The sequence below is a fragment of the Diabrotica virgifera genome, chromosome 8 (assembly GCF_917563875.1).
Source record: "Diabrotica virgifera virgifera chromosome 8, PGI_DIABVI_V3a".
Classification (NCBI taxonomy): domain Eukaryota; kingdom Metazoa; phylum Arthropoda; class Insecta; order Coleoptera; family Chrysomelidae; genus Diabrotica; species Diabrotica virgifera.
The window spans coordinates 189575398-189719576 of record NC_065450.1 but is presented as its reverse complement, the minus strand read 5'-3'; the positions used below and the strand labels follow the sequence as shown (position 1 = coordinate 189719576).

The following is a 144179-nucleotide window of genomic DNA, read 5'->3' as shown; positions in this document are numbered from 1 at the left end:
TGAGCGATTAGTGGTCTTGCTAAATACTGTATTGTAACAAAATAATTATTGACCTACCCTCGTATACCAGCTCCCGTCTCCGCACAGACAGAACACTATCGATGTTTCGAGATACGCCGATGCAGCGCCGATGACCTCCAAGCGGTCGAGTCACATGGACATAGCTGGAGATATATAGATATTTCTGGAATATCTGTATCGCATATATAAATAGGACATATTTGTAAATAGAGTTAGTCTTAAGCTAAAGTTTGTAAAGTAAACTTGTATAAATAAAAAATAAAGTCGTATATAAATTACGAACCGCTAGTTTTATTGTAATTAAACAAGCATAGTAACGCATAAAATAAATACCGGAGACGCTCAGCCAATCAGACAACGGCCTAGACGACTTCCATTTGCGAAAAGAGATGAAGCCGAAGATGTTGGAATTGTGGAGACGTAGGCCACATTCGTCGTAATTGTAAGAAGATCGTACAGCCGTCGGAAAACTAGAGCGGGTCGACACCAAGGGGCAACTGCCGACCTCGAGAACTAGAGCCCCCATAGTAACTGTCAACCTTACGTCCTCCGGTGGAATCCACAACTTATACATCGAAGGTCGTATCAGTAATAGATGTAGATCATTTTTGGTGGATACAGGTGCAACGAGAACTATCGCACGTCCAGATGTAGTACGAGACCATAATAAATTATCACCTGCAACAGTAAAGCTTAGAACAGCGACTGGTGAGCTAATTAATACATATGGCGAGGCTAATATGTCAGTATCCATTGGCCAGACCACAGTTGAACATCAAGTATTAATTGCCGAGATCTCCGACGAATTCATATTGGGGATGGACGTACTAAGGAAAGTGGGGGCAATATTGGATGTTCAAAATGGAGTTCTCAAGATCAATGGTGAAGAGTTGCCCTTTCACGACGACAAAGAAGATGTCATCCGCTTACTTACTACATGCGACGTAACCATACCCGGTAATAGTGAGAAAATTCTGATGACCATGCTTGATGGACACTGCCGAGAGGGAAGTTTAAGGATGGTCGAAGATGTGGATAATGTCGAGTTCCTAACGGCGAAAACTTTGGTAAAAGTTCGAGATGTGATCCCTGTAAGAGTTATGAATTTAAGGGAAACTGCTATCAAGTTAAGTAGAGGAGCTTTGATCGGGCAGTGTGTTCCCGTGGCTTCAATTTGCTCTGTGAATACCAATGAGAAATCATCGAAGGCGAAGTATCCAAAGGAGCTTGTTGAGATGATCATTGAAAGATGCCAAGATCTTGATCATGAACGAACGGAAAAAGTGACATCTATGCTGATAAAGTATCAAGATGTTTTTGCTATTGACACGAAGGATAAGGGAAAAACAAGCATAGTAACGCATAAAATAAATACCGGAGACGCTCAGCCAATCAGACAACGGCCTAGACGACTTCCATTTGCGAAAAGAGATGAAGCCGAAGAGATTATCAAGGATATGGACAAACAAGGGGTAATTGAACCATCGAACAGTCCATGGACATCACCAGTAGTTCTGGTAAAGAAGAAAGATGGTTCAACGCGTTTTTGTATCGACTACCGCCAGCTCAATGCGGTAACAAAAAAAGATAGTTATCCTTTGCCCAGAATAGACGATACATTGGATACTCTCTCCGGTTCTCGTTGGTTTTCCACACTCGATTTAAAAAGTGGATATTGGCAAGTAGACATGGAGCCAGCCGATCGGGAGAAAACCGCATTTTCGATAGGATCAGGGCTTTGGCAGTTTACGGCTATGCCGTTTGGTTTATGTAATGCCCCTGCCACATTTGAAAGATTAATGGAGGCAGTTTTAAGAGGTCTAACATGGAAAACATGCCTGGTTTACTTGGATGATGTAATTTTGGTTGGAAGGTCCTTTGATGAACATGCCAAGAATCTAATAGACGTCTTTCAACGATTGAGGGCAGCGAACTTGAAGTTAAGTCCGAAGAAATGTCACATGTTTCGACGAGAAGTTAAGTACTTAGGACATATTGTATCGAGTAATGGTGTAACAGCTGATCCTGAAAAGATTGATGCAATTAAAGATTGGCCAGTACCAAAAGATAAACATGAAATTAGAAGTTTCCTTGGCCTATGTACATATTACCGACGATTTGTCAAAGGATTTGCCAATATCTCCAAGCCCCTAACAAAGTTGACGGAGGAGGGCAAAGAATATACATGGAGTGAGGAGTGTCAAAAAGCTTTCGAACAACTACAAAGGGCTCTGATCAGTGCACCGATATTAAGCTACCCGGGACAGGCAGGAAAATTTGTTTTGGATACCGATGCTAGCAACAGTGCCATAGGAGCTGTTCTCTCACAAATCCAGGATGGACAGGAAAAAGTCATCGCTTATTTCAGCAAAGTCCTGTCGAAACCAGAAAGAAACTATTGCGTTACCAGAAGAGAACTGCTGGGTGTAGTGAAGGCTTGCGAACATTTCCATAAATACTTGTACGGCAGAAAGTTCCTTCTTCGAACAGATCACGCTGCTCTAAAATGGCTCATACAATTCCGTAATCCAGAGGGCCAGATGGCAAGATGGTTAGAACGACTTCAAGAATATGATTATGAGATAGAACACAGGGCCGGAAGAGTTCATTCAAATGCTGATGCCCTTTCGAGACGACCATGCAGTGCAAATTGTAATCACTGTGCCAAATTAGAGGAACGATTTTGCCCCGTGAGACGAACCACCGTCGTTAATGAGCAATGGCAGCCACAACAGTTACAAGAAGCCCAAGAAGACGATCCATGTATAAAAAGAGTATTGGATTGGATGCGTCGAGGTGAGAGACCTAGTTGGCAAAACATTAGTGCATGTAGTCCGGAAGTCAAGGCCTACTGGAGCCAATGGAATTGCCTGATACTAAAAGATGATCTTCTGTACAGAACCTTTGAGAACGATGATGGTACAGAATCTAAGCTTCAGTTGATTGTACCTAAAAGTAAAGTGTCAGAAGTATTGCGTCAGTTGCATGACGGTACATCAGGTGGACACTTTGGTATTACGAAGACTCTGCAAAAGGTTCGAGAACGGTTCTATTGGGTGAACTGTAAAGATGATGTAAGAAGATGGTGCCGGAAATGTGAACTGTGTGCATCCGGTAATGGTCCAGTTGGTAAAAAGAGAGCACCCATGAGACAGTACAATGTTGGAAGTCCTATGGAAAGAGTAGCAATCGACATTGCAGGTCCATTTCCAGAAACCGATGCTGGAAATAAATACATTCTGGTAGCCATGGACTATTTTACGAAATGGACCGAGGCCTATGCATTACCGAATCAAGAAGCTGCTACCGTTGCAGAGGTACTTGTTAAAGAATTCTTCAGCCGATTTGGTGTTCCCTTGGAGATCCACTCCGATCAAGGGCGAAACTTTGAGTCAGCTCTTTTCCAAAACGTTTGTAAATTGATTGGTGCCAATAAGACCAGAACCACACCCCTGCATCCTCAATCAGATGGAATGGTCGAGAGGATGAATCGAACGATGGGTAAACACTTGTCCAAAGTTGTATCTGAACATCAGCGAGATTGGGACCAACACATTCATTTATTCCTGATGGCCTACCGCTCGGCCGTGAATGAAACTACAGGTCAAACACCAACCTGCCTGATGTTGGGTCGTGAAGTTCGTTTGCCCTGCGACCTAGAGTTTGGCTGCAGACCTTCCGAGGAATATGTTGCAGGCGAAGAATACGTAGACCGCCTGAAGTTACGAATGAACAACATTCATGAACTTGCCCGACAACACATCCAGATAGCCAGTGACAGAATGAAAGATCAATATGATTCTCGCTGCAAGAATGAAAGCTTCGAAGTAGGTGATCTTGTCTGGCTTTATAATCCACAACGTCGTCGAGGCCTGTGTCCTAAACTGCAAAGACAATGGGAAGGTCCGTATGAAGTTAAGAAGAAAATAAATGACGTAATATACAGAATTAAGAAGTTACCAAACGGTAAACCAAAAGTTATTCACATAAATCGTCTTGCACCATATGCTGGCTCAAATGAAACAGAGGAAGCCCGAGTCCTCCAACAGGAGATGAAAGATGCACCACAGCCAAGTTTTAAGGAATTTATGTCAAATTACGCAGAAAGAAAGAGTGCTAGATTCGGCGTGACCACAGAAGTTCAGCAAGATCTGTTTGGTGTTCCAGAAAACGTCTCTCTAGCCCACTGTGTTGCACAAGACCTCGAGATGACTAAAGGAATCTCGTCCGTATTCAATAGAAAGTTCGGCCGCCTGGACGAGTTAAGGAATCAACAACCTAAAATTGGAAGAGTATTGCGATTGGAAGGTGGTCCTCGATCTTTGCTGTATATAGTGACCAGGAAGTCTTATACGGACACGCCAAGCTACGAGAACATATGGCGTGCTCTAACTAATTTGAAGAAAATGGTCTGTAATTATGACATCAAAGATTTGGCTTTACCAAAAATTGGCCATGCAGTAGAAAATCTGGATTGGAAGATTGTGAGAAGCATGCTGGAAGTGATCTTCAGAGAAACTGGCGTACGGATTACTGTGTGTTGCATGAACCCGAAGATGTCATACCCTTCAAAGACAGTAGACTGTTACTTCTTTTCTAGGGGTGTATGCAGAGCTGGAGAATCCTGTAGATTCCGCCATCCTGGGCCATCTAGGGTTGCTGATCGGGACGCTCAGATCTTAAGAGGGGAGCAGTGTAACAAAATAATTATTGACCTACCCTCGTATACCAGCTCCCGTCTCCGCACAGACAGAACACTATCGATGTTTCGAGATACGCCGATGCAGCGCCGATGACGTCCAAGCGGTCGAGTCACATGGACATAGCTGGAGATATATAGATATTTCTGGAATATCTGTATCGCATATATAAATAGGACATATTTGTAAATAGAGTTAGTCTTAAGCTAAAGTTTGTAAAGTAAACTTGTATAAATAAAAAATAAAGTCGTATATAAATTACGAACCGCTAGTTTTATTGTAATTAGAAGTAATTACACTAATCACGCTACAGTATTTATTTTTTTTTTTTTTTTATTGAAAATTTACCGCATCCACCAAGAGGTGATTAGCGGGAATACAGTGTAGGAGTACAGTTCCAATAACTTACAATCTATAATATAATTCTATGAGTTTTAAATAATTATCGATATTATTATCTATAATTACAGTATGTATCTTAAATTAAGAATACAGTGTAGGTATAACTTCCAGTAATTTAGATTCTATAATATAGCCCTATACATTTTAAATAGTTTGCGATATTGTTATAGTAACCATCTGTGCCTAAAAGTTTGTTGATATTGTTAGGAATATTGAATCTAATTCGTTCATTTGCAAAAAGTGGACAGTCAGTTAAAAAATGTTTTACATTATTTATTTCGTCACAAATTTCACATTTAGGGGGAATACTGTATTTAGTTTTTAGAATATTTAGGGTTTCATCTATAGGAATCTCTTGCTCTTTGTTGTTGAATGAAGTAATATTCCATGTTGCTAAACTGATTGCTGGCTTCTTTTTCCTTCTCGTTTTCCTTTTCTTTGCGTCGTTCGTTTTCTTAGGTTCCGTCGCGTTCCGATGCTTTATATCGGTTCTTTGAGCCTTGTTTTCTTTTACAATGGGTAGGATGCTAACGTAGCCCATCAACCCTCCTCTTTTTTCCGGGCTTGGGAACGGCTCTGAGTGTGAACGCGACTTCTGATCCACTCGATTCACACATTCTTCGCGCTCATAACCCCCAGGCAGAGTCTTACATTTACTGTATAGAAGAAACATACCAATTAACATTATACAAGCCATCGAAAACATCTACTTTCATAATCGAATACAGGAAAAGATAAATGTAAAACTAACGCAGTTTATACCAGTATAAAGCGGAGTCAGACAAGGTGACTCATTAAAGCAACTGCTCTTTAATATAATAGTGGACAAAATAATAGAAGCAGTACGTAAAGGTCCTGGTTACAGAATGGGTAACAAATAAATCCAAATATTATGTTAGGCAGACGACGCCGCATTAATCGCCAAATCAGAAGACGATCTCCAAAGATTAACACACATCTTCAATACAACAGCCAAGAAATACAATATGATAAGATCATCAGAAAAACCAAATATGTGACAACATCTAAATACCCACTAGGATTTAAAATAAAAATTGATGGAAAAATAATATAGCAGGAAGCAAGGTTTAGATATCTGGGAATAGATGTATCCAGTTACAGAGATTTTGAAGAGAAACTACGACAACAAAGCTTAAAAGCGGGGAAAGCGGCGGGATCTCTTAATGACAAAATCTGGAAGAACAAACACCTAAGACAAGACATAAAAGCAAGAATCTATAAAGCAGCAATTATACCTACATTGACATATACGGCGGAGACAATTCTGACACATATAAAACGAGACGACTACTAGAAATAACAGAGATGAAAATACTCCGACGAATATCGGGGAAAAGTCTGTTGGATATGTAGAAAAGCGAAAACATAAGAAGATCTTGTAATGTAGAAGACATAAATGGATGGGTGACAAAACGGAAACAGGAGTGGAACGAACACATTAGTAGAATGGCAGAGGATAGGATATTACGAATAGCACGAGATAAGTCACCCAATGGACGAAAAAGTATTGGCAGACCAAGAAAAAGATGGTGCGATAACCATGTGCCCTCCGTTAGTCGCTAGGATAAACGGAGCATCAAGAATCGCTACGGTGTCATAGACCGACAATTAAAAAAAAATAGTTATTGCTATAAAATTCATACAAATATTTTATATTGTGTATAGAAATGACTGAAAAATATTTTTGAAAATGATTTATTTAAAAACAACAGATATAAAATGAAAAACCCTAGTATAACAATAAACATATTGTTATTTGTAATATAAAAATATTCGCTAGGAACCATTTCCCATAATTCCAACAAACGTTTTTGTTCGGCTTAAAAGGACATTTATAAATAAGGTTTGACCAAAAGTTACCAATAAAATGCAATAATAAGATGCTAAATCTTCACCTAAACTGCAAGTTATACCAATAAAGTAATAACCACACCGTTAGTCGCTACGGAGTCTTGCACCGAAAATATTTATAAAACTCACACAACTCTACCCGAGTAGGTAAGAATGTATACTAACACGATGTTAGCTGATAGGAAGAGGTACAGAAAGTGGCGATAGAAAAAACCAGTTATTTGGTAAATCCCGAATGAATAATTCTAACGTCGGTGTGTGACACCGATAGCGACTAACGGAGGGTTAAATAATTTAGGAGGCTAATATTTACACAGACTCTAAAGCCTACATACAAGAAGGAAGAAGAAGAGGATATATAGGAATGTTGGTAAAATGTGAAACGATTTTGAAATTTACTAGAATGTCTGAGGGCGTTGTTACTTATTTCATCTAACTCAACTTTACTTATTTAGTAAAGTAACCAACTTTAAAATTATAACACTAAACATTTTACAACAACAAATTAAAAAAAAGGTTTTACAATAATTACAATCCTTCACAGTTATCGATTTTATTTGACTACATTTTCATAACTATAATATCAAGTTTAATTTTACTTTAATTGAGTACTTATCACAGTGGAGTGATTTTCGTTACTGTTCTCAATTTAAAAACTTTACACGAGAGTCTACATAACTAAGGTAAATTTTTCAACTTCCTGTGGATCTGTCATTTCTGTCATGTCATCGTTTAGGATTTCCGTTATCATTCGCCACTTGCTATCGTCTAGTCAACATGTGAACAAGTCAATTCTGGGCTCAAATGGTATCTGGAGCATAATACACAAGAACAAAAACCGCTAAACGCCGTAAAATGAGTGGCGCATACAATATTCCAGCTACAATAGATCTGATATGAATATTACGTGGCGCGAAAATGTATTTTCATTTTGATGCAAAACAAAATTCTAGTTTTATTTTAAAGATTTTTTCATAATATTTGCCCAATTTGAAGTAAAACGCGCCACAAAAGAGTAACTTTGATACAGTTTGAAATATGAAAACCCTTTTGTGGCGCGTTTACTTCAAATTTAGCAAATATTATGAAAAAATCTTTTAAAATAAAACTAAAATTTTGTTTTGCATCAAAATGAAAATACATTTTCCCGCCAGGTAATATTCATATCAGACCTTTTGTAGCTGGAATATTGTATGCGCCATGTTGGATTTTTGCAACACCAAGGAAATAATTTTACACTGGTTTTACACTTCTGAAGCTAGGAATAACTAAAGACACTTTTCACAACTAATATTTTATTACAATAACACAAACTTTTGGTATTAAAGTAATTTTTGTGTGGGATCGGACACACGCCCTACTTTCCCGTTTTTTATTATCTTATTATTATTCTATATAACAACACCTTGGCAACGAACTTTTTTTTTTTGAATATTGCGCCTTTGTGTACACTTTGAATTATAGAACATAAAAACATAGAAACATCTTTGTGAAGTGTACACAAGGCGCAAACCACTAAATAAAATATTGAAACAAAATATAGTTTTACTAAATATTAATGTTGGGAATTTATTTCTCCAACATGCTGGGGGGCCTTGGTTTTGATACCAAAACAATATATTCCACCCCTTTTTTTACACATTTTTTAAAGAATTTATTGCTTATATAAGTATAAAACTTTTACAAAGTTTTAAATTTAAATAGAAATAGTTATAAAGTTAAATTTTATTTATTATTATAAATTGAAAAAAAAAAAAAAAATAATTTAAATTTGTTCATCGTTAATTGGAAGAACAGCAATTTTTGTGACAGAACGTAAGTATGTTCCCTTTTTAGTTTTTACTTCCACCACTCTTACCTTTCCGTCTTTACCAGGAATAACTTTATTAATCCTTGCTATAGGCCACCCAAAAGAAGAAACATTGTCCTCCTTTACAAGCACAAGCATGCCTTCTTGTAAATTTGGCAACGATTTTCTCCATTTAGGTCTGTTTTGAAGTTGTGTTAGATAATCTTGGTACCACCTTTGCCAAAAATGCTGCTGCATTTGAACACACAACCTCCAAAATTTTAATCTATTTTCAGGAATCTCAGTTAAATTAGTTTCAGGGAAAGTTGTCAAAGGAGCACCTATTAGAAAATGACCTGGGGTCAAATATTCTAAGTCAGAGGAATCATTATTAATTGCCATAAGAGGCCTTGAATTTAATATTCCTTCAACTTGAGTAATCAAAGTATTAAACTCCTCATATGTTAAAATATTATTTCCCATCACCCTTTTTATATGATATTTAGCACTCTTCACCCCGGCCTCCCATAGACCCCCAAATACTGGAGAATAACTTGGGATGAAGCAAAATTCAATTTTATCATCAAGGCAAAAGTTGTTTAACTTAATGTTGTCGTTTAGAAGTTTTTGAAGTTGATTATTTGCTCCCTTGAATGTGGCACCATTGTCACAAAAGATCTTGGATGGTTTACCCCTTCTAGAAATGAATCTTTTTAATGAAGCTAAAAAAGTATCTGTTGTTAGATCAGAGAGTAACTCCATATGAATTGCCTTCACAGAAAAGCAAACAAACAATGCTATATATGCCTTTGTCGTTATAGACTTTCTAATCCGTGACTGTTTAATTTGGAAGGGACCACAGAAGTCTATACCAACATTCTGAAAGACCCTCGATGAACGTACCCTTTGTTCAGGAAGAGATCCCATTAACTGTTCACTGCACTTGGCCTTACATTTAAAACAGGTTACGCATTTGTGCAAAATCCTTTTAATTTCTTTAGTGGCACTAATAATCCAAAAATTTTGATTTAATGAACTTAAAACTTGTTTCGGACCTGCATGTAAAAGTCTTAAGTGCTCTCTGTGAATCAAAAGATCAGTGATATGATTGTTTTTGGGAACGATCAAAGGATGTTTTTTATTAAAAGAAATATCTGAGTTCTCCAGTCTACCACCAACTCTTAACAGTCCCTGAGAGTCCAAGAAAGGATATAAAGAATTTAAATTAGACTTAATTGCTGTGTTGTTGGTTAGACATTTTATTTCCTCAGAAAAATGAAAACTTTGTTCATACTTAATAATGGTTTTAAGGCTATTTTCTAGTTCTACAACTGTTAAACTTCCAGTAATCTTTTTATTTTTATTTTTTATATTATTTACAAATCGTAGGCAATAAGCCACTATTTTTTGAAGTTTTGTTAAGCTAGAGAATTTTATGAAGAAAGATTCTGGTTTGACCTTAGCTAAAGTGACAACTTTATATTCAGGCAAATGGTCTGGAGTAGAAAACGGAATTTCAAAGTGCAAGAATTCAATATTTGAAAGAATTTCAGGACCATTAAACCAAAGATTGTTTGAATTAATTTCATGAGGTTCAAGTCCACGAGAAAGACAATCTGCTGGATTTTCCTTAGTGTTTATATACAACCATTTAAATTCGGATGTCATTTCTTGAATTTTAATAATTCTATTGGCAACATAGGGATTCAATTTCAAAGGTTCGGATTTTATCCAAGCTAAGACAATGTTTGAATCTGAATATAAAAATACCTTACTGACTTTATCTTTTAACAGTTCAAAAACCTTGTGAGATAGTTTTGAAAGCAACAAAGCACTGTTCAGTTCAAGTCTTGGCATAGTTAGTTTTTTGTTTATAGGAACAATCCTAGATTTGGAACAAATCAAATTTACATGTACTTTATTTTCAAAAATAGTCCTCGCATAAATAACAGCTCCATATGCAATCAAGGAGGAGTCACAAAAGCCAACTATTTCAATATGAAGAGCACCAGTAAAGTTTAAATTTCTTTGGACAGTCACTGTGGGCATGCTCATTAAACTTTCAACAAAATTTTTCCAAGTGTCAAGTAACTCACTGGAAATTATAGCATCCCATTTGACCTTACTTAACCAAAGTTTTTGCATAATTACCTTAGCAGCTACTAAAACTGGGCCCACTAATCCCAAAGGATCATAAAATTTGGAAACAAAACTGAGAATCTGTCTTTTAGTTACACATTCATTTATATCAACTTTTGGACAACTAAATTTAAAATTATCTGTTTTTGTATCATAAGTCAATCCCAGAGTCTTTACCGTTAAATCGTTTTTGCTGATGTTAATTTCATCAAAATTTTGTTTATTTTTAGGAATATCATTTAAAATTTGTAAATTATTTGAGCACCATTTGTGCAACTCGAAGGACCTTAATTTGAGCAGCGAGATAAGTTCATTTTTTAGTTTTATCGTTTCTTCGATTGTGTCACACCCACACAAAATATCATCAACGTAGGTGTTATTAAGAAGAGCTTTAGAAGCCAAAGGATAGCGTTTACCTTCAGTTCGGGCTAATTCTACCAAACATCTGGTAGCTAAAAAGGAAGAACTTCTTAAACCATATGTTACAGTTTGAAGTTGAATACATTGTAAACTGCAATTTTTCTCTCGCCACAAAATATTTTGTAACTGGCAATGGTCTGGATGTACCAAAACCATTCTATACATTTGTTTAATATCTGTCAAAAGGACGTAATTATATTTTCTAAAAAGAACAAGAATATCGAAGAGCTCATTTTGAACTACAGCACCATTATAGAGATAATCATTGATGCATTTTTTCTTTTTTGATTTCATGCTGCCATCAAAGACTACTCTTAATTTTGTTGTTTTTTTGTCTTCACGTATCACTGGATGGTGAGCCATGAAGTATAAAGAACCACTATTTAAGTCATATGTACTAAGACTTACTATTTTTGCATGCTTTAGAGCTAAATATTCATCAATAAAACTTTTGTATTGAGAGTACAGCTCAGGATTGACTTTAAATCTTTTTTCTAGATTTTCAAAGCGTTTTAATGCTACAGAAAATGAATCTCCTAAATCCAAATCAGGTAGATTTTGTTTTAATGGTAATTTAACTTGGTATTTATTATTTATTACTTGCAAAGAATTTTCAAAATTAATCTCACAAGCTTCCTGCTCTGTCGAATATTCCGGAAAAATTTCTGGAACCTTCTCGGTTTCCCAAAATTGAGAAACAATATTTTCTAAATTATTTTTCATGCTTAAATGAAAAGCAGAAAAATTACAAATTTGTAGTGATGGAGCAGAACCACTAACTATGAACCCAAATAGAGTATTTTGTAATATAATCTGGTCTACTTGTATTTTATCGGAGAGCAAAATATGAAATGAAATATTTGCCCCAAACAATATATCAATTGTGCCAGATTTATTGAAGTCATCATCAGACAATTTAATATTTTTAGGAATATTTAAATTTGAAACATTGAAATTTGTTTGTGGTATATCACTAGTAATTTTATCAACCACAGAACATTTTATATTTGTGCTATAATCAAACACACATGACTCAATTTTTAAATTTACAGCCTTTTGCACATTGGTAATATTCTCAGAAATACCTAAGATATTGACATTATTATTAAATGTTTTTAAGTTTAATTTACTTACCAATCTACTTGTTACTAATGATATTTGAGATCCTGTATCCAGGAGACCTCTGGCAGTGATATAATCACCCCTTTTTGTTCTAATTTTTACCTTCACTGTTGGTAACAGAACATTATTAATGTTTTCATTTATTGAACCAAATGTAGTCACCCTATCGTCTGCATTACCACTGTTACCCTGTCCAGTGCTGTCTAATGGAGTTTGTCTGTCCACATGCAGAAGAGAATTATGTTCTTTTCGACAAACTGAACACCTGAAACTCATTTTACACCTACCAGGATGATTATTCAAACAAATTCGACAAGCCTTATGACTGTCTATAAAAGACACTCTATCATTTACTGAAACAGATTTGAAACTGGAACAATTATAAATTTTATGGCCTGAGGATGAACAAAAGCTACACCTGGTTTCTAATTTGACTTTACTTGTAGCCAAGTGAGTTTTTTGATACCTTTCTTTGTTAGTGCTACATTTTTTATCTGGAGTGGTTACAGTTTCTAAAGCTGTAGCCCTATTTTCAACATAAGATAAGAAATCTTTTAAATTTGGCAATTTTGAGTTGTCCCTATCAATTTGAAATGATCTATTAGTATAGTGATCTAGTTTTTTAGTTAAAATGCAAATAAGGATCATATCCCAACTTTCTACGGGTTGCTTTAAGTTTTTTAGTGCACCTAACTGCTGTCTCACTTTACTAATGAACTCACGTAAGGCGGTGGAAGTTCCTTTTTGAATGGAGGGAATGTCAAGTAGTGAATAAATGTGAGAATTTATTAATATTGTTTCATTGTTATAACGGTTATCTAACATTCTCAATGCATCATTATAAGAGTCATTTGTTAGAGGTAGATCATTTATTAGGCTTCTTGCCTCTCCTTCCAAATGATTCTTTAAATGAAAAAGTTTTTCAACATTTTGCAGTGACTTATTTCTATCAAAAACAGCTAGAAATAAATCTATAAAAGGTCTATAACTTGTTAAATCTTTGCCGTCATAACAAGGAATTTCTATTCGTGGAATATTTGAAGAATAAAAAGAATTATTTACATCTTGTGGATTAGTACTTACGCTCTGTATTACTGTTTTTGAGAGTTGACTATTAATTTTAGCTAATGTGTCAAAGTATTCCTCTCTAATATTATCAATGGAATCTGCATACCCCTGTTCACAACATAAAATTTCACAATGAAGATCTTGAAGTTTATTAAAATTTTCTATTAGTAAGTCTTTCCTAGTTTGTAATTGATTAATTATTAATTCAGAAATTTCTTTGTCCAAATATTTTTCAACAAACCTTGTAATAGTTTTAATAGACTGAATTTCTTGAGATTTTTTAGTTTTTAGCATTTCAATATCCTTTTTAGCGGGCATTTTTTTTTTTATATGAATCTACCTAAAACTTAAAAGGTAAAAATAAACTATTTTAAATATCAAAATAACAAAAATGTTGACGATTATTTACAAACCAAAACACAAACAGTCAATTTATTTAATTTTGTATTCACTGTCAATGTCAGTTTTCTGTCACTTCATATATGATCGATTTCATAAAACATCGATTATTTCTCTCGATCGCTTGATAACCATTCGACGTCGCTCGTTCGCCCTCTTTTACATAGATGGCGCTATTGTATGAGCTTGACGTTTTACAAAATTAATTTTTTAATGATTTTTCTTTTTTGTAATTTCTTTTCTAATAATTTCTTTTTTGTTCAATAATTTCTTCTTTTTTTTATTAGGTGTGTTTCTTACCTTCTGGAAATTGAGTAATTCCTAGCTTCTTTTTATTTCCGGCTCGACTGGATCAAACTTGATGTTGGATTTTTGCAACACCAAGGAAATAATTTTACACTGGTTTTACACTTCTGAAGCTAGGAATAACTAAAGACACTTTTCACAACTAATATTTTATTACAATAACACAAACTTTTGGTATTAAAGTAATTTTTGTGTGGGATCGGACACACGCCCTACTTTCCCGTTTTTTATTATCTTATTATTATTCTATATAACAACACCTTGGCAACGAACTTTTTTTTTTTTTTAATATTGCGCCTTTGTGTACACTTTGAATTATAGAACATAAAAACATAGAAACATCTTTGTGAAGTGTACACAAGGCGCAAACCACTAAATAAAATATTGAAACAAAATATAGTTTTACTAAATATTAATGTTGGGAATTTATTTCTCCAACACGCCAGTCATTTTTACGGTGTTTAGCGGTTTTTATTCTTGTATTAGGAGTTTTCCAAAGTTATTTATAAATTAAATGTATAAATTTGAATGCAATGTTTCTCGATTACACGTTAAGCTTTATAAATGGTCGCCTTTGTCGCCTTATCTCCCAAATGTTCTAGTGTCCATCGAATGTACACTAGATTTTTTTTCTATTGGAAATAGATTGAAAAAAATATTGGGATGGCCGGTAAATGGACTCGGGATGCCCGTTGCCAGATCAAATTAGCGTCGTAATCACTACAACTACATAAACCATTTAGGAAATAATCGTTAATTGGATTATACTTTTGTAGCTTAATAACTTCTAAACGGCTTAACCGATTTTGTTCACTAAACATGAGTTTGAAACGCATTGACAAGTAGTATTACACATCTAAGGTCAGGTATGATAACTGAAGCTATTACAGGAATTATTGAGCTTGAAAAACCGTTTTTCCCATAAGAAAAAGATTTGATTATATTTATAAAGCCTATAACATAAAAATTCGAATTTTCCCGGATATGAGGTATACACCGTTAGATTCGTCTAGAGTTCTTCAACAAACGCGTAGTTATTGGCGTAATTCGTAGGTTGAAATTTTGAGTAATTGTGGAAAAACCAAAATTTTCAAAGATTAGTTTTTCAGTTTTTCGGCTATACTGAGCCGTATGTATGTCTGATCCTGACAGCTTAGACACCATTCGAAAGCTTAACTCAACACTATTGATTTGGTGTATTTACTGTTCTCCTGTCTCTTGAACCGAATATATATACCGCCAAAAATATGCTGTTTTGTACTTACCAAGTCCTATAGCTGGCTTATAGGTAGTCAAAACTCACAAACTACACCGGTTCTGAATCGACCCTCACCCCCTCTTCAATCACAGAAAAAAAATTCAGATCGGTTTAACTTTTCCACATACATACATACATATATACATACATACATATAGTATTTTTACTACAAAAACGTTATTACGTAGGTCAAAATTTTTGACGTAAGAGAACTGTCAAAACATTAGAATGTGACTTTTCATTATTGATATGTTTATTATAAACACGGCAATAATGAAAAGTCACATTCTAATGTTTTGACAGTTCTCTTACGTCAAAAATTTTGACCTACGTAATAACGTTTTTGTAGTAAAAATACATACATATCCAAAAACATTTTCCCTTTTTTAAATAAAAATTGACTCATATTTCTGAGCTCGGTAACTTTTGAACTGTATAACCGATTTTCAAAATTATACATGCGTTGGAAAGGTAATGATCGCTTATTTTAGAAGCCGCAAAGGTCGGAGTTAAGTCTTCGAAGTGTTTGGGAGTTTTGGGGACGAGAACGAAAAACAGGCACTAAATAGGAAGGGCCGTCAAATCCACACCCTTGGACCAAAATGGATGGTTGACATATGAATGGGTGAGTCTTTTCCTGAACTTTAAGATGGGAGTTGGCCCAATTTTCAATTCAGTCAGATTTAGAAAATCGAAAATTTCGTGTATATATAGTGTCGCGTGTAAGGGGTGTACGTGTGCGCCACTGGCGAGAACTGCCGTTCTCTGGTAATGGGATATTTTTTACATGTTAAAGTTCACAAATTTTATCTATGTTTCCATGACGGATCAATTTTAAAGGGATTTAAATACCCATATATTTTTGTATTTTGGTGGTTAGCGTGTTAGAATCACGTGAGTATAACCTGCAACTTTTCTTAGAACCGTAGTCAAAATTAAAAACATTGGATTATCTTATTAAGCATTAAAAAACTAGTTCTGTGATGTAGTCCTTTTAGGGATTTTATCAAATATACCTTTTATAAAGGATTTTAGTCCTTTTTTATAAAACAATTAATGACTGCTAGCTTTTGATAAAATGTACTCTGCCTTGTAAATCCTAACAGCCAACAATTTTTACCTCCCTCTATTTTCTCGTCACGTTCCATTATGTTGATCGCTTTCCTCTCCCACCAATTTCAATTCTTTCAACCCTTTTGTTTTTACATTAGTCGTGACGTGTGGTCTAGACGAACCCCAATCCATTTATATAAAGTCGATTAACCAATAGTGGTAGTTGGCGGTATCAAAATATGTGGACAAAAAAATATTTGATGGAGTTATCTGAACCTTGATGATAATTTATTTTATAAAAATTACGTTAGCAATTGGGGAAAAATATATTTTTATAATACGTGCGACAATGTATTTTATAGGTCAGTAGGGGTGTAATTTTTTCTTATTACGACGGATTTGTCTGAAAATTTGGATAAAGGTTCCTCTTACCCTCTGCTTTACTTTTTGACTCGTGTCGTTGGTTGCTTTTACTTGGGGGGTAAAAAACATGCATATAAAATAAGTCCAGAAATGCATAAACTGGGTAATTCTTAGTGACTTTTGTTCTATAGATTTTTTTCATCAAGGCAATTAGACCAGGACTAATCTGTAAAAAAACGTGAATTTTTGGATGTGAGAGATGGCATTCGAATTTTTACAGATAAAGTTAGGTGACACCTTCAGTAATATTAATTGACTTATGCTGCTTCTCAAATATGCCCGGAATATTAATAAAAAAATAAAAATATTTAAAAATTTCGAAAAACATCGATTTTTGTCCGCTTTCTTTGCTTATAACTTTAAAACGTTTCGTTTAGGAACAAAGTCGTAGAGAAATAAAATAAAGATAATTGAATTTTGTATGATATACGACTGGTATTATCTTTTCTGCAATATAGCAATAAATACAATATACGCCTGTTGTTATTCAATGTTTCTTAACCACTTTGGTGGCACTTAGAACCTTAGTAATTCGCTTAGAAAATTCTTATAATTTATTTAAAGGGTCTACCAAATTTCATTAAAATCGACCTAATAGATTTTGCATAATAAATTTGCAATATAAATGTTTTTAAAAAAGTTCAAATTTTTTTAAATCTTTCTGAACAAAAAGTAGATCATTTAGAAGTTGGCTAATTTTTTTAAATATAAAGAGGTGCTCTACCTATCTAATACACTTTACAGAATTAAAATCGGATAAATTAAGGGGCCTCAGCAATGTTTTAAAATTATAAACAATTTTTTGGGTTATAAACACATAGCTTTGTTTAATAATAAAAAAATTAATTTTTAGCAATGCAAATAATTAAAACTGGTATAATTTGACTTAGACTTTCAAATGCTCTCAGCAGAATTGCTATTTTATTTTTTAATCAAAAGTTATTCTTGTTCAAAAATTGCAATTTTTCGTTTTTTTGAATGTTCCACCGCGTTTATCTCGAAAACTATGCATCCTACGAAAAAACTTGTATAAACATTTTTTGCTTAGAATTGCCCAAGGAATACAAAAAAAAATTTTGCAAAAAATCGATGTTATGTAATTCCTCAAGTTCTTATCGACATCCGGATCAACTGTTACCCAAAAAATTCGTGTTCTACGGGTCAAAATATATAAAAAAAAAACTTGGGTAAGTCCATCTAAATAAAGAAGCCCATAGCACCCCCTCCTGGACACAGCACTAATTTGTTTATAAGCCAATAAATTGTTTATAACTTTTAAAACATTGCTGAGGCTGCTTAAATAATCCATAAATAATGAGGCTGGTTTTACCCCCTTATTTTATATTTATTGCTATTTTGCAGCAACGGTGTTAAATTAAGACAAACTGATAGAAAATTTAATTATCTTTGTTTTATTTCTATACGACTTTGTTCCAAAATGAATCGTTTTAAAGTTATAAGCAAAGAAAATAGAAAAAAAAAACAAAATTTTTTGAAATTTTTAAATATTTTATTTTTTTTTATTAATATTCCGGGCATATTTGAGAAGGAGCAGAAGTCAATTATTATTAACGAAGTTATCACCTAACTTTGTCCGCAAAAATTCGAATGCAACCTTTCACATCCACCTAAAAACAGATCCTTCCTGATCTAAATAATTTTCGAGTTGTTTGCGAGTGAAAATGTTCATTTTTCAACCAAAAAGGCGCTATTCGCAAATAACTCAAAAATTATTTTATTGAAAATAAAAATTCTTAGTAAAAATGTAGCTTCAAAATGAAAATATGGTGTATGTACAAAGCTTATAGACCCAGTACATTTGTAGCTCATAACAAGTAGGTTCTTATTCGTCAAATTCCAAATCAACTATTTCAACGAATGAATTAACAAAAAAAAAAATGATGCGCTTTTCGAGGAATACTTATTACGACTTTTTTATTTTAAAGTGTTTTAAAAAAGGCTTTATTTTTTCTAAGTTTCTGGCATTAAAACTAAGCAAGTTACGCTAAAAAAAAGTGGTCAATTTCTTTTTTGAAAATCTTCTTCGTGATCTTCGACCTTCCACCTTTCCTTGTATAAAGGGTCTTTCAATGTTTTCTGTGTTTGCTCTCATAACATGTCCAAATTATTTTAATGGACTGGAGATGGACTTTATTGAAGAGTCGCTGGATAACTTCTAGCTCTCTTAAAATTGAATTATTTGTCCTACGGTCACTCCAAGGGGTTCGTAAAATTCGTCTCCAACAGAACATTTTTAGTGGCATCTATCTTTCTTCTTTCTGTTTGTCTCAGGGTCCAACAGTCCTTCCATATTTTGGTTATTTTTGTTGTGACAACTTTTGCTAGATCACGTCTACGTTTAATCTCTTCCTGTAATGACCCTGTGTTTTTGATCAATGATCCCAGATATAAGTATGAGCTCACAACCTCAAAACGATTAATTGTGGTTGTGTGTGGATGATTGTTATGTAGTCTATCCATTATTATGATCTTTGTCTTTGATATTTAACTGCAGACCAAATATTGTACTTTCGTTTTCAACCAGTCGTATAAAATCAATCAGCTTTGGTTAACTATTTGCAACAAGGGCTGTGTCATTTTTGAAACGTAGGTTGTTTATTTTATGACCATTTATGGAGATGCCCTTTTCCTAACGTTCAAGTACTCTCCGCATAATATACTCCCCATATATACTTATTAGATAATTGTGGAGATAATATACATCCTCGCCTGACACCCTGTTCTGGCTGAAATTCGTTTGAAAGTGTATCAAGTACTTTAAACTGCTCCAGTAGTGTGTTCATATAGTTCAGTTAGGGCCAAATCAAACGGACCACTTTGCAGCGCTACTCTGTGGATCCACAAAGCAGCTTGCGATGATTGGCCTTGAGTTCTTATGTTAAGTGGACGACGTGGACGTTGCACCTCAGACGAATGACTGTGGCAAGCCAAAGTCGCCGAGCCTCACTGCTAGTGGCGTCCACCAGTAGCAAAACCCATTCAGACGGACCACTTTTGTAGCTGCCGCAGATGTTTACGGGAGTTTATAGGGTGAGAACCTAAAATGAACTTTGATTCGGAACGGTTTTTGATTGAAGTGCAAAACAGACCGGCCATATGGGATATAAGAACCCGAGGGCAGATTTATAGGGCATTAAAAGGAAAAGCGTGGGACGTCATCTTTGAATTATTTGTTACTGATTTTATAGAAGGTAGCCCTATCGAAAAGAATAAATTGCATAAGCAACGTTTTCTCTATTTATATTTACATTTTATTATACATTGGATGCATTTGAACTGAACAAAACAAATACTCATAAACTTGTTTGTTTATTTATGTTAACTAGTGGGGTCCCATCCTAGGCAAAAAAAGGTTTTATTGTTTGTTGTTGAAATCAAAACAATAAGATATCATTTAAAAGGAGGTTGCAAGCTAACATGTTTAGATATATTTAATGTTATCATCTCCTTAAGGGCCTCTTTCACTCAGCTAATCAACTAAAATCGAACCGTGAGAACGAGCCTTAAGATGTAAACTAAAAGGTTAGTCACTTCCACAACATAAGTAAAATCAAATATAACATTACGAAACCTGTCGTTTACGTTGTTGTTGTTCTGTTTTGTTTTAAACACAAATTTTAGGTAAATAAGGGAATCTAAAACACATTTAAACTTTTGTCGTTAATTTGTAACCTACATAGGAGAGTCATATGTCAACAGTATCATGTAATATCAGTTCATTTAAGTTAAAACTCATTTGTCTAGGTATTTTCAAAAGATCGGAAACAAGAAAATCCTGCAAAATAACCAGAAGTAACTAATTTACAATCAAAAATATTCCAGTTGTATTTGGTATTTGTGATGATCAAATTGTTACAGGTTTGGCCATTCCTTGGTAACAATTGGGTTATTTAAACAATAATTAGATAATTAAAAAATAGACGCATTATTTGCGTGTAAATTATTTTATTCGGAATAAATACGAGTAATGCACCATTGCGACATGAGCACACTGCAAAACAATTTGATTCGATGTGCTCATTACACACAAGTGCATGATGAAAAATAAAATAAAGAAAAACGTTTTACATACATTTAACTATATATATAGATTTTACAATTGGGTAGTTTTATAGCTCTCATTAGCAAGAAAACAAGATGGGCTCTGTAGAACATCCTTCAAAAACCGTAATGGTATGAGCAGAACAAGTGGGTCACGGTGGATGCTACTAGTTAAGGCTAAGGCCGCACGGGCGATAATTTACGGCATCGTAAGAGCAGTAAACCTGACGAGGCATTGGTTGACTAACTCCTATTTCATCTACAATTGGTGGAGGAGTTAGTCAACCAATGGGTCTACTGCTCTTACGGCGCCGTAAATTACCGCTCGTGTGGCCTTTCGCCCAGTCGCGGTCGATGTCGACAGCACATAGCAAGGAAGTTATACCTGCGCTGCTCAGTCGAGCTAGGACCACTGTCAAATGAAGTAGTTTTGAATGACAAAAAGATTATTATATTTCATTTTCAGTTTCTGTTTTCCTAGTGCCAACGGATGTTGGCCAATAACTGTTTAAGGCGTCCCTCTTGTGATGTATCCAGTTTTGTCCTTAGAGTGTTTGCATTTTGGGATTGCTTTACATTTGTGGTGTTTCCTGAATCTTCATTTGCAGAAGGACGTGAAGCACGAACAATAGTTTTTTCCTGTGTATACTCAATATCTTCATCATGTCTGTCTTCTTCCCATCTTCTGATCCGATAAGACTGGTACTCTCATCTTGGTTGTATTCCACCACCAATCACAGGGAAGCATCCTTTTAGAACGTGCAGAAGACATCCATGTAAAAGAAACTCATTTGATTTTCAAAAGCATCGATGTAAGCCTCCTGGGTGGCATCGCGCTAAACCTCCACTGCGACTTACATGCTATGGCCTCTTCCATTCAGTATAATGTGTTTGTTTTACCGGGATGTCGACATCAATCACCACCGCGACCTCCACATCCACCGAGACCCACTTGTTGTGTTCGTACCCTAAAAGATACCCTAAAGCAGTGGTGCTCAGACTTATACTGTGTGGAATCTACCACATCATCCAGCGATCGACTGCTAGTAAAAAAAAAATTGAAAATAAAAAATTTTTATTGCACATTTCTATTTAATAAAAAGTTGTAACTACAGGGAGTTGTAATTAAGGTAATGGTTTTCATCTGAATTTTATTTGTATGTTGATCCATGATCTATCCCAAGTTTTTCTTATGATGGTAAGTAATTACCGAGGGCCAAACGCCAGCATGATGAGAGATGTTCGTAAGTAAGCCTATGACGCTACTTTGATTTCACTACCTTCATTTGTGACATTGCAGGCTCACACAAGTACTTTGATCCAAAATGTAAGCTCCAGAGCTACTTGCTTCAAAGATGGACAGTTGTCAGACGATATGAAAGACCAACATGTCGTATCGGTCGCTCTGAACTTACGGTGTACATGCGAAATTATTTTCAGTATCTCAGTTTGGGCGGAAATGATCTCCATGTTGAAAGTAATGAATATTTCTGTGGTAATTTTTTCTACGTCTTCACAAGAAAATGGATTAGACACGAATGTTACAATCGGAGTAACCTAATTGAGTCCCAAAATTTATAATCCGTCTTTCCAATAGCCGAGTTGAGTCCCGAAGATGGGTAAATTGAGTCCCGTGCCTACCTGGGGCTTAGTCGGTGTACGTAATGTTTTCTAGGAATGAGAAAACAATAATTTATTTTATAACATATAATTTTATTACAAAAATGTATTACAGTCTATGTATATGTATGTTTTTTTCTATTTGGCAATAAGAAGAAAATCAAAGGTATATAATGGTCTTCTTTTAGATCATGGATGGAGAACATTTGCATAAAAAACTTTGAGCAATATTCAAAAGTTCAATTGCTGTTGTAATAAAACAATAATTTGGTTTTTGTATGTCGTTTACCATTAGAAAATCCTCGTTTTTATTGGTATTCACTGGAAATGTTTTAATGTTCATGAGTTTCTTCCATACTTTTTGGCAATTTAGGCAGAAGAGATCGTCGGGCGTTATATTTTTCTGACCAATTCCACATCTTTGGTAGCCAAGGTACTAATATTGCCATTTCGTAATTCCTCATGCAAAATTTTCACATCTTCCATTTTCATAGGTCGTTCACTGATATCTTCTACGGTCTTTCACTTCAAGGAGTTACTAACATTTGACGATTGAGTACATCTTCGTTTAATTAACTATGATTGTGGTCATCCAGAATTTCCGTCACTACGTTGTCCCCTTGGGTTTTTAAAAATGCTTTACATTTTTCTTTCGTCTGCGCACAACAAATCCAACGCTTGCCGTCATTTTTTAAATAATTTTGAAAACGATGTTTGAAGCCATTCAACACAATCAATTATTGTTTTTCTTTTTCACTAAGAACGATTTTCATTGGCAATCAACTTAACATTGTATCGTATACAGAAAGATCGCACTCTATACTAAATATTTTGTGGTATACATAATATTGCCTTTTTATTTGATTACCATAAATGCATAACCAATAAAATACTTACAAATTAAAAAGCTATTAAAAGGTAATTAGAAGGATTACGATGCCCGGGACTCAATTCGACCATCTAAATATTTTGACCCTTCCTAATTCAGGTATACGGGACTCCATTTACCCATGCCCGTTACAATATCTGTCAGTTTTTTAAAATCAGCGAAGCGTCTTTTAAACTCGCTATGTGCTTGCAGCTTTGTCTCGTAATAAAGATAATTCCTTTACCCTTTTTTTCAACGATGGAAAGTTGTTTAAATCCTTTCTGTTCATTTGATTAATCAATGTTTTTTCTGTATTTGTATTTTTTCCGTGAATCGCGATCGTCTTCAAAATTTTTGGGGATCGATCGGTCGATCGCGATCGACCCTTTGAGCACCACTGCCCTAAAGGGTACGAACATGCCGAAGATACATGGATGTGCGCGGTAGAGATCACGGTCGCGGTCGAGGTTTACATCGATGACGGTCAGAACATACCGAAGATAATATGTACTTTCCTTTCAGTGTTCTTTGCGGTTTCTGAGGTGTCTGGCACGTGTTCTGGGAAAGTTAGCTATTTAACATTATAAAATTGTGTACATAAGTAATAGTAGTGACGCCAGTGACAGTAACTGCATGTCTTCAAGTGAAAACTGGTGGATCATTTTTGTAATTCTTCAAATAGCCAGTTTTCTGCTCATCTTATAAATAAAAAAGACAGTATCTAGGAAAATACTCTCACCTATTTAAAAAGTTTAAGAAACACCACTAAGACAGATTTTATGCTTATATGAGAATGGACCAATATATACATTTCAGTATATTTAGTCATCTTGTTGGTGAAGAGAGTTAACCCACATTTTTGGACAAAGTGAGTCAAGTGCACCTCGTTATTTAAAATACAATGAAAAAAAAAGTGGTGAAGTCACTTAAGTGATTATTTAATTTAAGATCAATTTTTCGGTAAAGTTTATACAATAGTGGTGAAAGACTCCAAGTTAGAATTATGTAATTGCACTGCTTGTATAACGTATTTTTTTATTTTATACTTAATAAAAGTAAAAAGCATTGCTGTCTGTAAAAATTTCATGAGAATTGTATCCATTAACTACATACTTACACAGAAAAAAGAAGCCTTTTTTTTACAAGTAAAGTTTCTATGCCTATTATCTCAAAACATTAACTTTTTAGACTGTAATAAATAATAAATAATATGTAATAAATCATAATGTAGAGAGATATATCGACAAATAAGATACGAGGTTAAGCAAGCAAAAGAGGACTGGATGGAACAAAGATGTCGTGAAATGGAAGAAATACAAAGAAAACATGACGAGTTTAATGTACATAAAAACCTTAAAGAAAGTACCTACACTTAGAGAAAAAGAACTCCTCACTTTATGAGAAACTCCAAAGGTAAAATAATTCTCGACTTGGATGAAAAAAAGGAAGAATGGACTAACTATATAAAATAGCTCTTCCTTGATACGAGGCCACCACTTAACACCACAAAGTATACGAATACTGGTGCTAGTATTATAAACGCGGAAGTAGAGAAAGCCATCAAACAGATCAAAAATGGGAAATCTCCAGGCCCTGACCAAATACCACCAGACTGGCTTAAACTTCTGGATGACGACGATGTCTCACAACTAACAAACATTTATAACCATATATACGAGACTGGAATGATGCCACAGATATGGTTAGAGTCTACATTTATTCCACTCCCAAGAAAACCTAATACATTATAATGTAAAGACTTTAGACTAATTAGTCTCATGAGCGACTCTCTCAAGCTACTTCTTAAGATAATTCTTAATAGAATCAAGCAGAAATGTGAAGAGACAATGGGAAACAAAGAATTCGGTTTCAGAGAAGGATTGGGAACAAGGGAAGCTTTGTTCTCAATGTTCACATTACTTCAACGATCATGGGAAGTACAGAAACCAATTTACGTCTGCTTTATAGATTTTGAGAAGGCGTTCGATAGAGTTCAACATGATAGGTTGTTTGAATATCTAGAAATGATTGGAATAGATGATCAAGATCTGAGACTTTTACAACATCTATATTGGAATCAAGAAGCTTCTATTCTGGTAGACGGCAAAGAAACAGACAAAATTTGCATTCAAAGAGGTGTCAGACAGGGTTGTGTGTTATTCCCAACTTTGTTTAACGTATACTCAGAAATAAATTTTAATGAAGCCTTGGAAGGACAATGTGGAGTTCGAATCGGGGGAGAAACTATTAACAACATCAGATATGCACACAACACTGCGATCATGGCTGAAAATATCGAAGATCTTCAATTCCTTATAGATCGAGTCACTAGAGAATGCTCCAATAACGGACTTAACATAAATGCAACAAAGACAAAGTTACTTGTGGTTAGTAAACAAGACGTCGGCCCTATGCAACTAATTATCAGTGATGAACCAATAACAAAAGTTAACCATTTTAAATACCTAGGATGTTGGATAAACGAGACATTAAATCCGGATGAAGAAATTAAAACTCGTATAGAAATTGCAGGAGGAGCATTTATGAAACTTAGATCTATTCTGAGCAACTCTCAGCTTAACTTACAACACCAAGTTCCTAAAATGTTATGTGTATCCTGTATTCCTGGATGTGAAACCTGGATCATGAAGGTTAACATGATAAACAAATTAGAAGCCTTTGAGATGTGGTCGTATCGTAGAATGCTCAGAATATCTTGGGTTCAACGCATTTCAAACAGAGAAGTCTTAAACAGAGTAGGTCAAGGCGAATGTGATTTAACCAAGATGATAAAAAAGAGGAAACTTTAATATCTGGGGCATATATGAGAGGGAGCAGATACAGGATTCTGCAGTTAATACTCAATGGAAAGATCGACGGAAAAATAGGACTTGGTCGGAAGAAATATTCATCGCTACAAAACCTTCGTCAGTGGACTGGCTTATAAACAGATCAATTGTTACATGCCGCACAAGATCGAGAACGATATCGGCAAATTGTTATGGAAGCTGCCCACGCCTAAAAATTTGGGCACGGTAATAATAAATAATAAATACTTTTACTCACTACTTTACCATTTACGCGATCAACAGCTCGATCGCGATGTAAAACAAACTATTTTATTCTGGCATCAACATCGCTGTAAACCATGATGATAGGTCGCGAGGGAAAACTGGTAAAACATCCTTGGTACGTGCGACCTCATAAGAAAATTAAGATTTATTTTGCCATCGACGCACCGCGCACATCCATGTATCTTCGGCATGTCCGTACCTTTAGTATTAAATAAGCCGAGCAGATTAGCTATTTTAAAGTGAGATCAAATTGAATAATCACAATTAGGTATGTTATAGTCGCTGAAAACAGAGATGATAATACTGGGAGGTTTAAAGTTACGAATCCTGCATTATAAATGGGTACGAAGGCGTTACTTATGTTTGCAAACTGCAACAGTTCTTGCTCTAATTCGGTCCCTTTTAAACTTTCCTGATGCATATAGCAAGACATTAAAATATCTTTTGCCGTTTTTTCCACGGTGTCGCAAGATTTTACTATAATTATTGTTGATATCTGAAAAAAATAAGTCATGTTAATTATTCATTAATCATTACATTACTAAAATGGCGAGGCCCCATTAGTGCGTTGCGCTGCGTTGCGTTGCGACGTCGCCACGGAACAACGTATTGTAAGCCACACCTGCCTTGCGATGACACTGCCATCAAATAATACCCTTCTCCGTCGATCCGTTGAAACATCGCAACTGATCGATGCGACTCAGCGCAACGCACTAACGGAGCCTCGTCCGATGCGTTGCTTCCATTGCGACATCGCAACGCAACGCAACGCAACCCCCTTAATGGAGCTCGCTCTAATACTTTAAATAGAAGAACCTGTGTACTTATTGTATACTACCAAGAGGCCGGTGAGTGGCAGCTTGAACATTGAATTTAAGCGAAAAGCAACGTTTCAATTGAATTCGTGAAATAAACATTTTTTCTGTTTACTGACAGCCGTAAAATTCATTTTGAATTAAATAAATTACATACATTCTCCTTTTTGTGTGAATTAATTGAATTCTAAAAAACATTTTTTGGATACCCTTTATTATATCAAAGACTTAAAAAATCTATATGAGAATTCTACATCACAATTAAAAATTGGCAACACACTATCTAAAAAGTTCATCGCTAACAAGGGTCTGCGCCAGCGCGGCTGTATTTCACCAACTTTGTTCAAGATATATGTTTAAAAAGCACTAAACCAGTGGAAACGTAAATGCCACGGTGGTATAGGTATAGACCTCGGAGAGGTTTGTTTATATACCTTACAATTTGATGATGACCAAGTCATCATAGCTAATGATAAAAACGATCTACAGTATATGGCAAGAAAACTAAAGGAGCAATATGAACAGTGGGGCTTGGAAATTAATGTGGAAAAAACTAAATACCTACCCATAGGAGCTGAGTTATCCAATATCGAACTAGAGGATAATGAAGAAATCGCATCCTGTAGTGAACACACGTACCTGGGAGTAATCTTCGATAGAACGGGAAAAGACGATGAGGAAATAAAGAAAAGGGTAACGCGAGCTAAAAAACAATTGGCTGCCTAAATGGAATACTTTGGAGCTCCGAAATAGGAATAGAGCGAAAATAAAATATCTATGAAACACTTATTAAAAGCAGCCTACTTTACGGAGCAAAAACTTGGAGAATAACCGAGAACAACTGGTAAAATTATAAGCTGTAGAAATGGATGTGTTTAGAAGATCGTTAGGTATATCCCGTAAGGAAAGAGTTTGAAATGAGGAAGTAAGACGACGAATTGGAATAGATGGTTACTTAACAACAGACATTGAGAGGAAACAGTTGATTTGGTATGGTCATGATAAAAGAATGTAAGACACAAGATTGTCCAAAAAGATTATGCAGTGGGTACCACCAAACCACAAAAAACGAGGAAGACCCAAAAAGACATGGAAAGAAGGGGTAACCAAAGCAATGAGTACAAGGGATCTTAGAGATAGCCAATGGGATAATAGAAGGACGTGGAAGTTAGGCATCGGACAACGTTGAAAGACGTTCTAAAACCGATACATACATGGTAATGTTAGAATTACCACATAAGCAAAATGACAACAAATAGGATAGTCAGGACAGAGAGAGACGGTTCCCCAATAGGAAGACGATCAGTGAGAAGTCCACGAAAATAAAAGAACGACAACTTACTAGAGGCACATTGAAAAAAACAGACAGAGTTATGTCTATACAAAAATAAGAAGTAATCTTCTTCTTCTTCTTCTTCGCGCGACTAGGATTACTCCTGTTTGTCTGACGCTTATTCTGTTTCAGTTGTTGTTGACTGTACATTGTCTTTCCACCTTTTCGGCGGCCTTACAACGGGAAGAAGTAATGAAGTACATAAATATAAGATTCAAAATGTATGCTAAACTTTATTCTGTTATAAAAATTTCTTATCTAATAAAAAAAATCTTTAAATCTCCTTTTTTTGAACCAAAATTCATTTAAATGATTCGGTAGACTGTTCTTATTATTATAAAACACAACAAAATTTAATTTTCACTTTTTAAATACAGGGTGATTGATTAGTAGGATAAAGCTCAATAGCTCCGCTATAGTAATAGATAGCAATAAAGGTTAATAACAAAAAATTTAGCCAGCTTTGAGCTTCATATTACAAAATTAGTTAGAATGTTACAGGGTGTTCGATAACACAGTGGCAGACCTAACTTCTGTTTTTTTAAATGGAACACCCTATATTTTATTTTATATTCGAAATCCTGTTAACTTTTTCATCACAAAAATATAAAGGTTTGTAATGTTATACAGGGTATTTACAAAGTTATAACCAATTTTGTATGAAAATCGTAACAAGTTCAACTCCCTGTATAAATAAAAATAAGCAAAACATCAATGGTTTATTAATGCCATATTTTTTTATTTATTGTCAAAAATTTATTGTTTAATTATTGTTAAGTTATTGTTTAATAATTATTGACATTGCTAATTTTCTTTAAATCAAATACAGGGTGAGTCAAAACGCAAGTAGATTATTTTCTCAGTAATGTTAAATAGAACACCCTGTATTTTATATCATTATTGAAAAGCAACATTACCGTACTTTAATTTTTATATAACATTCCCTATGCCCAAATTTATTAGTTTTCGAGATATTTTCATTTTTCAGAGCAAATTATTTTAGGTGTTTATTTTTATCTAAATTTTAAGTAAGCCATGACTGAATTGACAATTGAAGATTACCGATTATCAATCCGGTAATAAATGTAACACTGTAGCAAATAAATAAATAAAAATAATTTATTAGTAATACATTTAACAAACAAAAACACAACCACTACATGCAACATTTTTGAAACAATTAAAACTATCTTTTTATGTAAATGCAACAAATAGACAAAGAAAATTAGTAATAAACTTTACAAAAAAACACACAAACACAAAGTACAATATTTTGTGAAGACAATTAAACACTACTTTTGTATGTAAATGTAACAATGTAACAAATAAAGAACGAAACATAATTTATCAGTAATACATTTTGCAAAAAAACCTAACCCCAAAAAAATCAGTCCAGTTTATTAAATTCTGGTGATTTGGGTGGCCACGCTACTGGTCCATTGAAAAATGAAAATATCTCGAAAACTAATAAATTTAGACATGGGGAATGTTATCTAAAAATTAAAGTACTGTAATGGTACTTTACAATAGCGATATAAAATACAGGGTATTCCATTTAAAATTACTGAGAAAATAATGTACTTGCGTTTTGACTCACCCTGTATTTGATATAAAGAAAATTAGCAATATCGACCATTCTTGAAAATTTTGACAATACGTTAAAAGATATGGCATTAATAAACCATTGTTGTTTTGCTTATTTTTATTTACACAGGGAGTTGAACTTGTTACGATTTTCATATAAAATTGGTTATAACTTTGTAAATACCCTGTATAACATAACAAACCTTTACATTTTTGTGATGGAGAAGTTAACAGGATTTCGAATTTAAAATAAAATATAGGGTGTTCCATTTAAAAAAACATAAATTTGGTCTGCCACTGTGTTATCGAACACCCTGTAACATTCTAACTAATTTTGTAATATGAAGCTCAAAGGTGGCTAAAATTTGTGTTATTAATTTTTGTTGCTATCTATTACTATAGCGGAGCTATTGAGCTTTACCCTACTAATCAATCACCCCGTAGATTACTTATATCTTTTATGAATTTATGAATGAATAAATTATGCTGTAAAACAGTTAAGTTGACAAAAAACAAATGTTATGGTATGTAATATAAAACAACTCTCTATTTTCACAAATAATCTGACTAACCTTTTCTATCTTCTTTACTTCTTGTCATGGATTGTGTTGTGATCGGTTCTCCCACAACGTGCTCCTCGGATGCTGCGACTGTCCTTCTCCTTCAAACTGTTTCACAAATAAAAACAGCACTCGGTCGAAATCTCTCCTCAATTAAATCTCTGACTCGATACAAACAATATCAATCTTTATAATTCCAAGATTTCTTCTCTCAGCTCGATATCTCGTGCAAGTTGATATAAACCGGCTACTCGTTCCAGACAGAAACTGGAATCTATTCGGACACAAGGAGTTTGTACTTTCGTCTCAACAAGAATCTGCTTCCACGGCCACCAAATTAACCACTTTACACAAAATTGCTACTTGCTTCCGATCTTAATTACACAGTAAATTCTTTTTCCCTCATCAATCCGAAAATCAACCACTCTATTCTCCCTCCATCGGTCTCCTCGCCAATCACAAGCATTCTCAATACATCATATCCCTACTTTTTTCTTAAGAACAAATAGTATTGCATACAAATTTTATGTCTTGTCAATTCCAGGAGATATTATAATTAAATTTTACTTACATTCTAAAAAAAACCTCTATTCTAAACTAAACAAATTGTTTACCATTGCTTCTTTCTAGGAATTAATTTAGAAACATTGTACATAGGATACAAAAAAAGGATGTTTAAAACTAAAAGGCTTATCCTTTATCTTATGAGCATCTTTCAGTGCGTCACAGTTTTTCGATTTCATTCTAACGCATTAAATTGTATATGACAGAAAAAAACGCACGTCGGTAATTACATTTCATCGGTGACATTTAAGACATTTATTCTAGTTGTCAATAGATGGCGCTATAATCGAAAAAAACTATTTACGATTTATATAATATATCTACGAATATAATCTGTACAATTTGTAAGACTATACAAATCAAAGAAAATACCATTTTATAAATTCAATAAACACAATTGATTTGTTTTTATGCCAAATTTTAAATAAAATGTGACAACTGTCAGATTTAACTAAAATGTCATGTCACTAAAACGTATATTAATCACGGACTTACCTTTTTTTCTATCATATCTGACGCACTTAAAAATGCTCATGAAAAGAAGTATACTTACTATGTAAGTTGTTGCGTAGGCACAGTCAAGTATGATTTCTGACCAATCCAAAACAGAATTCATAAAATTTATTACAGTTAATGTTTCCAAAACGGTACATGCAAGAATCAGAAATATTGGCCAGGCGAAAATCGTATTCAGAGTGTGAACAAGCTGATACAATATTTTAAAATTCGTGAAGCATTGATCTATAGTTAAAGTTTTGTTGCTTAATTCCACAGCTCCAACACTCAATTTATTTTTTGATGTATTGACTTCTATGCATTTCTTTATAAATTTGTATCTAAAACAAACGTATTTATATACATTAATACTTAACCGAAGACGTGCCGTCTGAAAGACTGTAGCATAAACATTTTCTAAAAATTGTTGCGAACAACTCCACCCATGGGCATCACGCTTCATTTATTCCTAATAATGCAGCCGATATGTGAAACATTTAATGATAGAAGCATATAATTTGGATCACATGTACTACACATATAAAGGTTCAAATTTAGATACGAGGCCATCTCAAATTTTGCTATTTGAAAAAATGGCGGGCATTTAAAGTGGCGACTCTACATATGTGACTAATAGCACGATAACTTTTGAACAAGAAGTCCAATTTCAACCAAATTTGGTACAAAGGTTCATTTCTTGATGTATAAGATCGAAGTCTTAAACTTTAAGAATCGCTTTACCAAAAGGTCTGTTGTTCCTGGTTTTTATGCAAAAATATAAATGTGGTTTTTTATTTCCGTTCTTTTACCCTGGATATACTAATTTTTCAAAAAGCTAATACCAAATGCATAACGGATCTTCACCTGTACCTACGTGCGGCAGACTCGTGCAAATATTATAAAAATTATTGTGCATTTAATGGTAGAAGCATATAATTTGGACCACATATTTATACTACATATTTTTATAAAGGTTCAAATTTAGAAGTAAGGCCATCTCAGATTTTGCCTTTTACAAAAATGGAGGGCAATCAAAATGGTGACTATACATATGTGACTTATAGCACGATAACTTTTGAACGAAAAGTCCGACTTCAGCCAAATTTGGCATCAAGCTTCTTTTTTGATGAATAAGATCGATGTCTTGAACTAAAAGAATCGGTTTACCACAAGTTGTGTTTTGATTGTTTTATTATATAAAAATATGTTGTTTTTTTTTTCAATTCTTTCACCCTGCATATATTGATTTTTCGCCAGTTTATACGCCACAAGGAAATACACTTAAAAACAGCGGATTTGTTTATTTTTTTTTTAAAAAATACACTTAGTTGTTGGTTATAAACCTTATTCGGCATCAGTGAATACTTGTAGTTCCTTCTCAGTAGGCCAATTGGGATTTATAACTGGAATCATGAAATAATTGGATTCCATGATAAATAAAATTACTAATAAAAAATTTTTTGAAATGAGACTTTTTACAGGAGAAAAAGTATTGTTTATAAAGAAAGCTATATTTTGTGCTGTAATGACTAAAAAACAATTGAAATAATATGTACTTATATTATAGTCCAGGGCCCATCTGTTTTGAGATGGACGTTTAGAGGTGATTCAAATTTTTTTGCAGAAATTGCTTGAAAATAACTCAAATAATAATATTTGAGTTATCCTCCCCCTCAAAAAGGTCCGGAACATTGTTTAAATAGTTAAAATGTCAAAAAATGAAGGAAAAATTCGACTTTTTTCTTGGTTTTTTGATTATAACTTTAAAAGTATTCATTTCCGAGAAAAGATGTACTGAGATAAAAGTTGCGTAATTAAATTTTCTACAATACAAAATTAGTTAAAAATTTAAACAATAGTCACCCTTGTTGCAAAATAGCAATAATTGCGAAAAAAACATAAAAAACAAGTATTTGCATTTTACGTTTTTCAACCATTTATGCTTCACTTAGGAAATTCATATTTCACCCAGAAAAACTTTATGATATAGTAAAATAATACTGTAAATTTCATTAAGATCAGTTAAATAGATTTTGCAAAATAAGTTTTGAAATCCAGCTTTCGCAAAAAAAAATCATTTTTTCAAAATGTTACAGGACTGAAAATAAAGTGGATAGAAAGTTGAATTTTTTTTTGCTTATAGAAGTGTACTGTACCTTTCATTTGCAATTTTTAAAATTAAAATTTATTAACTACCACGGCGTCAGGAATTTTTTTAAATAAACATTAATTATTGGTCCTACGCGCAGGACAGCGGTGTTCCATTCACACTAGTTGATTTCCACCAAAATTTCTTCCAATCTTTATCTAATATATTATTTTCTTACTCTATATTTTGTTGTATTTTAATATTTTAATTCCACAAAAATCAAAATAATTTTATTATTGTTTGTGAAATATTGTTTAAACAATTGCATATGTATAAAAATAATAAACTTTTATTCTCTAAGTTAAAATATATGAACAAAGAAAGTTTTTGCTAAAAAAAGTGTTATTTCAAAGGATAGAGTATGTGTTTTTATTTTGCAATAAACAAATTTATTTATTTATATCGAAATTTAATAAAAAATTAAAATGTATCAATCATTATCAAAGGTCATTGGAATGCCCAATCAGCGCAAACAATCCGCTCTCCTGCGCACAGCACCAATAATTAATGTTTATTAAAAAAATCCTGACGCCGTGGTAGTTAATTGATTTTAATTTTGCAAATTGCAGATGAAAGGTACAGTACAGTTCTATATGCATAAAAAAATTCAACTTGCTATCTGCTTTATTTTCAGTCCTGTAATATTTTGAAAAAATTAATTTTTTTTTCGAAAGCTGGATTGCAAAATTTATTTTGCAAAATCTGTTGAACCGATCTTGATGAAATTTACAGTGTTGTTTTACTGTATTATAAAGTTTTTCTGGGTAAAATATGAAGATCCTAAGTGTAGTATAAATGGTTGAAAAACGTAAAATGCGAATACTTGTTTTTGTATGTTTTTTGGCAATTATTGCTATTTTGCAACAAGGGTGACTATTTCATAAATATTTTACCAGTTCTATGTTGTAGGAAATTTAATTACGCAACTTTTATGTAAATACAACTTTTCTCGGAAATTAATACTTTTAAAGTTATAATCACAAAACGAAGAAAAAAATCGAATCTTTTCTTCATTTTTTGACATTTTGATTATTTAAACAATGTCCGGACCTTTTTGAGAGGGAGGATAACTCAAATATTATTATTTGAATTATTTTAAAGCAATTTCTGCAAAAAAAATTTGAGTCACCTCTCAACGTCCAAATGTACTAATATTTTTACCGATGCGCCCGGTCTATTACTACTTATATTAAGTAATATAATCGTGGCGTATATTGTCCACCACTGGAAACAGCACATAATAAACTGTAAATTACGATCTTCCCAGAACGCCGATCCTATAACCAAATTGTAAAGCACATTCCAATGATAGGTTCAAGAGATAAACAAGGTCAAAAATTAGATTTTTTAATATATTTGCAGTAGAATTCTTATATCTGGCGTACAAAATACGCCAGCGCGTGTAGTTAAAGGTTAATAAATGCATAACGTATCTTCACATGTACCTATGTGCGGCAGGTTAATTTTGAATGCCCGCCATTTCTGTAAAAGACAAAATCTGAGATGGCCTCATATCTAAATTTCAATCTTTGTATGTGTAGTGTGTGTGGTCCAAATTATATGCTTCTACCATTAAATTCACAATAATTGTTATATTAGTTGCACGAATCTGCCGCACATAGTTTCATATTTACATGCGAATAAACGTTATGCATTTATTAATTGGCAATTAACATAACTAAAGGGTTGGAAATATTTCCCAAATAATATTTATATGCTCTTTTCAACGCCGGTATTACTTTTTGGAAAATTAATATATACAGGGTGAAAAAACTGAAAAAATAAACCATATATACATAAAAAATCAGGAAAAACGCAACTTCTGGTAAACCGATTCTTCCGTTTTAAGACCGATCTTTTTCGTCAAAAAAGGACTTATACACCAAATTTGGTTGAAATCAGACTTTTCGTTCAAAAGTTGCCCGCCATTTTTGCAAAAGGTAAAATCTGAGATGGCCTCATATCTAAATTTGAACCTTTATATGTGTATTATAATATGTGGTCCAAATTATATGATTCTACCATTAAATGTACAATAATTCTTATAATATTTGAACGAATCTGCCGCACATAGGTACATGTGAAGATAAGTTATGCATTTGTTAAATGGTAATTAATAAAACTAAAAAGTTCAAGATATTACCTAAACAATATTTTTATGCTCTTTTTAATGCCGGTATTACCTTCTTGAAAAAATAATATGTACCGGGTGAAAGAATTGAAAAAATAACATATTTTTACATAAAAAATCAGGAAAAACCCAACTTCTGGTAAACCGATTCTTCGGTTCAAAAGCTCAATTTTATACACTAAAAAAGAACTTATGTACCAAATTTAGATCAAGTCCGACTTTTCGTTCAAAAGTTATCGTGCTATTAGTCACATATGTATCGTCGCCATTTTGCATGCCCGCCATTTTTGTAAAAAGTAAAATCTGAGATGGCCTCCTATCTAATTTTGAACCTTTATAATGTGTAGTATGTGTGGTCCGAATAATATGCTTCTATCATTCAATGCACAATTCTTATAATATTTGCACGAATCTGCCGCACTATAATACTATTTGCAAGAAGAAGCATTAACTCCTTGCAAAGTTAGCATCAAAAATTCAGGCGGCACGTATATATTACTCTGTCAGGCGGCACATATCTGTTCTTGTGACTCAGTAGATTACGATAAATTCGTGTACATTACAAAATCATTTTTAAAATATAAGTTTGAGTTGTTTTCTGCAATTCCGTTTAAGTTGGAATATTTTCTAGCTTTATCACCTAAAAAATATTAGAAGTATTCCCTTTGTTTTCTCTGTAACGATACATGAAAAGCTATAGTCTAAAAGCTAGTGAACCCTCCGACTAACGGTCGTCCTGTAAGGCTAGAAATTTGTCTAGTAATAATTCATAGCACACCAAGGCTAAAAACCATGTCCTGGCAGGCATCAGCCGTGTACGTGTATCTACCAGGTGAATCGAAAAGTGCAAATTTAGGGGGTAAAATAAACTTTCTCCTGTAAGGTTTAAATTTAAGTATGTGTTTCAGTAAGTCATTTAAAAAAAATGTGTACAGTGTACAATGACAGGTGATTCTGAAGATCATAAGACCTTGCCAGGCAAGGGGAAAGATTAGGGGTTTTTCCTAAAATAATTTTTTTTGGATCGAACAAATTTTTTTTAGGTTTTTTGAATCATTCCAAACAGAAAAGGTCTTTGTTGATTTTTCTCTTAAGGTAATAGTTTTTGTTATATAAGCGATTGAAAATTTTGAAATTTGCGAAATCGGCCATTTTTAACTCTAAATCGGACATTTATCTAAAAATTTCAATGTTGCCAAGATACGTAGATATTTTTTAAACATTGATTGATGAAATCCCGAAGAGCTTTTTGCAATAGAATATCGAAAACCCCTTTGTTTTTTTAATTGCCAATCGAGCGGGCGCGACACTGTAGTATAAGTGAGGACGTTTGAGTTGGCATAAATTCATTATCTCGAGAATGGGCAAATATAAAGAGAAATCCTCAGATAGGTCGATTTTTATTTTTAAATTAGGACTTTTCAGCATATATATAATACTAGTGACGTCATCCATCTGGGCATGATGACGTAATCGATGATATTTTTAAATGAGAGTAGGAGTGTGTGATAGCTCATTTGAAAGGTTATTTAATTCTCTGTTCAGTAATATAAACATTAACATAATTATTTATACAGGGTGTACAAAAAAAATTTTTCTTCTATTTGTCAAATTTAATCAAAGTTAATTTAATAAAAAAAATTGTTTGTACACCCTGTATAAATAATTATGTTAATGTTTATATTCGTGAATAGAGAATTAAATATCCTTTCAAATGAGCTATCACACAACCCCTACTCTTATTTAAAAAAATCATCGATTACGTCATCACGCTCAGATGGATGACGTCACTAGTATTATATATATGCCAAAAAGTCCTAACTTAAAAATAAAACTCAACCTGTCTGAGGATTTCTCTTGAAAATTACCCATTCTCGAGATAATACATTTATGCCAACGTCCTCACTTATACTACAGTGTCGCGCTCGCTTGATTAGCAATTAAAAAACAAAGGGGTTTCCGATTTTGTATTGCAAAAAACTCTTTGGGATTTCATCAATCAATGTTTAAAGAATATCTGCCTACCTTGGCAACTTTGAAATTTTTAGATAAATGTCCCATTTAGGGTTAAAAATGGCCGATTTCGCAATTTTCAAAATTTTCAATCGCTTAAATATAACAAAAACTATTTAGCCTAATAAAATAAAAAAAAGTCAAAATGTAAATTCGTACAGGTTGAAACAAATTTTATATCAAAGTTTAGGTGGGTACAAAAGATATTTTCAAGTAAGTATCCAAATCATACAAGGGGATCATTGTTTAAATAATTAAAAAGGGGTCATTTTTGCAAAAAGAATACTTTTTTACTGCTGAGGAAATTCACTTATTAATGAAGGTCTATGGGATTTTTTTCTGCAAAGTTGAAGGGTGAATATTTCACATAAGACTTACTAAATAAAATTTTACCCCCTCTTTATTTAAATAATTGTATATAAATATTTAAAAACAAATTTGGAAAAAATTATTTTTAGCGTTTTAAATAAGCACTATAAAATATCTTATTTTACAGACTAAATTGCACTATTACCAGTTACTTGTTACCAGTATTAAGCAAAAAAAATTGGTAAAAAAATATTTAATATTTTTTGAGATATTGAACTTGTTTATTAAATGTTACTATATTTTCAACTGCAAAAACGCGGTTGTTGCCAAAGAAATATTCACCTGCTTAAGATCTCAATATTTTTATTTTTATGTATGTTTTTGATAAACGTATTGATATATTCAAATTACAATTAAACTCACCGCTAAAATAGCATTTGAAAATTATTCACATTTGTTTATAATTTATTTTTTCAATAACGTCGCGGGGATTAAGTATTTTGAAATGCCGTTTCAATAATTGGATTACTGGGAATTTTTTACTAATTAAAAAAAATTTTTGGTCATTTTTTCTTCTTCTTTTTTTTTCTTGGAGGTGTATTAATACGGGCCCTTTTAGGGTTAAATTTTATTAAGAATGTCGAAACTTTGCGTTGTAGATTCTAGATCTAAAAATATTAAGATTTAACTAAAATCTCTTAAATAAAATGTGGCTACTTACTGAGTTACAGGGTGTTTTATTTAAAAATTTAAAAATTATTGTTACCAAGTACTTTAAAACTATTTGACGTATCCTTATCATACTTGCCAGAAAGTGTGGCTATTATACACGCTACTAAATTGTAATTAATAAACATTTCTAGCTAGTGCCAGAGGCGTACGACAGGGGTATAGTGAATGATTGAGCCTTCCCAAATTCTACGCCACTGAGTGAATTACTATTTTAGCGAAATTTTTCGATTCTCCAATACTTTGTATGTAAATAACTTTATTGGTACCGATAAAGTCATCACTTTGAGAGATATTGGAAGTTTAAAATGAATGAATGAATGAATCAAAATAACTATGCCGTTTCATTTTTAACGTCCAATATCTCGAAAACTAATGACTTAATCGTTACCAGTAAAGGGTATATTATTTACATATAAAGTATTTAAGAATCGAAAAATTTCGCTAAAATATTAATTCCCTCAGTGGCGTAGAATTTGAGAAGGGTCAACCATTAACTATCCCCTGTCGTACGCTTCTGGTAGTAGCTAGAAACTTTTATTTATCACAATTTAGTAGAGTGTATAGTTCCCACACTTTCTGCCAAGTATGATAAGGATACGTCAAATAGTTTGAAAGTACTTGGTAAAAATATTATTTAAATTTTTAAATAAAACACCCTGTAACTCAGTAAGTAGCCACATTCTATTTAAGTTATTTTAGACCAATCTTAATATTTTTAGGTCTAGAATCTACAACTTAGAGATTCGACATTCTTAATGAAATTTAACCCTAAAAGGGCCCGTAGTAATATAACTCCAAGGAAAAAAAAAGAAGAGGAAAAAAGACAAAAATATTTGTTAATTAGTGAAAAATTACAAGGAATCCAATTATCGAAACGGCATTTTAAAATATTATTTCCCCGCGACGTTATTCAAAAAAAAAATAAACAAATTTAAATCATTTTCAAATGCCATTTTAGGGTGAAGTTTAATTAAAATTTGAAATTATCAATACATTTATCGAAAACATACATAAAAATAAAAATCATAAGATTTACTACAGGTGAATATTTCTTTGGAAACAACCGCGTTTTTGCAATTGAAAATAGAGTAACATTTAATAAACAAATTCAATATCTCAAAAATTATTTAATATTTTTGGACCAATTTTTTTTTATTAATACTGATAGCATAGGACAACTTCTCCTGTAAAATAAGATATTTTATAGTGCTTATTTAAAACGCTAAAAATAATTTTTTGCAAATTTATTTTTAAAGTTTCATGTATAATTATTTAAATAAATAGGGGGTCACATTTAATTTAGTAAGTCTTATGTGAAAGATTTACCCTTCTATTTAGCAGAAAGAAATCCCATAGACCTTCATTGATAAGTGAATTACCTCAGCAGTTAAAAAAGTAATTTTTTGGCAAAAATGACCCCTTTTTAATTATTTAAACAATGATCCCCTTGTATGATTTGGATACTTTTCTGAAAATATCTTTTGTACCCACCTAAACTTTGATATAAAATTTGTTTCAACCTGTACGAATTTACATTTTGATTTACATGTAGTGTAATTTTATTTTAATAGACTAATTAACTTAAGAGAAAAATCACTAAAGACTTTTTCTTTTAAATATGATTTAAAAAACATAAAAAAAATTTGTTCGATGCAAAAAAAATAATTTTAGGGAAAACCCCTAATTTTTTCCTTCGCCTGGCAAGGTCTAATGCTCTTCAGAATCGCCTGTTATTGTACACATTTCTTCTAAATGACTTACTCAAACACATACTTAAATTTAAACCTTAGAGTAGAAAGTTTATTTTACCCCTAAACTATGCACTTTTCGATTCACCTGGTAGATACACGTGCACGGCTGATGCCTGACAGGTCATGGTTTTTAGCCTTGGTGTGCTATGAATTATCACTAGAAAAATTTCTAGCCTTACAGGACGACCGTTAGTCGGAGGGTTCACTAGCTCTTAGACTACTACGCATTTTAAGCGCTTATATGAGTTACTGTCAATAATCTTTCCACTTTTAAATATATTTTAAATTTATTGACTCCATCTTATAATTAAAATATGTATACGGTGCTATAGTAATAAAAAGATTTAGAAAATCTATTTACATGGCATATCTCCGGCATGTCTCCGCTCGTGTGCTAAAATAATATCTCTTCAGTTAGGGGTTAAAGTAAATTATTTTACACCAATTATTCAGATGGCACGGTAAATAACACCCACTTAAACGGCAGTAGAATCGGAAGTCGATATTTGAACTCTTCATGTAACTTTACGTCGATTGATAAACGATTTCCCTAAATTTCGGTCCTTTTTGCCAAACTTCCTGTCATATATCTTTTGCCAGAAACTATATCAAAACAGGAACTAAATATTTAATCTCGATTTTTCAATACGCAGCGATTGATATAATATCACATAATATAAATATGTACTATTTCTGCAATTATTAATGTGGCCCATTTGGTTGCAACTCTGGAACAGGAAATTTGAGATCTATCAAACTGAATTTTTCTGAAATTTTTCAGAATTTCTAAAAAAATTTTTGAGAAAATTTTCAGAATTTTTTAGATTTCTGAAATTTCTCAACTTTTATACCATTTTTGGGTTATAAGCTCTTATTTGACTCCTTTTTTGTCATTCTATTAATTCTAATAATAGAGGAGCTATGTTCACATTGTTAAGGTTTTCACCATTTTTTTTATTTATTAAATGGTTAAAACAATATTGTTTGAAATGGAACAATATACCTAATAAAATAAAGACTAAATTTATAATAGAATAGCAATATTATTTTTTTCAATTCCCTTTCCGCGTTGAATAATTTCAAACAAATTTGCAAATTATGTCTCCGTATATCTCAACAAGAATAATAAAAACCGCTAAACGCCGTAAAAATGAGTGGCGCATACAATATTCCAGCTACAAAAGATCTGATATGAATATTACGTGGCGCGAAAATGTATTTTCATTTTGATGCAAAACAAAATTCTAGTTTTATTTTAAAATATTTTTTCATAATATTTGCCCAATTTGAAGTAAAACGCGCCACAAAAGAGTAACTTTGATACAGTTTGAATTTTGAAACTCTTTTGTGGCGCGTATACTTCAAATTTAGCAAATATTATGAAAAAATCTTTTAAAATAAAACTAGAATTTTGTTTTGCATCAAAATGAAAATACATTTTCGCGCCACGTAATATTCATATCAGATCTTTTGTAGCTGGAATATTGTATGCGCCACTCATTTTTACGGCGTTTAGCGGTTTTTATTATTCTTGTATCAGGAGTTTTTCAAAGTTATTTATAAATTAAATGTATAAAGTTGAATGCAATGTTTCTCGATTACACGTTAAGCTTTATAAATGGTTGCCTTTGTCGCATTATTTCCCAAATGATCTAGTGTCCATCGAATGTACACTAGATTTTTTTCTATTCGAAATAGATTGAAAAAAATGTTGGGATGGCCGGTAAATGAACTCGGATTGCCCGTTGCCAGATCAAATTAGCGTCGTAACCACTACAACTACATAAACCATTTAGGGAATAATCGTTAATTGGATTATACTTTTGTAGCTTAATAACTTCTAAAAGGCTTAACCGATTTTGTTCACTAAACATGCGTTTGAAACGTATTGAGAAGTAGTATCTTATGCATCTAAGGTCAAGTATGATAACTGAACCTATTACACGAATTATTGAGCTTGAAAAACCGTTTTTCCCATAAGAAATAGATTTGATCATATTTATGAAGCCTATAACTTAGAAATTCGAATTTTCCCGGATATAAGGTATACACAGTTAGATTCGTCTAGAGTCCTTCTGCAAACGCTCAGTTATTGGCGTAATTCGTAGGTTGAAATTTTGAATAATTGTCGAAAAACCAAAATTTTCAAAGTTTAGTTTTTCAGTTTTTCGGCTATACTGAGCCGTGTGTATGTCTGATACTGACAGCTTAGACAGCATTTGAAAGCTTAACTCAACGCTATTGATTTGGTATATTTACTGTTATCCTGTCTCTTCTTGAACCGAAGATATATACCGCCAAAATATATGCCGTTTTGTACCTACCAAGTCCTATAGTTGGCTTATGGGTAGTCAAAACTCACAAACTACACCGGTTCTGAATCGGCCCTCACCCCCTCTTCAAACACAGAAAAAAAAATTCAGATCGGTTTAACTTTTCCACACACATACATACATACATACATACATACATACATACATACATACATACATACATACATGTCCACAAACATTTTCCCTTTTTTAAATAAAAATTGACTCATATTTCTGAGCTCGGTAACTTTTGAACGGTATAACCGATTTTCAAAATTAGACATGCGTTGGAAAGGTACTGATCGCTTCTATTAGAAGCCGCAAAGGTCGGAGTTAAATTTTCGAAGATTTTGGGAGTTTTGGGGACGAGAACGAAAAACAGGCCCTAAATAGGAAGGGCCGTAAAATCCACACCCTTGGACCAAAATGGATGGTTGACATATGAATGGGTGAGTATTTTCCTGAACTTTAAGATGGGAGTTGGCCCAATTTTCAATTCAGTCAGATTTAGAAAATCGAAAATTTCGTGTATATATAGTGTCGCGTGTAGGGGGTGTAGGTGTGCGCCACTGGCGAGAACTGCCGCTCTCTAGTAATTCTTGTATAGTGAACACAAAACACTTAAAAACAGAATAGGTATATGGAAAGAAAAGCTTGAGAAATAAGAACAGATTTCAAGAAAACAAATGGTAAAATAAATGAATGTGAAGAGCTCGACAAACATTATAGTGTTAACATTAACAATATCAATAAAAGTTTTGAAAACGGTAAAATACTTGAGAAAAAACAAAGAAAAATCTTAGAAATATCTACTTTAACTATAATTATTTAATTTTTAGGTGAAAAGGTTGCCAGTGTGAGTTCATGATGTAAAGATATATTATGAAAAAGGTCAATACTCACAACCTCTAATACCTTAGCCACCTTCTTTAACACCTTTTAATTAAGATTGTGAGTATTTACTGTTTTCATACATCTATATTTCATTTTTGTTTATTTGTGAAGCCGTATTTATAGAATCAGGTTACTTCCAATAATGTTAAAAATCTTAGAAAGACTTCTGCTACAAAGAATCTCAGAAAACACTAAGATTAATTCAGTGATCCCAACACACAAGTTTTGTTTCGGTTTTGGTCTTGGTTGTTTCACCAGTTTCACCAGTTTTGGTTTGGTTGCGAAGCCCATTCAACTCTACAACAATGTCATAGGATTGTTAAAAACATTAATGAATGCCTCGAAGAAAAAAAATTGCACTGCTGCCTTTCTTGATATAGAACAAGCCTTTGACGGTGTTTGGCATGACGGCCTCCCGTATAAACTTAAGTCATCCTTTCCCACTCCTTACTATCTACTATTAACATCATACCTTACAGAACGTCACTTTCAAGTCAGATTCCTTGCAGAAGCCTCTCATTACTATCCCATAGAATCCGGTATCCCTCAATGAAGTGTACTTGATTCCCTCCTGTACCTCATATACACTGTTGAATATCAAATATAATTACAGTAGCCATATTCGCAGATGACACCGCCATAATATTCATCGATGATGACCCTCAAGTAGCATTAGGAAACCTTCAAATATACCTGAATCTACTAGAAGACTGGATAAATAGATGAAAAGTCAATTTTAACGATACTAAGGCTAATTAAATTACTTTCACAAACAGTAACATCATATTACATATTATATGTCCGAGAATCACACTGAACATCATATTACTACTACCAGTAAAAACAGGAGTCAAATAGCTGGGAATGATACTTGACCAATAGCTCACTTAGAACGCACACATCTTGGCAAAAAAAATCCAAATCAACATGAAAATAGGTCAAATAAATTGGCTAATAAGCCAAAAATCGCAGGTATCTACAGATAATAAACTTCTCCTGTAAAAGTGCATAATAAAGCCTACATGGACATATTATGGAGTGCAACTATGGGACTGTCCCAAGCCTTATAAAACCAAAATTCATTCAGATAATCCAATCCAAAATACTCAGAATGTTTTTCAAAGCCCCCTGGTATGTTAGTAACAAAACACTGCATGACGACTCTGGTATACCGTTCGTTGAAGACGCAATTAGAACACCTACCAGCCCACCCCAACGAGGAAGCAAGGCAAGTACACCTCCAATTAGAAGTCAGACGAAGATTAAAGAGACATTGGCCAACAGATTTTATTCTTTAATTTCAAGTTTAATTTTAATTATAATTTCAATTTTATTTTTAAATTATAAACCAACATTAATTTAATTTGTTAGTGTTAATATTGGGAGTATTATTAATAGATTATTTCATTCATAGGAGATTCTGACCAATAGAAAGCTACATAAATCTAAATTAAACTGATAACTTTTTTGATAACTGCCCGTTGTCAAGCATATTACGTCAGATGCCCTTCGTTGCTACGAAAAAACATATTCAGTGACATTAATGACAAATGTTTTAAAAATTATAAAAGTGATGACTTTCAACCGTCAAAATACATATTTATAACAACTGTGTGTTTAATTGTACTAATTTGTACCTACATAAATAAATTAAAATAAAAATTTGGTTTTGAACAATGTTATTCACGAAATAATCGCAACAAATTGCAATCGATCTCTAAAATTAATATAGAATTTTAGAGCTCTTGTGCAAATACTACTGATAATTTCCCCTCTCGTGTATTTGCAATACTCACACTTAATAATAGCTTCTACTAGCACAGAGTAAATTTGCAAATTTAATAATAGAAAAAATATTTTCCGAAAATCGGCCATGAATTTAGACATTTTTGACAACATTTTTGAAAGAAAGGTTCGATAGATCCTTATACTTAGCCGTTGCCTGGAAACGAAAAATAACTGTACGGAAATGTTATTTCCTTACTGGAAAAAAATATTTTTTCCTTACTTTAAGAAAATATTTTTTCCTTAGAACATATTTAGAATACTGCCAAAAATAAGCAAACGCGTCAAATTTGACAATTCAATATTTTTGTTTCTATAGTTACAAAACCTGTATTTGGTGGCATCACGAATATTTGAGTCAAAATAATAATATGTCTATTGGAAAATTTTAATATGTTTATTTTAATATAATTTATATGTTCGTTAATTTATATTTTAGGAAAAATAGTATGTATACCTTGTAGGAAAAGCCACATTCCCGGACTCTGTATTGCCTCGTCTCGGCTTGCGCCTCGACGGCAATCTTTACATCGTCCGGGAATGTTAAGCTGTTTCTACTAGGTACACAATATACTATTATATAAGTTAGCTACAAAAATGTTCCTTACCTCAATAAAACGACCGTGTTCACTTTAATAATTACATTTATTATAAAAAGCTTGTGATAGACGGCAATGAGACTTGGTAAATATAAAATTATATAAATAATATTTTTTCCCCAACAAATTTTAGTAAAGAACTCATAAATATGTATACCAATATAAATTAGATGTAAGAAAACCATTCTTAAATAAATCCAACTCAAGTCCAGTCTTCTCACTTTAAATCTTGTATGGCTAAAGTTACTCTCTATCTGAGCACTAATCTCGTATATTTCGGAAAACCGGTGATAGCTTGTAAACGGTATTAATCGGCAAAACAAAATAAAGATAGAAGTAGTGAGAGTTATTAAGACATCTACAACTACATGCACCACTCTCAAATTCTTGTACATTTGCCGCCTGTCAATAGCTGATATCACATACACTGCAAATATAGTCACTGTTAAAAGCGTCATATAAAAAACAGATAAACACTTCTTCCACATCTTTGTCGTCGAATGGTAAAGAGGTATAATGCCTATACATTTCCCGACATTGAAAAATAATCTCACCAAGTTCATGTCCGCGTTTAAATCGTCAGTTTTCTCCATCGTGGTTTTACTGCTGGCAATGCTGACGGACAACGCGTTAGCACTGTCCCAGATCTAGAAAGTTGTAGCTCTATCTACCCGATAAGTTTTTTCTGTCATGCAATACACAAACATTTAATTCCTAAGCAGATAAACATTTACTTCAGGGAGAGACATAAATTATAGAACCTACTTTTTAGCTTGTCACAAAGCTATTACATTGATGAAGTGTAATGGGAATTAGTTTAGTCCACGATTATTTCTATCGTCCACGTTCATTTTCGTCCATTATCCTTATTAACGATTAATAATATATGAAGAGTATTGTTTTATTCACAGGCTGAAGCGTGTTAATATTCCTAGTAATAATATTTTTACTAAAGTTAATTGTTGAAAAGTTGAAAATCTGGTAAAAGTATATAATTAAAATATACTTTCGTGTATAATTATATTACTTCCTTTTTTATTCTGATCAATATCTTTATATTAGTATCTTTAATAGTGTTTAAATAAAATGTCCTTTAGACAAAGCGAAACCAGTGGGTTCGTTGGAAAAAATATTCTCATGAGATTTTTTTGCATAATCATATTCGTGAGACATTTCAGAATAAGGTTCAAGAAGTCGCCCACGTGAAAAGTGGTCCAAATTTTTTTTTCAATTTTTTTTTAATCAAATTGCAAAAATAAATATTTTTGGCCCGGACACATTTTTCTTAGGTTTTTTGGACCATTTTGGACAAAAAAGGTATAATTTTTCTCTAAAGTTGCTCGTTTTCGAGTTATAAGCAATTTAGAATTGAAAAAAACGAAAAATGGCGATATTTAAGGCTTAATAACTCGGTTAAAAGTTATTATTATGAAAGTCAGAAAGTAATCAAATAAAAGTTTAAAGCCCGCCCTACAAGATCTTGAAGAAATTTTTGTCATTATTTTATCACTAAGCTCTTATTTTTAAGTAAAAATAATGAGCGCCATGCACGTATTAGGCGGCCGGCAGTGATAAGTGCGAGAGAGATGCCATTCCGGCAGTCAATGGTGCATCTTACTCGCACTCACATTTACAGCCGCGTCAATACGATCTTACGGCTCATTATTAATAATTAAAAATAACAGCTTAGTAATAAATTAATGACACAAATTTCTTCAGGATCATGTAGTGGAGGCTTTAATCTTTGATTTGGTCACTTTCTGAATTTCATAATAATAATTTTTAACCGAGTCACAGAATAAATAACCACACAGAAGCGAATCTGACTGTCGTTTCCATTGATTTTGTTGGGACCGAAATATTTGACCTTGTGCACCAATTACAGAATAGAACTTGATGTTCTAAGGAATAGACCATTCCAAATTAGGTAATATTTTTGACAAGTAGTTATTAATTAAATATGAAATATAAAATTTAACTATAAAATATAAATAAAATATAAAATAAAACGTATATAAATATAAAATTTAACTATAAACAACCATAGATATATAATACTCTAGATTGCGCCCTGCGATCTTATAATGGGTGACGGTTGCGACAGAGATAAATGAGCCTATTTTGTCGGTAGTCTCTTTTTAATTTAAGGGGAATATCGACGACGTGAATATCCCACTTTATCGAGTAATATGTGTTGACATTTGGAGCGGGTGGTGACGGGAAATGGTCTTTGGTCTTCGGACGTGGATAATCGTGGTTCGAATCTCATACCAACTTTACTTTTTTATTTTTATTTAATCAACATTGCGTTTATTAGATAATTTTGCATCTGAAAAATGGACCTAAGTAAATCTAGCAGATAATAAATGTATGTATAGTAAGTTAATATTGGAATACATAAATTGTGAACTGCATAGTAAAATAAAAGTCATTCGTTATTAATATAAATTCGTCCTTATTCGAATGATGTGAATGTTTGTTTTGCTTCTACTTTTTTAAAAAATTGTAACAATAGTTTCATAAATAAAAATAATGTCTAATTACTTATAATTGAATCGGTCATTTCAAAAACAGCAAAGTCCACAATTTTCTGAAACTAACTTTTTGAGAGGAATAGACTCCTTTAAGATAAACGTTCTGTGCAAAAACGACACCAGTCCAGTAAAAACATTAGGAACAAAACTACAATATAACTCTGAATTTTGATGTCATCCATTTCATCCATCTTTCGACTATATACCTAGTTAGTTTTCTTTGCTCTTCTGTAAAATTAGGAATATGTGACTCATGTTGTTTTTGAAATGACCGATTCAATTAATAAATCGATGGTACATTATGTTGATATTAATTATTGGTACCTAATTTTTTACGAATATTTTTAATAATTACTTTATACTATTCTACAATTAACTTATTAAAAAAATAACATTGGCTTTTATATTTTTAAAAATCTATAGGTACCTACACAGTTTTTCTTATTTGTTATATATTTATTTGCATAGATTTACTTTAGAGATGTAATAATATCTAATAAACGCAATATTGATTAAATAAAAAATAAAAAAGGTATGGGATTCGAACCAGGATTATCCACGTCCGAAGACAAACGACCAGTTCTCGTCGCCATCCGCTCGAACTGTCAAACCATCTAAAATACTCGACGACAGAGTAGGATAGTGACGTCGTCGATACTCCCCTTGAATTAGAAAGAGACTACCGACCAAATAGGCTCATTTATCTCTGTCGCAACCGTCACCCATTTTAAGATCGTAAGTACGACAGAGTAGGATAGTGACGTCGTCGATACTCCCCTTGAATTAGAAAGAGACTACCGACCAAATAGGCTCATTTATCTCTGTCGCAACCGTCACCCATTTTAAGATCGTAAGGCCCAATCTAGACTATTATATCTATGTAAACAACTGTCACGTCCGTTGCAAAAGTGAGGTTGCACCAGTTACGTTGACACATGAGCATGAAAATTATGTTACCGTTTTCGGCAGGAGTTTCGCTTCTGTGTAGCTATTTATTCTGTGGCCAAGTTATTATGCCTTAAAAATCGCCATTTTTCGTTTTTTTCAATTTTAAGTTGCTTATAACTCGAAAACGAGCAACTTTAGAGAAAAATTATAACAGACCTGTTTTGTCCAGAATGGTCCAAAAAATCTAAAAAAAATGCGTCCGGGCCAAAAATATTGATTTTTGCAATTTGACTAAAAAAAATAAAAAAAAAATTGGACCACTTTCACGTGGGCGACTTCTTGAACCTTATTCTGGGATGTCTCACGAATATGATTATGAAAAAAAATCTCATGGGAATATTGTTTCCAACGAACCCGCCGTTTTCGCCTTTTCTACTTTAAAACTTGGTCGAACAAACTTACTAGGGCGTTCTAATAAGTACTAGAAATAACGACAATTTTGGAAAAAGCGTGTGTGAAAAGGGTGTCCACATTCTTTAACCCCTCTGAAAAATAAGTTTTGTCGAAGTCTGCAAAGTAGGCTTTTATGGCGGTGATGAACTCATCATTCGACTTAACTGCAGTGAATTTTTCAAGTGAAACAAAAATAAATCATATAGGACCAAATCTGGAGAATACAGTGGATGAGACAGTAGTTCCTAGATCAAATCGACCAATTTGACCATGACGACGGCGGAGGTGTGAGCCGCTGAGTTGTAATGTTGAAAGAATAATTTTCTCTTCCTCAATTGGGCTGGTTTTCTGCAATTAGGAGTCGAGTCGACCCAATAATACGGCAGAGTGAAGCTTTCGTAGAAGTTTATGTAGATCACACTTAGTGAGTCCCGGTAAATAAATGGTGGCCATCACCTTTTCGACCGATTGGACAGTCTTCGCCGTCTTAGGAACACGTTTTTTGGGGGGTGACATCCACTGTATTGACCGTTTTTATATCTCTGGCGTGTACCAGTGGAACCGTTTCAAGTAATGTTTCATGGTTGTAATGTTCGGAGTGAGCAAACGCGACACACATCGCGCCGACAACTTCCTTATGCCCAAAATTTCTTGCATAATACTACATTCGCGATCTTTTGAGATGAGATGTATATTGTCTCCACTATCTCGCCCACCGTCAGTCAGCGGTCTGCCAATATGAGATCGTGTATTTCTTTTAGGTTATCCTCCGTGGTAGAAAAAACCGAAGTGTCACTAGTTGAATCAGTTTGACGTTGAAACCAGTTCAATCACTTTTTGATGGTCGCTATCAAAGGAAAAGAATCGCCGTATACAGCATTTAAGCACTTTTTGATTTCGTTGCGGGATTTTCCTTCCAATTACAAAAGTAGAATTACCGACCGATATTGCTTTTTTTTCATTTTTCTGGGGTCAAAACCCTCTTAAGACCCCATGTAAGACCCTCTTACACACGCGGTCAAAACAAAATTATTAAACTACGTTTAATAGTAAAGATTTGGAGGTTGCGCCGAAAAAAAAACGGAGAATTCATAAAATCAGAAAATATGAGAGAAAAGTTTACGTGAAGTAGTTTCAAAGTGCGAAATCCCATTTTGATTTTGTATTGCAGAAGTCAGTGTAAAATAGCCACAAACAAAAAATTGATATACTGTTGCAATTCGTTATAAAATGTATAGACTTGACGAAGGTCTGAATAACGTTCAAGACACATTGTTTATTTCTTACCCACAAGCTGAATCTTGTTTTTATCGATATAATATGATGCTACAATATTATAGTAAAAAGTTTACCCAAAGTTTGCTGGGAGTAATTGCTTATTATAAATAAGAGAATAAATTGGTTCCAAATAAAAAATAAATTTTTCGTTATAAATCACTAGGTTCCCGTGGTAAAATTTTGGGTAGGTACATTTTTTACTGTAATGTTGTAGTATCATATTTCTTCGATTAAAAAAGCTTTAGCTTAAGCATAAAATCCTTTATATAAGGTATATTTGTTAAAATCCCTATACAGGGCTACATCAAAGACAGAACTAGTTATATCCACCCCATATAATCATACTGTAACAAAATTTAATAGTCTCACTACTCTTTCTGGGTCCCGTTCATGTTACATTTTAATTATATTCTCATAAATTTATAACACCACCCCTCTCCCCTATGTTAGCTATCTCATATATTGGTCTGTTTTGTCGAACCCTTAGAGTTCCAGTCGATATGCAGGGATCTTGAGAAATGGTGGCATGTATCTTAGCTTGTATTATACAGGGTGTCCCGAAAAGATTGGTCATAAATTATACCACAGATTCTGGGGTCAAAATAGGTTGATTGAACCTCAGTTACCTATATACAATAGTGCACACAAAAAAAGTTACAGCCCTTTGAAGTTACAAAATGAAAATCGATTTTTTTTTCATATATCGAAAACTCTCAGAGATTTTTTATTGAAAATTGACATGTGGCATTTTTACGACAGCAATATCTTAAAAAAAAAATTAAGTAAAATTTGTGCACCCCATACAAATTTTATGGGGGTTTTGTTCCCTTAAACCCCCCCAAACTTTTGTGTACGTTCCAATTAAATTATTATTGTGGCACTATTAGTTAAACACATTATTTTTAAAACTTTTTTGCCTCTTAGTACTTTTTCGATAAGCCAGTGTTTATCGAGATATTTTGAATATTTGTCGAATCCACCACATATTTGTATATGGTTAAGTACGGTTATAGAGACCTGTTAATAATCTGAAAATTTATTTATAATTTACATTTTTAGGTATATTTTGAAAAAGAAGCTACATCTCGATAAAAGGTGACTTATGAACAAAAGACTAAGAGACAAAAGTTTTAAAAACACTGTGTTTAACTAATGGTACCACAATAATAGTTAATTGGAACGTACACAAACATTAGGGGGGTTTAAAGGAACAAAACCCCCATAAAATGTTTACGTAAATATATTGAAAAAGAAGCCGCATCTCAATAAAAACTGGCTTATCGAAAAAATACTAAGAGGCAAAAAAGTTTTAAAAACGTTGTGTTTAACTAATGGTATCACAATAATGAATTAATTGGAACGTACACAAAAGTTTGGGGGGGTTTAAGGGAACAAAATCCCCATTATTTTTTTATGGGGTGGACAAATTTCACTATAATTTTGTTTTAAGATGTTCCTGACATAAGAATTATACATGTCCATTTTCAATAAAAAATCTCTAATAGTTTTCGATATATCGAAAAAAATCGATTTTCATTTTGTAACTTCAAAGGGCTGTAACTTTTTTTGTGAGCACATTTGTACTAAGGTAAGTTAGGTTCAATCGAACTATTTTTGACCCCAGAATCTGTGGTATAATTTATGACCATTCTTTTCGGGACACCCTGTATATCCCTCCTAGATCAGAAAACAGTTCTACACCTTTGTTACCCACACAGTGATTTTTTATGGTACTTCCACATACTATAACAACTTCCAATTATTCTAATATAATTGATAATTTTAAATAAACACACAACTGCTTTTCTAAGCCCTAGATATCACATATAAAGGGTTTGATAATGTTTATTAAGTTTTCTTTATTATGTGTAATGTGGTTTGCCTACTTCCTCCATTACAATATTTTAACATTTACATCAAGTCTATTTCCATTTTTACAGACTATTTACCACAGTGGGAACGACTGTTTTTATTGTTATTAATTTAACAAATTTTACAATAAATACCACAAAACAACAGGGAAATTATAACTTCCTGTGGAACTGTCATTCCTGTCATGTCACCATTCAGAATTTCCGTTATCAAAATCACTTGCTTCCGTACAGCCATGATGTGAACTTGTCAGATAGAGCTCATTGGTACCTCGGGCGAAAAACATTGGATATTTTATTCATCCATGTTTTAATTCATATCTTTGTCATATGTTCCGATGACGGATCAATTGTAAAGGGTTTTTACCCATATATTTCTACTTTGGTGGTTAGCATGTAGATTCTAAGTGAGTATAACCTATAACTTTTTATAACCTTAGTCAACATTTTAAATACTTTGCATCATTTTATCTGGTTGTACACATTTTAGGATTGCACTGATGATGATCGGTCAACCGATCGAAAACTAGTTCTGTCTTTGATGTAGCCCTGTATAGGGATTTTAACAAATATACCTTTTATAAAGGATTTTATGTTTTTGTAATGGTATACAGCCAACTACAGGAAATTTTTCCTCGTGGATTTCTTTAACTTAAGGGTAAGTTAGCTTTTGGGTAAGAAATAATCAAATTGTTTGGAACGTTAAACGCCACCACATAAAATAAAATATCATGACGCATTTTGAAACGACTTAAGAGCGTTGGAGCAAATATTTTATGGCTATTCCTACATTTTTTTTACGGTGGAAAAGTGGATATGAAGCGAAGAAAGCAACTTTTAAACATTATTATAAGTGCCATGGACAAATTTCAGTTGCCTACCTAATAGGTCTGGATCCCGCGTATAAAAAAAAGTTGATTAATAGCAAGCTGAAAATTTGTTAATGGCTTAAGGGTGTCTAGTCGGACAAACTTTGATGTATGGGAACACTGGAACAGGGGAAGTTTTAATTGTGGAACAATTTAAAAATTTGGAACGTCAGACCACGAAAACATCCCATGTATTTTGTCGGACAGAACTTCCAATTGATTTGTTACCCTTTCATTAAACTCTCCTGCAAAAATCAGACTGCTATTTGTCACCTGTCATAATTCCTGTCATTTAACATGTTCTACGTGTTCAACTCATTAAAATGCCCAGTCAGTGCCGGATTTACCAATTTTCCGCCCTACGCCAGTTAAAAAATGCCGCCCTTATGTTAGCTAGGTAAAAACAGCAATAAAACCAGAATTTTAAATTTAAATATTTATTTTCACAACTATATGAACTATAATAATATTATATTAGTTTTCGCCGGGATTTCATAGCCGCAAACGAGTTTATAATATTATCAAAATCTAAGCTTGTTGTCAAATCAGATTCTATCGTCAAAATTGTCAATGCATTTAATCGCTCTTGTTCCATTGTTGATCTTAAATACGTCTTTAATCGTTTGAGGGTAGAAAATGAGCGCTCCGCCGAACAAACTGTGACAGCCATAGCAACAAATATACGTAGGGCGATTTCAACGTTGGGGAAAACTGCTTCCAAATTGTATTGTCGAATGTGCGAGAGCATATTTGATAAAGTGCATTTTTCGTATTTTATGTCTGTTTCTTTTAAAAGTTCCGAGAAATGCAAACATTCTGTTGGAAACGCATCCTCCAGATCGTCCTTGATAACATTCCTGTAGGTACCTGGCACTTTTGATTAACTGTTCTTGCGAACTTTCTTTTATAACGTAAAAGAATCCAAATGTTTTGAAAACACTGTCATATGCTTCATATCTTTTGTTCAGTTCCATTGAAACCCTATCAAGTATAGAAAAATATGTGTCCACTTTTAGCTGTTCCCTTCCTGTCAGAATTGTGTCACCATCCCTATTTTCATCTGGGAAAAGTTTACGTCTCCGATTTCTTTGATGGTCATCATCGTATCTTTCATCCATAATATTTTTGGCTTTGTCAATGTACGTTTCAAACATGGCAGTATTTCGCAAAGATTTGACAAAATTTATCAATGATAAAAAGAGTCTAGTTACGTCGCCAGTATCGATATCGACGCCGTGAAGAGTTTTGTTGGTTTTATGGAAACGCTCTAATATCACTTCCCAAAAAACCGACATGAAGGCACATTCGAAACGGTTTAAGCGACGTTTAATCCCAGCTGCCTCCGTTCGAACCGTTGGTTTTTCTGAAACCGCTTCTTCAATTGTTGTCAAAGCATTTAAATAATTGCTCCAGCTCCCGCGTAAGCTCATTAAAGCATCATGGCGTGCAGACCATCTTGTTCCGTCGACCCGTTTTGGAACTTTAGCGCCGGGTTTTAAATTGGAAAGTAGAATTTCCCAACGACGAGTAGACGCCGAGAAAAAAGAATATAGCCTATGCACCGTTTCAAAAAACTTTACAGCCTCTCCGGCACATTCGGCAGCGCAGACGCCAACCAAATTCAATGAATGGGCGGCACATGGTAGGTAATCAGCGAGCGGGTTGCGTTTCAAAATCCTTGCTTGTAAACCACTGTAACAGCCGGACATATTACTAGCGTTGTCGTAGGACTGACCTCGACAATGTTTTAATTCCAAATTGTGCTTCTCCAATTTAGAAATTACAGCATTTTCCATATCTTCAGATTTATGTCCCACATTTGGCAAAAAGCCAACGAAGCGCTCTACTGGTTTTCCATTTTCTGTAACATATCTGATGATTACGGATAATTGATCAATATGTGCCATGTCGGGTGTTGAGTCAATTATAATTGAATAGTATTTTGACTTTCCAATTTCGGACATAATGTGATTCAGAACCTCAGTCGACATTAAGTCGATAAATTCTTCACATATTGTAGATGAGACGTATGACGTTTTACCACTTCCCGGATTTCCGTGCTGAGATACATGCGTGGCTAAAAACGGATCAAATTCCGCTATGAGCTCCAGACACATCATGAAGTTTCCGTTGTTTGGATTGCCGAATTTTTCAACTGTTCCTCTAAACGGTAAACCTCTGGAAGCCAATTTTTTAGTCACTGCAACCACCCGCTTTAACACTTTTCGCCAGTAATCTTCTTCGAGTCTTATTTGCTGACACAGCAATGAATCAATTTGGTTTTGCTTTTGTTGACGCCGCAATAAGGTTACTTGGGATTTGGCGTGTTCGTGGGAGTTTTCATGTAAATTCAAAATTTTATTTACATTACTCCAATCATTTACGCCATCAGTGGCCATTTTTGAGGTTCCTCCGAAAAGACGACATGGAATGCAAAACAGGGATTTCTTTGATGGTGAATATATTAAGTATCTACGAGGTTGTTCTTCCTCATTGGCAAGTTTCCGACGGAAAACGTTCTTAGTAAGATACCGTGTCTTATTGCCAATAACAGTTTTTGTTAGTGAAAAATCCTCATCTGTATTTTGGCATATTTCATTTGGTAAGGACAACAAATAATCGATAGTAGCATCGTTGGCCTTCCATTCGGCAGGGTCGTTACTGATAACTGCTTGTAAGCATTGTGGATTTACTGAAGCTGATGCACATGCAGATGCTTCTATTTTAGATTCTGACCCTAGAACAATAAAATATGCGAATATGCGAATATGCCTCTAAACTAAAAATTTGCATTTTGATAATCGAAGATGGTATAATATTGTAAAACTTTCATAAATAAAATTTTACATCAAACATTTTTTTGTAACTCTACTAATTAAGGATTTATGAAGTCATTTCAAAATTGTAATTTTTTTATTTTCCCCCATATCATAAACGAGATGGTAATTTTAAAATTTGTGTTTACCGTTTTAAAGTTACCCCCAATGATTTTTTTTTGATAGGACTAACAATTATTAACAGTTACATACGAAGAAACGAAGATACCATATAAGTGTCGAAAATTGAGAAAATGATGTTTCATTTCAGCCCAAAATATACAGGGCAATCAGAATCAGGGCATTCCATTTAAATGAAAATTTAAAATATGCCAAAGAGCCAAAGAGATGCCCAAAGAGTCAAAGAGTAGCAATGTAGTTAAAAAACACATTTATTCACATAATGACATAATCGATACTCACTCTCACTTGGCTCTGTGTCCATCGCTTCCGCATTATCTGGTGGTATAGGTACAGCAGACACAGCAGTAACAGTCTCCGATTCCGAATCCGAATCATGTGTTTGCGCTTTGGAAGTTGTAGTTGTAGGTTTAATTAAAAAATAGTTGTTTAATTTTTTTGTTTTGTCTAAAACTGCATGAAGTTTTCTCCGCTTTTCCTCAGCAAGCGTCTTGTATTGCGCTCCACTTAATCGTTTTCGGCCGTAACTCATAGTGTTGAAAATTTTGCGACACTGGACTCGACACTTTAAACAGTTTAAACTAACTGACTGGGATGAACAATATTGAATATTGTTACGACTTTTACCCGTCGTATTTTCCGTGGGTTCTTCGTTCTTCAATAAACCAACAACTCACTTTAAAACTTTAAACTACTACTTTATTTCAACAAGTCCACTTATAAGTATAACAATACTTGCACTATTTACCTACTAATATTTACAGATTTCTAATACTCAATACTCTTCACTCTTCTACTTCTTTACAAATAATAACTAATAACACTTACTTAACACTATCTCACTACTAAAACCACTCTGTCTAGCCAATCTGTCTGCTAGTCACTCTCTCACTCATATCTTCAACTGTGTGGTGATAGCACACAGCACACAAGCAAGCAAGCAAGCAATTTGATTCAACCCGACCCATGGGAGATGTTCACCCTTTCGAAAAAAAGGACATTCGGGTGTAACAATTCATTGGGGCGAGGTGTTTTGGCCCGAGTATAAATATAGGGATCATCCCACCTCGCTCCAATGCCCCAGGCCATCCCTTTCCCCCCTATAGCACGCTTATGCGCAATAGGGGCACAACTATCAGCCAAATGCTCTTCACAATGGAACCCTGGGTAATAGGATTCCAATGTGGTACCCTAATCGAATGCAAAACTAGGCCAGCGTTAAGCGCTCTAAGCCTTTTATCCTCTTATTTATTTATCCGCGGGAACTAAAATTGCTTGCTTGGGCTCCAAGCCATTGTACCGAGTCCTAATGGGCTCCGTCCAATGGCTTGACGCTCTAATTTTATGTTGGTTTTTTTTTTATTTTGTGTGATCTTTTTGGTGGCTTACGCCTTTTTTATGATTTTTTTTTAATTGTATTGTGGTTTTACGTGATCATCTGTCTGGTATCTTGGATGGTTTCCTGGACTACCTTGGTCACTATGTTGGTGACTAGTTTGACCAGGTATTCTTCGTCTGGGAGGATCGCTGTGGTGGCTTGTTGGTTTTCGCCCTGCGTGACTTTGGCATAGGAGACTCCGTTTGCCTGTTGTCGTCTGTAGATCTGTTGTTGTGGCCTCTGTTGTGGTGGTCTATACCAGGTTGGACTTCTCGGGCATCCTCTGTAGCTTGCGGGGTGACTTCCTTTGCAGTTTGCGCAGGTTGCCTTTGTTTCCCTGGGTCTTTTACAGGTCTTCGTGTGGTGGTCTTCTCCGCATTTCACGCATTTGGGGTGTTTGTGACACGCGTTCTGCGCATGGTGGAAGCCTTGGCAGTTGAGCACACAACACACAGCTGTAACTGTTCGCTTTATATACCTACCGGCAGGGTTTCCTGAATGTTCTAGGAATTTCCAGTAGTTAAGTAGTTTACTAGAAAAATCGAGACGTTCACTTACGACTTCCTTTGACTACTATCAGTAGCGCGGCTCTTATCTAAAGCGGCTTCTTTGCGGCAATCGCGCGGCAGATAAGCGTTATCCTTTTGTTACAGTCAGATAAAATAATCATTCCCAACAATTGTACTTCTGCCCGACCATGTTACGGCGGGGCGGAGACTTTAGATTTCATTGGAAACCTACCAAACATTCATTCATTTTTAGCTGTATTATACGTAAAATAGATTTTGGGTGATGGCCCCGTATATAATTTCAGTTTAAGAGTTTTCCTGATAATTGTTTGAAATTTTGCCGCCTCCCCAGTTTTGCCGCCTTACGCCTAGGCGTAATTTGCGTAATGGGAAATACGGCACTGTGCCCAGTTGGTGATAAATAGCAGTCTGATCTTTGCAGGGCATTTTAATGAAAGGGTAACAAATTAATTGGAAGTTCGGTTCGACAAAATACCTGGGACGTTTTCGTAGTCTGACGTTCCAAATGTTTAACCTGTTCCACAATTAAAACTTCCCCTGTTCCAGTGGTCCCATACGTCAAAGTTTGTCCGACTAGACACTATTAAGCTATTAACAAATCTCCAGCTTGCTATTAATCAACTTTTTTCATACGCGGGATCCAGACCTGTAACTTTTAACTGCATACTGGCATTATAATCTAGTGATAATAACTCTCAGCTTGTAGGTTTGAATTGAATTCCAGCTTTTTTTCGAAAAAAGGCCACCCGCGAATATAATAGAACGACAAAATGCAACTAAAAAATGTCATTCGTAAAGTCTAAATAGTTTCTAATTATTTTTATTATTAATATTCTAAATCCACCCTCCTATAACAGTCATTAAGATGACTGGTAACTAACTCTGTTTTGAGATATTTCATTTCTAATAGATTTTCTCGGAATATTCTCAGCTTCGTAAAGCTTTATCCAAGGAACTTGTTTGTAGTGTATCGGTTTGAGAAATTACTCGTGTGCATTAATCTCCTTCCTTTGTGTTCTGTAGCGCTCTCAATAAATCTAGTTCGGATCTGGCTCAAATAATGGCGACGCCTTTAGTGTTGGAACGTGTCACACGGAGGGAAACTGATAAAAGGTAAGTTATTGCAAACATTTTCAATAATGTGTATTGGAAGAAAAAAGTTGCGGTGGAGAAAAGTTCGGCCGTGTGCTGTAGATGGGAACATTAAAATGTATAAGACCCATTCTTCTCGAATGTCCGATTTAATATCCGTTGGGGATTACGCAGTAGGGGCTGTCAAGTATGTTAAGAAATCGAATGTCATATTTAAATTTAATTTAGATCTGTATACAATATATTATACAATATATCCCACTTAGCCCATTAGTGCATAGAGAGAAGAAAAGTGAAAAATAAGTTTAAAGGACCCCGAAAAACCTTATGGGAAATGGCTTTCTTCAAATGCTCTGCAAATTTGGGTTCTGGTAGTCCTTGATGTGTAGAACAAAAGACTCAATAGGCGCATAGCTTCAAAAAATCATGGTTTTAAGATGATATAAGCCTCTGAAGTTATAGGTACAGTGAGGACGTTTGTGTCGGAATAAATTCATTTTCTCGAGAATGGGTGGTTCTGGAGATAAATTACGAATTAAGTCGATTTTTATTTTTAAATTATAATTTTTTGGCATTTATATCATACTAGTGACGTCATTCCTCTGGGCGTGATGACTCAATCGATGATTTTTTTAATAAAATAGAATAGAATAGAAATATGCTTTATTGTCATGAGAAATTGCACAATTTTATTTACAAAGCTTAAAAAAAGTCAAGAAAACAAAACAATAACAATTCAATTTACTAAAATTACATAAATCGTCAGTATAGATTAAAAAAATAATAATTAATAATGAAGTTAAACATTTAATCAATTGCAAAATTTAAATACCGGGTGTCCACTTATATTTTACCCCAATTTAACTGCCTATAACTTCTAAACGGCTCAAGATAGAAATATGGGGTTTTCGATGAAATGTTTTATTTTAGTAAAAGTTTTGTCTGAATGGATTGAATTTTTTATATGGCTTTCAAATACGAGAAAAAAGAATGGCGGATTTTTGAAAAAAACGTTGTTGACTTTTTTTAATGGAGCACCCAGTATATTTTTCTGTAAATTGAAAGAAAGGTCATTCACCTATCCAGCTATATAAAGTTTTCTAAAATCGGTTGTCAAATCACTGAGTAATTAATTTTTAAAATGACGGGTGCAACGTGAATATCGCATACCTAAATAACATAACTGAGCAAAATGATATTATGTTATGTGATTTCCACATTGCATCTCCCATTTTCAAAATTAATTGTTCACTCAGTTGGCAAGCGATTTTAAAATTTCTTATATCGCTGGATAGGTAAATTACCGTTTTTTCCAGATAAAAAAAATATACTGGGTGTTTTAATTAAAAAATTCAACAACGTTTTTTTAAATCCGCCATTTTTTATTTAAAAGCGATATAAAAAATGGTCATTTACCTAAAAATTTGAAAAAACGGTCATTTATCTATCCAGCGATATAAAAAAATTTAAAATAGGTTGTCAAATGACTGAGCAATTAATTTTTAAAATGAGAGATGCAATGTGGAAATCACATAACTTGGTTAGTTATGTTATTTAGGTATGTGATATCCACGTTGCACCTCTCATTTTAAAAATTAATTACTCAGTGATTTGACAACCGATGTTGAAAAACTTTATATCGCTAGATAGGTGAATGACCTTTCTTTCAATTTTCAAGGAACATACTGGGTGTTCCATTAAAAAAAAAGTCAACAAAGTTTTTTTCAAAAATTCGCCATACTTTATTTCGTATTTGAAAACGATATAAAAAAATTCAATCCATTCAGACAAAACTTTTACTAAAATAAAACATTTCAGTGAAAATCGTATATTTCTATCTTGAGCAGTTTAGAAGTTATAGGCAGTTAAAATGGGGGAAAATATAAGTGGACACCCGGTATATTGCAAATTGTAAAGTCTACCTAGTAATAGATGAAAAATAATACAAAATAAAAATACTACTTGTGCAAAGGGTACTGTAATTTCTTAGTTATTGATTAAGAATATCTTCTACGGCATAGTATGGTCTTTCGGATAGGTAGGCTTTTGTCAGTTTACGGAATTTGGGGAAAGATGCTGCAGATTTAAGTTGTAGAGGGAGATGGTTGTAAAGTTTTTTTGTGGAATATAATATAGATTTCTTTACTAACTCAGATGACGGGTCGGTAAATAGACGTCAAAGGTAGAATTTCGCGTGAAGTAGTCATGACTAAGTCTTGGTGGAAAGACATGTAGATGTTTACGAATTAAGCAAACAGTTTCTAAAATATATAAGGATGGGAGGGTTAAAATTCTGTGATCTTTGAAGTAACTTCTACAATGTGTTGTTCTTCTGAGGACAACCAGATATCTTATTGCTCTTTTTTGTAATTTAAAAATAACCTCGAATTGGGACCAGAACTGTACCAGAACCCCAAAAAGGAAGACCCTAACCCATTAAATAAGAATAGGGGTCGTGTGATAGCTAATTTGAAAAGTTATTCAATTCTCTATTCAATAATATAAACATTGACATAATTATTTATACATAGTGCCCAAAAATTTTTTTGAATTAAATTAATTCAGACAAAAAGAAGAATGAATATAATTTATTTAATTCGAAATACATTTTACTGTTGTCCGAAAACAGGAAAAAAATGTTTATTTGATAAATAGATATTGTTTTTCGCTTAAATTCAATACGAAAGCTGCCACCCACCTACCTCTTAGCAGTTTGAACATTTAATTTAAGCAAAAAAGAATACTTATTTATCAAATAAACATTTTTTCCTGTTTTCGGACAACAGTAAAATGTATTTAGAATTGAATAAATTATATACATTCTTCTTTTTGTCTGAATAAATTTATTTCAAAAAAAATTTTTGGGCACCATCTATAGATAATTATGTTAATGTTTATATTATTAAATAGAGAATTGAATAACCTTTCAAATGAGCTATCACATGACCCCTATTCTTATTTAAAAAAATCATCGATTGCATCATCACACCCAGATGGATGACGTCACCAGTATGATATATATGCCAAAAAATTATAATTTAAAAATAAAAATCGACCTGATTTGTAATTTATCTCCAAAGTCGCCTATTCTCGAGAAAATGAATTTATTTTAACTCAAACATCCTCACTGTACCTATAACTTCAGAGGCTTATATATTAAAACCATGATTTTTTGGAGCTATGCGCCCATTGAATCTTTTGTTCTACACATCAAGGACTACCAGAACCCAAAGTTTCAGAGCATTTGACAGAGAGCCATTTCCCATAAGGTTTCTGCATGATCCAAATTGCAAAAAAAATCCATAAGCACATCATTATAAATTCAACAAAAATATTACCTAGGCTGATTTTTTTTGAGTTTTGACAAAAAGCAAATCCGTTTAAAAGGACTGTATGAACAAGAATATGGATATGGATAAATGTTCATCTAAGCCCCCATCTGTTGGAAAGTTTTTATTCAAAGGGATAATTGACCTGTGTTTGAACAAATTATCGGTTTGTTCAATGTTATTGTTACCATTGAAATGGGGATGTCTTATAAGTTGTTCAAATCGATTTAGCCTCAAATAATCAGAAAAATTACAAAACATGCGTTTATTGGGATACTTTGCATATCTGCTAAGTAACATAGCACCAAATATATGATCTCTCGTAGAGAAAAATTTAAATTTTGGTTTTTTTGTAAGCCACAAAAATTAATTTGTTTGGAAAACTATATTATCCAAGATTGTTTGAAAACAAGATCAACAGGAGAAAATCTACTGGAGACTCAGCATTTTGAGCTTCATAGGAAGGTGGTATGGTTTGGAAATCAACGTCTATATTATTATTCAAATTTGAGTTTGTCCAATTATGTGCTTTTTTACGTTTAGCTTTGGATGGTGCATTGGATTTTTTTAGCACACAACTAAGTTTTCAATCTAATAGCACATAAAACAATATCCAAAAATGTTCTACAGAAGCCTCGGGGGTGGTACCAGAGAAGGTTACCATTGTTTTCAATCTGGTTGGATGTAGAGTAACATTTTTGGATGTTGTTTTATGTGCTATTAGATTAAAAACTTAGTCTTTTGCTAGCAGTTGCCGCTAGGGCATCCCTGCCATTTTGTTGGTTGCAATCCGTGACTCTACGTCGGCGTTTGTCCTAGTTGTGTCAGAGAGAGCAGCATATGTGCCTTCTGATGAGAGACTAATAAGTTTCGAAACCGGTAGAAGTGCTTGCTGCACTCGCTGATTGAACTGGAATAATGATGCGGCTGTAGTTTCGTGTTGCAACGAAATTGAAAATGGTTATTTATTTTTGATGGATTTTTTTCTTTGCAATCTTATAGATAAAGGAAGTGTTATAGACTCGCTCAAAGAATTTCGTCGTGGTAAATTATGTGGAGGAACTAATAGAAAATGGGCATTATTTTCCACATTGTCATCAAAGTCATTCTCAAATAAAATATCGCAAGGTTGGTTCAGAATGAATCTTGGCCAACGATTTATGTCACCAGATTCTTGGTCGGAGCCATCGCTGTATTCCTCAGTTTCGACCAAATTTACCCCAGGAGTCTGAATATAAATATCTGCACCAACTTTATCAGTATTGCCCACTTCTTTTAACTCCAACAACTCTTACAATGATCATTGAAAATAATGCTATCGTTGACCTCGGTGCATATAGTCCTATAAACGGATTTTTTCAAAAATGCTTTTCCAGAAAAAATGATAATTATTTATAAAAAAAAAAATAATGCATAAATTGTGTAAATGACATTCTGAAGTAACAAAAATTACCAAAAAATACAAAATAATAATATAGAATGTCTAAAAAAATTGCATATTTATCAACCATTTGTCATGGATTACAAAGCAGCATCCATAATCATCGATAGTTTTCAGAATAGCGAATAAACGAACACTTTAACGCCTCCAACGCTTGAGACGCACTGCCAAGAGCATTTGTAGATGTCCGCAGGGTCTCTTAGACCCACAGTTTTATTATAGTGGGGGTCAAAATGCAGATCGTTTTAAACGGACTCATTGCTCTTTATAGTGCAATTATCAAATAACAAATCTGCCAAATATCACATTTATAACTTAAATAATATGCATGTTATCTAAAAACAAAAGCTATAATGCTGGAAACCAGAATTTTTAAACGCGATTTCAAAAATAACTAGTTTTTTGAATTGTACCTCTATATTACTAAGGGTGCGATATGTATTTGCCTGTCTTCTTCATCGCAATTTGATAGTCTTCTTAGTACTCAACAAAATATTTCAGTTACTCCAACCGTTATTCCAATACGCAGGCTTGTTTCACATACTAAAAGTATGTCAATATTTATTTCTAATGTTAGCCCATCCATTCCTCACGCAATAATTGAAAATGCACTCCAGGATGTAGGAGTGACACTTACTTCTCCTGTTTCTTACGTTAAGTGGGGATCACCTGATGATGAATGCACTTATGTTTTAAGTTTCCGGCTCATAACTTATATATTACCTAGCTGTGATAATTTTTCTCTGCAAACATGATAACGTGATAACTTAACTGACATAATATTTATATCAATTGATAAATTATAGAAGTTGAATATATTGCAGAGTTGCAGAGTTATGTCTCAATATCCAACAAAGTGTTGCTTCCAATGGCCCCTCTTCATTATCAGTCAACTCATCAGATATAGAACAACCACCCTGTGTCATTTTAACTACAAGTAACACCCTTCCGAATATTTCTAACTTATTATCCAAAAAAATTCCTACACTTTCCTCCTATCCCGAGTTGTATAATTAAGAAATTATCGAAAAAATTCCACGTTATAATGACAGTAACTTCGACTCACCTCAGCTCCTATTACCCACCACTTCTCCACCTCGAATTCCTAAATAAATGCTTCCGCCTGAGTTCTCATCCACTATTATACAAAAATCTGCCAAAAAGAAATCAAAAAATCCATATCAGCTTATCATGACTCTTGCAGTATTAATCAGGAACCTCCCTCTATTATTAATAAGCTATAAGAAGATATCTCAGAATAATTTTCACTTTACGTAACCCAACTTACTGCATTTATTGAAAATTCCTTTATCACCAACGACCCTCTAACTGAAGCCAGTCGATTTACCACAGTTATGACCTCACCCTAATCTATACCACAATAAAAGAAATATCTTTAAAAAATCACATAATACGCCTTTTAAATAAAATCAAGCTACAACTCACTGAACAACTGCTTAGTGGCAGTGGAAACACAAGTGACTCCTCCATTCCTTCTCAATAGTTTTTCTTTCTTTTCTCTTATTACTTCTCCAAATTAATAACATTCAGTGTGATACAATAGAATTGCGATGGATTGTACCCTCGCCTAGACATCTCCCTCGCCTAGACATCTCCCTCGCCTAGACATCTTCCTCGCTATCCTTAACAAACATGGATCTCCCAACAGTCTTGTAGAGAAAGAAATTTTAGAAATTATACCAAAAAGATCATATTTAATTATGTTCTCATCTTCTCGGTTACCTTCAACATGTAGCGTTTACACAGGTGAACTATATAGTATTCTGTAGGCATTTAATGCACCTCCCACCAAAACAGACATATTGACATTTGTATGGATTCCCTTTCATCTATCTATTCAATTAATGGGTCATTCCATTTCAAATCACTCAATTTTGGAGCAAAAAAAATAATTTTGGACCTCCGATTTGTCTGCAAATTGGTATATAGCTTCTGCGGGACGTAAAAATAACATATTTAAGGTCAAACATCTTCTTCTTCTTTTTTTCTAAAAATGTTATTTTATGCGATTTTACAGTGATTTGGTGTTTATTTATAAAAATTTGCATTTTATATCGTAAAGTATCAATGGAAAATATAATATTTTAATAGAAGGGACTCAAAAATGTCATTATATGGCATTATAACAAGTTACTTTGATTCAAAACAAGCTTTTGATCAAATTTTATAGTGTAGAAAACGTTAAAATACCGTTTTTTACATTGTTCTCCATTTCCAAAATACATCATAATCGATTTGGCTGAAAATTTGCCCACAGATAGACAAAACATAGGTCTTTAAGTGTTGAGAAGGATTTGAATTATATTACAATACCAAAAAAGTTACATGCAATATTATAGTCAAAAATGTAGGCGTCTACTCTAAGTAAAATTAACTCGAAAATATCGACCTCACGACAAAAATTGTTAAAAAAAATTGTAATAATTGTAAATACGGTTTATTTGGAACAATTTCAGTTCCTACCATTTTTGTCGAAAAGTTAAAAATGGCGGATAAATTGAGCAAAACAGGTTCTCCTTTAAAATCAAGATGGCGGCTAACGTAACGGAGGAATTCATTGGTGATTTTAAATTTAGGCTACTATTGACTTCCCTAAAGATCAAAAAAATTAAATTTTGGGCAGCTCGGCATTCAAGGTCAAATGTTATCCCGACTGGACTAATATATACTTTTGAGTCTGATATTACTGCATGTAACTTTTTTGGTATTACAATATAATTCAAATCCTTCTAACCACTGAAACTCCTATCTTTTGGCTATCTGTGAGCAAATTTTTATCCAAATCGATGATGATGTATTTTGGGAATGGAGGAAAATGTAAAAACGGTATTTTAACGTTTTTTACACTATAAAATTTGATCCAAAAACTTGTTTTGATTCAAAATAACTTGTTATGATGCCATATAATGACATTTTTGAGTCCTTTCTATTAAAATATTATGTTTTTCATTGATGCTTTACGAGAGAAAATGCAAATTTGTTTAAATAGACACCAAATCACTGTAAAATCGCATAAAATAACATTTTGAGAAAAAAAGAAGAAGAAGATCTTTTGACCTTAAATATCTTATTTTTACGTCCCGCAGAAGCTATATACCAATTTTCAGACAAATCGGAGATCCAAAATTTTTTGCCTGAGTGATTTGACATGGAATGTACCTAATACAATTTTCACTGACTACCCATTGGCACAAAAAATTCATGATATCTAACAAAATCTCTCTACTCAATATGTACATAATTGTCTCTCTCATATGGCTACTTTCTCATACGGGAATTACTGGTATAGTCGGTTCGCTAAACTCGTTTTTGTTTTTTGTCAATTTTGCCAATATTGGCAAAATTACTAACTATTTAGTAAATAATTATTAACTATTTAGTAATTATTTTTTTGCCAATTTTACTAAATTGGCAAAATTACTTACTAAAATCATTAGCCAGTTGTGTCTGAGTTCAGCGAACCGACTATAATGAAACAGCAGGTCATTTTGCCAAAGAAGCTACCAACCACAATACTGGAATAACCATAATTAAACTAGTTAGCGATCTCAAACTCGTTTTCAAAAAGCCATTAAATAATGCCTGGCAAAACTTATGGCTACTGAATAAAATAACTCTACATGAACTCCAACTATTTTTTATTGGTCATTTCTCTATGGACCTTCTAACGAGAAAAGAATCATCGATTATTAGACGATCCCGCATTAATCACACCAAACTTACTCATATTTTCTCCACATGTCCTTAGAAACTCGTCCAACTTGCCTCCATTGCAATGTTTATCTGACTGTGAAACACATCCTTACCGACTGTAATTCATTCACCAACCTGTTTACTTCACTGTATATGAAACCTACTGTTAAAGGAATACTCAACATCTCAACAACTCTACAGAGATTATGAAAACTATATTGTTTTTAAGAACCGCTCATCTCTAAAACAAGATTTAATATAATAGACATTAGTTAGAGTTACTCGCTGATCATCCCAACCCCCTAGGAACATGTGTGTACCGCTGCTAGTCAGCGGGACCCACATGTCCGAAGATCAAACCGGTCACGCTCCAAAAGAGTAAATCATTTTGGATCGGTACCTATCTGACCCCCAGGTTTTTCCTCCACCCCCCCCCCAACGTGTGACATACGCGGGAGGCTTATGATCTTTACGTTGGGTGATTTGGGAAAAAGAAACACCCTCCTTTTAGCACGGTTGTGGTTAGGCCACCTCACTGTAGGGGTAGCTTTATAGCTTTTCTCCCTATTTACATTACTGCTTCTACTTTGGTATTGACATGATTTTGGACTGAAGTCCCTAAGAGTGTGTCTCCCCTCGGAGAGACACCAACCTAGGTTGGTATCCCTCCGCGAGGAGCCGTGTGGTAAGCTCGGTCACTCAGCTGCCGAATTGGCAAAATATAATTTTGTTCTCCTCGGCAGCTGGGCACCCGATGGGTCTGGCCATCGAGCCCATGGCCAACGCTCATGACCTCGATGCTCAGAGTTTCGCGACGACTAGGTCTCTCATTCGACCTGCCTTAAGGGCCTGAAGCCTAAGTGGCTTGTACGAGGTGACCTGACGGGTCCCTTGTTCCATTAATATTGAGTGTGAGCTGAGTGGGTACGGCCAGTGTTCACTAATTTTCAAGGTATATATAATATTAACGTGATTGCAACAATAAAGGGTCTTTTTGTTGGTTTTATAGATTTTTTTGCGGGTTAGTATAATTTTATGTGTTTTTTTGGTGAGCACGATCTGGCGTCCAATGATCTAACAGCGATTGGGCCCCAGAGCATGATCTTTTTTTTTCTACCTTTATTGCTCGGTGGGGTTTGACTACTCTGTAACTATCTCCGACATCATCTTCTTCTGCTGGAACTTGTCTATATCCCAGTAATTGCTGTTTAGGCCGTCTATGTACCGTTCTAACGTTTTCGTCATAATCCGTTAGTTCCCTTAGCCACCTGTTGGGGTGATTTCTTATACTGGTGAAGATGTTATACGCTTTTTCGTCCATGGTCCTTAGGATTTCTTCTGGTTTGTGTCCCGGTATATGTACCGCAGTGGCACATATTTGGGCACGTTTAGGGCTTCTCTGATTATATGGTTTTGGCTGACTTGTAATTTCTTCCTGTTCGACTTGCACGTATGTGCCCAGGCTGCTGATGCGTATGTTAGGGTGGGCAGGATTATGCTATTGGCTGTTCTAAATTTTGTTTTGATGTTTAACTTGCTTTTCCTTCCAATTATTGGGGCAAATTGCTTCCTTAACACTTTTGCTTTATTTACCGTTAGCTTTATGTGTTGTGTTAATGTTAGTTTCCTGTCTAGCGTTACGCCTAGATATTTGGCTTCATTTTCCCATTCTATTTGGTTATTGTCCATGCTTAATTCTGTGTTCGGTGTACCCCATCTTTTACGGAACATGACGGCCTGAGTTTTATCCGGGTTTAGTGCAATCTTCCATTTTATGCACCATCGTAATAGTCGGTTTAGTTCCCCTTGTACCTGTCTTGCGGCCAGGTCTGGGTTTCTGCTGCATGCTGCTATAGCAGTGTCATCTGCATATAGACTTAGGATCGTTCTGTTACTTTTAGGTGTGTCTGTAGTGTATATGGTGTATAAGTATGGCGACAGCACGGCTCCCTGCGGCACATCCGCCTCAGGGGTTCCGACCTCGGACAGGGTATCCCCTATCCGAACTCTGAACCTCCTGCTGGCCAAGTATGAAGCCAGAAGACATGTCATCGCCCCTCTATACCCATAATCGTTCATGTTGTAGATTAATCCTTCGTGCCAGACTCTGTCAAATGCCTTACTGATGTCGAGAAATGCAGCTGCTGTGTACATTTTCTCGTTGAAGCCTTTAGTGATGTATTCTGTCAGTCTTAGTACTTGGAGTTCGCAAGAATGTTCTGATTTAAATCCGAATTGCGCTTCGGGGAGTATTCCTAGCCTTTCGGTTTCCTCTTGAAGTCTTTTGAGTATTACTCTTTCAGCTATTTTGCTTAGCGATGATAGAAGGTTTATTGGTCTGTAGTTTTGAGGAAAGCTCCCGTTTTTCCCCGGTTTTCCAATTATTATTACGTGTGCTTCTTTTCATCTATCTGGAAAATATCTTAGTCTCAGTACTGCGTTGATGATATTTGTGATGTACACTATTAATTTGGTCGGTAAGTTTTTGATTGCCCTATTTGTGATGTTGTCTGGGCCAGGTGCTTATTTCGCCTTAGCCCTTTTGATTATATTTCTTATTTCTTCTGGGGTGGTGTGTTCAAGGCCTACTCTGCCTTTTCTTCTTCTTATTCTTCCTGCACTATTTTCGACTTCTTCGGTGAACTGTAGATCTTCCCTTCGATGGAAATTTTTCTCGTGTATCTTTCATGACTTCTGCTTTGTCTTCGTCTGTATATACGATTCCAGTTTCTCCGTGTAGAGGTGGAATCGGCTTAGTTAGAGTTATATAATTATTATTGAAGTTATACTTCTTTAGGCGCGATTGAGAGTAAAATTTCCTAATTCTACGCGCATGCGCACACAGACAGTATGGCGTTTAGTTGCTGAATCTTATGAAGTTATGTATAAATATATCAGTGCAAGAAAAGGAGTGAAAAGAATATATTAGTGTTTTTAGTAAATGTATTATTTATTATAATTTTTGTGTCTTTGGATTTGTCTTCCTCGGGAATAAGATATTTTATAATAATAGTAAGTATATTATTTAAAGTATTTTTGTATTAAATTTGTCAGTACTTATGAGAAATCTTGTAACCTGTGAAAGCAAAAGGGAGATAGCGCAGTGGTAGAGCGTGTGACAGGAGATCAAGAGGTCCCGGGTTCAAATCCCGGACGATTCATATTTTTTTTATATTTTTGATACGGTTTTAATAGAAAATTTTTAAAAGTGGTAGGTAAACAAAGTTAGTTTAATATTTAAATAAAATACAAATAACCTGTTAAGTATATTAATTTCGTTGAAATCATAATAATAGAAGTATAACTTCTTACGTGCGTACAAAGTACACACACATTCTTTTTTTTTGTTTTCGTGATTTATTATGTATCTAATGTTAGAGTTATTGTACAAATGGGTACTTTATTGTACAAATGAATGAATTTATTTGAAATTTTGTAAAATTTGATTAAAAAGTTATTATTATTATGTAACAATTACACTTGAAAGAGTTGTATAATTCGCCTGGTTAATAACAAATATATTTTCAATCAATTATCCATCTGGGAAAAACGTTGAAATTACTGTTATACTTTTATATTTTTTCAAATAAAAGTAATAAAATCCTTTTCCGTTTCAGCAATAAAAGAACGTTTCTACCAAATTATGTCCCTTTGTTGTTGTCCGACTTTTTCTATAAAAGATATATAGCGGTTTTGTGTAAAGTTTTGTGGTGATCTCCAGATTGCATTAACCGAAGTAGAAATCCTTCGTGATCTTTGAAATATAATGCAGTCGACGATAATATAAATTCCGTGTATCTTTCCCATAACACAATGCCAATGTCTGGTAGTTTTCAGCTTTTCAATCCTGTAGAAAATCGTTAAAATTGCAACTCATTGGAATGAAAAGTTTTGTGATTGGATTAACGTTGACTTTCGAAGAATTACCGGATAGCTTTTCAGTAAAAGTTTGAATTTCTGGTTTCATGTGGGAAGTAGAATAAAAAAAAAGAGACAAAGCCGAACTAAATTTGAGCTTACTGGGAAAATTTATTTAACGAAATTTATAGAGCTTTTCCAAAAACTTATTTAAATGTTGAACATTGTGGTCTTAACAAAAATCTGTAATGGAAACTAGTTGGCGAGCGGCACCAACCCTTATAATGATGTTATACCGACCACGAAAATCTATTTTCAGTTTTTTTTTTATTTAAAAGTATTTTGCAACCTGTTGAGTGTGAACAATAAACAAAAGTAATTACATTGACTAAGGACAAGAAAGATTTTACCCACTGGCAAAATCAAAGTACAATTTTTATAAAGTTGTGTACAAAATAATTACATTTCATAACTACTAACTAATTAGTTTAAAAGTTTACTCTAAATCGTAAGTCCAATGGTTTGAACCTCTTTAACCTACGCTGTTCTTGGGAATTGTCTAGGAGGTTAAGTGCAAACTGGTTTTCATGATCCTCCAACTTGGCAATGTATGCAGCGCTACGTTTTGTGATGACTTCTTGTACCATATCAGTTTTAAGGTCTCGATGAATAATTCTGTTGTTGATGTACCAAGGTGCACTAGTGATGGTTCTGAGGGTTGCTGATTGGAAGCGTTGGATGATTTCGATGTTGGAGTGACTGGCTGTTCCCCATAGTTCCAACCCATCTGTCCAGATTGGCATAAGTATTGCCTTATAGAGCAGCAATTTATTATCCAGAGATAGTCTTGATGAACGGCCCATTAACCAATACATATTTCTGAATTGGAGACCTAGTTGCTTTCTCTTGGTCCAGATATGTTTCCTCCATGTGAGACTTCTGTCCAAATGAATACCAAGATATTTTACCTCGTTGGCCGATGGTAATTGGTGATTGTTTAAAGTTACAGGAGGACAAGTTCCTCTTCGTGTTGCAAATGTAACATGAATAGATTTTCTTTCATTGACTTTAATTTTCCATTCCAAAAACCAAACTTGTACTCTGTCTAGATACGCTTGAAGGAGATGCGAAAGATAAATAGGGTCTGTGTGTGAGGCTAGGATTGCAGTATCGTCGGCAAATGTTCCTAGCATCATTTCTTCTGTAGGTGGTCTCTCCTCTAGTGGTTCCTGAAGGGTTGGAGGTATATCTGCTGTAAACAAGAGACACAAGTTAGGTCCCAGCACGCTACCCTGTGGTACGCCAGCTTTGATAGAATAGAGTTGGGAAATTTCATCTTGGTATTTAATAAAGTAACACCTACTTGACAAATATGACTCAAGAAGAATGTAAAAGCTGTGCGGTAATGTCCTTTTTAGCTTGTATAGGGGGCCTTCATGCCATACCTTGTCAAATGCCTGCCTAACGTCAAGAAATGCCGCTGAATAGTACCTTTTGGCCTCAAAATCAGCATTTATATGTTTTACCACTCTGTGAACCTGTTGGATTGTTGAGTGATGGGATCGAAATCCAAACTGGTGGTCTGGAATTAGATTTTTGATCCAGGGTTCGAGTTTTTTTACTAATAGTTTTTCGAAAACTTTAGACGTGATTGGCAAGAGGCTGATTGGCCTGTACGATGTAGTTTCTTCTTGAGGTTTTCCGGTTTTAGGATGGCTATTATCTGAGATACTTTCCATTGATCAGGAAAGTAACCTAAGTTTACTATGGCATAGAATATAAAAGTTATAAGTTTTATGCATTTGACAGGTAATTCTTTCAACACTTTTCCACTGATCAGATCGTACCCTGGAGATTTTCTATCGTTTAAATTATTAATAGCTAAGATGACTTCGTACGATTTAAATTTCGGAATAGGCAAACTCATTTGATATGGACTTTGAAGAAATGAGAATACGTCTACTTCCACAGGTGAATTCACTTGATTGGGAGTAAATACTTCGGAGGAATACTCTGCAAAACAACTTGCTTTCTCTTGCGCACTACGAGCCCATTCTCTGTCCGATTTTCTAATTGGAGGTGACGGTTTCTGGGGTTGTTTCAGTTTTCTCGTGGCTTTCCATAGCGAATAATCGGTATCTTTACTGGAATCTAAATTATCCAAGTAGTACTGAAGTGATTGGTTTTTGAGATCTTCGAAGAGCTTTTTAAATTCCCTTGATGCACTATTGAATCTACGCTTATCAGCAGGATCTCTGGTCTGTTGCCATCTTTTCCTCAATCTTCTCTTTAGTAAAATTTTTTCTTTGACCACTTGTGGGCAGTCATTTATTATGCATTTATTTTGTATTGTTGGTGTTGCTTGCCAGGCAGCTGATTGGATATTTGTAGTTAGTTGTTCCACAGCAAGAAAAAGGTCCTCTTTGGTTTTTAGTGGAATGTCTAGAGACACCTTGTTCTCTAGGATAGATCTGAATTTTGGCCAGTGTGTGCATCTGTTATGAAGTGAGGGGGATATTTCTTTAATAAGTACCTGGGTTCCAACTGTGAATAGTATAGGCGAGTGATCAGAAAATAATTCGTAGCATGATGTGGCTTTTATATTAGACCTAGGGATGTCCTTAACTACAGCAAAATCGACCAAATCGGGGATTTTATTTCTGTCCGAGGGCCAGTATGTTGGTTCGCCGGTTGGTGAATAATCCATATTATTTGACTCTATGATATTTAAAAAAACTCTACCTCTCGGAGTGATTAGTCTTGATACCCACCTGGTATGTATATATACATAATGAACCACGATACTGGAATAACCACAATACAACTAGTTAGCGATCTCAAACTCGTTTTCAAAAAGCCATTAAATGATGCCTGGCAAAACTTATGGCTACTGAATAAAATAACTCTACATGAACTCCAACTATTTTTTATTGGACATTTTTCTATGGACCTTCTAGCGAGAAAATAATCATCGATTATTAGAAGACTCCGAATTAACCACACCAAACTTACTCATATTTTCTCCACATGTACTCAGATACTCGTCCAACTTGCCTCCATGGCATTGTTTATCTGGCTGTGAAACACATCCTCACCGACTGTAATTCATTTACCAACCTGTTTACTTCACTGGATATGAAACCTACTGTTAAAGGAATGCTCAACAACTCTACAGATATCATGAAAACTCTAATATATTGTTTTTAAAAACCGCTCAGCTCTACAACAAGATTTAATATAATAAACATTAGTTAGCAGTCTTATTCGTACCTTCGAATCGATCGCAGGCTATCGTTTACATAGAGAACCGGATTTATCAATTTTTGTTGAATTATTAAAAACTCGTTAAAAATTTAATACTCGATAAAAATATCATTTTATAGTCCAGTGAATTTTCTAATAAACAAATTAAATTGGTTCCCCCATTATGGGGGAACAAAGTTCATTAGGGACGTCCTCTCAGACGAAAGACGTAGTGAATAATGAAGATAGTGTAATGGAAAATAATAGTTTTCAACCTAGTGCTACTTTGCCGATAGAAAAACAAAAGGATATTAAATATTTCAACTTAATCCCAGATAAGTACAATTTAGATAATATTTGGGTTTATATTGAAAAAATTGGGAATGAAACTGGTCTTTCTAGATTGCACCCTATGGCGATAGGTCACCTACTATTTAAGACCTTGAAACTTATAAATATTAAAGAGATTAAAAGCATTGGACGTAATCGTATAAAAGTTTTGCTGTCATCACGTTTAGAAGCTAATAATCTTGTCAAAAATAAGTTATTAGACGCTCAAAATTTAAGAGCTTACATTCCAAATCACTTGTTGGAAGTTAAACGGCTTATAAGAGATGTAGACACCCAATTTGACATTAATTATCTTATGGAAAACATTGAATCTACTTCCAAAGTTTTAAATATTTATAGAACAAAGCGTAGAATCCAAAAAGAGGAAACAGTTGAATACGTAGATAAAAAACTATAGTTGTCACCTTTGAGGGTAATATTCTACCCAACTATATAGGTTTTAATAGAGTTTATTTTCCGGTAGAAAAATTTATTGGTAGGGTCGTTCAATGTTAGCGATGTTTGAAATTTGGTCATGTGTCAAAGCAATGTAAAAGTTCCCAGGAATATTGTATTCAATGTGGGCAAACTAAAACTACTAATCATACTTGCGATAAAGCTATGTATTGTATACATTGTAAAAGTAATGAGCATGTTACAATATCAAAAAAGTGTCCCTTTTATGAAAAACAAAAAAAGATTAAAAGTATAATGATCGAACAAAAGACTACTTTTTTAGAGGCAAAATATTTGTGTGAACAATCATTTTCTGGTGTTATGAATCAAAATTACTTTTCTTTGCTTGAAAATAATGAACAAAAATTTCCTTCGCTCCCAAAAATTAATAAAAATTCTGTCTCCACTCAGCTAGGCCCACAGACCAATAAAGCGCGCCCTCTAATATCTTCTCAATTGAACAATAATTCACATGCATCTGTAGGAAAGAAAAGGAAACCAAACTCTCCTATCATACAATCTCCTATTCATAAACCTATCTTTCCCTTTACATTTGGACCTGCCCAGCCTTTACCGGCTAATTCACATAAACCCAATTATAACAAAGTTGAAAATAAAAATCAGTTGACAAAAACTATAACAAATTTTATAATGAACCTCTTGGAATATATTCGTTCAATTGAAGATATAAAAACGTTAGACGACAAGACTATAATTAATGAATTAGAACAGGTTTTAAATACTGTAAACAATAATAGCTTCTAATGGCTGTACAAGATATTTTAAAAATTGGTCAATGGAATGCTAGATCTATTATGTCAAACAGAAACAGTTTAATGCAATACGTAAACAATAAAAAAATTGATATTTTACTAATTAGCGAAACATGGTTTAAAAAAGATTCTCATTACAGTTTTAATGGTTATAAATTAATAAGAAGAGATAGGAAGGAAGACCGGTTTGGTGGCGTTGCGATTCTTATCCGTAACACAGTAACCTTCAGTGAACTAAAACTAAATTATACCTTTAATTCTGATATTGAAGTTTGTGGCATCAAAACAAACTTTAAAAATATTGAACTCAATATATTATCTATATACAAACCTCCTAAATGTAAAAGTACAGTATGTGATTGGGCAAATATATTTTCACAGGTGACTGGTTCAGTAGTTATAGGTGGAGATTTCAATGCGCATCATACGATTTGGGGATCTAATTATAATGATGCAACTGGAATACAACTTATTAAAACTGCAGATGACTTAAATTATACAGTAATTAATAATGGAGAACCTACCATTTTAACTAAACCAGATCAAAATAAATCAGCTATTGATGTTACTTTCGTTACAGCTGATCTAGTCAATAAAATTAATTGGTCTATACATACAGACACCTTGGGATCGAATCATTTTATGATCTATATGGAAATTACCGACATTCATTTACCTGAAGAAATTATTCCTAAAAGTAAATGGAATACAAGAAAGGCTAATTGGTCCATGTACGAAATTTCAGCAGAGCAATTTTTCAATAATTATTACCAAATGGAAAATACGTCGGACAAATATAATTTTTTAATTGATTGTATAAATTATGCAGCTCAACTATCAATTCCACAATATAAAGCTTATAAAAACAAAATCAGAAATTCTCCGCCGTGGTGAACACCACACACACACTCTCACAAATTGTGATAACATTATCAAGGAAAGAAAAGAAGCCCATTCAAATTATAAGCAAAACCGTAACTTTGAAAATTACTTAAAATGCCAAGAGAGCATGGCTAAAAGTAAAAAAAAATTAAAGGAAATAGCTAAAGAAAGTTTGAAAAACTTTGTCTCAAACTTAAACAAAAACACTCCTTCCTCAGCATTATGGAATCAAGCTAGAAAGATCAATAGAAAACCAATTACTAATCCAACATATCTTAATGATACATTAGTCGACGAAGTTTTTGATCAAGTTGCTCCTCCATCAGTCCAATTACTAAAAAGCTACAGCTATGCTTCAAATGAAGAAAACCATTTTTTGCTAGAACCGTTCAACATTACAGAATTAGAATATGCTCTTAAAAATCGGAATAACTCAAGTCCAGGTTTGGATAATATTAAATATCCCATGATACAACACCTTCCAAAAATAGCTAAACTTTTGCTGTTGGAAATATTCAATGAGATGGTCAAAAATGGGAGTTTAGTTCCTCAAGTTCAAGATGTCATTATAATACCAATACTGAAACCAGGTAAAAATCGCAACGTGGCACAATCATATAAACCTATATCTCTTATGTCATGCCTTCTAAAAACAGTCGAACGAATGATAAAACAGAGATTGGAATGGTCGTTAGAAAAAAAGAAATTACTTCCGAACCTTCAATTTGGGTACAGAAAAGGAAGAAGTACTCTAGACGCCCTTTCAACGTTAGTGGTAGATATACAAAATACATTTACAGACAACAATTATTTACCTGCAATATGTATGGATATAGAGGGTGCATATGATAGAGTCTGTCTAGATATTTTAGTTGAAAAATTAGTCAAAAATTTCCAAATACCAGCCCAACTAGCAGGAACAATATATAATTTTTACTCATGTAGAAAGATATATCTCAGAGCACATAACAGTAGTCTCATAGGTCCACGATACAACTTGGGACTGCCCCAAGGATCAGTATTGAGCCCTTTGTTGTTTAATTTGTACACTGCTGATCTACATAATAGCCAAATTGAAAACTGCACTTTGAAGATTATACAATATGCTGACGATTTTCTTGTATACTCTTTTTCAAAAAATATGATAATTTTATACAAACATTAGATTAAAATGCACAACTTGTCAAACAATTGGTTCCAACAAAATGGATTTGAAATTTCCACAAACAAATCTAGTGTTTGCATTTTCACACGACACAACTTACCAAATATTGATAAATTACAATTAAGCAATCATGAGTATAGTTTCCAAACTTCTATCAAATATTTGGGGATGATACTTGACCGAAAACTAACATGGAAATCACATATTGAGTTTATGCTAAACAAATGTAATCAAGGAATAAATTTTTTAAAAGCAATTTCAAAAACGTGGTGGGGAGCAGATGTTGAAACATCATTACTTTTCTACAAAGCTTATATACGATCAATCATAGATTATGGTTGTGTACTGTATGGCTCTGCATCTGATCGGGCCCTAAGCAGAATCGACGTAACACAAAATTCAGTTCTGAGGATTTGTTTAGGTGCTATGAAATCAACTCCAATTAATGCGTTACATGTCGAAGCTTTAGAGATGCCACTGAAATATAGAAGAGAATATCTAAGTAAAAAATTTATTATGAAATTACAACATACAGATCCTTCCCTTCATATAAAAATAAGCAAATTGAATGAAGCTGATTTGACGAATAAATATTGGATACATAAAAATTCACCTCCACTTTGTGAAGCTTTTCGCAGTATGTCAAACTTTGATTCAAATCCAGACGAAATCTTAGACTTTGAAGATTTACCTTCATTATTACATTTGGTAAAAGTAATTAAGCCAAGTTATCATGAAAATGCAGCTATCAGTCATAACATCTTAAGAAGTATCTTGGACGTTTTTTCGGAGTCTATAATTATCTACACAGATGCGTCGAAGTCAACGTTTGGCACTGGATGTGCCTTTTATGTCCCATCAAACAATACAGAAAAAATGTATAAAATAAATAATGCTTTCTCAGTATTCAGCGCTGAAGCAATTGCAATTTATGAAGCTTTATTATATTTTATGAATACAGAAAATAAGTCTACAGTAATTGTTTCTGATTCACTTTCCTTACTGACAGCTATTCAGACAATAATATTTCCAAGTCATAATTTAAACAACTATATCTTCCAAATTAAAAAAATACTTTATGAAATCTATAAAAAACGAAGAGAAGTGCATTTCCTATGGGTTAAAGCACACATAGGTATCACCTGTAATGAACATGTTGATTTATTAGCAACAAAAGCCATCACACATGGATCGTTAACCGGACATATACCTTCTAATCCAGATATATGTGCAATTGTTAAAAATGAAGTTAACGAACAATGAAGATGAACATGGAACGAATCTAGCAAACATAGTTCCTCTCAATATGCGATGATTCAACCTAAAGTGCCTACTGAGTACTGGTTTAAAAATTATTCCGTTCCCCGCAGATATATTACTTCCATTATTAGAATAAAATTTGGTCACGCCTGTTATCCTTTTCATTTGGCGAAAATTAACATTTTATCTTCAAATCTATGTCTAGACCGTCAAAAAGAGGGAGACTTAAATCATATATTTTTTGAGTGCTCAAAGTATACTCAACAAACTTATAAACTAATTGAAAATTTATTAAAATATAATATATTTCCACCTTATAATTTTTGTTACCTACTTTCTCTAAATAGGAAAAAAATATATGACTGTTTAATGGAATTTATTTGTAAAAGTAAAATCAACCTTTAAGCATTATCCACAAATGATTATTTACCTTTGTTTTTTCCCATATGTACTTACCTCCAATCCGCGACCTAGTCTAGTTATGTCTAAACGAAATTTCTTGAAGGGTCTCTAGACGAGAAGAAGCAAGTGACCCTGTCTTATTCCTACCTTAACTCCTGAATATAATAATTGTAATATTAACAACCACCTTTACGGTAACGTTTCCTTATCTTTCTTATTTTTGTTTTGTTTTATATTTTTGAAATGTATTTAGATTTTAAAATATACTTGTTGTGACTGGCTGAGTGGCGACAGCCCATGCAAAAAAAAACATTAGTTAGAGTTATATACCTACATATTATTTGTTTTAGTTATTTTTATTATGTATCTAATGTTAGTGTTATTGTACAAATGGCCATAGTTGTCGGGGTACTTTATGTAAATTAATAAATGTATTTGAAATTTTGTAAAATTTGATTAAAAAGTTATTATGTAACAATTATACTTGGAAGAGTTGTATAATTAATTGATTGGTTGACTTACCTGTTAAGGAGGGACAATCATAATTGTCCTATCTTACATTTCGAACATTTGTACTTATGGTAGTGGTATTTTCGGGCCGCTGATCACAGTTTAAAGAAGCAGAAGAAGAAAAAGAAGATTATCAAGCTTCTTAACAAGTGACGTCCGCGCATCACTGTTTTTTTATTTTATTTTTATCGCACAAGACATGGGTGGGTTCAAAAGAATCAATGGGGGGGAGCGTACAAATGTTCGAAATGTAAGATAGGACAATTATGATTGTCCCTCCTTAACAGGTAAGTCAACCAATCAATTAATTGTCCTTCACAATACATTTCGAACATTTGTACTTATGGTAGGCTGTTGAAAGATTAAACAATATTGTGCGATAAATAAACAAAAGTACATTGCAATCCAAAAATGAGTACTTAGCAATTTTTTTTTAGGAACTTTACACAAAATATATATATACCTAACATATTAGAACAATTATTAATTAAGATTAATGTTTATAGGTACTTTAATTATATGAGATATGTACCTTTAGGTACAAATAAAAATAATAAGAAAATTAATGTTTTTACTAATATTAGTAACATAAACATGTAATATAATTACAAAATGCATAACAAAAATAAACCAACCAAGAAGCATACAATTACATGGACTCACCAGACAATACCGTTTTGCAAAGAGTCCGTAATCTTTTGCTAGAGGTTTATTATAAAAAACATTGAATACTTGAGAATTTTGTGTCCTTCTCGCCGTCTCTCTAATATTATCTTCTATAATCCAGTTCTAATTCCCGCTTCTAATTCTATACACTTTAAAAATATTAGTGTCTATATTTTTAATTTAAAAAAATCTTATATCCATCTACTCAACGCCTGGGTAGATGCTGCTTTATACGTCACTTTTTTTTTTAGTTATAAACAAATTGTCTTCTGATTGAGGACAAATGTTTCAGGAATCTCTAAACACTCAACTATGCTTTTTTTAAATAGGTTGATATTTGTTTATTTTTTATTATTATTATTATTATTTTGGGACGTCTTTATCCTATCTTATATCAAAATCTCAATTTTATCTTGATCCATGAAAATATTCTGAATTTTTATTAGGTACAGGATTTGCAACCTCTGAGCTGAAGTAAGTGCAATATCAACATTACAAGTTTGTAAGTAAGTTCTTTCAGGGAAAGGCTTGTGAGACGAAATAATGTTTCTAAATAAAGTAATACTGGTAGAGGGTCCCAAGTTAATTGATATTTGGGTAATTAAGGTTTGAGGTTATATACATTTATAAAAAAAAATTAAATTTTTTTTTAATTTTCTAGGATATCCTTTACCAACACCAATTGCAGCTCTGTAAATGTTTATAGAGCTATAATTATAAAACTGTTCTACGATAGATTTAATAAAATTAAAATTTGATAATTCATAAGAAAATTGGTCATTATTTTTATACTATACCTCCACCATCTCTTGAAAACTGTATCATACAAATTTAGTGAATTTTTTTAATAGATGGGATGGAATCTTCAGGAATGCCTTTTCTTAAAAAGCTTGCCTGACAAGAATATGGAAACCCAAAGAATGTCCTGGATATAAAAGCCCAAAAAGAGTTCTAGATTAAATTTTTATCAGGTCCAAAATTATCTTTTTGGTTGTGTAAGGCGTGGTGGTCAAAGGTTGTGTACCAAGGCTGAAAAGTGTAAAATTTAAATCCATGCCAATCTAGAGTGAAGGCATTGACTTTCTCTGATCCGGGGCCAGGGTTCCAAATTACATACCTTGCATATTTTTTTTTAGGATATGTGGCAAACATATCGGTTTCTGGAATAAGAAGCTGCTCAAAAATTATAGTAACACAATTATCACTTAAAGAATACCTACTCTGTTTCTATTTTTAAAGATCTTGATTCCGAGTCAGCCAAAGCATATTTTTTTTTATTGATATAAAATGCAAATATTTTTAAATTCCTATTTTCAGAGAGTTATTAAACTTATCTGCAAATGTTGAGTATTGTACACTCCCCATCTTGTTAATGCAAGACACAGCTGTTGCGTTATTTATTCCTAGAAAAATGTTACAATTCCTATATTTTGAAAAAGGATTTTTAGCCATTATGTGCTGCTAGTAACTCAAGTACATTTATATGTAGTTGTTGTTGTTCATGACTCCAAAAACCATGAGTTTTGTTATCAATACAGCATACCCGCCATGCTAAAGGATATGCATCGCAAAATATTTCAAGTACATAATAATTGGATTATTTTATATTTTTCTCACTAAATGGTATGTTATTGAACCACCAATTGTAATCGTTTTTAAGTATTTAGGTATGGTGATTTTAGTGTTATAGCTATCAGTTTTAGAAAGAGCACGCTACTTTTCTTTTTGATTTTTGTTTTTAAGTATAATTTTCCATATTTAACTTCCATAAAAGGACGAATTGTTACAAACTGACCGATTAAGGCTGCAAATGATCTTATTTTACATGTACTTTAATTTTTGATGGTCTGAATACTATTAGATATATTTTTTTTTTGTCAACAGGTGCAAAATATATCAGGTTCGAATCAAACGTAAAACCAAGAAAAGTTATATTTTGTGTGGGTGAAAGTATACTTTTCTTTCTTTTTTTTTTATTTATAGTAAATCCAAAGCGGAAAAACATAGAAAATGTTAAAACAATATTTTCTTTACATTTTAAATATGACTTTGAAATTAGTAAAGGGTCATCTAAAAAATTGACAAAAGTAACGCCATCTGTCATTAGATTATTTAGGGCTGGTTTTAAAGTTTTTGTAAATATAAAAGCCGAGATATTATTCAAACCAAACGTTAAACAGTATAAATGATATAGAAAAGTTCTGTACTCAAATTTTAAATATTTTTTAGAATTTTCATGAACAGGAATAGCAAAATAGACAACTTTTAAATCTATTTTTGCCATAAAACAACCCTTAAAAATGAGCTTGAGGACTGACCTCTTATCGTTTTCCAGCTTAAAATATGTGGCTTCTATAAAGCAATTTAATTGTTTTAAATTCAAAACAAAATCTATGATGTCCGTCCTTTTTGGTCACAAAAAATACAAAGAAAGGAATTGTCCTTCTGTATGTGAAGAAGGAGAAATGGTTCCCTTTTCAAGTAATTTTTTTTTTATAAGTCATACTACCAGTTTGGGTCGATGAGAACTTTTGGTGCTCTCTCTTCAGATGGCGTTGTTTTAAATAAAATATTAAAGCTAGCCCAACTTAAAACTTTCTTGTCTGAAGTAATCTCTTTCCCGATTTTAATACAGTTATCCATATTGCCCTATTTATTTTTTATTTACCTTTAGTACGATATCCTGTTTTTTTTTCATTTGGTTTTGGTACTGCTGTCTGTTCGATTGTTTGTACTCGATGCTAGTTGAGGGTGATTTGAGTACTGACTTTGTCCAAATCTTGGTCTGCTCAAAGTTGGATTGAAGTTTAAACGCTGCTGATTAAAGTTGCTACATTCTGAAGGAACTCTTGATGGATGCTGTGTGGAAACAGCAGCTTGGCTTTGTGGTACAGTTTTTGGATAAACAGTGGTTTTTTTTGTGGCTTTGTAGTAGAGATGACTTAACAAAGCTGCTGATTTTGTATCTTTGTTTAATATTTTGACAAAACCAAACAAAATTTATTGTAACTACACTTACTAACTTTGTAATATCAAGGTAGATGATAAAACACAAGGTAGAATGTGCAAAAAGTAGTTAAATATATTATATTCTATTCTAAACTTCCGGGCTACTCTAAGTAACTCTGCGAAATAGGAGCAGCTCAAAATAAAGATTTTCTGGGCTACTAAAAAGTACCCTATTCTATTTTATTGTTTGAGGACAAACCAAATAAAAGTTTAGTGTAAGTAAACTTACTACCCTCGTAATATGAAATCAAGGCAAAATGTGCAAAAAATAGTTAAATAAATATATTCTATTGTATTCTAAACTTCTGGGCTACATTAAAGTACCTCGGAGAAATAGAAGTAGATTAAATAACCATAAAGATTGTCTGGGCTACTAAAAAGTAGCCTCTGCTGTAAATTTATTGTTTAAAGTGTATTAAAATTCTATTGTATTCTAAACGTCTAGGCTACTGTAAAGTACCTCTGAGAAATAGAAGCAGATCAAATAATCATAAATATTGTGTGGGCTACAAAAAGTACCTCTGCTCTAGTTTTATTGTTTGAAAACAAAACCAAACAAATAATTTAGTGCAAGTAAACTTGCTAGTAATACGAAATCGAAGTAAAATTTACAAAAGCAGTTAAATTAATATATTTTGATCTATTTCAAACTTCTGGACTACTGTAGAGTACCTCTGAAAAATAGAAGCAGGTCAAATAATCATAAAGATTTTTTTTTGTACTACTTAAAAAGAGCCCCTGCTCTAATTTTATTGTTAAACCCTTTATTTTATTCTATTCTAAACTTTAGGGATACTGTAGAGAACCTCTGAGAAATAGAAGCAGGTCAAATAATCATAAAGATTTTTTGGGCCACTAAAAAATACCCCTGCTCTAATTTTATTGTTAAACCCCTAATAATTTAATCTGTATTACTTTGGGCTACCTTAAGGTACCCTTATTAACAAAAACAATATAAATTTTTGCATATCATGTCTGTTGGATATTTTGCTACAAAATAAACATTAATAGGAAAACCAGTACAGTGTGGCAACATATCGCCTGTTACATCTCTGTGTGTTTTGAGTATTTCGAATAGGAAAGTTGGCGAGATGTAGTAACTATGACAACAGAGAAATATATTGATAACAACAAGAAAGGACTCAACGTTTGACTTTGATTAAAATTGTCATTTCGTAAATACTTAATATTTATAATTCGATCTATTCACACATAATTGAAGTTATCTAACATAAAATAATTCAAAAATATCTTATAAATATCTTGGTCTTTTTGGATAAACAACGATAAAACCAAAAAATATCATATAAATACCTTAACTTTACTAGTTTCTGTTGCAACTTTTCATATTTCCGTCTCTTTCGGGATACATAATTATTCTCTGATGACTTTTTTGGTATTTTAAACACTTTCTAATAATTTTTATAAAACTATTCGGAAGAAACTTGTGATCAGTATGCGCACAGAAAAAAAACAGTGATGCGCGGACGTCACTTGTTAAGAAGCTTGATAATCTTCTTTTTCTTCTTCTGCTTCTTTAAACTGTGATCAGCGGCCCGAAAATACCACTACCATAAGTACAAATGTTCGAAATGTATTGTGAAGGACAATTCGCCTGGTTAATAACAAATATATTTCCAATCAATTATCCATCTGAGAAAAACGTTGAAATTACCGTTATACTTTTATATTTTTTCAAATAAAAATAATAAAATCCTTTTCCGTTTCAGCAATAAAAGAACGTTTCTACCAAATTATGTCCCTTTGTTGTTGTCCGACTTTTCTATAAAAGATATATAGCGGTTTTGTGTAAAGTTTTGTGGTGATCTCCAGATTGCATTAACCGAAGTAGAAATCCTTCGTGATCTTTGAAATATAATGCAGTCGACGATAATATAAGTTCCGTGTATCTTTCCCATAACACAATGCCAAAGTCTGGTAGTTTTCAGCTTTTCAATCCTGTAGAAAATCGTTAAAATTGCAACTCATTGGAATGAAAAGTTTTGTGATTGGATTAACGTTGACTTTCGAAGAATTACCGGATAGCTTTTCAGTAAAAGTTTGAATTTCTGGTTTCATGTGGGAAGTAGAATAAAAAAAGAGACAAAGCCGAACTAAATTTGAGCTTACTGGGAAAATGTATTTAACGAAATGTAATAGAGCTTTTCCAAAAACTTATTTAAATGTTGAACATTGTGGTCTTAACAAAAATCTATAATGGAAACTAGTAGGCGAGCGGCAGCAACCCTTAAATGATGTTATACAGACTACAAAAATCAATTTTCATGTGAATGACGAATTTTGGACATTCTTTATGTTTTCGAGGTCGCTAAATCCAAATATAAAGTTTATTTTTATCTTGAATTGGTGTTCAAAAATCAAATTTTATGCAAAAATTCGAAATATAAATTTAGATGATTTTTAAATTTTAACTCGCTTTATATTTGGTTGCTGTAAATATTTCCTTTCTAAAATTTTACTGTATTATCTTTGAAGTATTTAGATAACAATGAGATTTGTCCGAGATGTTTAAACAAAGGAGTTGTTAATTTTTACACATTTCGTCGTCAGATTTCGTTAGTTTAATGTTAACTTAAAAAATTGGGTGGCTATAATTTTAACCAACATATCATAAAAACATGAAGAATGAAGAAGTTTCCTGCGAAATTTCAAGTCAATTCCCCTCCAAAAACGCCCTTTTCTCGAGATACTTACCACAGGATGGTGAATAGCTAATTTTGGTCATACTTGATATTTTTGATGGTCCTGAAAACGAAACTGAGTTTTATTTTGAATTTTAATTAGGGGAACATTGTCAAAATCGCAATTTTACCCTAAAAAAGAAATAGGTGAGAAGTCTCAATAGAGCGCGTCCATGCCCTAACTCTAGGCTAGGGCGTATAATTTGTTAAATTCCTTCTTCTTTTGTAGAATTTCAATAAGTTTTTTTTGTATTAAGATACTCGAAAAACAAATAATTTTCTACTAAAAAGCTGTGCGGTTTAGCTTAATTTTTAGATATATTTGGTATCTAAGTGAGCTGTCTGAGGATGATTGGAAGCGTTGTCAAGCACTACAACACTATTTGTCTCCAATATTGGGATCATCGAGTTTTTAAATCAATCTTCAAGAATATCAGTTGCAACTCATCTGATTGATGTCAAGATTTTTTGTTAACTTTTGTTTGTGTACTTACACCTATTTCGCCATCCAAAGTATTAATACTGATTACCATTTTGCTTGAAGAATCCTAATTATAAATTAATAAATTAATTTCAAGCCACTAATTTTAATTATGTAATAATACTAATTACTCATACAGAAGTAAAAACTTCAACTTGTATTCTGGTATAAAATCTTTCATTTAAAAACTATCTAAAAAGTCATCCAAATGGATTGCAAAACGTTTTCGTTCTAATTCAGAACATCTTCAGTGCATTCTGCAGAGTAGTTTGAAACTAGCACACCATTCAAAATGGTAACCCCATAATATATGGTTTAAATATATTATTTTAACAAAACATGGTCACTACAAGTCGATGTTATTAGATATAATAGAACACATGCTCAAAGGGCAACATGGTTCCCTGTTCGAAAATGCTATGTACTTACCAGTACAATGGACACAGACCAACAATGGTTGTACTACTGTATAACTAATTTGATGTGATGCTGTTATTATCACTAATAACGTTCTCTCTCTCTCTCTCTCTCTCTCGTTTTTTCACGTTGATTTCTTATGTAGAAAAGTAAAATCTCCTTCATTTCGAAACAATGAAAAATTTACATTAAAAATTTACCCATTTCCACACAACTTTAATATTATGAGAAAGCAAGTACTTCCTCATAATAATACATAAAACTTTTTCAATGAAACTAAAAATTCAAAAAAAATATTCTATTAACTTATTGAATGAGAAGTTTGACAGGAATTAGTAGAAACATTAGAATACCAGGAATGGTTATCAAACTAATAAATGATAAAATTGCTAACTATGATTAGTTCAGAGAAATAAGGAAAAAAAATATCATGTTGGTGACACAACCCCCTCCAGGCCGAAACCAAATTTTTTGAGTAGTATGGACATCTATATTAATAGCCTATATGTTTCCTGCAGCCGATTTTGATGATATACATAGTTATAAACAAATGAAGATAAAAAAACGGTAAATTTTCTTTTTTCGTCTATAACCAAAAAGTTAAGTATTTTAAACAAATTTGAGAGTAAGAATCTCAGAAATAGTACAAAAGACTTCAATATGGCGTTCGCCGAATATGTCTATCCTCATTGGTTGTTTAGAAAATTGCAAAATAAATCACAAAAATTTAGAGTTTTTATAAATATTCACAACTTATGTAAAAATTAACTTAGAACGTTATTATTACAGGAAATGCTGAGACTTTTGGTGCTTAAATCATACCCTAAATTTCAAAGCAATTGGTCAAATAGTTTAAAAGGTATTTAATTTGTTTATCCCAAATTAATTTTTTTTGCAACGCTATCAGGTCAGAAAATGATGAAGTTGCACTAATACTTTGGAAAGTTTATGAAGGAAAAATATTTATACTATTAATTTAATTAAAAAAAAATGACAAAAAATAATTCTAAATAATGCAAGATTATTTTGCAAAAACTTGTGAATTAAAAAAAGGGGGGCTAACTTCGTCCCTAATTGTCCTAGGACAATTGTTTTTCTTTCTAAATGTGTATAAAATTCCAGTTTTTCCAATATGAAAAAATAATGTTTCTACGGGTAACGGTTAAAAAGTTATTCTAATTGTTTATAAGTAAGCAAAATATCGACGTGTTTTTAATTTGTTTAAAATTACTTTTTGTCATTTTTTTTAATTAAGTCAATAGTATAAATGCTCTTCTTCCATAAGGTGTCAGAAGTCTTACTGTAACCTCATAATTTTCTGACTTTAGTGTTGCAAAAAAACGAATTTGGGATAAACAAATTAAATAACTTTTAAATTATTTGACTAATTACTTTGAAATTTAAAATATAATTTAAGCACCAGAAGTCTCAGTAATTTGTGTAATAAGAAGGTTCTAAATTAATTTTTACATAAGTCATGATTATTTATAAAAAATCAAAATTTATGATTTATTTTGAATTTTCCAAGCAACCAATAAGGATAGACATATTCAGCGAACGCCATATTGAAATTTTTTAGACGGTTTATGAGTTTCTTACTCTCAAATTTGTTTAAAATGCTTAACATTTTGGTGATAGACGAAAGAAGCGAAAATTTACCGTTTTTTAATCTTTATTTGTTTATAACTTTGTATATCATCAAAATCGGCTCCAGGAAACATAAAGGTTATTAATATAGATGTCCATACCACTCAAAAAATTTGATTTCGGCCTGGAGTGGGATGTGTCACGAGAAAAATTTTATTTCTCTGGACTACATTAGCAATTCCCTGATAGACTAGAAACAAAAAGAGAATAAAACAAAAATTTATACCATTTTTATTCAGTTGCAATGCGAAGGCAAAACAATCTTATTTTTCACTTAGAACAGGGAGCGCAGTCCAGCACTCTGAATCGACGATTTTCGACTCTTATTGGAGTCATCATCGGAGAGACGTAGGCCTGCTGTTCTCTGCTCGAAGTGACCAAACCATGAAAGTTTATCCCCGCATTGCAACTGACGTGTATGGAGTAGGTGAGTAGCGTCATCTGGCAACTGAAAGGTAAACTTTTGAATCCTAATAGCAACATTAATAATAATGAAAAATATTAAAAATATTACTAAAAGATTTTTAAATTAAAAACTTATTGGTCCATTTCCCTGGTAACACCTCCATGGCTTCTAAAATTTGCAAGCCAGATGGATGCTGTAGTGAAGACATGAGGAAATTCTACTCCATACATGTCAGTGGCAATGCGGGGATAAACTTTCATGGTTTGGTCACTTCTAACAGAGAGCAGCAGGCCTAGGCCTCTCCGATGATGACTGCTATAAGAGTCGAAAATCGTTGATTCAGGGTGCTGGACTGCGCTCCCTGTTTTAAGTGAAAAATAAGATTGTTTTGCTTTCGCATTGCAACTGAATAAAAACGGTATACATATTTGTTTTATATTAGTATTACTCCTATAGAATAACTAGGTATATTTTCCGTTGAAACTTTACCACGCTGCAGAAGGGGGTTGTGAAATGCATTTTTTGAATTCCCTCTTGTCTTCACTGCAGCATCCATCTGGCTTGCAAATTTTAAAAGGCATGGAGGTGTTACCAGGGCAATGGACCAATAAGTTTTCAATTTAAAAATCTTTTAGTAATGTTTTTAATATTTTTCAATATTATTAATGTTGCTATTAGGATTGGAAGCTTTACCTTTTCTAAAATGAGAATATTTTCAGTTTACTTGAACGGTTTCAACGAAATGGAAACGTAAATTACGAGAACCTTCATACTAATATAAGAATTCTCCATGACACTCATTATCATTTAATCTTCGCTTGTCCAATTCTGGATATAGATCTCATAGGCATCATCTCTTGGTCTCCATTCCAATATCCGATTTGTCCTCCTGTTATCTGTCATTCGAGCCACGTGACCTTCCCGGTTCCAATTCAGTGTTGCTATTCTCTCTACTGCATCTAGTGCAGTCACTGAAGGTTTTCACCTCCAATTTTGTTGAACCTCCATCGATTTTCATGAAAATTGGTTAGCAGTTAGAGGATACCCCAAGGAATAAAGGTGACATGATGCCAACTTACGCTTTTATCTTGGGGGTGGGTGCCACCTCTTCTCGCGGGTGAAAATTATTTCATTAAAAATAATACCACAAATCGATAGAGGGACCAATTCTACTCAAAATTTGTTATATAAAGTTATTAACATAAATCAATACTTTTTGAGTTATTAAAGATCAAAGATTTTATTTTTTCGTAAAAAAATCCATGTTTTAAAGCAGTTATTCACGTACAACTCAAAAACTATAAGCTTTTGCAAGAAAGCTATTAATACCAAAATTAAAGACAATAAAAATTGAATACAATTCCTATTTAAATAACTAGACTGATGTTAATTCAAAGTGAGTTATGGGCAGTTGAAGCTATATTTTTTTTTGACGAGTACCCGCAAATCTATGTATTCATGCTTAAATAACGAGAAAACGATACACAAAAAATATACCTACTAAGCACTTGTCAAAGTACTTTAGAATACCTATCAAACGAGCTCCAGAAGAAGTTAATAGCATCAAAATTAAGCAAGTTATGATGAAAATAAGAAAACCCTTTCGATAAGTAAAAAATAAAGCATACCCCAATTCCACACATATTAAAATTTATAGAAATCCTTACAATAATTTCTTTATATTAGCATAAGTGATAATTTTAACAATTTTGACCGGTTAAGAATGCATATTTTTGAAAAAAATATGTAATTTTAAAAAATTACAATTTTTGAAATTATCGTAATTTTTATTTTCATTTAATAGTAACTCCAAAAATACTCAATATAAGAAAAAAATGACATATAACCAAATTTAAGTTTTTTTCTGTTTCAAGTATTTTACCTGTTTTACCGTTTATCTAGGGTACAAAATAACCGAGATAGAAATGACCGAGAGAACAATGTAACCGAGGCTATTTAACCTTTCATTTTTAAAAAAGTAAGGGGTTTCAAAGATTAAATTTAACGCGGTTTAAAATCCCTTAGTTTTAGCTTTCAAATGGTTTTTGGGTGAATTTGATATCTCAAAATTAACGGAGTTATTATAAAAATAACCTTTTTTGGAAAAATTTTTAAATGATAAATTTTGAAAAATTTTTGGAGCATAAATTTTAATGCTATCAACTTGTTCGGGGGCTGATTTGATAAATATTTTTAAATACTTTGTCACGGAAAGAAATATATACATTCAATTACTTACAACTCACTTTTTGTTAACACTAAAGGGTTTTTGTGGTAAGAAATTTATTTTATTCATTATTACCTTCAATTTTGATAATAATAACGTTTTTGTAAAAACTTACAGTTTTTGGGTTATTTATAAAAATCGGTTAAAAACATGCATTTTTCTCACGAAAAATTAAAAATTTTAATCTTTAATAACTCAAAAAGTTTTGTTTTATTTATAATAATAACTTTATGTAACAAATTTTGCTTAAAGTTAGTCTCTCTATCGAATTATGGGGTTATTTTTAATAAAATAATTTTCACCCACGAGAAGGGGTGGCATCCACCCCCAGGGTAAAAGCGCAAGTTGGCACCATACCATGTCACCTTTGTTCCTTGAGATATCCTCTAACCACTCACCAATTTTCATGCAAATCAATGAAGGTTCAACGAAATCGGAGGTATAGTCCAGAGAAATAAGATTTTTCCCGTGACACTTTCCCCTCCAGGCCGAAACCAAATTCTTCGAGTAGTATGGACATCTATATTAATAACCTATATGTTTCCTGCAGCCGATTTTGATGATATACATAGTTATAAACAAATGAAAATCAAAAAAACGGTAAATTGTCGCTTTTCTCGTCTATAACCAAAAAGTTAAGCATTTTAAACAAATTTGAGAGTAAGAAACTCATAAATCGTCTAAAAAATTTCAATATGGCGTTCGCTGAATATGTCTATCTTTATTGGTTGCTTAGAAAATTGCAAAATATATCATAAATTTTGAGTTTTTATAAATATTCATAACTTATGTAAAAATTAACTTAGAACCGTCTTATTCCACGAATTGCAGAGACTCCTGGTGCTTAAATTATATTTTAAATTTCAAAGCATTTGGTCACATAGTTTAGAAGTTATTTAATTTGTTTATCCCAAATTCATTTTTTTTGCAACACTATAAGTCAGAAAATTATGAGGCTACAGTAAGACTTCTGACAGTTTATGGAAGAAGAACATTTATACTATTGACGTAATTAAAAAAATATGACAAAAAGTAATTTTAAACAGTGTAAAATTATTTTGCAAAAACACGTTGATTTTTTGCTTACTTATATACAATTAGAATAACTTTTTAACCGTTACCCGTAGAAAAATTATTTTTCATATTTGGAGAGACTGAATTTTTATACACATTTAGAAAGAAAAACGATTATCCTAGGACAATTAAGGACGAAGTTAGCCCCCCCTTTTTTTTAATTTACATGTTTTTGCAAAACAATTTTGCAGTATTTAGAATTATTTTTTGTAATTCTTTTTTAATTAAATTAATATTATAAATCTTCCTCTTTCATAAACTATCCAAAGTATTACTGTAAATTCATCATTTTCTGACTTATAGCGTTCCAAAAAAAATTAATTTGGGAAAAACAAATTAAATAATTTTTAAACTACTTGACTAATTGCTTTGAAATTTAGGGTATCATTTAAGCACCAGAAGTTTTAGCATCCCGTGTAATAATAATGTTCTAAGTTAATTTTTACATAAGGTATGAATATTTATAAAAACTCAAAATTTATGATTTATTTTGTAATTTTCTAAGCAACCAACAAGGATATACATATTCAGCGAACGCCATATTGAAGTTTTTTATACAATTTATGAGTTTCTCACTCAAAAATTTGTTTAAAATTCTTAACTTTTTAGTAATAGACGAAAAAAGCGAAACTTTACCATTTTTTGATCTTCATTTATGTATAACTATGTATATCATCAAAATAGGCTGCTGGAAACATATCGTCGGTATACTGCAAAAACTGACCAAGTCAAATTTTGTCAGTTTTGAGTTTACTTGACTAAGTCACTAAGAAACGTTGTTAGTTTTACCAGAAAAATGGACCAAGTCGATTAAACGTAATACAACCGTCAAACAAAATTCGTCTATAATGACTATGTGCATAAGACAATTTTTTGTTATACAAAACTGCCTAAGTCAACTTAGTCACTTTTGGCTGTCAGCAGATTGCACTTGTCCGTTTATTGCGTATCGTTAGTTTATGATTCAGAACTGTTCGGACGTTAAAAAGAGTACGGTATTTTATAGTTTAACAGTAAGATTTATAAAGTATATTGCAAATACCACCCTTAGATGTGTCACAACTATACTATTCTTTTAAATTGTGTGTTTACAACTTTACAATCTATGAAGCGGCACCCCCCAAATAATGCGCAATGTTATACTTGGACAGAGATTAATGATCAACGTGGGAGCTCTGAAATTGGAATAGCATTTATCAAGTGGATAAAAACTCTGCAATCACATGATCAAAAGGCATCACAGAGATCAGTTTATATTCTGACTTATCAGAGATTTTTATATTCGTTCATTGCCGCATTAATTTGTATGTTGTTGTAACACACACATTAAGATTTTGCAGCATAATTTTATGGAGAAAGGACATTCGTACATGGAGATAAACTCAATGCACAGTGCCATATAGTCTGTTAATAAATATGTTGCCATTTTTACAATGAACGATCTGTTGAATATTTTCAAGCTAGCCCGTTCTACAAGACGCAACAAAAAGAGCGGTGCCTACAGAGTTGAAGAATTACGGTTTTCAGACTTTTTCGATCTTAAGCACAGGATGTTCTTAAAAAACAGAGACTAAGATTAAAATGGAAACAAAATATCGTGTTCAAAATTAAAAGTTATGCGGTACTCTTAGAGTATGTGGCAAAGTCAGACCAGCTGCTATTCCTAAGAACATTCCAATGTTATACAAAAGACTTTTGTCTATACCAGAGCACAATAAAAACAGCCTCCTTGCGTAGAAACAAAATTATTCCGCAAGAGTTCCATGAGTGGTTTAAATCGATTCCAGTATTCAAAAAAAGTTTTCATACCGTAACCAGCTTCTTCTGAAAGCGACGACACAGAAACTGATTAGATTTTAATTTTTTTATGTACAGACCGTAGTTAATAAACATAATTTCCTAATACAGTGTCGCTTATATTGACCAAGTCAAATTTAATTTTTTTCGACAACAAAAAGTGACCAAGTACATTTTTTTTTTAATTGTTCAAAGTCCACAATGTTTAAATATCGTGGTTAAAAACTTAAGTTTCTAATACACAAGATATCAAAATGGCAGTCATAAATAGCTAATATCCGATTTTATAAACAACTTTCAAGTTAAACTTTAATTTCTGGAAAACAGTAATTTTTGACTTGGTCAGTTTTTGCAGTATGCCGACGATATAGGTTATTAATATAGATGTCCATACTACTCAAAAAATTGGGTTTTGGCCTGGAAGGGGTTGTGTCACCAACGTGATATTTTTTTTCCTTATTTCTCTGAACTAGTAATAGCTCATATCCTTCGGTGACTGCACTAATCAGCCACTCCTGATCTTTGTCAAAGCTGGCTGTTTGGGATATTGTCTCGTAGTGAAACCCCCAACATAGCACGCTCCATCGGCCTTTGAGACACACGGATCTTTCGCACTGTTCTCCCTGTCATGGTCAACGTTTCCGCTCTGTAAGTCAACACTGGCAAACACACTGATCAAAGGTTTTTCTTTTAAGACATATTGATATGTTAGATGATTTGGAAATGAGGTTCAGCCCATCGAAGGTTGCCCAAATCAGTCTTATACGTGTAACGGAATTAATTAAGCATTCATAACTTCAGATTTAATTAAGTCAATTCAGTTTTTATCCTTGGGGATATCTCTCTCTCTCTCTCTCTCTCTCTCTCTCTCTCTCTCTCTCTCTTTCTTAAATAAAAATAATGGGACGGATATGGATACTATATTAATTTCCTTATTTCTCGTAAAACATAATACAGCTAATCATAAATGTGATAACTTAACTCTAACCATAATTCATCTCTCCAACCCGCCAATTCAGCTGTCATGTCAACGTCAGTGACAGCTGAAAATTCTTCTTTTTTATATGGCCTTCCATTCATAGTGTCACTGTATAAAGGCTTGATTCCTACAAATAAAAATAGTTTAATTATTGTTCAATACGTTTATTTATATTAGCTTATATAATATTAAATAAAATAAATCTATATAATAGGAGCACACGCAGCGGCGATTTTGACCCAAAGAAATTAGCAGAGTAAACATAAAGTATATTATTTTATTTACAAATTATGATCTTTAAACTGAATACATGTAAACAAACGTATTGAACAATAAATAAACAATTTTTATTAAAAATATTTTGGGATTAAAACTGAATTGATTTAATTAAATCTGAATTTCTGAATGCCTTATTAATTCCGTTACATACGAGGGAGAAGTTCAATGGTTTGGTTATATTTTCCTATTCAAATCTCATGACCTATGTATTTATAAGCAACGTATTAGCGTAATGTAACTAAGGATTACATTTAATTGATTTCCATAATTTACAACAGTTTTTGCTCGATCAGATTTCTCGTAATCTGAGTGTCCAGTCCGTTGAAACCGTTCTAGTAAACTGTAAAAAGTTTCTTTTCTTGGTTGAAATTCCTCGCAATAAACCCACACCCTGTATAATATATATATTAAATTACCTATAACGGTAGAGGTGGAGTCTTATAAAAATCTTTAATTTACAAGTAAAAAAATAGGATGATTCATAACCGAACTATACTCTTATGAAAAGCATCCTATATAAAATATGATCGCACTATTTTCCTCTAATAACTAATTATCTTCACAACCTCCAACCCAAGTTAAAATAATTTATCTTTTCTTTATACGACGCACAGAGCCAATATACGTAAAGCTTGGATGTAGTCGAGCGAAAAGTGTATTAAAGACCACAGGTGTAAACCCCGGAAAAATTTACTTGATGTTTCATCAAATTCGATAGAACAACACAGAATTAATGGTTGTCGTTCTTTCTGCTATTAATCCAGAAGGCACGCAGCTACACGAAACAAGGGAAAGGAAAATATATAAGAAACTCATCAGGCATTAGGCATTATCTGAATTCCGTTCATGTTTGTTAAATTAGAAATACAAAGACGTTAAACAGTTTTAAATAAAATTGAAACTGAAAGTATATGAATAGAGAATAATTCACTAGTTACTATATTTGATTGATTATTTCATTCATAAGAAATTCTCAGCAATCGAAAGCTACAGAAATAAAAATTACAGCGAATATTTCATTCAAAGGAGATTCTGACCAATAGAAAGCTACAGAAATAAAAATTAAAGTTATTATTTTTTTTATTTTAACTTCCAATCGTATAGTAAGATTTTTGATCACGTGTTTAATTCTGTCCAATCAGATTACTATTTCATCGGTAATTTTCTACTGTAGAAAATTACAGTGAGAATTTTTTTAAGTAAATTGTTTCTGTTTAATTGCAACCAGTTTTCTAGTTTTGACAATGGCCACATTTAAGAAAATATGCATAATATACTTTTAGTTCGGCATCTAATGTCAAATTGTCACGAGGAGAACACAAATAGACAAATTTAAGCGCTCGATTTACTTCGGTAAGATTAATATCTTGATGTAAATATTTACTAAGCTGTGCTTTTCCATGGTACGTAACTAACAGTGCTATTCCTGGTGATCCAAAGATGAAATCTGTCAAAGAACAAATAATATCCTACTTCTCCCAGAAGTATGTAGAGTGCATATTATACAATCGTCCCAACGCATTGGCTCAACCCCTAATGAGACGTCCCATCCAACTATATTACGAAGGCATCTTCCATGTGAACTGCCTCACATGGTCAGATTTTTGAACCGGTTCTATATTTGTACTTAGATATATTTATAGGGTGAGGCAGATAACGGGCCTATTAGAAATATCTCGAGAACTAAAGGCAACAGAATCATGAAAATTGGAATAAAGGGGTTTTGAAGGATGATCTATTAAATGAAAATATTTTCATCTCTTTGCAACTTCCGGTTGTACCGGAAGTTGCTTATAACTTCGTTTTTTTAAATAGGACACCCTATATATTTTTACATTTTTGGATTCTCTTCGATATCTTCTTTCTTAAAATATAAGGTTTTGTAATATTATACAGCGTATTTTAAAAGATAATTACGTTTTTTGTAGCAATATTCACACCCTGTAGAATTGTAGTAGTTTGACATCTAAAACTCTACTTACGTTCAAATGATTTTTAATATACTCTACTATTGTTAAGAATCATTAGTATAGCTAAATTTTTAATTTTAGTGTACAGGGTTGGTCGAAACTCGGAATGAGTATTTTCTGAGTTTTCTTAAATGGAATACCCTGTATTTTTGTATTGTAGTGAAATGATATTTTATAGTACTTTTTTATTTCTTAAGCATTCCCTATACCTAACTGCTTTAATTTGTGAGTTATTGGTGATTCAAGCTAAACATTAATTGCAAAAAAAATACGTAAAATTTTATTAGGTTGGCCGTGAAAATACTCAATCTCAAATAATTTTTCAGAAATAAATACATATTAATCCAGACTGGTCCTTAAAATTACCAATCGAAATACCTACTCGTTTAGCTATCGAAATACCTACTTAGTTAAGATTGTTGGTGCGATTAACAATTAAGCACAAATTAAAGCAGTTAGGTATAGGGAATGCTTAAGAAATAAAAAAGTACCATAAAATATCATTTCATTACAAGACTAAAATACAGGGTGCTCCATTTAAGAAAACTTAGAAAATACTGTATACTAAAATTAAAAAATTAGCTATACTAATGATTCTTAACAATAGTAGAGTATATTAAAAATCCTTTGAACGTAAGTAGAGTTTTAGATGTCAAACTACTACAATTCTACAGGGTGTTAATTTTGCTACGAAATTAATAAAAAAACGTAATTATCTTTTAAAATACCCTGTATAATATTGCAGAACCTCATATTTTAAGAAAGAGAACATCGAAGAGAATCCAAAAATGTAAAAATATACAGGGTGTCCCATTAAAAAAATCGAATTTATAAGCAACTTCCGGTATAACCGGAAGTTGCAAAGAGATGAAAATATTTTCATTTAATAGATCATCCTTCAAAACACCTTTATTCCAATGTTCATGATTCTGTTGCCTTTAGTTCTCGAGATATTTATAATAGGCCCTTTATTTGCCTCACCCTGTATACATACATAAAAGGAAACTGTCGCTGGACAGTTTTCCTAAATGTTTTGTGACTGTCGTAATCAGTTGCTATTTAGCAAATTAAATGCGACGTTTATTAAAAAAAATTAATTATTTTTATTGAAGTCCCAGATGTAATCAAGTTTTAAACATTTTTGAATGTTCCAGTTTTATTTCTGGTCAAAGGTCAACAATTTTATTTAAAATCATATCCACGAAAGCAAGAATCCTGTCTCGAAACATATGTGTATTACAAACATAAAATTCAGCAAATCCAAAATCCAGGAAAAGAGAGACGAGCAAAATGCTTATCAAGTAAAACGTGCCCGTATGATAACCTATTCCAGGCGTTTATTGAATTGACGATGTCGTTCCATATATATGTTTAATCCAAAAAATCTGCAGGGGACGACTTAATTAGTGCTAAAATTCTGAAAAAACTTTCGTATAAGGAACTGAGGCTTTGACAGAAATATACAATACTGGCTTAAGGACGGGATACTTTCCTCTTTGGTGAAAAGTAGCCCAAATTATACTAATTCCTGACACAGGAAAACCTGATGAGCATACAACAACCTACAGGTCTATTAGCCTACTTTGTACTATGACAAAATTACTAAAAAAATTACATGTAGAGAGAATAGAACCAATTCTGATAGCAACTCAATTAATTCCTAACCATTAATTTGGATTTAAAGTAAAACATGCCCCCATCGAACAAGTCCATCGTATAATAAAAATATACCTACATATAAATCCTTTGAATATGAAGAGTATTGTTCTGCTTCATTTTTAGACATCGCACAAGCTTTTAACAAAATTTGGCACGATGGACAGTTACACAAAATCAGAAAAATATTAGCGAATCACATTTGCTTTATCCTCAAATCCTACCTTCGGAATATATATTTCCAAATAAGTTATTAAGACAAAACCACAATTCTACACCCAATAAAGTCTGACGTGCCTCAGGGGGTGTACGCGGTCTGATCTTCTATATTATGTAAACAGCTGATCTTCTCACTACCGAAAATAAAAGCATTGCAACATATTTAGATGAGACCGTTGTTATAGTATTTCACAAAGATCCTGTCATTGCTACTCACATCCTGCAGACTCAATTGTATGCTATTTCCTCTTGGTAAAAACCTGGCGAATTAAAGCAAATGAAATTAAATCTAACCATGTCCTCTACACCTTATGAAAAGGTACCTGTCTATCAGTGGTTTTACACGGTCAGCTTTTGCAACAAAAAGAGAAGCAAAATAGATAAGAATCCACCTGGACGGACGATTAACTTGGAGTACACATATATTTTCTAGGAGCAGCTGCTCTTAATTCTTAACAAATTTTACTGGAAGTGAGGTCGTAAATCACATTTAACAGTTACCAATAAATTTTTAATTTTGCAAATTCGTCCTAACTCCGATATTGTGCTACCAAATTCAGTTGAGGCGGATAGCATTCCACTCAAAAATCGAAATCCTACAAAGACTCCAGTCCATAGTTCTTAAGCTTATCGTAGCACTCCATGTGACGTAACTAACAGGAGTTATTCCTCGTGAATTTAAAATGAAATCTGCCAAAGAAGAAATATATTTCTCCCAAAAGCAAGACGAACACATATAGTATCACCCCAACTCATTGGCTCAACCCCTAATAAGACGTCCCATTCAGCGAAGATTAAGAAAACATTTTCCATGTAATCTGCCTGTCAGATTTTTCTAACTTTAGTACTGTTCTATAGTATAGTGTTGTGTAGTAGTTAAGTGCCCAAACCCAACCTTAGATAAGTCAAAGAAAACTATCACTGGCTAGTTTTCCTAAATGTTTTGTGCTGTCATTAATATTTGCTTATTTTAAAATGTACAGATTGCAAATTAAATGTTGTTTATTCAAAAAAAAAAAATTAAAATAATTTTATGGAAGTCTTGTATGTAATCAAGTTTAAAATAAGTTAAAAGATTTTGAACGCTTAAATTTTATTTCCGGTTAAAAGGTCAACAATTTTATTTAAAATCATATCCACGAAAGCAAGCATCCTGTCTCGAAACATATGTGTATTACAAACATAACATTCAGCAAATCGAAACTCCAGGAAAAGAGAGACGAGCAAAATGCTTATCAAGCAAAACGTGCCCGTATGATAACCTACTCCAGGCGTTTATTGAATTGCCGATGTCACTTTTTATTCGTCTGTATCAGTTGCACGCCCGAAAGTCATGACACGGATACCTGGAAGTAATAAATTGCCAGTCCGCCGAGAGCGATTGAAAGCTGGCCTCTGGGATGGTATCCTACTTGAATATACGCTGACTAACACACCAGTATTGCGAAATTTGTACCTATCTGCAGGGCTTTCAGGTGAGATTTATTTGCTCCGGTGGTCGACTTCGTCAGTGATCGATTACTTTTTAAGAACACCGATGCATTACATCAATTGAAGTGTAGATCATTTTACTTTCACTTTATAAATAAACCGAACGAGCAGGAAAGATCGTATTTTATTGCAATTTAACTTCTGGAAATGTTTATTTCTCATTCGGAATACTTCACTTTAAATTGGAAAAAAAGATACTTTAAAAATAAATAAACTTTTTCAAAGGCTTTTAATTTACCTAAAAGTATATAATATAGTCCAGGAACCGTAACTTTTTACCTCGCAATTTTTACAAGATGGATCGATTTGCTTGAAAGTTTGAGAATAAGTAGTGGATAGTCCAAGGATCAAAATCTATATGACGCCGAAAGGCGCTTTTACCATGGGGGTGGTTGTCACCCCATCTTGCGGGTGGAAATTTTTTATTATATTTTGACCGCAAAAGTTGATAAACACATTCATTTTAAGCAAAAAATGTTGTATAAATTTTTTTGATAAAATTAATATTTTTCGATATATTCGCTATCGAAAGTGTTAGTTTTATATCGAAAAAATCAATGTTTTTCGTTATTATACTCATATTAATCTACAATTTCATTATCAAACATTTTTTCGTATCTCTGATGCTAATCTTTCTATTCTGAAGGAAAGGGCATTTTTTACCAATCTACAAAAATTCGATATTCGCTTTTAACTCCATATTTTTAAAAACTAATCATTCTTAACCAGTCAAACCTCTAGAACCTATGAACAATACATAAATATAGAAAACCAAATAAGGTCAATGACTAATTTTAATCAGGGTGGTAATTAGGGGGAAGTTTCCGATCACTTTTTCGCTGAAAAAAATAGGACCTGACATTCTTTTCATAATAACTCATTTAATTTTTGAGCAATAGACTTTTTTTATTTCTGTAGATAGATATTTTTAAATACTTTAAATTAGTTTAAACAAGTTATCCTCGAAAAATGCACAGTTTTCCCGTCTTTTCAGTTTAAAACTACAATATTTAGCGTTTGACGAATAAGAGCTAACATATAACAAAGTATAGCTCGATTAATATTGGTCTTAAAGAAAATAAAAAAAACTGTGTTGTTTACTTTTTCATTTTATTTAAGGAAAGTTGTTTTAATAAAACGAAAACTTTTTGGGTTATTAGCAAAAAACTGATTAAAAACATTGATTTTTCGATATAAATCTAACACTGTCGATAGCGAATAAATCGAAAACTATTAATTTTATCAAAAAAATGTATAGAACGTTTTTTGCTTAGAATGAATGTTTTTACCAACTTTTGCGGTCAAAACAAAATAAAAAATTTCCACCCCCGAGATGGGGTGGCAACCACCCCCATGGTAAAAGCGCCTTTCGGCCTCATATAGATTATGATCCTTAAACTATCCACTACTTATTCTTGAATTTTCAAGAAAATCGATGTATTCTGTAAAAATTGCGAGGTTTTGTCCTATTTTAAGCTTCATTACTTGGACTAATAGTCCGCAGACTTTTCAAATAAATAACACATTAAATTAGCAAAATAAATATTATGAAAACCTTAACAAAGTGTAGCTTATTATACAAAGCACTGCATAAAACCTATGAAAAATTAACTCAAGTTTTATTCGATCCGTTAAAAAAGGATGTGTGTTAGGTCTGGATCCCGCGTATGAAAAAAAAGTTGATTAATAGCAAGCTGAAAATTTGTTACTAGCTTAAGGGTGTCTAGTCGGATAAACTTTGATATATGGGAACACTGCAACAGGGGCAGTTTTAATTGTGGAACAGGTTAAAAATTTGGAACGGTCATAACACGAAAATGGCACATTTATTTTGTCCGACAAAACAGACATAAACTCTCCGAACAGAGATTAAACTCTCATGCAAAAATCAGACTGCTATTTATCACCTGTCATAATTCCTGTCATTTGACATATTCTACATGTTCCACTCATTAAAACGCCCATTTGGTGATAAATAGCAGTCTGATTTTTGCATGAGAGTTTAATCTCTGTTCGAAGAGTTTAAGTCTGTTCTGTCGGACAAAATACATGTGCCGTTTTCGTGGTCTGACCGTTCCAAATTTTTAACCTGTTCCACAGTTAAAACTTCCCCTGTTCCAGTGTTCCCATATATCAATGTTTGTCCGACTAGACACCCTTAAGCTAATAACAAATTTTCAGCTTGCTATTAATCAACTTTTTTTTCATACGCGGGATCCAGACCTATGTGTGTACTTCGTACACATTTTAAAAGCTATACCTACTTCTATTATAATATTATGATTTCAACGAAATTAATATACTTTAAATAGTTTATTTATATTTTAATTAAATATTAAACTAATTTTAATACTTACTACATTCCAAAAAATTTTATTAAAAGAATACCAAAAATTAAAAAAATAAAAGAATAAAACACACACAAACACATTGAAAAATGCCACAAAGAAATGATTTCTGAACAATAAAATTGTTGGCAGAAGTTTTAACTAAATACGCATTTTCTGAAAAAAAAAAATATATAATAAATATACTTACAATCATAAAATGTATAAAAAATAAAAAGCATAGGGGATCGAACTTGCGTAAATTAGGGTGGTTAGGTTTGAAATCAAAGCACCTTGGAATTTAGCTACTTAAACACACCCGTCATGTGGGAAGATAGATCAACTGAACGTTTTAATTATTTTGACAGTTCTGAATTTAATCAAATTAGGACTAAGTTTTCACTCTAATGGCATATCCTTAGTCTAGTATCCGTATGGTTTGCATTTTGTAGAAGCCTCGGAGGTGTAACCAGAGAAGGTTCCCATTGTTTTCATTCTGGTGGGGTGTAGAATAGCATTATGTTGTTTTATATGCCATTAGAGTGAAAACTTAGTCCTGTTTAGGTAGAGGTGCTTGCTGCACTCTCTGATTGGACTAGAATATGGTTCGGCCGTATTTTCGTTTTGCAACGAAATTGAAAATGGTTATTTATTTTTAATCAAACTAGTTTGATTTTTGTGGAATTAAAATATTAAAATACAACAAAACATAGAGTAAGGGATGAAAATTGGTAGAAATTTTATTGGTAGTACAATTATGTAAATCAAAGCATTACCTACTAGGTAGGTACATTTTACATTTTCCAAATAGGTATCTATGTAATTTTGATTACAATACTGAAACATTTAAAATCATATACCTGTTGTTTTTAAAAACTATTCAAAGAGTCACTACAATTATAAACTTGTTTTTGTCTCTGTCCTCACAACAATAAAAACTAATATGCACAACATTTGTTTACCCATAACTGACATATTGAATAATTATTGACAGGTCATTGTAAGACCCAATCAAATCAGGTATAATGTTTCAGCTGCGCCCAGGACCAATACTTTTGATGAATTCGCGCACATATAAATTGACTCCCAAACGCGCCAACTTCAAAAAGGTTCTGAAACTGTTTTCTTATAGCATGTTTAACTTACATTATTATCTTATAAATAGAAACTTTTTTATTCCTGGGTTTGTCAGTCTGATAAATAAAACACTTTATTCTTGCTTAAACGTTTTGGCTACTTGCCATTTTTAATATTCACTTAAATGATTAAAACACTACACTTTTAACATTACCTACATTTTCACATACACGTTATATTTTAACATTCACAAAATGCATGCTTCATTATCGAGGTGTTAAGAGAGAATTCTCCCTTAAAGAGAGAGAGAAGGTGTAATGTTTTAATCATTAAAGTGCTTATTGAAAATGGCAAGTGGCCGAAACGTTTAAGTAAGAATGAAGTGTTTTATTGATCAGACCGACAAACCCAGGATTAAAAAAGTTTTTATTTAAAAATTCACACAAACATAATATTTACATGCCACAAAACTAAGTTTTTGAGAAAATCAATCATCAACAAAAATGTAATGCACTAAGAACAACAAAAGAAAATAATATCGCAATAGACTACTATACCATAGAACGTGTGGATACCTTCACATATCTGGGCACAGACATCAATCAGAAGAATTCCGTAAGTAGAGACATTGATGAACGTATTTCCAGTGGGAATCGTACATACTATGCTAATCAAAGGTTAGTGACATCAAAATTATTTGACAAAAGAACCAAAATGACTACCTATAGATCATTGATTAGATCCATAGTAACTATAGTGTGAAACCTGGATAACGACCGAAAAAGATAAAGTCAATTCAGGACATTCAAGAGAAAGATACTGAGAAAAATATATGTCCAAGAGGAAGATGGCATATGTAGAATTAGGAGAAACGACAAGGTTGATGAATTGAATGAAGGATATGAAATTATAAGGTTTGTGAAAAGTCAAAGACTATCATGGCTGGGACCAAAGTCCAGAGAAAATAGATACAAAAACAGAAAAGAAAATATTAAAACGAAAGCCGATAGGGACTCGAAAAGAAGGAAGGCGCAGAACGAGATTATTGCATGACGTGAAAGGCGACCTGAAAACTATGAATATAAGACAAAGGAGAAGAAGGCACAAGAGAGATCTGAATGGAAGGCCATAGTCAGATAGGCAAAGATCTACAGGGTTATTGTGCCTAAACAAAAAGAAGAAGGAATCTGCTGCGTTTCTAAAGATGACTGACTAATCGAGACTTATATTGAAAAGAATATAAAATTATTGCGTTACCTGAGATCAGGCACCATTAATATGTATTATTGCTTTTTTTATTTTTCACTTCTACTGTCTCTGGTTTTGTTGAATTCGCTAGCGCCATTTCTGTGACGCAATTTGTCTTTCAGTCTCGATCCAACCTTTGCTAGAGACGGTCGCATAAATTTATTTTTAGTACAAAAATATCTAGTAACCAGTTTTTGTTCCAAACTTTATCGTTAATTAGTAATATTAATTACCAGTGTTTTAAAAAACGCAAATAAAATAAAACAAGTACTATTTATATTTTCTATACGCAAAAATACCGGCAAATAAAGTCATAGGCGTCCCATAAAATAATTGTTCGTGATGTATAAAACATTTAATTGTGATACAGGATGAGCGAAAATGTAGAAATCATAGACAAAGACAATCCGTTTCTAAATTCAAATAAAGTGAGCAGATCTCCGGCGAGAAGATCAACTTCAGAAGAATACACCGCTAACTTGCAAACAAATACCATGGAACAACCATCGAGAGATTCAACCACAGCCTCGTCTAGTGAGCAACAAAGCAATGAAAATTACTCAAGCATTATAGTGCACCAAGAGACTGATTCTAGTAACAATCAACAAGAACAACCAGGTAACTCTTTTCTTTCTAATCATGCTTCTTCTTCTTCTTATTCTTATCAACCGTCACAAATACACATCAGTAATCTACACGATAGCCAAGAAAATCAGGACCAAGGATGGGACACTGTTCAAGCACGCAAAAGAGCAAGAAAGGACAGCCCTGAAGCTGATAAACAACTAAGACAAACAATAATGAGCGATTACTGGCTCAAAGCACCCACACCAACGTCTAATAGATTTGCTAGCTTAGATGAAATACCTGATGAGACCAACCTAACCGAAACTGATGAAGTTAAAAATAGTATTCAGCCACCACCCATATTTGTTTCAGATGTAGGTGATATAAAACCTCTTAGAGAATTGTTAGAAACAATATCCCCACTGGGATACACCATCAAATGCCTTTATAACAACCAAGTAAAGATCCAGCCCACAACCTCTGAACATTACCGAAACATAGCCAAAGCACTAAATGAGAAAAAAACCCACTATTACACCTACCAGACAAAAGAAGAAAGAACATTCCGAGTTGTACTTCGTAATATGCATCAAACAGCAGATAAAGATGCTTTAAAAGATGAGTTAGCACAAATGGGACACGAAGTAACCAACATAGCTAATATATATAAGAATGGATCCAAAACGGCGCTTCCGCTTTTTTATATAGAACTAAAAGCTAAGCCAAATAATAAAGACATTTATGAAGTGAGAGCACTTCAGAATATGATTGTGTCATTCGAACCACCACATCCCAAGCGTCAGGTTCCCCAATGTACCAAATGTCAACGTTATGGCCACACACAAAAATTCTGTTATATGCCTCCAAGATGCGTAAAGTGTGCAAGTAATCATCATACTCTAGACTGCCCACGCAAGGAACGCAGCAATAACGTACAATGTGTACTCTGTATGGGAAACCATCCGGTCAACTATAAGGGCTGCAGCGTATACAAACAAATACAAAAAGAAAAGTTCCCCCAACTCAGACAGAAACAAGAGACCCATAGAACAGACATCAATACAATTAACAGCCAAACAGTAACCCCTGGTGTTTCTTACGCTCAAAAAACGTCAGGAAATAGTCAAACAGCTGAAATCACAAACCAACAAAGTAATGTTAGCTCAAACCATTTAACGACAATTGCCAACCTGGAAAACATGATGGCAAAATTAATGGAGAGAATGGATACTATGCTTAATCTCCTTACCACTATGATCTCCAAAATGCACTAATGCAAAACGCACTTAAAATAGCCGTCTGGAACTCAAATGGGCTAACGAATCATATCCAAGAAATAAAAATTTTTCTCGACGAGAAGAAAATTGATGTTATGCTCATATCAGAAGCCCATCTAACAGACAAAAATTATATAAAAATTCCAAAATACACTGTTCACTACACAAAACATCCAAATGACAAAGCACACGGTGGCACAGCTATCATTATCAAATCTAATATAAAACACCATGAGTTAAATAAGTTCAGTGAAAAGTACCTGCAGTCAACTAGCATTGTTATTGATGACTGGTTAGGCAACCTTACCTTATCTGCTGTCTACTGTCCTCCTGGCCAATCCATCAACGAAAATAACTTTAATACCTATTTTAGTTCACTTGGACACAAATTCATAGCAGGAGGAGACTTTAACTGTAAACATCATCACTGGGGCTCTAGAATAATCACAACAAGGGGTAGACAACTATTGAAGTCGATAAGAGGAAACAATCTACAACACATATCTACAGGAGAACCAACTTATTGGCCTACAGATCCAAATAAAACACCAGATCTCTTAGACTTCTGTGTGATTAAAGGTATCTCTCTTAACTACTTAGCAATACAATCATGCTGGGACCTCTCGTCAGATCATTCTCCCATTCTAATTGACCTAGACTCCAAAGTCATACTCAGAAATAAGCCTCCAGTCCTAACCAATAACCAAACAAATTGGAACATATTCCGAAGTGCATTAACAGAACAAATATCAACGAATTTGCCACTTAAAACAGAAATACAAATTGAAAATGCAGTACAACTTACTACCTCCATACAAAAGGCGGGATGGAGGGCTACACCTGAACAAACATTATGGAAGGAAACCATAAATTGTTCTCTGAGTGCAAAAAACATGATTGAAGAAAAAAGAAAACTTAGGAGAAAATGGCAAAACACACATGCACCTATTGACAAAGAAAATCTAAACAGAATTACCAGAAGACTTAAAAATCTATTAAAAGAAGAAAAAAACAGGGGGATTCAAACTTACTTAGAAAATCTGACTCCATTCAAAGACACTAACTATTCGCTATGGAAGGCGACGAGAAAAGTAAAAGGACCAAAAGACGCCATACCTCCTTTAAAAAATGCCAAAGGTAAATGGGCAAGAACAGACACAGAGAAATCCGAGACATTCGCAGAACATCTTTCGACAGTATTTAGTCCCTTTACTAGAGTAGTACCATTAGAACAAGAAGAACCATTTCATTCTTTTCTTGAGGCTCCATATCAAATGGAACCGCCAATCTCCAAGTTTGATATTAAAGAAGTAAAACAGATAATAAATAATGAGATACAACCTAATAAGGCACCAGGATTCGACCTCATAACGGGTAAGGTCCTTCAGGAACTAACCGATGATTGTTACAGAATAATCACTATGATCTTTAATGCTATGTTAAGTATGCACTACTTCCCGTTGCAATGGAAAGTGGCACAGATTATACTAATTCAAAAACCTGGAAAAGATCCAAAAGATGTCAACTCATACCGACCGATAAGTCTGCTCCCAGTCATCTCTAAGGTGTTTGAAAAACTTCTGTTAAGAAAAATAAAACCAATATTAGAAGAGAAGAGTCTCATACCTGACCATCAATTCGGATTTCGTAATCAACATAGTACAATAGAACAAGTTCACAGACTGTACACAACAATAAGAACTAGTCTCGAAAACAAGCAATACTGCACTGCAGCCTTTTTAGACGCCTCCCAAGCTTTTGACAAGGTGTGGCACACAGGACTTCTGTACAAATTAAAGAAAAACCTACCTTACACTTACTTCAAACTGCTTCAATCATACCTTACAGAAAGGAGATATCTGGTAAAATATAGTGAAGCCTATACAAAACTCTACCCCATCCTATCTGGTGTACCTCAGGGTAGTGTGCTCGGACCGATCCTTTACCTAATATATACGGCTGACTTGCCAACAAGCAACGACCTAACACTTGCAACATTCGCAGATGATACTGCTTTCCTGGCCTCTCATGGTAATCCAATAATAGCATCAGAGAGACTGCAACTACATCTGAACAAAACAAATGAATGGCTTAAACTCTGGAGAACTAGAGTAAACCCCTCAAAATCCACACATATTACATTCACTCTAAGAAGAGGTACATGTCCAGAACTTAATCTCGATGGACATCCTTTACCTCAAAAGGATGACGTAAAATATCTAGGTATTCACCTTGACAAACGACTAACTTGGACCAAACATATATGGACGAAAAGACTTCAACTGGGAATTGTATACAGAAAACTTTACTGGATGTTGGGAAAAAACTCTCACCTATCTATCGATAACAAGCTGCTTATATACAAAACAATAATAAAACCCATTTGGACATATGGTTCGCAGCTCTGGGGATCAGCTAGCAAATCTAATATTATGAAAATACAAAGATTTCAATCCAAAACTCTAAGAACAATCGCTAATGCCCCTTGGTACATCCATAATGACGCAATACATAGAGATCTTCAGGTACTATCAGTCTCCGAAGAGTGCAAAAAATCTTCTGAACAATATCAAAATAGGTTGCGGGTACATCCAAACACCCTGGCACACAATCTTCTAAACAAGCAACAAGCAAAGAGATTGAAGCGATATGATCCCTTGGACCTACCTAACCGATCCTGACAGAGCCTACAGCAGAGGAAGCTACGCCATCCAACAGCGTCCAGCCATTGTGTTCTGTGCCAGTTTTACTTTTAGTTTTCGTGCTCGCGTATCAGTGTATGTGCGCATCTCACCGGTAAACAAGGTAATGTGTGTGTGTCGTGATGCTTTGGTCACTGGACCTTACATCTCTCTGCCATTGTAAAGACAAACAATTTTACTTATTGTTTTCATTGTAAAACAGATTGTAAAAAAACTTGGATGTTAATAAAAAAAAAAAAAATTGTCTTTCAGAAGTATTAGTGTATTTTCAGTAGTAATTGCACAAGAGCTCTGAAATTATTGAATTTTTCCCGAGTGACACTTTGACAGTTTTAATTTCACGAGCCGAAGGCGAGTGAAATTATGTCAAAGTGTCACGAGAGCAAAAATTCTATATTAATTTCAGAGGTCGAGTGCAATTTTTTGCGATTATTTCATGAATAAAACTGTTCAAAACCAAAATTTTATTGTAATTTATTTATGTAAGTACCATTAAACACACAGTTTTTATAAATATTTGACGATTGAAAGTCATCACTTTTATAATTTTTAAAACATTAATTGTCATTAATGTCACTGAATGTATTTTTTCGTAGCAACGAAGGGCATCTGACGTAATATACTTAACGACGGGAGATTATCAAAAATTATCGATTTAATTCAGATTTCTGTAGCTTTCTATTGGTCAGAATCTCCTATGAATGAAATAATTACCATAATTTTATTTTCAACGTTATATTTATTAGTAATCATCATTATCAATTATTGTTACTCCCATTTTCTCCAAATCTTTTCTGACTATATTTTTCCACCTTTTTCTAGGCCATCTTACAAACCTTCTCTCATCTGGCCTTTCCCAAAACACAGTGTTTATAAAGCGATTGTCGTTACTGCGTATCACATGCCCTGCCCATCTGAGTCTTTTGGCCTTTTGACTAGATTTTCCTTTCCGAAGAGCAACTCGAACTCGTTATTGTATCTACGCCTGCATTCATTTATCATGCTGTCTCTGCAAGGACCAAGGACCATATATCATTCGAGGAATTTCACGTTCTCACACCAGTAATTTCTTTTCTTCTCTTTTTGTTAGAGTCCATGTTTCTCTTTCCTACGCGACTGCTGGTCTTCTTATGGTCTTATATATCTAGATTTTTGCACCTTGTGAGAGAAGTTTTGACTTTATTAGAGGTTGAATTGCAAAAAAGTTTCCTGTCGGTATTCGCGTGTTAGCTTCTCGACCTATTTTGTAGTCATTGGTGATTGCTGCTCCTAGATATTTAATGTCTTTACCCACTTCGAAATTATGATCGTTTATAGTAATATTTTGCATATTTCGCCGTTGTTCTTGTTTTGAGACGACCATGTATTTTGTTTTGTCTTTGTTTATTTATTTTTAGAACCATATTTAATGCTGCTTCTTCAAATCGCGATAAAATGTCTAAATTCTAATGTTGATTGTGCCATTGCACCTACGTCATTGGAATAGGCGAGTACGATTTTTGCTCTCTGCGCAGCTATGTCTGGTTTGATTTTTGGATACATTTTTCGCATATTTATTAGTAATTAACACAATTGTTCCGTAACTCCATCTCAGAGTGCATGTTTTAAAAACATACTTATTTAAAACTAGTTACAGGACTCCTTCGCGCGCCATTAAAACAAACGGATAAAAAACCATCGCATCTGTAAGTTATCGCAGGGCATAAAAATCCCGCTGCAGTATTGCGGAGCGATTAATGTTCCTTGGCGTTTTGCGTGCTACAGCATTAAAAAATCGCCTCCTTGTGTTATCACATTTATCAGCCAAAAGTTTCAATTATCTACCTGGAAAACGTAGTTATGGGAGACGGTAGGCTGGGGCCCGGAGTCGTATATGTCAGCCTCATAAAAATGACGTTACAAGATTTAAAAGTGGCAAAAGTTAGAGTAGATTAAAAACTGTCTTTCCTATTTGAACTCAATGTGGAAGTGAGACAGGTAGATGCACTATCAACCATGCTGTTCAACCTTGTTCTTGAGGAAGTCATCAGCGAGACCAATGCAACGAAACATAATAATACGAAAACAACACAAACTACTGCATGTAGGGATGGGAAAAACCTACCAGTTATAACCTAAAACCGGTTTTTTACTCCGTAATGATCGGTTTTTCCGGTTGTTTTTTTATCCCGGTTATAAACGGTTTTTTCATTTTAAAGTACTATCCGTTGCAAGATAATCCGGATTTATATTTATATCTATTTAATATTCTATTATCACATTTTAGTATAAATAATATAATTATTCATTTAAAGCGTACTTCCGCATACTTAGTACGCTTTAAATTAATAATTATATTATTTATACTAAAATGTAATAATATAATATTAAATAGATATAAATATAAATCGGAATTATCTCGCAACGGATAGTAATAACCGGTGAAAAACCGGATAAGTGGAAAAAATAATGAATTCAGAGAAAAAATAAGAAAATTTTTCGCCACTCGCACGCGAACGATCAAGTTTAAGCTGATTGAAACCGATTTGACAACACTGATGACTGATATCAATTCGAATGGAGTATCGCAAAGTAAAGAGCAATGTAATTGTAACCTACTGGGTATTGGCTATTGATTAAAAAAAACGAAAACCGGTTTTTGGAATAACGGGTTTTTTTGACCGGTTATAACCGCCAGGTTAAACCGTAGGTAAAAAAAAACCGGTATAACCGAAAACCGGTGTTTTGTCAACAACCGCCATCCTTAGGCTAATGGAAGCGTTCAACGAAATTATCGATCTGGAAGCTCGAAAAAAAGGGGCTAAAATAAAAGAAATAAGCACGAAGTAGTACATGACCGTCAAAAGAACACCTGGCAATAAAAATAATATGGCAATCGACAACAAACTATGCCATTGAACGTGTGGATACATTCACATATCTGGGCACAGAAATCAATTTGAAAAATTCCTTAAGTAGCGAAATTGATGCAAGATTGAAGAGGAAGGATGCACACGTATAATTAAAAGAAACGACAGGGCGAATGAATTGAGTGAAAGGTATGAAATTTAAAGATTTCTGAAAATTCAAAGACTATCATGACTAGGACACGTCCAGAGAAAAGAGATGCAAAAACAACATAGGAAATATTACAATGAAAGCCAATAGGGAGTCAAAAAGAAGAAAGGAACTTGAACAAGGTTATTAGATGACGTGAAAACCATGAATATAAGACAATGGAGAAGAAGGCGTAAGAGAGATATGAATGGAAGGCCATAGTCAGACAGGTAAAAACCTGGGTTATGATACCAAAAGAAAAAGAAGAAGACCTCCTGCATTTTTAAAGATGACGAATTCGAGTTTGACTTCGCTAGCGTCACTTCTGTGACGCAAGGGACCTTTTTTCTTTACGTGCCATCTCCGCGACAAAGATGGCAATCATCATTGCTATTCTCACTTTTGATACTACATCCCGAAATAGTTCAGTTGAGCTGTACCCTTCCTTGAATCTTTCCCTATATAATTAATTTTAGAAGTTCATATCTGTCGACACGTGTTATATGCCTCAAGTATTGAAGTTTTCTTATTTTGATGGAATCCAGTATATCCTTGCTGTTCTGTATTCTCCTTTTGGGATCTTTGAGGATTATGTAATGTAGATTTACCGCATAATTTTATTTCCAACGTTTATATTTATTTGTAGTTAATAAAATTCTTCTGTAGCTTCGTCTAAGAGTGCTTGTTTTAAAAACATGCTTCTTTAAAAATAGTTACAGGACTCCTTCTCGCGCCATTAAAACAACACCGATAAAAAACCGTCGCATCTGTAAGTTATCGCAGGGCATAAAAATCCCGCTGCAGTATTGCGGAGCGATTAATGTTCCTTGGCGTTTTGCGTGCTACAGCATTAAACAGTCGCCTCCTTGTGTTATCACATTTATCAGCCAGAAGTTTCAATTATCTACCTGGAAAACGTAGTTCTGGGAGACGGCGGGCTGGGGCCTGGAGTCGTCGCTGGCGGTGAACGTGACGGGACGACGGGAACTGGACGCGGACTATTAACTTGGGTGCTCACCGTGGCCGCAGACGTACTTTATCAACTGAAACGAATACTAAACATTTTATTTTTATAAAGAGAATCTTTGTACGATGAGTATATTTAAAGTTTTATCTTTATTACTTTAAATAAATTTTAATATCTTTAACTAACTTCCTAGGGGACATGATGATGTCAAAATAAATGTTAGAAAATGTCGTCGAATATACTAACATTTAAATCATCAAGTACAGTAAGTTATACAATGGTTCTACATATCGTCGTCTTGGAGATAAAGAGAGCTAACCCACAAAGTTATTGTTTTGAGATAATAGGCATAGAAATTTGACTTGTTAAAAAATATTTGTTTTTTTGTATAAGTATGTACAGTGGAACCCCGATAAGTCGGCCCCCGATAACCCGGAAGTCCGGCTAACCCAGACCGATTTTTATCAGACAAACATTTCAACAATAAAAATGTATGTAATATAATATTTGAGAGATAATGGGTAATTGTGTAATTTGAACTACATATACGATAGTAAAAATGACTCCTGGCACACGACGTTTATTGTCGTGTTATCGGAAACAACAAGCACCTGTAGTATCCTTTATTTATTTCAAAGTGTCTTAGCATTGTTTAAAAAAGACTAAAAGACTATTAAAAAATTCTTTTTTAAACAATGTTCTTAGTCTTCACTGTTATTAAATAACATAACATCGTTGCGATTGAGACCGTATTGTGTGTAGTACAGTCGTATTGTTCGCTTCCGTTCTGTTGTCGTTCGTAAATCTATTCAGATTTTGTGTTTGCGTGTTTTTGTGTCTACATAAGGGCAACAAAACGTAAAAATGTTGTAGTGACAATGGAAAAGAAATTATACGCATTAGGTAGAATTGACAAAGGCGAATCTTTAAAAACAATTGCAGCATCATATGGTGTCGGTACATCTACAGTATCGGATTGGAAGAAAAATAGAACTAAAATCGAAGAATTTTGTTGTAAAATGATAACAAAAGACAGTTTGGACAATCGGTGCAAAGCTAATAAAGCTAAAAATGAGACTCTCGACGACGCTTTGTATGTGTGGTTTTGTGCGGAACGCGAACGTGGTTTACCAGTGTCTGGACCAATTATTCAAGAATCAGCACTCAAGCTGAATAAAATGTTGCCTGATTGTGAACCAAATTTCACTGCGAGTCAAGGTTGGCTGGATAGATGGAAAAAAACGTCATGGAATACACCAGCTATCTATAAGTATACCGTATTTTATTAATTTTTACCATTTTCTCCGGCTAACCCGGAATTTCGATAATACGGATCGGTCGCGGTCCCGATTAATCCGAGTTACCGAAGTTCCACTGTAGTTTATTGACCAATTCTCATGAAATTTTTTGCAGACACAGCAATGCTTTTTCTTCTATATAAGTCTATCTATCTATAAGCGGAGTTCCTATAGCCTCTGCCGCTTCTCGCATTTCGACCTCCATTTTTTCTGTCCATCCATTCGTCTTCTTTTATGGCTCTGTCTCTCATGATGTGCCGTACATTTTCTTCCCAGGTAACTGAATGCCTTCCCCTTCTTCGTTATTGTGGTATGTAATTTAAAGCTTTCTTTGGGCATCTATCTTCATGCATTCATTTCATGTGACCATACCACACGAGTTGTCTCGTTTTAATTATATTTACACTGGAATATACAGTATTTGTTCTCCTTCTAATATCTTCATTCCTGATGTAATCTTTTTTGGATAAATCACATGCTCTGCTTAGATAAATCCATTTCAACTACGCCTACTCTTTTTCTACCTTTTTTCGTGATCTGCCAAACTTCTGCCCCATAAGTCATAATGGGCTCTACCAAGGTACGATAGATTGTCAATTTCGTTTTTTGTCTTATATCTTTAGACCATAGTAGAGAGCTTAGGATATTTACCGCTTTTTTGCCCTGCTGAGTTCTGTTTTCGATGTCTCTTTTGGTAGTGCCTTCTTTAGATATTATATAAGTAAATATTATAAAATCTAAAAAATACGCTATACAACTAGGGCAATTAGATATTTTTTGCTTGTTTTCTTTCACCACTATTGTATAAACTTTACCAAAAAATTGATCTTAAATTAAATAATCACTTAGCTGACTTTACCACCGTATTTTTCATTGTGTTCTAAATAACAAGGTGCAGTTAACTCATTTGGCCCAAAAGTGTGGATTAACTCTCTTTACCACCAAGACGGCGATATCTATGTCAGGCAATATCATAATGGAGTCCGTTTAGTCACGGATTTTGCTCTAAATTTTAAAAAACTGCCTGGATTGACATACAATTTAGCATACACATAGAGCATGTAAGAGAAAAAGAATTAATATTGTGTTAATGCTTTTGCCCTGTGGATGAGTGTCGCCATTTCTCGGGGTTGAAAAATATACGATTAAAATAAGTCAAGAAGTGAATAAACTGACTGATTCTAAACAAATTTTGTTCAATAGCGTTTTTTCACTAAGTCAGTACTTTTCTAGTAATTTGCGAGTGAATATGTTAATTTTTCAACAAAAAAACACGTTTCTAAATGGTTTTTCGCAAATATCTTTTCTTCTTCTTCTTCCTTCTTGTATGTAGGTTTTAAAGCCTGTTTCTTCTTCAATATTATCCTCCTAAATTGTTTAGGTTATTGCACCACCTTTTTCTTGGTCTGCCAATACTTCTTCGTCCATTTGGTGACTTATCTCGTGCTATTCGTACTATCCTATCTTCTGCCATTCTACTAATGTGTTCGTTCCACTCCTGTTTCCGTTTTGTCACCCATCCATTTATGTCTTCTATATTGCATGATCTTCTTATGTTTTCGCTCCTCTCCCTATCCAACAGACTTTTCCCTGATATTCGTCGGAGTATTTTCATCTCTGTTGTTTCTAGTAGTCGTCTCGTTTTAGATGTGTCAGGCCTTGTCTCCGCCGTGTATGTTAATATAGGTCTAATTGCTGCTTTATAGATTCTTGCTTTTGTGTCTTGTCTTAAGTGTTTGTTCTTCCAGATTTTGTCATTAAGAGATCCCCTCGCTTTACTTGCTTTTAAGCTTTGTTGTCGTACTTCCTCTTCAACATCTCCGTAACTGGTTATGTCTATTCCCAGATATCTAAACCTTGCTTCCTACTTTATTATTTTCCCATCAATTTCGATTTTACATCGTAATGGGTATTTAGATGTTGTCATACATTTGGTTTTTTCTGCTGATATTATCATATTGTATTTCTTGGCTGTTGTATTAAAGATGTGTGTTAATCTTTGGAGATCGTCTTCTCTCTCGGCGATTAATGCGGCGTCGTCTGCATAACACAATACTTTGATTTCTTTATTCCCCATTCTGTAACCATGACCTGCAAATAACTCAAAAGTAAGTATATTATCAAAAAAATATTTTTTAAGAAAACTATAGCCTATTAAAAAGTAAAAAAATGGTGTATTTCTGAGGTCCGCAACCCAGCGGAAGCAGAGTTTTATCTAATAAAAATAGGTTCATGTTCATAAAATTCCAAATCGAATATTTCAACGTGAAAAATCACAAACAAATAGAAGAATTCTTGGGGAAAACTCATTACAAATTTTTAAATTGTTTAAAAAAAGCTTTTGTTTTTTAAAAAGTTTCTAGCATCAAAAGTAAGCAAGTTACACCCAAAATAAAGTTGGTCCCTAATTTTTGGTAAAAAAAAAATCGCGAAAATCACCCCCTAATTAGCATTTCAAATGAAATTAATCGTTACCGCTTCACAAGTGGCTTTACTTATGTTTTTTTTATATGATATGTTGGTTTCGTCGTTTCAAAGTAAATGTTTTTGAATAAATTGGGTTTTAAAATAAAATATTTTAATTTTTTTTTATTTTGAAAAAATGCCTTGTTTTTCAAAATACATAACTGAAAAATTATTAGTGGTACCAAAAATCTTAAACATTAAAAGAATATATGTTTGGTTTTTTTGTTTTTCTGTAAGACAAAAGTAGGTTAATATATTATGGCTGTTCAAAATTTGCATACGCTCGTGGTTAGTGACTCGTTAAAATCCCTTCAAAATAAACACTTTGAACCGATGAAACTTACAGGTCATATTTATATTCAATGCATACACGAGTAAAGCAACTTGTGAAGCTGGAACGATTAATTCCATTTTGGGATGCCAATTAGGGGATGATTTTCACAATTTTTTACCAAAAAAAAGGAACAACTTTATTTTGAGCGTAAATTGTTACCTTTTGATGCTAGAAACATTTTAAAAAAACAAAATAAAAGCTATTTTTAAAAAGTTAAAAAATCTGTAATGAATTTTCCCAAAAGGTGCTTTTTTGGTTATTTCACGCTGAATTATTCGATTTGGAATTTGACGAAATATAAATCTACAATGTATAATTTTTCTTTAGCTACAACTCTGCTTTTATACGGTCTAGAAACCTCACGTACAACATTTTTTTCACTTTTTTATAATCTATATTTTTGCTAAGATTGTTTTTTTTAATAAAATACGTACTTGTTGAGTTATTTTCGAAAAACTGTTTAATAACGTGGTTTTTGTGTTGAAAAAATTAACATAATTCACTCGCAAATAACTCGAAAAGTATCAACTAAAACCAAAGCAACTGCTACAAGCTAAAGTATCAAAAAAAGTAAAAAACCGCTATAAAACAAAAATGGCTTAGGATTAGCCAGTTTATGAATTTCCAGACTTACTTGAACGTATATTTTTTCACCCCCTAGAAGGGGTGAACCTCACCCTCAGGGCAAAAACACAGATCGGAACAGTATCACTTTTTTTTTACATATTAATCAAAGCCTAGTCCAAACCCTGTCAAAAAAATTTCATGGCAATCCAAGCGGTTCTTTAAAACTCAACGGTAGAGGTTTTACAATATTTTACCGTCAATGAATTGACTAAAATTGACCCACCTATCAGCGTGTTCTTTTATGATTAAGGTTTTCAGTAAATAATGGTGAAAACAAATCCAATGGTTCCCATTTACTTAGGTAGATCACATAACAGCACTTAACTAAAAGTCAACTTCATCGATTATGAGAAATACAATTAATTGCATGAATAAATTTTTACAATGGCAAAGGCTTTGAAGCTAAAAAATTCGCGAGGGTTTGGAAATTTTGGAGGAGTGGAAACACTTTTTTGACGTTTTTCACTTATTAGTACATACATTTTTTACTTTATCTGTAATAATAATTGTATACTTTATACCCATCTATTGGGATGAACAGATGCGAGTACTTAGTATCGAGAAAAAATGCTGTAAAATAAAACGAACGGCATGTTCATTCATTACTAATAAGATAATTCCAAAAGATTAATCTCAATCGGATCGAGGTTATCGTTGTAATTAAAGTAACACAAAATGGTCTATTAATTTCGGACCTAACGACAACGGGCCGAAAAATTATGGTCTGGAAAGTAGTAAAAATTATACTATTTCCCAAACCAGGTAGGTAAGCCTCTGGAAGATATCAAAACATATCGACCCATAAATTTGCTGCCAATAATGTCAAAGGTAGTAGAGAAGCTGACACCTTCAAGGATTCAACTACTCTGCTAATCCCTGCCTACCAGTTTCGATTCAGATCCCAACATGCCACCCTAGAACAGGTTCATCGGATATGCAGAACTGTGAATCAAGTTTTGGAAGACAGGACTGACACCTTTCTAGATATCTCGAAAGCATTCGGTAAAGTCTGGCACACAGGCCTTCTATTATACAAATTAAAAAAGATGCTTCCTCTCACTCATTTCCTAATTCTAAAATCCTACCTACATGACCGTTACTTTACACTGCACAGGGCAGTGTCTTAGGGCCAGTGCTATACCTATTGTAGACAGCGAACTTACAACAACAAAGTAGACAACAAACGTTCAAACCACGACAGATACAGATGCAGGTGACACAGCAGTGATATCAGTACATCAGGATCCACGGACAGCTTCTCAACTTCTGCAAACTAGTCTTAACAAAATACAAACTTTGTTAAAACGGTAGCGTTTTCAAACAAATGAAACAAAGTGGGTTAATATTACCTTTACGAACTTCAAAGGTCACTGCCCGTCTGTATGTATCAACAACCACCAACTAAAGTAGCTAGCAACAGTCAAATACCTTGGAATGCACCTTGATCAAAAATTAAACTGGAAAACCCACATTTTTATGAAACCCACACAACTTGGTCCAAAATTACATAATCTATACTGCCTGATTGGTCACAAAACATCACTTTCAATAAATAATAAAGAACTTGTCTACAAAACAATCCTGAAGCCAATGTGGAGTTACGGGATCGAACTTTCGGGTACTGCATCAACATTGAAAGTTTGGAGAGGTTCCAGCCAAAGGTTTTCGAATTATTACAAATACCCCATGGCATATTACAAATAATATTGGACACGACCTAGAAATTGCAACTGTAAAAAATTAATTGTTATCTTTGCTCAGAAATACGAAGACAGATTGAGACAACATCCCAATGTATTAGCGAGAAACGAAACCTGATGAGACAACCAGTTAAACCCAGACTTATAGAGAATACAGCCCTTGTTTTTATTATTGTTATTGGTTAATTGTATAGCACTTTGACGACTTTTATTAATTTTAAATTAATATTCGTGCTTTCCATTGATTGCCACAGCTTCTTCAGTGGAACGCTATCCTAGGCTTTCCGTAGGTCGACGAACAACATATAAATTTTTTGATACGGTGCCATATTTTTTTTTCAATTATCTGGATTGCTAACCTTTAATTGCTGAACCCAGCGCTAACGGACATAGACGAGGGAACACTTATAAACGGAAAACGATTGAACAACATAAGATACGCTGATGATACTGTCATTTTTACAGACAGTCTTGAAGGTCTGCAGACACTTGTCTCCAGGGTGGCAGAAGTAAGTAGCAGGTTTGGGCTTGATTTTAACATCAAAAAAACCAAATACATGGTTATAAGCAAAAATAGGATACCACCTGGTCAATTACTAGTTAACCAACACCAACAACCTATAACACAAATCACCAACTTTTGTTAATTGGGTGCAAACTTAAATGAACAGTGGAACCAATTGACGGAAATTAAGATAAGGATTAAGAAGGCAAGATTAGCTTTTGTCTAAATGAAGAAAATCTTTAAGAGCCACGATATAAAATTGGAAATAAATGTTCGTTTACTAAAATGCTACGAATTCTCCGTTCTTTTATATGGGGTGGAGTCATGGACCTTAACTGAAGCATCACTGAAGAGACTCGAAGCATTTGAGATGTGGTGCTATAGACGCATGTTGAGGATTTCCTGGATAGACAGAGTTACCAACGAAGAAGTTCTACATAGAATGGGTAAAGAGCGCGAACTAGTCGTAACCATAAAACGTCGCAAACTGGAATACCTGGGCCATGTAATGCGCAATGAACAACGATATGACCTACTTCGGACCATACTTCAAGGTAAAGTGCATGGGAAAAGAGGTCCAGGACGAAGAAGAATATCCTGGCTGCATAACCTGCGAAAATGGTTTAACTTAACCACTACCGGATTTTCAGGACAGCAGTCAACAAAGTCAGAATAGCCATGTTAGTGTCCAACATCCGTAACGGATAGTCACCATAAGATGAAGATCTGGATTAGGGAGAAAATGTGTTCAATAATGGATCGACCCGTACGAAATCCTGCTTTTTCTTCTTCTTCAGAATCTAAGCATTATCTCTCGATTCGATTCTTTAAAACCTTTCCATATATTCGACTTATAGATCTGGTTACAGCTATTCCTCGGTAATTTTCACAACCATTTTTATCGCCCTTTTTATGTATAGTACTGAGGTATGATACCTTCCATTCCATAGGGATTTTACTTATGTTTATGCATGCTTGAAATAGTTGTCGAATATATTTGTACTATTTGTTCGTTCCGTACCTAGACAATGTAACGTTACAAACGTCACATCTTTGATATTTTATTTTTAAATAATTATTTTATCTTATTTCCTTTAATATTTCATTAATAATTATCTTCTTCTATTTGGTTTACCCATTTTCCCCTTTAAAAATCGATTGGCGCCCTCTTTTATTATTCTCTTTTATTAGCCTCTTTTATTATCATTTTATTATCCTTTTTTATTATCTTCTATCTAACATCTAAATCAACATACTAAACGTACCTCGTATATTCATACCCTCTAAATATCTGTATTTTCAATACGGAACATGCCGCTACTTCATATAGTACTTGGTTGTCATTTTAAATGTCGTTTTCAATGACAGTGTCACTTCATCGACTTGACCCCTACTTCCTGACATAAACTGGAAGGGAAAAATTAATCCTTAAAAAGGCATGTAATTCCAAAATTAAATCATTTTGTTCCATCAAATCATTTCTCTTGGGATAAGAATAATATTATATTGTAATTATATTTCTCCGTCTAACAGTTTTTCATCAGAATTTTAACTATTCTCCTCATCTAAATTTCATTTAATTTATTCTTGTCATCTGCTTCTCTTTCTGACGATTAGAACGGCAGATGGCACACGTTGGTTTTTCTTCTTGATGATTGATATGTGTCTCTATTTTATAGTTTTTGGATATAATCACTTTTTTCCCTTCGGGAGCATGAAGCCCATCGCCGGCGATGCACCAGATGGCTGACAACCTAAACAATGGTGCATCTCTAGACAGACAACAGCACCCAACATCTCAGACACCACCAAGACCGTAGCTGCAGCGACCTAGGGCCATAGCACCTGCCCAGGCCTACAACAAGTCGACAGCAGTACCATACAACATCAAGAAGTTACCTTCAGCGACCAAAAGCCATAAGTATAATCCAGAATTGTTAGTTTTTGGCAAGAATTTGAATATATTTGTTAATGCAATTTACTAAGTCATATTTTTATTATATCTTTATGAACAATAAACATGATTAGTTAAAAATATTGTTTTGTTTGCTACCATTCTAAATTTTCAGAATTCATATCTAAGGTTGGGACAAGACGAACACACACCTGAGTGACTGAGCTAAGCTATGGGTGTAGCGATGGCTATCTTAGTTGGTTGAAGTAATATTTTCGAATTTTGTTTCAATTAGCTGGGGTAGTCCATCGCCTATTTCGTTACAACAATTCTCCGGGTATATTCCCTGTAACTTATTTTACAGATTTTAAATAAACTGCCAGGTTAAATAAAAAAATATAGGTGTAACAGATTATAGCATCCGGTATCGAGAGATAAATGCTGTTAAATAAAACAAACGGTACGTTCATTCATCACTTATAAGATAATTCCAAATGATAAATCTCAATCGGATCGAGGTAATCGTTGTAATTAAAGTAACACAAAATGGTTTATAAATTTCCGCCCTAACGACAACTGGCTGAAAAATTATGGCCTTCGGCCAGCTTTGCACAAGCTCTCGACAAACCCACTGTCACTTCAATACCGCACCACTAAATCAAAGGCCTGTTTGGCCCAACCTTTCTCCAAAATAAACACATTTCCAAACGTTTTCCTTCGTAGACCCGTGACGTCGAATAATGAATATACCCATTTATTTCGAATGGCTGAACTTTTCCTAAACTATCCGCATTTACGTTTTTGCGTTTACCTAAATGTGCCCGTCGAACCGACCGATATTTCATCTTCAAACCGTAAGGTATGCGAGTCGATGTAAACTTATTTTTTCTATATCACTGTCAATCTTTTTCGACGATTTAAAATACAACCAGCTATGTCTAGAATATGCATAAGCACGCGAAAGAGCAACAGTGGTTTTAATATCTTAGAAGAGATAATAATATAACATGTAACTGTTTAACCCTCTAACTGGTAAGAGGTTCCTGAGGGCCCCTTCGCTTATTATTTATTTAAGCCACAGATAAAATTAATGTAGCCGAAAACTGTTTTGAATCTTCATCTCTAGTTCTTCTAGAGACGTTTCAAATGCTTTCTAAATTCATTACAACGTATAATTACACAAGAATTAAAAACAGCTAAACGCCGTAAAAATGTGTGGCACATACAATATTCCAGCTACAAAAGATCTGATATGAATATTACGTGTTGCGAAAATGTATTTTCATTTTGATGGAAAATCAAATTCTAGTTTTATTTTAAAATATTTTTCCATAATATTTGCTCAATTTGAAGTAAAACGCGCCACAAAATAGTAACTTTGATACAATTTGAATTTTAAAGCTCTTTTGTGGCGAGTTTAATTCAAATTTAGCAAATATTATGGAAAAATCTTTTAAAATAAAACTAGAGTTTTATTTTGCATCCAAATGAAAATACGTTTTCGCGAGACGTAATATTCATATCAGATCTTTTGTAGCTGGAATAATGTATGTGCCATTCATTTTCACGGTGTTTAGCGGTTTTTTATTCTTGTATTAGGAGTTTGTCAAAGTTATTGATAAATTAAATGTATTAAGTTGAATGTAATGTTTCTCTATTACACGTTAAGCTTTATAAATGTTGGCCTTTGTCGCATTATCTTCCAAAAGTGATCTAGTGTCCATCGAATGTACACTAGATTTTTTTCAATTCGAAACAGATTAAAAGAAATATTGGGATGGCCGATAAATGAACTCGGATTGCCCGGTGCACGATCAAATTTAGTGTCGTAACCACTACAACTACATAAACCATTTCGGGGATAATGGTTAATTGGATTATATTTTGGATCTTAATAACTTCTAAACGGCTTAACCGATTTTTTCACTAAACATGAGTTTGAAACGTATTGACAAGTAGTATCTGTTGCATCTAAGGTCAAGTATGATAACTAAAGTTATTACAGGAACTATTGAGCTTGAAAAACCGTTTTTTCTCATAGGAAATAGATTTGATCATACTTATGAAGCCTATAACTTAAAAACTCGAATTTTCCCGTATATAAGGTATACACCGTTAGATGCGCCTAGAGGCCTTCTACAAACTCTCAGTTATTGGCCCAATTCGCAGGTTAAAATTTTGAGTAATTGTCGAAAAACCAAAATTTTCAACGTTTAGTTTTTCAGTTTTTTGGCTATTATACTGATGTGTATGTCTGATCCTAACAACTTAAATAACATTTGACAGCTTAACTCACCAAAATTAATTTGGTGTTTTTGCGGTTCTCCTGTCTCTTCTTAAACCGAAGATATATACCTCCAAATAATATGCCATTTTGTACTTACCATGTCCTACAGCTGGCTTATGGGTGATCAAAAGTCACAAACTACACCGGTTCTGAATCGGCTTTGACTCCCTCTTCAAACACAAAAAAAAATTCATATGTTTTTAACTTTTCCGCACACATACATACATACATATGTCCGTCCGCTATAACTTTTCCCATGCGGTACGATTCATTTTCAATCAAATTAAGTCAAAACAGAAAGTGAAACGTATGCCGATGTGTGTAGTATATAGTATACAGTATACAAAATGTATAGTATACAGTATACACATCGACGTTCGTTTCAATTTATGTTTTGACTGAAAATGTATCATACCGCATGGGAAAAGTTATAGCGGACTGCCTATACATAAATATCCACAAATATTTTCCCTTTTTTTTTAAATAGAAATTGAGTCATATTTTTGAGCTCGGTAACTTTTGAATGGTATAAACGATTTTCAAAATTAGACAAGACATGCGTTGGAAAGGTAATGATCAGTACTATCAGAAGCCTAAAAGGTCGGACTAAAATTTTCAATATTTTAGGAGTTTTGGTTTATAGAACCTTGTTCTATAGTGGATTCATATTACACAAGAGAAAAAAGCATATAATAAGAGATTTCGCCATTAGCTCAAGAATGTGCATTTTAAGATTTATAGTTCATTTCTTCAACTATAGTCTAATTTATGCATGTACGAAACATGAGATAGAGAAAAAAGAAGATGAAGTTAAAGAAGAGATTTTTGATGAGCTATGGCCAAAAGTGATATAAAATAATATATGGAGACCTAAACGCACATGTTGGAAGAGTACAGTAATTGAAACACAATAGTCTTCATGAGCAATCAAATGACAATGCCAATAGTTTAATAAACCTAGCAGTATCACTAAACATGGTGGTTATCAGCACATATTTTGGTCGAAAATATTTTCGCAAGGGCAGCTTAAAATCACCAGAAAGACTTTATGTTGTACGTTATATACGTCACAAGTGTTCAAATAATTATTTTATTCCATTTTATTTTAATTTTATTCATTATTTGATCACTTTTTGTTTCGTTTTACCATTTCTTTTTTTTCTAAAAATAGTTAAAAGATTTTAAAAACTTTTTCTAAAAATTAAAAATTTTTAACAATGAAATTTATTACTCATGGCTGGTCAAATGGTCATGAGTAATAAATATTGCATATTATTTATAGTAGGGGAGGAAAGTATGCTAAATTTGCAGTTACCCGAGCATTATGGGGACCTATTGGGTTGTGAATATTAGGTTCTAAAACCAAAAAAAGATAAGTAAAGTTTTCCATTTAAATGGGAACTCCATTTTTCAATTTATATATATATATATATAGCGCCATATATTTATAGAATATAGCGCCATCTGTCCAGAATTTGAAAAAATGTCTCGAATAAAAGTTAGTTATTTTTATATAGGCAATCCAAATGTGCAATAAAAAATGGGGGTTTCTATTTAAGATTTTAAAGTAACCCCCCACTCCACCAAAGGGGGGTGGGGTCGTGTTTGGTTCATTGGATAGATTTTACTATATATAGACGTTTTATCATCATCATTTTCTTTGCCTTATCCCTATGCGGGGTCCGCTTCCCTAATTGCATTTCTCCACACAATTATATCCTGGGTCATATCAATATTAATCCCCTTTACCGACATCTTTGGTCTTCCTCTCCTACTCCATCCAGGAATCTGCACTTCAGCTATTCTTCGTATTGGATGATTAACGTCTCGACGTTGAACATGACCAAACCATCTCAACCTATGCTCTCTCATTTTGGCATCAATTGGTGCCACACCTAGACTTCCCCTAATATACTCATTTTTAATTTTATCCTTTCTTGGCACTCCACTCATCCATCTAAGCATTCTCATCTCCGCCACATGCATTAGTTGTTCCTCTTTCTTTTTCTCTGCCCAATATTCAGTTCCGTACATCATAGCCGGTCTTATGGCTGTTTTATAGAATTTTCCTTTCAGCTTCGTTGGAACTTTTCTGTCACACAAGACACCACTCGCTTCCTTCCACTTTATCCATCCAGCCCTAATTCAACGGCATGCATTTCCATCTATTTCTCCATTACTCTGTAATACCGATCCGAGGCACTTAGAACTATTGCTTTTTACAATCAGTTCACCATCCAAAGATACCATTTTATTTGTAGTAACTCCATCTTTAAATAAACATTCCAAATACTCTGTCTTTGTCCTACTAAGCTTTAAACATTTTTCCTCCAGAGCTCGTGTCCACTGTTCCAGTTTTTGCTCTAAATCTCTTTCACTATTTCTACTAACACGACATCATCAGCATACATTAAGCACCATGGAATATTACCCTGTAGTTTCGCTGTTATCTGGTCCAAAACTAATGAGAATAAATACGGAGTAAGCACCGAGCCTTGGTGCAATCCTACTTTCACATGAAATTTATCAGTCTCTCCCACAGCTGTCCTAACACTAGTCGTTACTCCCTCATACATATCCCTCACAATCTTTACATATACACCAGGGACTCCTTTCTTATTGAGTGCCTACCATAGAATCTCTCGAGGAACTCGATAATATGCTTTCTCAAGATCAATGAATACCATATGAGCGTTTGTTTCTTTACTCCTGTATTTCTCCATCAACTGCCTTATAATGAAAATTGCGAGTGTTGTTAATCTGCCCTGCATAAAGCCAAATTGATTCTCGGATATGTCGGTCCCTTCACGTATCCGTCTATCAATTTACTCTCTCCTATATTTTCATGGTGTGGCTAAGCAGTTTTATAGCCCTGTAGTTTGTACACTGCTGTATATCTCCCTTGTTTTTGTATACAGGTACTAGTATACTGCTTCTCCATTCGTCTGGCATTTGTCCAACTTCCATAATTATATAAAATAAACCTGCTAGCCACCTTGTTCCTGTATCTCCCAATGCTTTCCATATTTCCCCAGGAATATCATCTGGTCCTACCGCTTTTCCATTCTTTATTTTTTGAAGCGCTTGAGCCACTTCCTCGTTTGTTATTTTGGTGACCATTGCTGCTACTGTCTCCGTTGGCTCCACAGGCTATCTGTCAAATTCTTCATTTAATAAGCTGTCAAAGTACTTTCTCCATCTCTTTTTGACATCCATTTCGTGAACTAGTATTTTATTATTTTCATCTCGAATATATCTAATCTGATTAAAATCTTTTGTTTTCTTTGCTCTCTGTTTGGCTATTTTATATATCTTCGTTTCGCCTTCCCTGGTATCAAGTTGATCGTATAGGTTTGAATACGCTTCTGCTTCAGCTTTTGCTACTGCTACTTTCCCTTCATTTTTCGCGACCATATAGTTTTAAAGATCTGTGTTGGATCTGGTTTCATGCCACTTTTTATATAATTTTCCGTTCTCTTTTATTTTTCCTTGAACTTCGTTTGACCACCACCAAGTCTCTTTATTCTCAAACGTTTTTTTTTTCCTGACGTTTTCCCCAGTATTTCAATAGCAGTCTCTCTAATACTACTGGCCATTTTTCTCCAAATTGTAGTAGCGCTTCCTTTCATGTTCCAACATATTTTCTCTACTATTCTTTCCCTGAATAGACCTTCTTTCTCGTCTTTTAGCATCCACCGCTTGATTTTTTATGGTCCTCTTCGATATTTTGGTTTAGTTTCACTTTATACTTCGATGTCCAGAACAAGCAGCTTGTGTTGTTGGCTTATTGTCTCACTAACTATTACCTTGCAGTCCTTGCATTTACGTATGTCTTCTTTCCTTATCATGAAATAGTCTATTTGGGATTGATGTTGTCCACTTTTGTACGTAATAAGTTGAGTGTCTCTCTTTTTAAAGAATGTGTTAACAATCGCCATATCTAGAGCTGTTGCTAATTCAAGCATATTATCATCTCCAGCTTCATTTGTAATTCCAAAGCCTAAGCCCCCATGTATTGCTTCGTATCCTGCCTTGGCTTGGCCCACATGTGCATTGAAATCACCTCCTATTATAACTTTCTCCTCTGACGAAATATCACTCAGGACGTCTCCTAATTGGTCATAGAAAGCTCTTATTTCATTCTCACCCAGACACACACATACAGGAGCATACACACACAATATTCAATACCTCTTTTTCAATTACAAATTTCACTGACATCATTCTATCACTCGTTCTTACAACTTCCACTACGTTATCCTTCATTTCACTATTAGCAATTATACCAACTCCATTTCGAGTGTTACTACTTCCTGCATACCAAAATTTGTATCCTTCACCTAGTTCTTTTGCCCTTTGTCCTTTCCACCTAGTTTCTTGAATGCAAGCAATTTGAACTCTTCTTCGTTTGAGCGCATCCACTAACTCCAAACTCTTACCTGTAAGACTACCAAGATTCCACGACCCTATTCTGATTTTTCTAACCTGCAATGGTGTTCCCCCTGAGATAGTCCTGCTGCTACTGCTGGGCAAACGCGGAAATCCGAACGGAAGCTCATTTTATTTCCGGCACATTTTACCTCAGGATATGCCATCATTTTAGTATAAGTTTAATATCATTGGAGAAAGTGTTTTCATTATTATGGCCTGAAAAGATTTTGTTTGGATATTTGATGCCTGAATGCCTTTTCTATCAGCACCATACCCTGCCCTGCACGTTTAGCCAATACACCACCAATGCAGCCAAAGTGCAGTATCACCCCACACCCGCCTGCATTTTTCTGTATAGGCCAGGATCCCTATTGTAAGGATTGCTCTATAAGCCAATGTATTGTTGCCCGTATCCCGCCGCTAGGAGGCACGTACTTTATTCGGGACACAATATATCGACGTTTATTACTCGAAATATTCTCTTTTTTCTTGTGAAAGTTTGTAACTCACCCATTTTCTTATACCCCGCTCAAACGTCAGATTTTTTAAATATACGCTTTTCTGCATGTACTTAACTTACGTTATCTTAATCTGAAAATTGCGAGTATTTCTAGAGATAGATTTTTTCGGACCACCCTTAACGAACTCCCCTGTATTAAGATCCAATATATGGTAGGGGTACATTTACAAAAAGATTCTGGAATGGCGACCAAGGCAGGAGGCATATCGAAGCAGAGGGCGACCACCGACTAGATGGACGGATGATATCAAGCGCATCACCACAAATTGGATGCAAGAAGCTCAAGATAGAAATAGGTGGAAATTTTTACGGGAGGCCTACGTTCAGCAGTGGACAAATATAGGCTAGTTGATGACGATGATGACATTTACAGGGTACAAGGTTTCTCCCCATGTATTTTCTGACGCGTTCGAGTAACTGCAAAAATCCCCGCTTGGGCTCCCTTACCATTACGGCTATGTGAATAACAGTTAACAGTGCAATCAGTCACTGTTTATTTGAGCTGTGAGATTGATACTGTCGCGACTAAAGACGGTAACCCTGAAAGAGTCTGTTTATTTTAATCAATTTAGACCAGTATTGTTTTTACTAAATGTTTTAAGTCTTCCAACTTTTCGACGGCCTTGGAGATTCCAATCGAGCGCTGTCCTGGCAATGTCATTATTTGGTGGTTACGAAATGTTTAACCTAGCCCGCTCCATTTTCTTTGCCTTATTTGGTTTATAGAATGTTCTTGACTGGTTTGATTCCATAAATTTTTCGCATAAAATGTTGGTAAAAAATTGTCCTAGCAGACATGACATAATATAGAAGTGGTTAAAAATATATACAAAAATTCATTGGCAGATAAATCAAGAAATTAGTACAATATGACATTATATTTGTATTAAAACTCATAACTGCTAGTAAAAGTTGAAGTTATTCCGATGTTCTTGCTAACATCACAGTATTGTCTGTATATCTTAAGTTATTTATTACTTCCCTGTTGACGATTATTTCTTCATTTTCGTTTATAGGCCTCTTTGTTAAAACCAAAAATAATATAATTTATCTGAAAAAGAATATATCAAAATATTAATGATTTTCGTTAAAGAAATAAACGAAAGCTTCAGCAAAAAACTTGTAAAAGATTGCCGAATTAAAATCAAATACAATATATTTTTACCAAATGTCATAGTACATGTGGTGAGACCGCTCCCGTCTGGAAAAATTTCTTGTTCGATTTCTTTGTGGATTCCTATTTGAAAATGTCCCCTTTAAACAAATCTGAAGGGTGCCGGCCGGAATTTTTGGGCAGAAATTGTTTAAACAATTTTTTTTAAACAAATACAAATGATTACATTTTTTTGCTCCGGAACATATATTTTTAAATTTTGTGGGTCATTCTAAACAAGAAAGATGTCTCGCAAATTTTCTTAAAAATGGATAGTTTTTGAGATATAGGCGATTTAAAATCTGAAAAATGCGAAAATACGCATTTTCGAGGCTTAAAAACTCATATTTAAATTAATATTTTTAAGGTTTCCAGACACTTAAATTGAAGTATAAACATTCAGCTTCAAGATTCTGAAGAGTGATCGCACCTTACCTTAATATAAACCGTCGTTTTGTAATTAAGGAATTTGCTGTAAGAAGGATGCAGCTCCATATTTAGGAAATTGAAAAAAACTGTTTTTTAATAAAAGTTTTTATTTTAACTCGAAAGACATAATATCAGTCGATGGCAGACATATTTAGTCAATACTTTTGACCATTCTGAAGTAGATAATTTTAAAAAAATGAAAAAAACTTGAAAAAAAGTTGGACCTGCATCTTTCTTGCACCAAACACGTGAAATAATGCTTCTTTACCACCATTTTTGAGAAAAAAAAAAGAATGTGTGTACTTTGTACGTACGTAAGAAGTTATACTTCTATTATATGATTTCAACGAAATCAATATACTTTAAACAGTTTCTCTACTACCTTCAAAAATTTTTATTAAAACAGTACCAAAAATTAAAAAAGTAAAAGAATAAAACACACACAAACACATTGAAAAATGCCACAAATGATTTCTGACCAATAATTGTTGCCAAAAATTTTAATTAAATACGTATTTTCTGAAAAAAATTATATAATAATATACTTAAAATCATAAAATCTATAAAAAAAATAAAAAAATGATATAACTTGCATTGGGCTTGAACCTACTTCCCGTGTATCCCGCCGTACGAGAGTCGAAGCGATTTCAAACTGCACCACCTTTGCGTATACGTCATGTGGGAATATACACAAACTGAACAACTTTTTGACATTTTGTTTATATGAATTTTTATTAGTTTGATTTTTGTCTAAAATACAACAATATATACAGTAAGAAAACGATACATTAGATGAAAATTTGTAGAAAATTAGTTCGTAATCAGATTATGTAAATTAAAGCATTGCCTACTAGGGGTATAGCATAGCAAGTACTAGGTAAGTACATTATTTATTTTACATTTTCCAAATAGGTATGAACATAATTTTTTATTGGAATACAACTGAAACATTTCGAATTACGTACCTGTGGCTTTTCAAAACTATTTAAAAAGTCACTATAATTATAAATTTGATTTTATTTCTGTCCTCACAACAATAAAAACTAATATATTATACAACATTTTTGTTTACCGATAAACTCCATATTGAACAATTATTGACAGATTATTTCAACACCCAATCAGAGCCCGTATAAAGACTAATACCAAACTGTCGGTGTGCGCATGCGCGCAGATCAAAATAAATTCACTCTCAATCTCAATCGCGCCTAAAGAAGTATAACTTCAAAAAAAGAAATTCCCAGCAAAAACTCTTTTATTCGGTTACAACAATCAAACGACTATGGTTTGCCTACTACACAAATAAGAAAAAATCAGTAAAAAGAAACAGGTTGGTGCCAAAAATAGCATTCAGAAAAAAAAATAAAATATTAAATACACGGGCAAACACATCCTTCATTCATCTACCTTAAAGCCACGCAGTAATGGTAGCGACAAACAAGTCAAAACAAATCAGCTGCCCTGCCGGCTCAGCGCCAAAAGAAAAAGACCTTGCAATTCCTCAAAAATCACCGAACCTTCACAATCGTTTGGTGCAAAAAGGATGCAGGTCCGGAGCTGCACCCTTCTTGCACCAAATGACTGAGGAGGAAGATCCATAAAGACGTATAATTCCTTTATTTATTATCGGATTTGCATCGTTCTTATACCAGTAAATCCGCCAATTATTTTAAATATTATAATTTATAAGTTTCCACCCAAAACGGTCTAAATATGGAGCTGCATCCTTCTTACAGCAAACTCCTCAGTTGTTAAATTATACATGTCCATCCGATTTTTTTTACCGGTGCGGCGCGCTCTATTTCAAAAATCTCCTTTTTTCCTCCAAAAAATATGTTTTTCTAGATTTTTTGGGATATTGTAAATCAAATAAGTTTCCTGACATTTTTTTCAAAAGTTGATGGTTTTAAAGTTATAAGCGATTTAAAATCCGAAAATGCGTTTTTTGGAACTTCTCTGATTTTTAATGGCTTATAACTTTAAAACTATTAATTTTTCAGAAAAATTTCATAAAACCTATTTTATTTAGAATATCCCAAAGAATCTAGAAAAAAAATTTTTCGGGGGAAAATATGAGATTTTTGAAATAGAGCGCGCCGCACCGGCAAAAATATCGGATAAACACGCATATTTAACGATTAAAAAACAACGGTATAAGTTAAGGTTAGACGCGATCACTCCTCAGGATCTTGAATCTGAATGTTTAGTCTTCAATTTAAGTATCTGGCACCCTGAAAAATACTAATTTAAATATGAGTTTTTAAGCCTCGAAAATGTGTATTTTCGCATTTTTCAGATTTTAAATCAGCTACAACTCGAAAACTATAAATTTTTGAGAAAAATTACATCTTTCTTGTTTAGAATGATCCAAAAAACCTAAAAATATATGTTCCAGACCAAAAAAAGATGATATTTTGTATTTGTTTAAAAAAATTGTTTAAACAATTTCTGCCCAAAAATTCCGCCCGGCACCCTTCGGATTTGTTTAAAGGGGACATCTTTGAATAGGAATCCACAAAGAAACCGAATCAGAAATTTTTTCAGACGGGAGCGGTCTCACCACATGGACTATAATCTAAATTAAAGGTAAAACAAACGTTATTTCATAGTAGTGTATGCGCGCCTTTATCTGCATCTGCATAGCTATCATTCCATTCGTAATCCTAGTTTTAATGGCTGAACTCGGAGAGGACCTTGGGTAAGTCTTATCTGTGCCTTGTACACCGTCCTTTCAGCCAAATTTACGGGTTTTATTCGCAGGTGACGACGACATCTCGTGCCAGCTTTCCACTTGGAAACAAAACGTACAAAGCAGAAACTGTTTAATTTCAAAAAGAATTAAGTTTTTTAATCTGTTTTAAAGACGGTGCTATCTATGCATTGTATGCAAATTAAAGGTAAAGGATCTGCTTAGTATTGTAATAAAGCCGAAAGGATTTATATTAAGATCAAGTTTGAAGATGAAAAAAAAAAACGATAAAATTGTCTATATTATTTGTAGTGCAGCCGATATGTGAAACAATTGTGCATTTAATGATAGAAGTATATAATTTGGACCACATATACTGCACATATAAAGGTTCAAATTTAGATATAAGGCCATCTCAGATTTTGCCTTTTACAAATATGGCGGGAATTCAAAATGGCGACTATACATTGTGACTAATAGCACGATAACTTTTGAACGAGACTTCAGATTTTAACCAAATTTGGTACATAGGTTCTTTTTTTATGTACAAGGTTGAGGTCTTGAACCGAAAGAATCGGTTTGCCAGAAGTTGTGGTATTCCTGGTTTTAATGTAAAAATATGCTGTTTTTTTCAATTCTTTCACTCTGTACGTATTAATTTTTTAAATAGTTAATACCGTCATTGAAAAGGGCGTAAAACTATTTTTTAGAAAAAATTTTTAACTGTTTAGTTATGTTAATTACCATTTAATAAATTCAAAACGTATCTTCACATGTACCTATATGCAGCAGATTCGTGCAAATATTATAAGAATTATTCTGTATTTAATCGTAGAAGCATATAATTTGGACCACATATACTACACATATAAAGGTTCAAATTTAGATACGAGGCTATCTCAGGTTTTGTTCCTTTTACAAAAATGGCGGGCATTTAAAATGGCGACTATACGTATGTGACTAATAGCACGATAACTTTTGAACGAAACGTCAGATTTCAACCAAATTTGGTACGTAGGTTCTTTTTTTGATGAGTAATTTCGAGGTATTGAACCGGAAGAATCGGTTTACCAGAATTTGTGTTTTTACTTTTTTTTATGTAATAATATGTTGTTTTTTCTTCAATTCCTTCACCCTGTATATATAAATTTTTCAAAAAGGTAATAATGCCATTGAAAAGAGTGTAAATACATTTTATAGGAAATATTTTTGAGCTTTTTAGTTGTGTTAATTATCATTTAATAAATGCATAACGTATGTTCACATGTGCCTGCGGGCGGCAGATTCAATTTTAATGCCCGCCATTTTTGTAAAAGACTAAATCTGAGATGGCCGCACATCTAAATTTGAATCTTTGTATGCGTAGTATGTGTGGTCCAAATTATATGCTTCTACCATTAAATGCACAATAATTCTTTTATTATTATTTGCACGAATCTGCCGCACATAGTAACCTACATGTGAAGATACGTTATGCATGTATTAAATGGTAATTAATATAACTAAAGAGTTCAAAATATTTCTCAAAAAATATTTTTACGCTCTTTTCAATGCCGGTATCACCTTTTTGAAAAATTAACATATACAGGGTAAAAGAATTGAAAAAGAAACAACATATTTTTACATAAAAAAAAAACAGTAAAAACACAAATTCTGGTTAACAGATTCTTCCGGTTCAAGACCTTGATATTATTCATCAAAAAAAGAACCTACATACCAAATTTGGTTGAAATCTGACATCTCGTTCAAAAGTTATCGTGCTATTAGTCACAGATGTATAGTCGCCATTTTGTAAAAGGAACAAAAACTCAGATGGCCTCGTATCTAAATTTGAACCTCTATATGTGTAGTATATGTGGTCCAAATTATATGCTACCATTAAATGCACAATAATTCTTATAATATTTGCACGAATCTGCCGCATATAGGTACATGTGAAGATACGTTTTGCTCTTAATAAATGGTAATTAACATAACTAAAAAGTTAAAAATATTTCCTAAAAAATATTTTTACGCTCTTTAATAATTATTTGAAAAATTAATACATACAGGGTGAAAGAATTGAAAAAAGAAACAGCATATTTTTACATAAAACCAGGAAAAACACAACTTATGGTAAATCGATTATTCCGGTTCAAGACCCAGATCTTATACATAAAAAACCTATATACCCAATTTGGTTGAAATCTGAAATCTCGTTCAAAAGTTATCGTTTCTATAATTCACATATGTATAGTCGCCATTTTGAATCCCCCCATTTTTGTAAAAGACAAAATCTGAGATGGCCTCCTCTCTAATTTTGAACCTTTGTATGTGTAGTATATGTGGTCCAATTTATATGCTTCTATCATTAAATGCACAATTCTTATAATATTTGCACGAATCTGCCGCACTATTGTGTACGAGTTTCAAGACAAAAATAATATAATGAAAATCCATAAGGAAAAATAAGTTTTACATGCTTGAGGAACCAAAATGTAGGGCTGGAAATTCATTAAATATTATAAAGTTGTAATAGCAACCAGTTGCTATTTAAGTCCTTAATGTGAGATTTTTCCGTCAGGACTAGAACCCGACGCGACGTATTGTGGGGAGTCCCATTAGTCGTTACTTTTAATAAATATACAGGGTATTAGTAAATAACTATAAAAAATTTACTAATGAAGTAAAAACCTCACATGTAGGTAGGTGGTATATAATTTATTAAAAATTTTTTTCTAAAAATGATACAAGATGGATAAAATCACAAACGTTTTCGGACCAATCAGTCCATCATCAGGTGGTAGAAACCTAAAATAAGCAAACCACTGTATTAAAAAAGCCAAGATGAAATTTGACTGTCTGAAAGTTAGGAAAATTACAACATGTGGTTACTTACTTCAGATCCAAAGTAGTTGGAACTAGCTACATATTTAGGTCAAAAGACCTTAATGTTATAATAATTATGCCATTTAGGCTACAGAAATGTCGACAATAAGTCGATGTCACAAGAAATTAAATTGCAACGGTATTACAAAGTGGTCTTCATCTTGGCCTCAAACTGACAGACTAAAATATGACATTGAACGGATATTGACAAGACCTTCTAGGGAATTTTATGTGTATGTAGTTATATTGTATTTTAGAAATGCAAAAAATATAAAAAATATTTTTACTTAAATGAATGAATTTAATTAGATATTAAATAAATGAGTAAGAATAAACAATTTAAATTAATAGTCACATGAAATTATTTATGAAAATTTCATGGCGGTGAAAGCGAAAATTTTGCCAACAGGCATTGACGTCACTTGGTAAAAAGAAGAACAAAAAGAAAAATAAACTGAAGAAAAATAAAAATAAAATAAAAAGAAAATTATTAGATAATAATTATTATAAGGTAAAAGAATTAGTGAATAAATCTGGAATTTGGCTATAATGAAATGTAATATAGTTGATAGTCATAATGTAACAGTATAACTGGTTGTCTAATTTCAAGTAGATGTAATAGGGTGAATAAAACACAACTAAGTAAAATACTATGGTTTAACGGAATTGAGATTAAAGTACTAAATGGATGTATTATTTAAGAGAAAGTACTGTGAACTGTAAATAAGAAAACGATAAGTGAAAGTTACTATGGTGTGAAGTAAATAATGATATGATGCCAAATTATTGTTTGAAAATTATGTGAAAATAAAATTAAAATTAAAAATAAAAATATAGAGGGAATAAAACGAGGGTGAAAATAAGGTAGAAATGATGCATTATAAAATAAAACAAAAATTGTAGGCCTTGAATTAATGGTTGTCTAACTTGAAGAGAGATTGAAAATAAAATTAGGTAAAGAAATTAAATTAAAGTTAAAAAGAAAATGAACATTTTATGTGGTTACTGGACCAACAGAGACATGAAAACCTAAGCCTACCTCCACAAACGATAGGAGACACGCAAAGGCAAAATGGTGTGATAAATGTATAGTAAAAAGTAGAGGAAGATCTTGCTTGTTGAATATAACAAAGCTAATAGAAAGCAAAATGAAAATGTTTGTGGTCAACAAACTGACAAGGGACAAACATGCCTAAACCTACCTCCACAAAGGATAAGAGACATGTAAAGGCACACACATATCTGCCAGTCCAATGATCATTTTACTTCATTAGTAAGTTTTTATTATGGTATACAGCCAATGAGAGGAATCTTTTCCTTTATATTTTAAACTATAAAAAACTTAAAGGGCCAATTCTACATGAAAAAATAATGACTGATTGATCTACAAACTTATGTCCGCAAATACTTTTTTTCCGAGATACGGGGTGTTGAAATTTTTATTACACTCTGCCAATTTATTTATTGCTCTAAGACCGGCTTCGCTATGAAAATGAAATTTGGTGGGTTTTAAGCGCATGTTTCGACATACAATTAAGATTTTTGTATTCATCATTGGCCACCTATGGGTAATAATCTGATTTTTTTTGAAGAATAATACCACGGAGATATTTCAAATTAAAAATTATTTTAAATTTCACGTAAAATTTATGATAAAAATCTTGGTTGCATTTTTTTTCATATGTTGCACCGTTTAAAAAAAATAAAACATATTGGCGCCAATTTTTCATTTCCGAATACATTATCAAGAACTGTCCAATATATTAATACTAAACTAGAATAATAATAGAAAATATTACTAATAAGATTTTAGCTAGGTGCAAAGCTATACGCTCTGAGCTTCGCTGGTGTCGCTCCTAGCGGATTAGTAATGCAACTTTCACTGGTAATTTTTTAATTTATTATTTAATTGTTATCGCTTAAGATTTACAACGCAAAAAAGTAGTTAAACTGTAATCGATTTTTTAAAGATTTTGCTAATCATTTTGACGTTCTATTGATGAAATATTAATTTCTTCTGATACTTTCACAATTATCGTGTAGATGGCGCTAAGATTAATAGATTAATTTATAATTATATATTACGGAACATTAAAAAAACTTGAATTCAGTATTTAAAACTTAAGTATATTTAAAGTAAAAATATATACCACAGCTTTGACCAACTAATATTTTTATAATTAATGTTTTTATTTTTAATTTGAAATTAATCACTTTGATATTTATGTCAAATTTCCAGTAAACGTTTACAGACTTGTCACTACTCTCGCTCGCGAATTTTTAAATATCCCCTCTACGGAGTTCACAGCGTATAGCAAATGTTCAAAATGACCTGCTTTAGAGATGACAGAAAAATTATTCATCATTATCTTGAGTACCGGTAATGGTCTGAAGTTTTTAAAGAAACTGCCAGTACGCCAGTACGCCACTGAGATATGTCAAATGAAAAATCATTTTTAAATTCTTCGTATAATTTGTGTTAAATAGTATTATATCTTTCCGTTTTTTCATATGAGGTACCGTTTGTATATGTACAATAAAATAAAACATCTTAAGGCTTACATAGTATTCGGGGTAGTTTCTATAGGTATTATGCAGAGAAACTTATTTAAAATACTTTGCAAACGTTAAGATGTTTTATTTTGTTGTATAAAAACGGCACCTCATATGAAAAAAACGCAAGAGAGATTTTTTGTAAATTGAATGACGAACTTAAAAATGATTTTTAATTTTCGGTGGTGACGTACTATTTTTTTTTATTAAAATAATTCAGACCGTAATCCATTTGAGCGCCAAGGATAAATACAAAACTCTTACTTGTATGTCAAAAAATTTGCAACATCTACCTCTTAAAACCCACCGAATTTTCATGACTCAATTGGTCTTAGAGCAATAAATAAATTGGCAGTTTTAAATAAAAATTTCAACACCCCGTATCTCGGAAACAAAAGATTTGCGGGCGTAATTTGTTTTTAAAGCAAACTGCCATTCTTTTTTACTAACACCCTGTGTATTATGTGAGGGGTATAAAATCAAAACCCGCTTTCTCCATCCATGGCCGAAATTGATTTGTTTATATTTTTTGAATCTGCTTGTTGAATCCTACAGGAATCCAGCAATAGTTTGTCTCAAAGTAAGGTTTATTCAATATAAGTTAAATGTTAAAAGAAGCATTTCGAATCAAACCCGTTTTTTTCCTATGACAGTTCTGAATGAAATACGGCTTTCTCCAACCGACCAATAGCAGACTTATATAGTGGGTGGAAGGGACTCACTCAGATTGAATCACTCTATTAGTCTGATAAAATGTAAGTAATGTACAGTCGGAAAAATGAAAGAATACCCATGAGCCATCACATCAATCACTTATTTTGTATTTGCTGTCTTTTTCTATAAATAACAAACATTTGTTATAGAAAATGACAGCAAATACAAAATAAGTGATTGATGTGATCGTTCATGGGTATTCTTTCATTTTTCCGACTGTAGTTTCCTTTAATCAGTTATCAACTTTTAATAATAATAATTTACATAGTTCCTTTCTTAGGACCAACTCATGATTAAGAAAAGGTTGTACAAGTTGCGTTCTGGAGCTTTTTATGACTTAGGTACTTACTGAGAGAGAAAAGAGACAGTATTCTTATATCATTTGATTATCATAGTAATCAGTCTTTGCAAAAGCTACGAGATGTACACTAAAATAAGGCTTATGTGTGATGGCGAGAGTGGACAGAACAAGAATTATTACTCTTATTCTATTAATGTCAGCCAAAACAAAAGCTGTAAAACTTCCTCTTCAAAAAAGGAAATTGTTTCAAAACTTGCTTTCTCCAAACGAGTTTGTTTCAAAACTTGCTTACTCCAAAAGTTTGCTTTAAAACTCACTTTCTTCAAACAAAAAATTAATTATTTAATTATTGACGAAAGTTTGATTCCTTCTAGTATGTCATACCAATTTCTATGGTCTAATTAGCTCGATCAAAGAACAATCTGACCCAAAAAAAAAATAAAGGAAGGATGAAAATTTGGAAATAGGTAGTTGAAATTGTCTATTATTATATAAGAAAAAGTTTACAATTTTACATCCCCTCCATTTTACAAAAATAGAGGGGACTGCCCCTCTCTCGAAGGTGAAAAATATACATTCAAATAAGTCCGGAATTGGATAAAATTACTAATTTTGAGCAACTTTTGTTCTATAGAGTTTTTTCCCTAAAGTCAATACTTTTCGAGTTATTTGTAAGTGAATATGTTCATTTTTAACAGAAAAAAACATGTTTTTGAACGGTTTTTCGGAGATAACTCAAAAAGTAAGTATTTCAGCGAAAAAAATATTCTTAGCCAAAATATAGGTTATAAAAAACTGAAAAAAATGGTGTATGCTTGAGGTCTGTAGACCCAGTAGAAGCAGAGTTGTAGCTAATGAAAAGTAGGTTCTTCTTCATAAAATTCCAAATCGAATATTTCAATGTGAAATAACCCAAAAACGGAGCACTTTTCGGGGAAATTCATTTCAACTTTTTAAAGTGTTTAAAAAAGGATTATTAAAAAACGCTTTTTAAAAAAACTTGTAACATTAAAATGAGTGAGTTAGGCTCAAAATATTGTTGGCCCCTTTTATTTTTTGGTTAAAACATCGCGAAAATCACCCCCTAATTAGCATCACAAATAAATTTTATCATTACCACTTCACAAGTTATTTTGCTTATGTATTATTTATATGATCTGTAAGTTTCATTGGTTCAAAGTGCTTATTTTTGAAAAAGCTGTAGTTAAAATGGCTTGAACGAGTAACTAATCACGAGTTTAGGCAAATTTTGAACAGCCATAGCATAATCAATTTTAGTATAACAAGAAAACGAAAAAGGAAAAATATTCAGAGAAGCAAAACGTACATTTTATTACTATTTCAGATTTTTGGT

The 144179-nt window shown here is 33.3% G+C and overlaps 1 protein-coding gene across 1 annotated transcript; it reads left to right on the top strand.

Moving 5' to 3' along the window:
* Nucleotides 1-60440: 60440 nt before the first annotated feature.
* Nucleotides 60441-122599, top strand: LOC126890323 (jerky protein-like). The gene is made up of 3 exons (XM_050659187.1): nt 60441-60493; nt 116904-117333; nt 122543-122599. The coding sequence occupies exons 1-3, from the start codon at nt 60441-60443 to the stop codon at nt 122597-122599; spliced, it is 540 nt and encodes a 179-aa protein (XP_050515144.1).
* Nucleotides 122600-144179: the final 21580 nt, after the last annotated feature.

Coding starts and splice junctions, on each gene's coding strand:
- LOC126890323 (XM_050659187.1), top strand. CDS start 60,441: ATGGCGACGCCTTTAGTGTTGGAACGTGTCACACGGAGGGAAACTGAT. Junction 60,494..116,903: donor CGGAGGGAAACTGATAAAAG/GTAAGTTATTGC, acceptor TGTCTACATAAG/GGCAACAAAACGTAAAAATG. Junction 117,334..122,542: donor CAGCTATCTATAAGTATACC/GTATTTTATTAA, acceptor ATCTTTGCTCAG/AAATACGAAGACAGATTGAG.